The sequence below is a fragment of the Rhinopithecus roxellana genome, chromosome 18, assembly GCF_007565055.1.
Source record: "Rhinopithecus roxellana isolate Shanxi Qingling chromosome 18, ASM756505v1, whole genome shotgun sequence".
NCBI lineage: Eukaryota > Metazoa > Chordata > Mammalia > Primates > Cercopithecidae > Rhinopithecus > Rhinopithecus roxellana.
This window is the reverse complement of record NC_044566.1, coordinates 62,410,329-62,554,507: the sequence shown is the minus strand read 5'-3', so window position 1 is coordinate 62,554,507 and position 144,179 is coordinate 62,410,329.

Genomic DNA, 144,179 nt, shown 5'->3' with positions numbered 1-144,179 from the left:
TTTTAGAACAGAAGTAGATGAAGAAAAGGCCAAGGCTGGCCTTACCAGAGCCTCTCCCAGGAAACCATCAGGCGCTGACCAGATCCGGCTTCCCAAGACAGGAAGAGTTGGTTTCAGGGCAAATCCGTGGCTGGGATCCAGGGAAGTTGATGAGTCTGCTTTCAGGTGGGTGAGAGAACCGTGGCTCCAACCTGGGCCTCAGGACCACTGGGAATGAGAGGAAAGGGAAATAATATCTTCAAACCTGGTGGAAGGGGTCATTGCGAGCGTATTAGAACCATACCCTGTCCATGTTTCTCCATTCATTTCTTCAAGGAATATTCTACAAGTATCTGTTACCCTCTCTGTACAGTACACTCTGCTAGTCTCTGTGGATACTGAGAATGAAAGATGCTTCCCCGGTCTGAAGAGCAGGGACTTACTCTGTGAGCCTGCGAAGGAGGCAGTGCAGGCATCAACCTTCTGAGGTCTTCACACCCCTCCTCCTGGCTGACCTGGAGCACTCGGTGATGAGGGAGGGAGAGGGTGCCCTTGGCTGGTGGGTGGTGCCTTGAGAAGTGCTGGAGAAGAGCTGGGCCCTCACTCGGGAAATCTTTTCTTTTTTCTTTCTTTCTTTCTTTTTTTTTTTTTTTCAGACAGGGTCTCACTCTGTCACCCAGTCTGGAGTGCAGTGACATGCTCATGGACCACTGCAGCCTCAACTTGCCAGGCTCAAGTGATCCTCCCACCTCACCCTTTCAGGTAGCTGGGACTATAGGCTCGTGCCATCACACCCAGCTGATATTTGTGTTTTTTGCAGAGATGGGGTTTTACCATGTTGCCCAGGCTGGTCTGGAACTCTGGGCTCAAGCAATCTGCCCACCTCAGCCTCCTAAAATGTTGGGATTACAGACATGAGCCACGGTGCCAGGCCTCACTTGGGAAATCTTAAGGAAAGAAATAAGGTGATGAGCTGAAAAGGGCCTTGAATTGTGGCTCTGACTGTGCGCTGCCCCGGGGCATGTTCCACCCTGAATTTCATCAAATCCTTTCCACATGTGATTCCGCCCGTGGGAAGCTCTGAACTTCTGTTAAAAGCGGGTAGTTGTGACCAGGTGTGGTGGCTTATGCCTGTAATCCCAGCACTTTGGGAGGCCAAGGTGGGTGGATCACCTGAGGTCAGGAGTTCGAGACCAGCCTGGCCAACAGGGAGAAACTCCGTCTCTACTAAAAATACAAAAATTAGTTGGGCGTGTTGGTGCACGCCTGTAGTCCCAGCAACTTGGGAGGCTGAGGCAGGAGAATTGCTTGAACCCAGGAGGTGGAGGTTGCAGTGAGCCAAGATTATGACATTGCACTCCAGCCTGGGTGACAGAGCAAGACTCTGTCTCAAAAAAAAAAAAAAAAAAAAATGAGTAGTTTTTTCCTTTCCTCATCACCCATGTCTCTTTTTGACACTCTTGAAACCCTGTAATGAATTCTCAAAATATGAAAGGTCTCTTTAGCTTCTTTTCTTCCCTTACCTTCACCAGGAGGTCACACATCATTACTGGCGGCAGATGGATCCCATCTGTACTACAGAGGTCAAAGATTTCAGTCAGTGAGTTACAGACACCATGGATGAAAACAGGAGCCCATCAGGGAATCACGTAATGATCACAGCCAAAGGAAGCCCTGTCCTGGGAGTACTTTGCTGATGCCTCAGCTTCTTGCTTCTAAGCTCCTGGTCCCATTTGGTCTGAGGCAAAGAACATTCAGATTGGTGCCATTTATTTGCACCAACATGCAGAAGAGGCGGCAGAGGTGTTGGGAGACCTCTGAAGAACCATGAGTTGGGGAGAGACTAAGACCATGCTTTCTACTCTGGAAACTTGGTTTGCAACCAGTAAAGTAAGGTCTCCCAACAAATGGAATAATGTGCCGTGTGGCTATGATGGGTGCAGATAATCAATGCTCAGCACATTTCCCCAGGGAAAGGTTTCCAGGATGCCTTTTAAGGAAAGTAATGAGCTGTTTGTTCCCTGGTTGTAAGAGAAGAGGGTGTTTGTTGATCACACATCTTTTTAATTAGTTATAGACACAGATGGGTTTTTTTTTTCATGTTTTTCTGACATATACTTACTTATCTAATGAAAGGTGCCCAGCATAAAAATGCAGGAGACAGACTTCCTTAGCCACCGGAGGCATCTTCCCTGCTTCTGTATGATTGGTTTAAAGTGAACTGCCCTGAGAGAGACCATCTCCAAAGCCCTGAAGGTCTTCCATAGATCATTTCAGCCTAACAGGCCTTTTATTTTCATACAGATACAACACCAAGTGAGGTGCTGTAGGTGGGCCAAACACCACAGGTGTCAAGGAAGCTGTGTGTTAGGTTGTGTTCATCCCATGCATATTAGGGCTTTGTGTAACTTCATGCTTCTCTCCTTCAGCAGCAAAGTAATTATGCTTAGAAAATCTGTTTGACCTTCTCTGAGCCCCAGCTTGTTTACCTATAAAAGGACGTCTGGACTGAATGTTCCCAAGTTCCTCCCTGCTCTAAACTCGCAAGCTGAAGTTTGCACATGCAAGCAGGACCTCTGTGAAGGAGCAAAAGTCTGCTCCATGCCCACCTGATGACCCTCCTCGGTGCTCTCCGCTTCAGAGTTTGTTTCCATCTCCTCTCTTGTCTGACAGGAACAGTTGGATTTTTGCTGCAAGCTCCAGCTCAAAGACCATCTCCTCTCGGAGGCCTTTCCAGCTCTGTTCTTTTCCACATGTGTGTGTTTGGGCAGACACACGTATGTGTCAGGGCCCCTCTAATTCTAAAGAATCTGAACAATCTAATTCTAAGGGGGCTCCTAGAGCACTTTACACCACCTCAATTTCAGTGGGGTCATCACTGCACGGCTAGTGATGGGGTTCAGGACATGCTGTGCAAAATATGGCACCTTGGCATTTGAGAAAGCAGCAGACGCAGAAAGTTCTCTCTGACCTTCTCCTACCCGTCTCCCCTGAAGCAGACCATCAGTGACTAAAGGAAGTAATAAGAGCTTCTTGTGATGGTACCCTCCTTCCACACCTGGAGGAAAGGAATGGCCCTATCTGAAAACACGTGGACACAGAGAAGAATCTGAGCAAACAGCCCTGGCTAGTTCTCCTCAGTTAATAACCACTGGTGGGGTGGCTCACATCTATAATCCCAGCACTTTGGAAGGCCGAGGCGGGTGGATCACCTGAGGTCAGGAATTTGAGACCAACCTGGCTAACACTGCGAAACTCCATTTCTATTAAAAATATAAAAATTAGCTGGGTGCCATGGCACGCGCCTGTAATGCAGCTCCTTGGAAGGCTGAGGCAGGAGAATCGCTTGAACCTAGGAGGTGGAGGTTGCAGTGAGCCAAGATCGCGCCACTGCACTCCAGCCTGAGTGACAGAGTGAGACTCCATCCCAAAAAAAAAACAATTTTATGACCATTAGATCATGCTCCTTTGTCCAATTACACTTATCCATTGCGTCCACTCTTCATCAAACCTCACAAAAAGGCCTTCCTTCGGGGGTCTTCATTGCTGAAAACTCCTGTGTCGCATAAAACTTACACTAAATCAATTTGTATGCTTTTTTCTTGTTGTGCTAGCTTTTGTTACAGGGGCTTCAGCCAAGAGCCTAGAAATGGGTGAGGGAAAGATGTTATCTCCCCTACACTGGTTCTTAGCATCAGTGAGAGAGTAAGGCAGAGTTGCACATAGGCAGAGCAGCCTTTGAAAAGCCTTTCTCTGTCCCATGTATTACAATGCTTTAGGGAGTGTGTTGTATGCAAACCGCTCGTACATCCACAATTACATTAGCTCTGCAAGGTACTGGCACAAGGAGAGTTGTGGAGGACTGACCTGGCCATGGCTTCTCATCTCCCAGCTCAGGACCTGCCACATCCGTTTTCCCTTTCCTCTGGCTGTCACGTGTGGAGTGAAATTCTCAGAAGCGGCTGTCCCTGTGCGCCTCTCCGGCTGTGTCCACGTTCCTGCTCTTCTGCAGCTGCCTCATGGCCAGTCCCGAGCCTCAAGGCTGGGGCCATGCCCAAGTCATTTTTAGTGGCCAGCAAAGCACGGGTTTTTTCTAGAAGCACGGGTGAATGACTGTCCCACAGACAGACCTTTTGCTATTTGTGAAAACTATGTTCCTTCGCAGAGAGAGAAATCACGTGAGAGAGCCTTGTAACAAGCCATCTCTTCTCCATATGAGGAGGGCCCGGGGTCCCAGAGCCGGTGTTGACCAGTCTCATTTTAGAATCTCTCCCATTGCGTTTGACAGAGTGGAGGCTTGTGCTTAGCGATGAGTCTTATATCTCCCACCTCCAGTGCAGGCCAACGCGTTTCAGAGACCAGGCATGGTTTCTTTTTATATTAAACCGCCCATCTTATTCCCAAGTGGCAGAGACTCAAAGGTGTGCTCTGGATAGGTCATTTTAGAAGGAGAACCAAGGACATTTGTAAGAGCACTCTGTGTCCTCTGTGGCAGAGAGCAGCCACTGTGAGCCTGCCCGGAGCCAGGGACAGGACTCCGGAGGGAGGAGGGATTTCATGGAGACTGTTTTTGGGCATCTGTTCCTGGCGGGGTGGCTCAGCTCTCGCTTCCTATTTGCTGTGGCCTAGGAACCTTGAGTGTGCTTGGGTGACACACCTTCCTCATCCCTCCCACGTCCTCGTCCTCAAAGCATTTAGCTCCAGCCTGGGAACAGCTGGGAAGGGATTCCTCTACATTTCTATATTCAGGCACTGTGTTTACTCTATGGAGACTTACTAATCCAGCTTGTAAATAAATTACTGCAAATTGATCTGTCAGTGCAGGAAGTGAAAGGAAGTGTCTGGAGCGTCTCTCCACTCCCCGCTCAAGCCACAGCCGCTGGCAGCTCCGGGCGGGGAGAGAACAGCCAGCCACATTCAGAAGCTGTGGGGCCAGCTTCTCCTACCTCCTCCCACCTCCTTCCACCACCACAGACGTGAAGGGAGAGACCTGACACCCCTACATCTAGATTTGGGGGAGGGAAAAGGAAGACATACTCGCTTGTTTTTAGTCCACATGAAACTTGCCATGAGCGAAGGGTGATATTACCATCCAAGAGGCACCTTCCTGGACGTTTCCATATCTTGGCCACGGTCCTCCAAGCCCCACCAGCAGAGAAACGAGTGCCCTGGCGACGGCTGCTCAGGGACAGTGGCCTTCATAGTCTCACCTCGCCATGCCCTGCGGGAGGAGGGCTCCGAGGAAAAAGCCACAGGCAGGAAGGGGTAAATAGGGGGACTGTGGCCCCACAGAGATTCCCGGAGGCTCTAAAGACTGTTGTGAGAGCTAAGGGAAGTCGGAAGCTAGGAGTAAATTACGGGTGTTATTTTCAGTTGCTGGGTTAAATTATTAGTGTCCGCAGGTTGGTTGTTATCCTGGGCACTGAAGTTACAGCCTTGGTCTTGCCAAGATCTGTGTCTCTGCCCAGCCAACTGCGTCCAGGGGAAGGGAGTGTGGTACCCTGCAGTGGCCAGGTCTCTGGAGACCCCATAGGTTCCTTTGAAGCCATGAGCGGCTGGGTTCTCCCCGTGCTGATGCAGTGGGGACTGGCATCTGGCGTGTGTCCGCCCCACCTTGCTCTGCCATCCTCATGATTCGTAGTTTATGACACAGAAAACAAGGCTGCTGGCAACTCGAGATGAATCTATTTCAACGTTTCCTGACCCTAGAGAGAGGCTCCAACTCTTAAAGACAACGAGACCCTGAACTCCCTCTTTCCCTTAACCACTTTGTCCTGATGTCCTAAACGGGCCGCATCTGGGTTCCTGGGAGGAGTCTGTCTCTCTCTTTCTGTCTCTCTCTCTCTCCCTTTCTGTCTCTCTCTCTGTTTTTGTGTCTGTTTCCGTCTCTGTTTTCCCTGTTTCTTTTTTCTCTGTCGCTGTTACCCTCTTTCTCCATTTCTCTCTTTGTCTCTCCGTCTCTTTCTGTTTTTCTCATTTTGTCTGTCTCTCTCTCTCTGTCTCCCGTCTCTGTACACCCTGCATGGAGACACCTCACTTTCCTCCTCCTGCAACCCAGTCTCACGCGTATTTCTCTTTTCAGTTCCTCTTAATAACTTATTCAGCAACTGAAAATAACACCCACGATTTACTCTAAGCTTCCAGGCTTCGTTAGCTCCCAAGCAGAGACCAGAGCCTTTGGGAACCCACGCCCTGCAACCCAGTTGGGTCTCACAGTCTCAGGCTCTCCGTCCTGGGAGGTGGCCATTTGGCCTGTGGTATATGTAGGTCTTTCTCTTTTTCTCCCTGCCGTTCCATGGTACGTGACTTCACTGGGCAGCTTAGTATCTCTCCAGTATGTAGGCTGGGGAGAAGGGTGCTCTAAGGCCAGTCCTCCTTGATGCAGCTCTTATGCATATTTTTTGGTGCTGAGAATTTTGATAGTAATAATACAAATATGATGCTGTAGGCCTGTGTGTAGATTTCAATTACCAATTCAGAGAGTGTTTCCTTGTATTCCGGAAAATGAACATCTGTTTACAGCTTCAATTTTCTAATGATTGGAATGCCACAAACAAAGAAAATGCAGAGGAAAGCTGTTGATGCTGAAATGCTTCCTTCCTTTGCATATTCCATGACGTATCATGTGGGGTTATGCAAATAGTAATATCTCATTAAATATTCTGGTCTCTTGGGAATAGCTTCACATTGTCAAAAATATATCTAATCTCAGCTCCTACTGTAACAACAGTTAACTTTTTAAAAAAGAGTAGGTGGCTTTTTGTTGTTGTTGTTGTTATTGTTATTGTTTTGTTTGTTTGTTTTTTGAGACATGTTCTCACTCTGTCACCCAGGCTGGAGTGCAGTGGCATGGCGTAATATCGGCTCATGGCCTCTGCCTCCTGGGCTCAAACAATCCTCCCACCTCAGCCTCCTGAGTAGTTGGGACTACATGCATGGGCCAGCACACTCGGCTAAATTTGTTTGTTTTTTTGTAGAGACACCATTTTGCCATGTTGCCCAGGCTGGTCTCAAGCTCCTGGGCCCAAGCAATCCTCCTTCCTTGGTCTCCCAAAGTGCTGGGATTACAGGCGTGAGCCACTGTACCCAGCTAAAAAAGAGTTTTAATATTTTACTGCATGCCAGGCTCTGTGATAATTAATGAACAGACATTAATTAATTTATTCCTCGCAATAGACTTAGGAGATAGCATCACGATTTTACAGTAAGAAAAACCAAGGCCCAGAGAGTTAAAGTGACTTGATCACAATTTCATAGTCAGTAAGTGGGTGTATCTGTGTATTAGTCCATTCTCACATTGCTCCATGCTCATATGAGTCCATGCCCACTACCTGGGGGCCAGGCGCGGTGGCTCACACCTGTAATCCCAGCACTTTGGGAGGCTGAGGTGGGCAGATCACAAGGTCAGGAGATCGAGACCATCCTGGCTAACACAGTGAAACCGCATCTCTCCTAAAAAAATACAAAAAATTAGCCAGGCGTGGTGGCAGGCGCCTGTAGTCCCAGCTACTCAGGAGGCCGAGGCAGGAGAATCACTTGAACCCGGGAGGCGGAGGTTGCAGTGAGCTGAGATCGCACCACTGCACTCCAGCCTGGACAACAGAGCGAGACTCCGTCTCAAAAAAAAAAAAAAAAAAAAGAACTGCCTGATGGCTGGGCGTGGTGGCTCACGCCTGTAATCCCAACACTTTGGGAGGCTGAGGTGGGCGGATCACGAGGTCAGGAGTTTGAGTCCAGCCTGGCCAATGTGGTGAAACCCCATCTCTACTAAAAACACAAAAAAATTAGTCAGGCATGGTGGTGCACACCTGTAATCCCAGCTACTCAGGAGGCTGAGGCAGGAGAATCACTTGAACCCGGGAGGTGGAGGTTGCAGTGAGCTGAGATTGTGCCACTGCATTCCAGCCTGGGCAAAAGAGCAAGACTCTGTCTCCAAAAAAAAAAAAAAAAAAAAAAGAACTACTTGAGACTGGGCAATTTGTGAAGAAAAGAGGTTTAATTGGCACACAGTTCTGCAGGCCATACAGGAAGCATGGCTAGGGAGGCCTCAGGAAGCTTAGCTTTGTGGCAGAAGGCAAAGGGGAAGCAGGCACATCCTACATGTTTGGAGCAGGAGGAAGAGAATGAAGGGGGAGGTGCTATATACTTTTGGGATCTCTTGAGAACTCGATCACGAGACAACACTAGGGTGGTGGTGCTAAACCATTAGAAACCACTTCACGATCCAATCACCTCCCAGTTGGAGGTTGGAGGAGGCCCCACCTCCAACACTGGGAATTAGAATTCAGCATGAGATTTGGGTGGGGACACAGAGACAAATCCTATCAGTCTGGGATTGGAATCCATGTCTAGCTGACTCCAAAGTGTGTACTTTTAATCACTATAAACATTGTCCTGCCAAATACAGACTCTTGAGAGTTTGTGGGATGCAGAGACCAGGGTGATCAACTATTTCAAAACACACAGGGGTCTAAATACCCTTCCTCAGCTTCCCATCCTAGCAACTTAGCTCAGCACACCCCAGCCATTTCCATAGTATCTAAGGAACGCCAAAAGGCAGGAGGCTCAACTAAATTTTTATTAAACTCATCACTTTCTTTTTAATAAGGGATATTGAACCACGCCCAGTATAAGCCTCACTCCACTTTAGTGATTCAATACAGCACCTCTTGATGCTACAAAGGCCTTCTTGACTCTAAGGCTTAGGAAGATTTCATGGAAGAGGAAATTAGGCTCACTCTGTCCATCCCAAGTGGCAAAGATGTTGAGAATTCTCATCCCAGGGTTTGGAACACCTGCACAGCTAAAATAAAGTAGAAAGAAAACCCATTTCCTGTTTACCATTTTTATTTCTTCAGAGAGTTAAACATATCTATTTTCTCGTTCTCTGAGTTTTTTTCTGTATTACATCAGAGAATGCCCTAATGCCTTATTACCAGATAAAACACAGCCCTTGCAGACTGCTAAAGACAAGCGGCCTCATTGTGCAGGATGTGCACAAAGTTTTAGGCTTCTGAGGAGACAACCTGGGCAAGGGATTGTATTAGCACACCACATATTGCTCCACCCAGTAATTACCAGCCTTTCTTTGAATTTTTTTTTTTCGTTCAAAGTCTCCGAAGGCTGGAACAGAGACTATAGGTCTCAGGAGAACATCCGTAATATCAACTCCTTCCGTGGCACTGGGTTAGAGTGGTTGTATTAGAAGCCACGTGATCCTTAAAAATAAGTGCTTTGACAATGATGGATATAGGAATGGACATAACATCTGCCCTTCTGTTCCCCTAATGCAAGTATTTGCTGGTTTAGATAACTTGCAAGTATTTTCCCCAGGTCTGGTTGGTCTCAGCCAGGAAAAACCTACTCATAGCAATGGCTCTGGCCATACTGCTTAGAAATTGCTGGTGCCAAGGAATGTGATTATGGTCCATGTGCTTTTCCCAACATCCTTTTTTATGCCAACATATCAGAAAGATAATATTCTTGTCCTGGTGTGCTTAGAAAGTAACTCTAGCAACTAAACTGTAGTGATGAGTACAGTAAATGGGTCACCCCTTTCTTTAAAGAGAAAATTGCTCCAAGTTCTCTGGGAAGTATGGGGTTTTTCCTTGACTAGAATGAATTCATGGTTTTCTTAAGATGAAAATCTAAAGAACTACAACATAAAACATGCAAGGAGTCTATGCGTTTCATGGTAATCTTAGCTCATTCTGGGAAACAACTGTTGTTAGTAAAGCCTCATATGATGCATTCATTCAGCCATTCAACAAATGTTAATTAGGAATTGACTTCTTCCACAGTTTGTGCTTGGTACTGGGTAAAACTTAAAAAGAAGCAGAGCCTATAATCCTAGCACTTTGGGAAGCCGAGACGAGTGGATCACCTGAGATTAGGAGTTCGAGACCAGCCTAGCCAACAATGCAAAACCCCGACTCCACTAAAAAAATATATAGAAATTAACCAGCATGGTGGCGGGCGCCTATAATCCCAGCTACTCGGGAGGCTGAGGCAGGAGAATGGCTTGAACACCGGGGCAGGGGGCGGAGGTTGCAGTGAGCTGAGATTGCGCCACTTCTCTCCAGCCTAGGCAAAAGAGTGAAACTCTGTCTCAAAAAAAAAAAAAAAGAAAAAAAGCAGAGATGCTGTCTCAACCCAAGTGGGGCTGCTGAAACTGAGGACCTCACATTCCAGCGGGCAGGCACGGGTACAAAGGTAGAGCTTGGGTTCGAGTGACAAGCCAGAAACTAACTTGGGATGACTCTGAAGAATACCCTTATGTCAATATAGCTGGTATTGTATCAACACATTTAGGTCCAGACATTGATTGCACAATGGCATAATGGGGGAGATCTGGTTTAATTGCCATCAGTTCTGTTTTCAAAATATCTTGACTTTCTTTGGTCTAAAGTTTATGTTGGATCCAACAGAGTGATGCAGTTGCTTTAAAAAGTGAATGTAATTATAAGCTTCATTAAATAAAAATATCATGTCCAGATAATAAGTAACAGTAACACTATATGCTTGTCAGATGATAATTGGAAAATAATGTTCACTACAAGGCACTGTAATTAAGATGTCTCATTTAGAGAGGCAAGGTGGAGGTGTTGAGGGTTTTAGAAACTGCCCGACCTAGACTGGCGGGAAGCTTTGAGTGTGTTTACCTTAGAAGAGAGAAAACAAGGAACTATCTTCCTGTCTTCAAATATTGGAGGAGGTGTTGTGAGGACAAAGGAATAAATGGGTTTTATTTTAGGACAAGACAGAAGAGGAGCAAAGAGTGAGTAAATGTCAAGGGAAAGACAGAGGAAGTAAATAAGGAAGGAAGTGGCAAGGAGTTTGATTCTGAGTTCAATAGATGAAAACAACTTGCTAAAAAAACCTTTCTAACAAACTAAAGTGCTCAGAATTGGAAATGGCACTCCCCAGCGATGGGGAGGTCATTGTCACTTCTCAGAACGTAAACTACATGGTCATTTGTCAAGGACCTTGAGTTCCAGCATCAGGTAGAATGTTAGCTGTCTAAGTTCCTGCTCATCTCCAGGAGACGGGCCTTCTGTGATGGGCCGGGCTTGTCCTGTTGAGACTGTCGCCAAGGCAGGAAGTGGAACACAAGTACGTGGGCTCATTGAGCAAAGTGCTCTTAAACAGATGGGACACTCTAGATGCCTTAGTTAAAGCCAAGCATGTTTCTAGACACTTCTAGAGAAGGAACCTTTCCCTAACGTCACAGCGGAGTCAGGGGGTAAAACGGGCGGGTCTTCGTGAGAAGTGAGCTCCTTCTGTGACAGGTATGAAAGAGAAAGCTCCCTAGTTACAGGTGACAGCTCCCATAAAAAATTCCAGGAGCTGCTCTGGAGGAAATGGTGCTGAGATTTGCAAAGGGCAGAGAACAAATGATGCAAGAGAAGGAGGAAATACGAACTCGGCCCAAACACAGTCCCGTCAGGGGCCGTCTGTGGGAATGCGCTGCTGTTCTTGTGCTATTTCAGCACAAAAGATGTAGGAAATACAGAGACACACAGAATGGCAATTCAAACTAATTCATCTTCCTGATTAAAAAAATAAAATATTGGTTCAGCTTAGTCCAAAATGTAACACACGGAGGTATAACCTTTTAGTTCAAAAATTATTCTTTTTCTTACCGTATAGAGAGATCTTTGCCGGTAGAGAAAATGTCCTGTTTATTTTGGTATCCCTAGAGTTTAACATAGAGTCTACATGTAGCAAAAGTTTCAATAAACATTTAGTATACTAAACAAAAATGTGATTTTTGGATGATAGAGGGGTTGAGATATCTGGGCAAGAACAAAGTGTGATTTTCACTTTCTCTGGTCTTCTGTTGTCCCAGCAAAACCTCCCTCTGCTCCAATGACAGCATGATGCCCTGAGCTCTTGGTTGCAGCACAGCATCCTCTAGTCCCCTCCATGGCACCCTCAGCTGACTTACTCACTCATGCATTCAGCAAATGTCCTTTGAGCCCCTACCATGTGCTAGGCTCCATGCCGAGGCTGGGTTATAGTGACAGAAAGACCAGCAGGATCCCTGCTTCCTGAAACTCTTCCTCCGAGTCTGCATTGGTGGAAGTGATGGCACTGGAGGTTGAGTACCTGGCATCAATTAAACAGAAAAAAAAAAAAAAAAAACCCTTATTTTTAACATTTCCAATGGAGATGTATTGATATATTAAGCGAAAATAATTTTTTTTTTTTTTTTTTTTGAGACAGAGTTTCACTCTTGTCGCCTAGGCTGGAGTGCAGTGGCGTGATCTTGGCTCACTGCAACCTCCACCTTGTGGGTTCAAGCAATTCTCCTGCCTCAGCCTCCCAAGTCGCTAGGATTACAAGTGCCCACCACCATGCCCGGCTAATTTTTGTTATTTTTAGTAGAGATGGGGTTTCACCATGTTAGCCAGGCTGGTCACAAACTCCTGACCTCAGGTTTTATCCACCCGCCTCAGCCTCCCAAAGTGCCGGGATTACAGGCATGAGCCACATGGTCCGGCCGTGAAAATATTTTTTTAAAGAACTCTATTCAAGAACCTCTGTTATTTGGTATTTCTTTGATCCCAAAACATATCCAGATAACAAGTATAAACACAAACAAACAAACAAAAAACACTATCCCCGGAAATACTGAACAATCGGAAGAGGAGTTGATCCAAGCTTTAACTACTTTTTATATGTTAAAAAAAGTAGAATGGGTCGGGTGTGGTGTCTCACACCTGTAATCCTAGCACTTTGGGAGGCCGAGGCGGGCAGATCACCAGAGATCAGGAGTTCAAAACGAGCCTGACCAACATGGTGAACTCCTGTCTCTCCTAAAAATACCAAAAATTAGCCAGGCATAGTGGTGGACGTCTGTAATCCCAGCAACTCAGGAAGCTGAGACAGGAGAATCTATTGAGCCCAGGAAGTGGAGGTTGCAGTGAGCTGAAATCACGCCATTGCACTCCAGCCTGGACGACAGGGCAAAACTCCGTCTTAAAAAAAAAAAAAAAAAAAGGTAAAATGATTACAATCAAACACCATTCACACTTGACTTGACCAAAGCCAGTGTGATAAGTATGAATTGTTCTCAGCTGCCAAGCGTTGAGAGGATCATTTCCTACACCTGCTGCCTACGTGGCCCTCAGTGCTTTCCAACAGGTTTGCAAACAAGAGAGGTTCAAAAGCATCGAAAATCTGCTTGTAAATCGAGTCACCTTCTCACTAAAGGATTTGTTTCAACTCATATCCTCAGACAAGAAAGGTAAAAAAGATGAATAGAAAAATGGAAAGGAAAGAGTTGAGAAGAAAGTGTGAAGAAGGGCAGACTCAGAGTTTGGAGGCCAATTAAAATAAGAAGAGGCTGAAGGAAAGGCACGAAGAATAAGAAAGGAGGGGAGGAAGTGAAAAATGAAGAAAAAGAGGAACTAAAATTTTGCAGAGTTGCTGAGCTCCAGCTCAAACGTGATGGAAAGGAGCGTGTTGTTGACCTGCAAGGGATCCCCGCTGCCTGGGCTGCCTGAGTTCCCAGGGATGTGTCCTCTGATGCCGGAGATGGGGATAGATTGAATGTCACCAGCTGGATCCTGCCCAGCACACGAATGACAGAGCAGCCCGAGTGCAGAGGATACCTCAACACAGGAGCAGATGGCTGAGATGCATTAGTGTCTGTAACACTTTCAATCCCTCTGAGATACATGCCTGGGAAACATTTTGTTCCCTATTCCTCAACTGGTGAAACAAGGCATTCTAATATTCCTAATTATCCCCACCCACATAGCACATTTTTTACAAAGGCAACACTCAGAAGGGCCAGGGCTTACTGAGCCAGACACTGCTGAGACAGGCAGGCAGAAGGGAAATGCAACCCATCCCCAACCCCCTCTTCATACTGGGGCTGGAGGAGTCCACGGAGAACGTCGAAGCCTCATGCCTGCCTTATATAAATATTGTAAGGATTGATATGATCATGTTGGCAAACTGCTCTGCACTCCTGAGAGAAAGAGAGTTACAAGGATATGGTTTTATTATTCACAGCATGCTGTGTGCTTACTGTTGGAGAGCTCAGATGCAAACTGCCTGCGGGTTGTAATTTCACTCTGCTCCTTCTGTGTCGGGGACCAGCAGCTTAGGTTTCTATATTTGAAAAATAAGTTTCTTCATCAGCAACTACTCCAGTACATCAGAGGGGAATGACGGAGTAGAGCAGGTTCGATAAGAGCAGCTCTATTGCCCTGGTGAGATTTGTGCGAATAGGAGAGTTCAGCCAGGAAGGGGGAGATTAGACAATGAGCCTCGACTCCATTGAGTCGGGATCCTCTCTCAGCAAGACACTGCTGAGCAAAAAAATCAATAGCAAGAGAAACAAAATCAAACCACATCCAGGTTTCAACACCTTGGGGAAATAACAGGAAGAGGGAAACTTTATTAAGACTGTTCTGTCAACCCTACTCATTCCTTTGAGGCATTTCTTCTTTAAATATTCCAGTCCATTTTGGAGAGCAGAGGCAATCACAGGGTAGATTGATCTTGCACTAAATAGACATTTGGTTAGCTCTAAGATGTGGATACAAGAGATGGATTTTCCCGAGGAAGTGTGTGAGAGGGTAGCCTCTCCAACTCCCACCCCAGGGCCAGGTCCAAGACTCATAGAGCTACTTCCAGGACTGTGAAGGAACAAATGACCTTGTTCGGAAGAAAAGAAGAATGGGCACAAATGACTTGGAGAAATGGCACAAGTGGGGATTTTTATCTATATATTGTCCTCAAATAAATCACCAAAAAAAATGACACTGCAACTACTCAATACGTTTATTCTGGTCTTTCTCTCCTCTCCTGCCCTGACAAGCCCTGGACAGATGTGCCCCATCCCTTGCTCTGATGCTTTACTGTAAAACTCTAAACACCGTCAGAGGTGCATTCTTTTCTACTTATTTAGCCAGCACTTATTTTATTAAGCACTGCTACGGGCTCAGTGCTTTCTTAAACGCTGCAGGGCTCAGTAAAGAAAAGTACTATTTGCTCCTTTCCTAAGAAAGCTTACAGACTGGCCAACAGGCATGAAGCTATTAGAGACTGGGTCACAAGGAAATAGGAATCAAATGCTCCAATACACAGAATAAATGTTGCTTCTCTAGTCTTGAAAGACAGCCCGATAGTGACAAGGCTCCCTGGATGCCTGCCCCAGCTCCCATCATTGTCTCAGCAAACCCACTGGGCCCAGTGCCCAGTCATTTGCAGGAATGGTTACACCTGAGTTCTTAAAACCTGGGCTTGAGGTAGGAAGTGCATACACAGCCTGCAGACCTTTGCCACATCCTCCCCATAGACAGCCCCAACCCTGGCCCATCCCTATCTTCTGTAGGTAGAGGGGCTTCAGACAGCTGACCTCTCACAGCTTCCCTGCTCCCAGGGCACAGAGCTGAGCTCATGGCTTCATTCCCACAAAACAGATAGCTTTTATGACAGGATGGCTACAGGGACAGAATGGGCATGAGACATAAGGTCAGATTGCAACCCTCTAAAAAGTGCAAACAACAAAAAGTATGAGCTATGCGCCCAAAATAGGAACAAAGGGGCCAATGTGTCTTGAGTTGGGAAGGCTTTAGAATGTATTTCTAATGCAAAGACAAGGTCAACGAAAAAGGAGGGGCAAAGTGAGGCCTTCAAAGATTTGCTTTGGGAGAACCCCAGGCTCCTTGGGCTTTAGGGAAGATTCTCTTCATCCTCAGGCCACCCAGAGCCAAGCCAACACAGCAGCTGCCTTGCCCATGAGAGCCAGATCTGGGACACTCTCCAGTGAGCCGGGCTTCTAAGCTTGCTCCTAAAATCCACCTCATCCCTGGGCCTAGAGTGTGACTTTGCAATGCATTAAGGACCTGGACCAGCTCCTCTACCTCCTCAGCCCACTTGCCTCCCACTCCTGAGTGTTTGCATTTGAGTGGATCCTGGAAAAGAGTAGGAAGTCTTCTTATAGGCAAATGGGATTTGGCCCAGGTCTCTTTCATCAAGACTAAGCTTTTCCCCTATGACAGTCAAAAGCCTGCTCACCTTTTTTGGGTTGGCAGCCCAATCCAAATGCCACCTCCTCTGAGAACCGTCAAAGACCTGGGAAGCATCAAATGTCATCCACTCCACCACCTGCAACCCCATACGTCATCAGCTCACTCCAGCCCATTCCCTGCCCTGCCCTAGCCTAGCTGAGTGCTCCATGGTTCTAGGCACCATTTCAGCAGGTCCTGTGTGAGTGCATTCATGTGGAATTTATCTTTGTATCGCTCACAATGTAACCGCCCAAGGGGTTTACCTAGCCCGCTGCCTAGACAGAGCCAATGCATCAACACAGGGGAATTGCAATAGAGAAAGAGTAATTCACGTAGAGGCGGCTGTGCGGGAAACTGCAGTTTTATTATTACTCAAATCAGTCTCCCCGAGCATTCAAGAAGCAGTTTTTAAGGATAACTTGGTGGGTGGTGGGGAGCCAGTGAGCTTGGAAAGCTGATTGGTCAAGGATGAAATCATAGGGAGTTGGAGCTGTCTTCTTGCACTCAGTCAGTTCCTGGGTGGGGGCCACAGGATCAGATGAGCCAGTTTATTGATCTGGGTGGGGCCGGCTGATCCATTAAATTCAGGGTCTGCAAAATATCTCATGCACTGATCTTAGGAGCAGTTTAGGGAGGGTCAGAATCTTGCAGCCTCCAGCTGCATGACTCCTAAACTGTCATTTCTAATCTTGTGGGTAATGTTGGTCCTACAAAGGCAGTCTAGTCCCCATACAAGAAGAAGGTCTGCTTTGGGAAAGGGCTGTTAACATTTTTGTTTAAACTATAAACTAAGTTTCTCCCAAAGTTAGTTCAGTCTATGTCCAGGAATGAACAAGGACAGCTTGGAGTTTAAAAGCAACACAGTGTTGGTTAAGTTAGATCTCTTTCACTGTCCTAGTCATGATTTTGCAAAGGCGGTTTCAACAATGCCCCCAGCACTATTGTGGTTTCTCAGTTGGTAATGATCCCACACCCTGTTCCATGTGGCTCACACACACCCTTCTGTTCCTCCTGCTTCTTTGCTGCCCTGCATGTGACCAGCTGTCCTTCTCCCCTGTCTTCCCTGCCCTCCATTCTTTCCCCATCTCTAGTGACATCGTGCTGTCAGTGCTACACTCCAAAGTTTGTCCTGGTCCCAGTGTGATTAGTCCCTGGGTGCCTACTCTGTGGAGGGGAGGCATATGCAAAGATGAAATAGAGACAGGGACTTCGGTGCTCTCCCGGAGCCTGACCCCAGACCAGCCGGGTCCTGGAAACTGCTCCAGGCCACGGAGCAGGGAGGTTCACTCCTGTAAAGACAGGGCCTCCGAGTCTGCTTAGAAACAAAAATCCCATCACACAAATACAGCACTGAGAAGATGAGGCAGACACAAGGCCAAACAAGATCTGGTAGCTCTCGGTGGACCACACACAGAACATGAGTCAGCCAGAGCTGCCATGACTTTAAAAGGTGTTAATGAGTTCAGGTGAGCCACCCCTCGGGGCATCTAACGGTCCCAGAAGAAGGCTCCATTATGCAGCCCCAGAATGCCCTTCTCACTTCACAAATGCATGCCACTGGTCTCCAGGGATGACTGAAGGGATGTGCTGGATAGACTGGACCAGGCTGCATTTCTGATCACTGAAAGCAGAAGAGGAACGAGTCAGCTCTCAGCTGAAGTGTGCAGTGGGAGCGGGGGTCCCCAGGGGGCTTTTTCTCCAGTTACCACCTGAGCTTAGTTCCCCAGGCCCCAGCTCCTCTAAGTGCTTTCCTGGAGGAGAAAGGCAGGGTCCCTCATCCCCACTCCTTGCCCCTCCCTGAGCCAGTCCCTAAAAGGAGGCACAGGTGTTAAGCAACCACTCAGCCCATGACCTTGGGTACAGCTTTCAGCAAAGAGGCCACCTCTGATGAAAGTGATGCAGACAGCTGAGCAGTTACAAAGTGGCAGCAGACAGACTGGACAGGCAGTGGACAGACAATGTGTCCAGCCCTGTGGAAAATTTGTGGGCAATGAATATTCAACAGCTGCATGGCACACCACCAGTGCCTTGAGGATCACTAAAGAGGATGCTTTCTTCTACATGACTTTGTGTCCCTGTAGGCAACAAAATACCACAAGCGGCTGGGTACAGTGGCTCACGCCTATAATCGCAGCACTTTGGGAGACCGAGGTGGGCAGATCTCAAGATCAGAAGATCGAGACCATCCTGGCTAACACAGTGAAACCCGGTCTCTACTAAAAATACAAAAAATTAGCCGGGCGTGGTGGCATGCTCCTCTAATTTTACCCAGCTACTGGGGAGGAAAATCGCTTGAACCTGGGAGGAGGAGGTTGCAGTGAACTGAGATCGTGCCATTGCACTCCAGCCTGGGCGACAGAGCGAGACTGTTAAAAACAAAACAAAAACAAAACAAACAAAAAACAAACAACCACAAGCTAAAATGCTGATCATACCTCTGCTAAAGACAGTTCACAGTGGTTGGCTGAGCCTGGAAGCCTGAAGAGGGATGCGGAGAGGTAGGTGCTTCTCTGACTCAGAACCACTGGGTTCTCAACTTTAGGGCACTTCAGAGTCACCTGGGAGCCTTAAAAATCTCCACCAATTAAACTAGAACCTCTTTAGGGGTAGGCCCTGTGAATCAAGTTTAAAAGGATGTTTTTAAAACTGTTTTTGGAAACAACTTGAAACTCTGAGAAGGTGTTAGACTAAAACTACTACAAAGAATACCCATATGTGCTCTACACTGACTGTGAACATTTTTTTTTTTTTTTTTTTTTGAGACGGAGTCTTGCTCTGTCGCCCCGGCTGGAGTGCAGTGGCTGGATCTCAGCTCACTGCAAGCTCCGCCTCCCGGGTTCCCGCCATTCTCCTGCCTCAGCCTCCCGAGTAGCTGGGACTACAGGCGCCGCCACCTCGCCCGGCTAGGTTTTTTTTTTTTGTATTTTTTAGTAGAGACGGGGTTTCACCGTGTTAGCCAGGATGGTCTCGATCTCCTGACCTCGTGATTCGCCCGTCTCGGCCCCCCACAGTGCTGGGATTACAGGCTTGAGCCACCGCGCCCGGCCGACTGTGAACATTTTAACCTATTTGCTTACTTACTTTTCTCTATCTTTCAATACACACACACATACATATTCACAATAATATTTTTAAATATTTTTTTTTTCTGGGCCATTTGAAGATTAGTTACATCATGGTCCTTGACCTCAAAATACTTCAGTGTGCAACTCCTAAGAGACATTCTCCTACATAACCATAGTACAGTTACCCACTCCAGCAAATTTAACACCGATACAACACTTTGGGAATCAGGGGTCTTTTAACTCTTCAGGTGAGTCTGATGTGCAACCAAGCATGAGAATAATGGGGCAGCCAATTTAACTCTTCAGGTGAGTCTGATGTGCAACCAAGCATGAGAATAATGGGACAGCCAATAAAATTCACCCCAGGATCTTGAGTCCTGGTACAGGAGGCAGAGAAGAGGTTGGTGGCCCACATTCGGTCTTCCAGGCTTGCCTGGATTCATTAACAGGAGCAGACTGGTCCATGCACAGTTGAGACAGAGGAAACCTGGGGTACCAGGAGTGGCTCTTGGAAACCTGTTTATGATACTTGCTCCTCCCTCTTTTCCCCACCATCTCATTTCTCCATTTCCCTAGAATGGCCTTTCTTATGGTCCAGGATTATCCTTTAAGTACCAAGTGGTTTATTAATAATTTAATATAGGGCTGGGCATGGTGGCTCACACCTGTCATCCCAGCACTTTTGGGAGGCACGAGATCAGGAGATTGAGACCATCCTGGCCAACACGGTGAAACCCTGTCTCTCATAAAAATTAGCCAGGCGTAGTGGCACGCACCTGTAATCCCAGCTACTCGGGAGGCTGAGGCAGGAGAATCACTTGAATGTAACATGGCCAGCCTCGGGTCTATTAAACACTTCTTTTACTGCAATGCTGCGGTCTTTCTTTATGCACCGGGCAGGAGGAACCCCTCCGGTGAAGGGTTCCAGAGCAACTGACACTTGTTCCATGCATTTAGGACTCAAATTCATCTCCTTGTCCCAGTGTTTGCCTACAGGAGAATTACACAGAAAGTCTCTCACCTTACAACATTCCTTTAAATGTCTGAAGATAATCAGGAGAGTTTCATGGACTTTTGGGGTGGGGGGGAAGCTCTCTAAATTGTCTGAAATGATTGCAAAATTATTTTCATTTGCATATATACATTTTTCTGGGAAGGGCAATTTATACACTTGATCAGGTCCTTAAAGGAGGTCTGACCTAGAAAATACCATGTCACTGCACTAGAGTGAAAAAGTCCTTTAGGGAAAATTGCTTGCTTTCTAGTCAACCTGCCTCATTCATGTACTCAGTCATTCACTCACAATGTGTTCACACAAGTCCTCCCATCCCTCAGGCCCTGCAGCTCCAACTGGGATATTCCCCCATGAAGCGCTTCTCATCTCTAGTCTCTGTTCCTCCAACTGGGTGTCAGTCTACGCCACCACTGACACCCAGTTGGAGGGGAATCACCACTCCCCTCATTACTTTCTCCCTCTTAAAGCCTCACCACAAACGTCAAAGCAACAGCAGGTTCTGGATAAATTGCAATTTTCCACTTTCTCTTGTCCTGTCTCCACTACCATCCCAAGAACTCCTTGAGGCTTCTTCTCAGAAAATAACCCTGGTGAGGCATTAGTGGATGACTCCTCCTCCAAGGGCTGTTTGCAGTTTTATTGATGATCCTGCGAAGAATAGAACATCTTCTGCTGTTAGGAATGCATTGCTATTGATGGTACGGAGGCCCATTGAGGCCTGGTGAGACGCGGGTGGAGGAACTGATTTGGATGAGAGTGGAGCCCATCTCAGAGGACGGGGCAGTCTTCCTTCCCTTGGGGGCGGCCCCACGGCCTGGGCCTCTGTTGCTCCACAAGCACCTGCTGCCCCAGGCTCCTTACTTGCCCACCCAACATCACTCTTCTAACCATACTTTGCCTATGCTGTGACCCCTCCCTGGGAGGCAATCTTTCCATTTCTGCTTACTCAAAGCCTTTTCTCAATTTCTTACTCAAGTTCTACCTCCTCTCTGAGTCCCTGAGCAGGACCTTTGCCCACAGTATGTCTCTCCCTCCCCCATGGCCCCAGGACTTCTTCACTTTCACAGCATCCTGTATCCTCCCTCACTTTCATAGCACACGTTTTGCACATAGTCACTTATTTTCTTGAATTCTTTGTTTTAAAAGAATGGTCTTCCCTTCCCTAATGAAATTATTCACTTATTCTTTTTTTTAATTGTTTTTTTCTGGATGCTTTGTTCATCATTGAGATTACTCTGGTTTTAAAAACTTTTTTTTTATAGTAAAAAGACATCATGAACAAGATACATGTGATTCATAATGCAAGTACTAAAATCCAAAAAGCCACACAATTGTAATCCTTTTCCAGTTATCCCAGTGCCTTTCCAGCTTAAATTTGGATGCAAATTTCCTTTAGAAGAGGCTATAAATCACTAGTATTTTCAAATATTGATGTGTTTGCTCTAAAGTCCTATTAATTCACCGTATACTAACAAGTCTCCAATACTTCACTGCAAACTGACAAAGTTATTAGGACAAAAAAATTATGCTGCCTCTGCAAAAGCTGTAAAACTTAGCACCCTATTCTGACTGGGAGAGCTAAAATCAGGGGGCAGTTTTCTTCAAGAAACTATTGTACTAACAGTCAGCTTGGATATAGAAGATAAGTAATTTCAAATGCTTGAGACAATGTTAAATGCAGAATTGAGATTCCAAATTCCCAGTCATTTATGCTTCATGTTATAGGTTTCAAAAACTGCCCTGCCTCGGGTTATGAAATGTTAGGTTGACACATGAGACTATCAAATCCTACAATAATTCAGTAGCCTGCTATGTTTTAGTGGAATAGAAAAACAATCAATACGTGATTTTACCTCTTAAGAAACTCTCACCTTACCTAAATCAGAAAATAAATGGGATGAGATATGTAATGGTTAGCTTTATGTGTCAACTTGGCTAGGCTGTAGTACCCAGTTATTAAATCTAACACTAATCTAGGTGTTGCTGTGAAGACATTTTGTACATATGGTTAATATTTACAATCAACTGTCTTTAGGTAAAGGAGATAAGGCTCAATAATGTGTGTGGTGCCTCATTCAAAAAGTTGAAGGCCTTAATAGCAAAAACCAAGGTGTCTTGTAGAAGGAAAGATTGCAGCATTAACTCCTACGTTAGTTTCCAGCCTGCTGACCTGCCCTACAGATTTTGGAGTTGCCAGCCCCCACAACTGTGTGAACCAATTTTATAAAGTAAATTACACACACACACACACACACACACACACACAGACCCTAACTAATATGAAGTAGAATTCTCTCCTTTTAACCCTCCTTCTGAGAATTATAAAAAATCTGCAAATATTTTAATAAAAATATTCACCTAGATTGTATAAGAAAGGATTGTAAAAATGGCAGATTTAAGATCTAATATATCAATGATTACATTAAATGTAAATGGTCTAAATACACCAGTTAAAAGGCAGGAATTGGTGAAGTTACTCAAAAAACAGGATCCAACTATCTGCTGTCACAATAAATTTACTTCAACTATAACAATATAGGTAGGATAAAAGTAAAAGGTTAGGAAAAGATACATTATGCAAACAAAAGAAAGCAGAAGTGGCTATACTGTATCATGTAAAATAGACTTTGGAGGAAAAGAAATTACTAGAAACAGAGAGGCATTATGTAATAAAAACTATCAATCCACCAAGAAATCACAGCAATCCTAAAGTGTATGGAGTAAACAACAGGGCTTCAAACTATATGAAGTGATAACTGACGGAAATAGACAAACTCACAATTACAGTTGGAGATTTCAATGTCTGTCTTGAAAAAATTAAAAAAACCATTCTGCAGAAAACCAGCAAGATGTATAAGAACTCAATGACATCATTGACCAACAGGTTGATGACATTTATAGAAGAGTCTACCTAACATCAGTCGAATACACATTTGTTGTAAGTGCTCATGAAACATATACCATGGTAGACAACATCCGAGGCCATAAGAGACACCTTTAACGAATTTGAAAGAATTGAAATCAGGCAGAGTGAGTTCTCCAGCTATAATAGAATCAAACTAGACATAACAGTAAGATAACAGAAAAATCACTAAACATTTGGAAACTTAACAATACACTTCTAAATCTATGAATCAAAGAGGGAGCTTCAGGGGCAATTTAGAAATATATTGAATTGAATGAAAATGAAAATACAACATATAAAAATTTGTGAAACACAACTAAAACAGTGTTGAGAGGAAAATTTATAGCCCTGAACATATACATTAGAAAAGGAGGAAAGTCTGAAACCAATAATCTAAGCTTCTGTCTCAAGAACCCAGAAAAAAGAAGAGCAAAACAAATTTAAAGCAAGCAGAAGGAAATAATAAAGACAAGAACAGAAATCAATGAAATTAAAAACAGAAAAACCATTTTTAAAAATCAATGAAACAAACAGCTGTTTCTTCAAAACGATCAATAAAATTGGCAAACTTCTAGCAAAACTGACAGAGAGAAAAAGGGAGATACACAGGTTACCTATATCAGGAATGAAGCAAGACCCTGCAGATATCAAAAAGATATTAATGGAATAATATAACGGAATACTATAAAGAACTGCAAACACACATAAATTTGACAGCTTACATGAAATGAACTAATGACTTGAAAAACACACACTCCCACAACTTAATGTAAAGTAGATAATTTAAATAGCCATATAACTATCAAGAAAATTGAATTCGTAAGTCAAATATTCCCAAAAATGAAATTTACAGGACCAGATGGTTTCACTGGAGAATTTCACTAGACATTTAAAGATTTAGGACCAATTCTATACAGTAGATTTTTCCGGATTTTTCTGTGTAGACAATTATGTCATCTGCAAATAGAGACAGCTTTGCTTCTTTCTTCCTGATCCATAGCCTTTATTTCCTTTTCTTGCCTTATTGCACTGACTAGAACTTCAAGCACTACATTGGCACACATAGTCCCCAGGAGAACCAGAAAATGGGACCTGAGGGAGCAAAGGCAAGGCTCCAGGCACTGGGATACAGAGCAGGGTACTCAGTAAACATTTGCAGAATGAATGTCTAGTGTTCATGTCTTTCCTGGCACTCCTCAGTATGACCAATCCCATCACTAAAATAAATATCATTTGCATAGGTCCGGACATGATGTGTGATGGGACCACAGCAAGGCCAGTAGTAGGGGAGGCCCAAAGTTCAATTCCCCAAAGGCAAAGACGTATTGATTTGGTTCAGGCAGGTATGAAGATCTGATCTTTCAGGAGCGTCATGGCAGTGGCCTTTCAAAAAACTCTTCTTGAAACCAACAAGAGGGTAGCCTCACTTGAGTGAGAAAACATCATACTGCCGCCACACTCCATCAGCAGCTGTAGCAACCCTCAAAGGATGCCTCAGAGTCACTAGCGATCTTAAGGAAAATGCAGATTATAGAGTCCTGTCGAGTCAGAATCACTAGACCTAAGGTCCAGGACGCTACATTCTTAACAAGCTTTAGCTCAACTATATTTGGAGAACTTCTGAGTCATAGAATTGAAGCATGATCCCCCTGCTTCAAGACAGGATTTTGGCATGAGCTAGATTAGACAACCAGTCCCCAGCCAAGAATATGGGATTTGAGGTGGTTTGTGGAGAGGATGATTAAGAATTTGAAAGCAGGCATACTGTTGTTGTTGTTGTTGTTGTTGTTGTTGTTGTTGAATGTATTTTGTAGTTGATTTTCTTGAATGTTTTTGTTTTTCCTTGACATTTTTTTATATTTTAAAAAATTAATAGATGTTATTTTTAGAATAATTTAAGATTTATAGGCCAATTGAGCAGATAGTACAGAGTTCCCTTATACCCTCTTCCCCTACACACAGTTTCCCCTATTATTAACATCTTGCGTTAGGGTGGTACAGTAGTTACAATTAATAAACCAACTTTGAGGCCGGGCATGGTGGCTCACACCTGTAATCCCAGACTTTGGGAGGCCAAAGTGGGCGGATCCTGAGGTCAAGAGATCAAGACCATCCTGGCCAAAATGGTGAAACCCCGTCTCGACTAAAACTACAAATATTAGCTGGGCATGGTGGCACATGCCTGTAGCCCCAGCTACTCGGGAGACTGAGGCAGGAGAATTGCTTGAACCCGGAAGGTGGAGGTTGCAGTGAGCCGAGATCGTGCCACTACACTCCAGCCTGGCGACACAGTGAGACTCTGTCTCAATGAACAAACAAACAAATAAAAGCAAACAAACACACACACACAAACAAATAAACCAACACTGACACATTATTATTAACAAGTTCATAGTTACATTCAGGTTCACTCTTTGTGTTTTACAGTTCCATAGATTTTCACAAATGCATAATGTCATATATTCACCATTACAGTGTCAAACAGAAAAGTTTCACTGTCCTAAAAATTCCCTGTGGTTCACCTACTTATTCCTCTCCCTTTCCCCCCATATACCTAGCAACCACTGATCTTTTTATTGTCTCTATACTGTTGACTTTTCTGGAATGTCGTATGGGTGGAATTATATAGTATGCAACCTTTCAGACTGACTTCTTCCACTTAGCAGTATGCAGCTGGGTTTCTTTCATGTCAGTTTTTGGCTTGATAGCTCATTTTTTAAATTACTGAATAATATTCTATTGTGTGAATGTGCTAGTTTGTGTATCCATCCACCTATTGAAGGTCATCTTGTTGGCTTTCAATTTTTGGTGATTATGAATAAAACTGCTATAAACATTTATGTGTGTAGGTTTTTGTATGGACATGTTTTCAACTCAATTGGGTTACTGTTGAGAAAAGTGATTCCTGGATTGTACAGTAAGACTATATTTAGATTTGTAAGAGCCTGACAAACTGTCCTCCATAATGGGTGCACAATTTTGCATTCCCACCAGCACTGAATGAGAGTTCTTGTTGCTACATATTCTCACCAGCATTTCGTATTGTCAGTGTTTTTTTTAAAAAAATATTTTATTTATATTGACAAATAATAATTGTATGTATTTATGAGATTTGGTGTGATGGTTCAATACATGTATACTTTGTGGAATGATCAAATCAAGCTAATTGATACATCCATCACCTCACATAGTTATTTCTTCATGGTGAAAACATTTAAAATCCACTCTTCTAGCAATTTTGAAATATATAATACGTTATTGTTATCTATAGTCACCACGCTGTGCAAGAGATCAACAGAACGTAGCCCTCCTGTCTAACTGAAGTGTTTTCCGTTTTAGTCATTCTAATGTGTGTAATGTATCTCATTGATTAATTTGCATTTCCCTAGTTGAGCATCTTTTTATATGCTTACTTGCCATCTGTATAGCTTCTTTGGTGAGGTGTCTATTTAGATCTTTTGGTTATTTTAAAATCAGATTGCTTGTGTCTTATTATAAAGCTAAAAGAGTTAATTCTATATTCTGGATACAAGTCTTTTATCAGATATGTGTCTTGCAAATGTTTTCTCCTGATCTGACAGTACATTTTGCAGAGCAGAAGTGTTTAGTTTTAATAAAGTCCAACTTACAATCGTTTCTTTCATTGATTGTGCCTTTGGTGTTAATAAGAGCTAAAACTCAATATGCTTGTGTTTTTTATGCAGCATTTTATATGATTCTGTTGTCTTTTCTATCTTAGCAAATCAATGACATGTTTTTTAATTTTTTTGTAAGTGGTTACCTTAGAGTTCACAATATATGTTTACAATGAAACTAAGTTCACTTTCAAGTAATACTACATTGTTTCATGTGCAGTTCAGGTACCTTAAAATAGACTATCCCAATTCCTCCTTCCCAACTCATAACATTTCTGTCATCCAATTCACCTAATTATATGCTACTATAATCTGTGCCTTCATTTATTCCTCCTCTGACACTCTTCCTTTCTTTATGTAGATCTGAGTTTTTGACCTGTATAATTTTCCTTCTCTCTGAAAAACTTTTTTTTTTTTTTTGAGATGGAGTCTTGCTCTGTCGCCCAGGCTGGAGTGCAGTGGCCGGATCTCAGCTCACTGCAAGCTCCGCCTCCCGTGTTCACGCCATTCTCCTGCCTCAGCCTCCCGAGTAGCTGGGACTACAGGCGCCGCCACCTCACCCAGCTAGTTTTTTGTGTTTTTTGGTAGAGACGGGGTTTCACCGTGTTAGCCAGGAGGGTCTCGATCTCCTGACCTCGTGATCCGCCCGTCTCGGCCTCCCAAAGTGCTGGGATTACAGACTTGAGCCACCGCGCCCAGCCTGAAAAACTTCTTTTAATATTTCCTGCAGGGCAGGTCTACGGCAACAAATTCTCTCAATTTTTGTTCACCTGAGAAAGTCTTTATTCATCTTTTACATTTGAAGGATAATTTCATTGGATACAGATCAATACTTTAAATATTTCACTAAATTTTCTTCTTGCTTTATGGTTTCTGATGAGAAATCCAATGTATTCTTTTTTTTTTTTTTTTTTTTTTTTTTTTTTTTTTTTTTTTTTTTTTTTTTTTTTTTTGAGACGGAGTCTCGCTCTGTCGCCCAGGCTGGAGTGCAGTGGCCGGATCTCGGCTCACTGCAAGCTCCGCCTCCCGGGTTCACGCCATTCTCCTGCCTCAGCCTCCCGAGTAGCTGGGACTACAGGCGCCCGCCAGGTCGCCCGGCTAGTTTTTTGTATTTTTAGTAGAGACGGGGTTTCACCGTGTTAGCCAGGATGGTCTTGATCTCCTGACCTCGTGATCCGCCCGTCTCGGCCTCCCAAAGTGCTGGGATTACAGGCTTGAGCCACCGCGCCCGGCCCAATGTATTCTTATCTTTGCTCATCTATAGATAAGGTTTTTGTTTCTTTTTCTCCCTCTGGCTTTTTTCAAGATTTTTTCTTTGTCTTTGATTTTCTGCAGTTTGAATATAATATGCCTAGGCATAGTTTTTGGTATTCATCCTGGTTGGTATTCTTTAAGCTTCCTGGATCTTTGGTTTGGTGCTTGTTGTTCATTTTGAAAAATTCTCAGTCATTGTTACTTATGAGGGATTCAGAGTATGCTATCCCAAAATATGCCACTTTGATATAATCACTATTTTGAGTGGAAGGAAATTGAAAAGGAGGAGATACAAGGCAAACTTTCTGCCCTCCCCTTTTCTACCAGGAAGGGCAGGACAATTTTTAATTGATTCTTAATCACTGGAAGCAATACACGGAGACAGCAGCAGAGGAATCTACCAAACAAACTGGCTAAAACGACACTTATTTTTTATTAGTTTCCCTTATCTAGTTACTTTCTTACTGTTTGCTGTCCCTAAAGCCTAAATCATTTTTCCTGTCTTGTCACTTTTCTACCAATTTATTGTATTTTTTATTAAACTGTTATATATGAAACCACTATTGCAAAATTGTAACAGAGACAGTGAAAGAGATCTGACCTAACCCGCTCCATCTTGCATCTAATCTTCAAGCTGTCCTTGTTCATTCCTGGGCATAGGCTGGACTGACTTTGGGTGGAACTTAGTTTTTAGCTTATTGTTTAAAACAAAGACGATTATAGCCTTTTTTCAAAACAAACCCCTTTCTTGCCTGAAGACTAGCCTGCCTTTGTAGGACTAACAAATTAGTTGAAAGATTATAAATTATGGTTTAGGAGTTATGCCTCTGGAGGGATACAAAATTCTGACCCTCCCCAAATTGCTCCTAGGGATAACATCACTATTGTAAAACCTAAGATCAGTGCTTGAGATATTGCACTTGAGGGATCGTCTGGCACCACCCAGACCAATAACCTGGCTCTTCTGATCCGGTTGCCCCCACCCAGAAACTAACTTAGAGCAAAAGGACAGCTTTAACTCCCTGTGATTTCATCTCCTACCCAACCAGTCAGCCCACCAAATTATCCTTAAGAACTCTGATCCCCAAACGCTTGGGGAGACTGATTTGAGTAATAATAAAACTCCAGTCTCCTGCACAGCCGTCTCTGCATGAATAACTGTCACTATTGCAATTCTTATGCCTTGATAAGTCGGCTCTGTCCAGGCAGTGGGCAAGGTGAACCTGTTGGGTGGTTACGTATAAGCCCAAGTTCTAACCATCCCTTAGAGTTACTCGTCACTGAGTCTCTCCTGCATGTATGTGCACTTCATGTGTTAACACGCTTGTTTACATTTTCTTGTTGATCTGTCTGTGTCCGTCTAATTTGCAGATCCCAGCTGGAGAATCTAGGAGAACAGGGGAAAAAGTTGTTCCCTTCCCTACAACTGTAGGCTAGGTTTTAAATCCTGCCTCTGCCACTACTAAATTATCTTGGGCAAATGATTTAACCTTGAGGCATAGTTTCCTTAACTATGTAATAGATAAGATAGCTATGTCTTACAGGATGCAAGGAGGCTGAAATGACGTCATGCTTTGAGCAGGGCCTGCCACAGAGTGGCAGTGGAGCCTGGCAGTTAGTGAGTGGCGTGGAATGGAGGAAAGTCTGTCACGCCAGGCAGGATGATGGGCCTTGGACATCAGGCTCACAAGACAAAGATACTTTCAAATCCCTGGCTGCTATGTTGAAACTACTCAGAGTTTTACTCGTAGTTGAAACCTAGACTGATGAGGCATTCACTGAAGGGGAGGAGGGCGCAGCAGTCAAGGCCAAAGTGAGCCCCAGAATTGATAGAACCTCCTGGAATCCAGGCATCTTGGACCTGCCCCAATCAGTGGACAGGCCCACTGGCAAACCTCAGAGTCTTCCTCCAGCTTCAAACACGTACTTGTGTAGCCAGGACAGTCTCATAGCATAAGTTTTAGGAGGGCAGAAGTCTGGCTATTCAGCCCCAGGCACAGAGCTGGCTTCGGTGAGGACTGCGTCTCCATGGCCAACAGCGTTTTAATGTGCTCTAGCCTGGAGATTTCGGTGGTCCTTCCTGAAGCTTCTAGCCTGGCCCACTTCTGCTTCTACCGTAAGACTAAAAAAAAGTCTCTGAGGCTGAAGGCTGCTACTGCAAGGGGAGTAACTCCATTCCTTTGCAAGGGCAACAGCTGAATGTTCATACATGGAAAGGAAAAGGGTTAAATTCATTGCGGTGGCAAAGAAAAAGAAGAAATGAAAATGTAAACAGTTTAAAAATGTTCAGCATAAGAGCCAAGGTACCCTATCTTCAATTTATCTGTCTTACAGCATGAGCTCTAATAATTGGTCAAATGGGTTGGGCGCGGTGGCTCCCGCCTGTAATCCCAGCACTTTGGAAGGCTGAGGTGGGCGATTCACGAGGTCAGGAGATCGAGACCATCCTGGCTAACACAGTGAAACCCCATCTCTACTAAAAATACAAAAAAATTAGCCGGGCATGGTGGCGCGTGCCTGTCGTCCCAGCTACTCGGGAGGCTGAGGCAGGAGAATCACTTGAACCCAGGAGGCGGAGATTGCAGTGAGCCGAGATCACGCCACTGCACTCCAGTCTGGGCGACAGAGTGAGACTCTGTCTCAAAAAAAAAAAAAAAAAAGGTCAAATAGTCTTCTTATCAAGAGATTTACCTTCCTACCTGAAGCAACACGACACAGACACGCCACTCTACTTGCCCGAGAGAAATCAAAGCATAAGTCCATGCACACTCTGGAACATGAATGCATACACTAACTTTTTAGTAATAGCCAAAAGTGGAAATAATGCAAATGTCCATTAGGATGTGAATGGATAAACAAATTGTCGTATATCCATACAAAATAATACTTCTCAGCAATAAAAAGGAAAGAATTGTTGATTCATGCAACAGCATGGATGGATTGTAAACTATTTATGTGGAGTGAAAGAAGTCAGACAAAAATATAATCAGTAGTATAAAGTCCTTTTAAATAAAATGCTTGAAAATGAAATCTAATTTATAGTGACAAAGAGCAGAACAGTGGTTGCCTGGGAGTGGTGGGTGGGGTGGAAGTGGGGAATGATAGGGTAAGATTACAAACGGATGGGGGAAGCTTTAGTGGGCCACAGATATATTCAGTATCTCAATTTTTATGATGGCTTCACAGGTATGCCCATATTTCAAAACTTACCAAATTGTATACCTTAAATATATGTGGTTTACTGTAGTTCGAGGTTACCTTAATAGAACTGTTTAAAAACTTTGTTCTTCTTGAAATATTGTTTTTCTTATTTCTATTTTCCTAGATCTCTGTCTTCCTTCTTATCTTACATAGCTTTTTGCTGCTTTCCACTTACAAAAACCATCCAGTTTTACAAGTAATCAAAGAAAGAAAAACTAAAACAAAAATAATATAACCATCTCCATGCTCATGGAACAATTTTACAAACATGAAATGCCAACGTCTGCCGGGCATGGTGGCTGATGCCTGTAATCCCAGCACTTTGGGAGGTTGAAGCGAGAGGATCACTTGAGGTTAGGAGTTCAAGACCAGCATGGCCAACATGGTGAAATCCTGCTCTACTAAAAATACAATTAGCTGGGCATGGTGGTGGGTACCTGTAATCCCAGCTACTTGGGAGGCTGAGACAGAAGAATCACTTGAACCCAGGAGGCGGAGGTTGCAGTGAGCCGAGATCGCACCACTGCACTCCAGCCTGGGCCACAGAGTGAGACTCCATCTCGAAAAAAAAAAGAGAGGGAAAAAAAGAAATGTCATCATAGACTCAGAGACATGGACTCTCCTACACTGTCATATACTTTTGCAGGGAGTGGTAGTTGGCTTGACATTTCTGAAGGTAATTTGCAAATAAGCATTAAAAGTCTTAAAATGTGCCTAACATTTTGACCCAGTCCATTTTAGGATTAGCTCTGAGGATACCTTCTATCTTAGGATGTGAGAAAGGCGTTCATAAGGATATGAATTTCAGTACTATTTATATTTGAAAAAAAAAAATTGCAAAAGCTAAGTAGAACAATTTGAGATTCCCTAAATAGTTCATAATGTAATCACACAAACATAGATTCTCCAGAAACCAACATGGAAACAGTTGGGGTGCAAGATGTTGAGTAGGGGTCAACCTCTGCGAGAGGGAGCAGGAGCAACTAGGACAGCTTGAGAAAACAGTGCTGCAGGCCTGACCAAGCCTTGGCTATCCCAAGAGGTTAGGCTGAAGGGGCCAGGCTTTGAGACCTGCTCCTCACTCAGTCACTGGATGTGAGCAAGATCAGAGGCAGGGTGCCCTCGGCCCTGAAGAAGCTGAGAGCTGGAGTGGTTTGCTGACCACACCCGACTGAATGGCATGTCCCTTCTCCAGGGACAGCTGCAAGGCAAGTACTTACTTGCCCACTGCCATCCTAAAAGCCCCCTCCCCATGTCCTTTTGTTCTTCACACTCTCTTCTGCTTCTATTGTCTCTACTGACTTTCAGAGTTAGTCTTTTCATGAAGTGTTTATTATGGAAGTCATTTGTAGGGCCCTCTGGAGGGAAAATGCTATTGAAATTTAATTAATGGAAAAGACAGTAAGTAAATAAAATGAGGTTCTGGAGAGAATTCAGTGCATGGGAATTACAAGCACATTCACTGTAACTTGCATTTGACGGCCTGGAAATTGATGGACGGTACAAAGGCAAACCCAAGAGTGCCCTCCTTTTCTGGCATTCACAAGATGAGCCATTCAAATGAAGTGGGGTTTCTCTCTGGGTTTGATGCCGTCACAATGGCTTCCTGCTCGCCCTCATCCTCCTGTTTGGATGTGGCCGGAGGCTCAGGGTATGAATGTGTTTGTGTGTATGGTGTGTGTGTGTGTGTGTGTGTGCACGCACACATCTGTGTACCTGGGAGTGTGTATTACCAAGATCAAAGATATGGGACAGCCCTGTCTCCTCTCTGCCTGGGAAAAGGTAGAATGAGACTCTGGGACCAGCCAGTAGATGGAACATAGAGCCCATCTGGGAAGAAAGCACAGTGCTATAAACAGTAACATCAAAATTCTGGGTCAGGAAGTAAAAGCTAGAACTATTACAGAGATGAGCTGCTAATTATGGAGGAAGCCATCAAGCAAGCAGCCATTTCTGTCCAGATCTCCATTAGAATCTCATTATCAGGCAATGGGTCAAATGTAGAGCAGTGACTTGATTGTTTAAAATAAATTTTAAAAAAGTAAACAAGCTTTACGAAAACTAGACATTCTGGCTGTGCCAAATATTAGTAATGATGTGGGCCAGTGATATATTTTATGTTGCTGGGGAAAATGTAGATTGTCAAAATGTTTTGGGAAGCAATTTGGCATGATCTTGTAGAGTTGAATGTTTGCTTTCCTTATAGTTCAACAGCTCCAAGAATATACCCTAGAGAAACTCTTGCACATGTGCCCAGGGAATAATGTGGTCTGATGTTCAATAACACTGTTAGTAAGTGCAGAAAACCATAAACAAATAACTCAAATGTCCATAAACAAAGGAACAGATAAATAAAATGTTGGAAATTACTTGGCAATCCAGTTAAATGCTGACACATCCTACAATATGGAGGAGCCTTGAAAATATTCTGCAGAGTGAAGGAAGCCAGTCACAAAGGCCACATTGTATAGAATTCCATTGATGTGAAATGTCCAGAATAGACAAATCTGTAGAGACAGAAAGTACATTAGAGAGAAAGTAGGTTGTCAGGGGCTGAAGAAATTGGGGAAAGGAGGGGAGTTATTGTTAATGAATACAGGAGGTTTCTTATTGGGGTGATGCAAATGTTCTAAAATTGATTGTCATGATGGTTACTCCACTTTGTGAACATCCTAAAAGTCATTGCATGTGTACACTTTAAATAGATGACTTGTATGGTATGTGAATTATATCTCAATAAAACTATTTACAAAAAAACCCAAGTGCCCAAGAATAAGAGAATGAATATATTTATTGTGCTATAGTTACATGTGAGAATATTGTGCAACAATGGACAATGAATGAATCACCATCACATTCATCAACACGGATGAATGTTGGTAACATTACCATATCATTAGTTGGTAACATTGAGTGAAAAAAGCAAGTCCCAGATAACTACATAGAGCCCGATACTCTCTTTATAAAGTTCAAAAACAAAGCAAAACTAAGTAACATATTGCATAGGTGAATATATATATATATATATATATATATATATATATTTTTTTTTTTTTTTTTTTTTTTTTTTTTTTTTTTTTTGAGACGGAGTCTCGTTCTGTTGCCCAGGCTGCAGTGCAGTGGCCGGATCTCAGCTCACTGCAAGCTCCGCCTCCCGGGTTTACGCCATTCTCCTGCCTCAGCCTCCCGAGTAGCTGGGACTACAGGCGCCCACCACCTCGCCCGGCTAGTTTTTTGTATTTTTTTTAGTAGAGACGGGGTTTCACCGTGTTAGCCAGGATGGTCTCGATCTCCTGACCTCGTGATCCGCCCGTCTCGGCCTCCCAAAGTGCTGGGATTACAGGCTTGAGCCACTGCGCCCGGCCATATATATATATTTTTAAAAGCAACCATAGGAAACAAAACAAAGGAATGAATAAGTATGGTAGATAAAAATGGTCGCTCTAGGGTAAAGGTGCCAGGGGAGGGGGACAAGGAAGGAGCAATGGTGGTAGTGTTTCATGAATGACAAATTTGGATCAATCAAACTCTGTGCCGCAGAATATTAAAATTTTTATTATTAACAATAATAGTATTAGTATGGGCAAGGAACTGAGCTAATCACCATCTATGTAGTATTTTATTTAATCTTCACAAGAATCATATGAGATGAGAACTATTACTATTCCCACTTCATACGTAAGAAACTGAGACTTAGCAGTCACACAAGTAGCAAGTGGTGGAGCTCAGATCTGATTCCCATGCCTGTGAGACCCTACAGCTTTTTTAGTCATGCTCCCAATCTCACTACCCCAACTCCCAAGACAGAAGCCAAGGCTGTGATTGGGTCCATCAAGCCCATGAGCAGGATTCCACCAGTGGGATCTGGGTTAGCAGCAGGCATAGAGTGCTAAGAAATTTCCTGGTAGGGTATTACCTAGAGTCAACAAAAATGGCTGCCATTTTGGAAAATGAAACATTGGCTAACTCAGGGACATTATTAGAAACTGCTGCTGGGACAGAGCATCCTTCTGGGGAAGCAGAAAATTAGGTGCAGTGGTGGTAAAGCCTCTGCACCCAGTGAGCATGCATGCGTGGAGCCAAGTGTCAATGGATTGAGACATCATTCAAAGGTCGTTCAAGTGGCCCAGTCCAAAGTCATGGTCTGAGAAGCATGAGCTGCTTTCTGCCTTTAGTCTTGCCTAATTCTGTTTTTCATTTTTGTTTTTTTTTTGTTTTTTTTAAAAAACAGGGTCTCACTCTGTCACCCAGGCTGGAGTGCAGTGGTGCCATCTTGGCTCTTGGCTCACTGCAACCTCTGCCTCCCAGGTTCAAGCAATTCTCCTGCCTCATTCTCCTGAGTATCTGAGACTACAGCCGTGCATCACCACACCCAGCTAATTTTTTGTATTTTTTGGTAAAGCTGGGGTTTCACCATGTTGGCCAGGCTGGTGTTAAACTCCTGACTTCAGGTGATCCACCTACCTTGGCCTCCCAAAATGCTGGGATTACAGGCGTGAGCCACGGTGCCCAGCCAACCCTGCCTAATTCTGTTAGAACTTGCCTTGTTCTATTCTGGGTTCAATGAAGAATTAAGTGGTGGTTGCTGAGCTGCCCTCTGCATTAAAGCTCACCTTGGGCATTCTCTTCTTTCTTGTCTTCCTCAACTGAGAAGGTGCCCAACTGATTCATGATTCTCAACCACAAGGCACAAGCATCTTTGAGGAAGTGCGAGTGAGTGTTAGCAGTTCTCCTCAGCAACAGTTTGGGGTTTTGTCATTACAAAACACTCAAATATCAACTAGGGTAAGTGGAGGTGGGGTAGCAGGAGTGGCTAGAGTGAAGTCATCTATTCCAGGCATTTCCAGTTAGTCTCTTTGGATCAATTCAGTGTTTCATGCTAGTTCTCAACCCATACACCTCTTAATCTACTTTAATTCCTGTTAGGCAAGAAAAGCAGAAGAGCTCTTATACAACACTTCAAGAAATAGGCATGAATAGGCCCTGAGGGCACAGTCTCTGGGATGGCTGCTTCGCTGTCTCCCACTGTGTCCTGAAAGCAGTGTGCTCTCTTTGATAGCAGAAGGATACTACATGGACAGGCAGAGAGATGGCAAGTTCTCACACACACTGAGACACCTGTTCACAATCTCAGAAGGGAAGATGTTGTCCCAAGGTCCAAGCAATATGTCACCAAGTATACCAACCAGTTTCCTATATGAGACAAAAGCAAAATAAAAGACCCAGTCCTTATTCTGAAGAAACTTGTATTACAGACAGTCAAATAACACAGCACTAGGTGAGGCTCACTTCTACACCCCTACTCAGGGCTCATTCAAAGACTCTGCCATCAGCCCTAAAAGCAGATAGTCTGGGCTTCAGAGCTGAAGAAGTATTCCCATGGAGTTCAAAGCAATATTTTTTTCCTTGCTATGATCTCTGCACGATTACTCTGGTTTTGTCTTTGGCATGGGAGTTGAGAAAATGCAGTTCAAGTGAAGCTTGGTGTAGATCTTTATGGTTTAGGAAAGGGCCCCATGCAATTAGATGGTGCAATTATTTAGCATCCTGGATGCCTCCTGCAAAACAGCAGCAATGCCAATGGTCTTGATAATTGGATTGTTTTTATGAGCAGACACAGGCATTGGATAAAGGCCCTGGGAGCTCCTCCTGCTTGTCTGGAATCTGGAGGATGAACTGAGTTTGTGTACTCTAAAGGCCAAGTCCTGCAAGCCAAAGCCAGATTGGGGTTGGGGTGTCTCACATATGTGAAGGCTTTGAAATAAAGAGGATTTGATCTGGGAGACAGATGCTGCTTGCCTTGCCTTGATGCTGCTTGGAAGAGAACATAGCATCCTTAGTGCTGGAAGACTTTCCACATTGAGGGATTTCTCTCCCTTTGTCCCCAGGCACTTGCGGATGCCACCCAGCCTCTGCAGCTGCAGCAGCACAAGCCCAACAGCATACCTGGCTTAATACAAGGAGCCCAACATGGTCTTAAGCCAGAAATTCGTGTCACCATCACAGGTCTCCATAGCAACCTTTCATGCTAAAAGAAGGACATTTGTAAATATGCATTTTGCAAGCCTTCTTTTCTGATTCAAAATATCAGCCCTTTGAGAACAACTCAACTTTGTCAGCTATGTCTTGCTGCTGGAAGGCTGAGGAAATGGGGACTTCTCATTGGTCCCTCTCTCTTTCCTTGTGGCCCTTAATTTCTTGGCTTACTGGAATCAATCGGCAAATGTACACTGAGCTCCTTTGGTGGACCCAGAGTCAGGTGAGGTGCTGCTGGGGACACAGAAGGGGCAAGACACAGTTGGTGCACACAAATTGTTTGAAGCTCAATCAGAGAGAACAACACAAGACAAGTTGCTATCAATGCCATCCAGGAGGGGCTGAATGCTGGACAATCAGAGGGGACAGATGTGCTCCAGGAGACCTGCAAAGGGAGGGTGCACCTGGCTGGGCTGCCTACCTAGTTGAAGACCCTCCCAGGGACCTGAGCTCTGGGGCATCTGACCAGTGGAACAAAGTGTCCTAGCTGTTTGTCGTAGTGGATCTTCATCAGGGAGGGCCTTACATCACCCGTAGAGCTTTAAAATGCCCTTGCCCATTCCCAGAGGTTTTGGTTTGCTAAGTCTCTGGTGGGTCTTGGGTATCTGTATTTTTTAAAATTTTTATTGTTTTAATTGACAAGTAATAATTATATATATTCATGGGGGTACAAAGTGATGTTTCAATACGTATAAGGTAGAGTGATCAGATCAGGGTAATTAGCATATCCATCATCTCAAACATTTACCATTTCTTTGTGTTGGGAACATTTAATATCCTCCTTCTGGCTATCTGAAACTACGTATTATCGTTCATTATAGTCATCCTACTGTGGAATAGAGCACTAGAACTTATTCTTCCTGTCTAGCTGTGACTTTGTATCCTTCAACAAATCACTCCCTATGCCTCCCTCCCCCTACTCTTCCCAGCCTCTCCTAACCTCTATTCTACTTTTTACCACTATGAGATCAATTATTTTTAGCTTCTACATATGCGTGAGAACATGCAGTGCTTAACTTTCTGTTCTGGGCTTATTTCGCCTAACAAAATATCCTCCAGTTTCATCCACATTGTTGTGAATGACAGGATTTCACTCTTTTTTTACGGCCGAATATTATCCCATGGTGCACATATGCCACATGTCCTTTGTCCATTCATCTGTTGTTGGACACCTAGGTTAATTCCATATCTTGGCTATAGTGAATAGTTCTGCGATAAACATGAGGGTGCAGATGTCTCTTTGATATACCGATTTCCTTCCCTTTTGATAAATCCCTGGTAGTGAGATTGCTGGATCATATGGTAGTTCTATTTGTAGGTTTTTGAGGAGCCTCCACACTGTTCTCCATGGTGACTGTACTAGTTTACATTTCTCATCCTTCCCTTTTTCCCCACATCTTCACCAGCATTTGTTACTTTTTGTCTTTTTTTCCCTTCTTTTCTCCTGGAACACCCACAATATGAATGTTTGTTCCCTTATTGGTATTCCATAAACCCCATAGGTTTCTTTATTATTTTTTATTATTTTTTTTCTTTTTTGTCTGCCTATGTTATTTCAAAAGACCTGTCTTCAAGTTCAGGAATTCTTGCTTCTGCTTGGTCTAGTATGTTGTTGAAGATCTTGATGTATTTTTTAAATTACATTTGTTACCTTCTTAAGCTGCATAATTTCTGTTTTGTTCTTTTATATGGTATCTATTGTTTTGTTAAATTTCTCATTCAAATCATGAATTGTTTTTCTGATTTTGTTGAATTATCTATCTGTATTCTCTTTTATCTCATTAAATTTCCTAAAGACCATTATTCTGAATCCTATTTCTGGCATTTCATGTTTCCTCATGATCGGGGTCTGTTACTGGAGAATTATGATTTTCCTTTGGAGGTGACTTGCTTCCTTACTTTTTCATGGTTGATGTGTCCCTGTGACAATTTCTGTACATCTAGCGGAAAAGTTGCCTTTTCCAGTTTTATGGAGTACGTTTCATAGGGAAAGACTTAGTCATATGAATAGGTCTTAGGGTATCAGTTTCGTGGGGTGCATTGACTTTGGTTCTAGGTAAACGCTGTAGTGTAGTCTTCATGTCATTTCTACAGTTGTAGGCCACACTAGTGGCATTTGCAAGTTTCTCAGTGTCCTAGGCTGAGAGAGTTTGTGGCTGTGATGCACACTTTTGCCAGGGGTGAGTTCATTAGCCTGTTTCTCAGGTTGGGGGTGCATGTTTGCACATGGTATGTTGGCCAACTTGGGCTCTGGCTCACTGGGATTGGGGCCACAGGGTTGTTACTTTGACCAAGAGCTTAGACAATAGTTGCTTGGCCAGCCTTGGGGCGCACCTCCCAGGAGGAGCCCGCAGAGCTGTTTCTCAGGCCTGGTGTGCAGGTGTATGTCTGCTCAGTTAGCCTGGGGTTGTGTTTTCTGCGGGTGACCCATGGGACCATTTCTCAGGTCCAGGACACAACTGTGTGGCTGCTTGGCTGGCCTGGGGTTGTTCCTGTGGGGCTTGGCCCGTGGGGCTATCTCATATATCTTGGATGCAGGCACAAGGCTGCTCAGTCCGATGCTCACTAGATGCAGCCTGCGCCTCGGGCCCAGGATGGATGCACACAGCTGCTTGAATGACCTAGGGGTATGTCTGCTGGGGGTGGCCCAAAAAATGTTTTTCAGGTTTGGGACACTGGCATACGGCTGTTCAATGGGCCTGGGGACATGTCTGCAGGGTGTGGGCACAGAGATCTTTCTCAGGCCTGTAACACAGCTGCATGGCTGCTCATCTGGCTTGGGGGCATTTCTGCAGGGGAGGGGTTGCCCTGTGGGGCTGTTTCATAGGCTCAGGATGCAGGCGCAGGGCTGCTCAGTGGGCCTGGGGCATGCCCGCCAGAGGTGGTCTGTGGGGCTGTTCCTTGGGCTCAGGAGTGAGTGCACAGCTGCTCAGCAAGTCTAGAGGCCTGTCTGCCAGGGGCAGGGCACAGGGCTCTTTCTCAGGGCTGGGACACAGGTGCAAAGGCTGCCTGGCTGGCTCAGGGCTGTGCTCACCAGCGGTGGCTCATGGGGCTGCTTCTCAGGTCCACAAATGGGCTCCTGGTTGGTTGCTGGTCTGGGAGGGTACCTGCCAGGGCAGCTCGGGAGACTGTTTCTCAGGCCCTTATTGTGGGCACAGGGCTGTTGGGCAGGCCATGGGTGTATCTGTGTGTGGGGGCAGGGGACAGGGGGACTCTGTGGGGCTGTTCCACAGGCCTTGAACATGGGCATGCAGTCACTCTGCCGACCCAGGGGCATATCAGCTGCTTGGAGGCTCAGGAGCCTCTTTCGCCTGGATGAGGGCATGCAGCGGTTTGGGCGGCTCAAGGGTGGGTTCACCCTGAATGGGACTGGCAGGCCATTCCTCCAGTTGGAAGTGTGATGGCAGGGGTTGTTTTCCCTGCTGTGCAGACCAGAGTCACAGCGGATCCTGGGCCCACTGGCCCAAGCTATGCACAGCTGGGATTGCAGTGTTCAGCCACCCACCTGGGCTTGGCGTAAGGATGGAGCCCCGGGGCTAGACAGGTGTAGTGTCTACTGGCCCCCAGAGCAGGTGCTCTCCAGGTGTGGCTCTGGTCTCAACATGGTGCCGTGCTGCAGCAGCTTGGCTCACGGGGTGGGTGGGGCGTGCAAATCTTGTGCTGCTCGCCTAGTTCAAGGCAGCCGCGTAGATTCCCAGCAGCCCTTCAAACTGGACTCAGGGCTTGCGATGACTGTGGGATCCTCCTGTAACGAGGACTCTAGGTGTTGCAGCGACAGTGAGGGCTGGTGGAGATCTCCTTATCTTTTCACCTGTAACAGAAAGCACCCTGACTTCAAATTGACCTGGGCAGGGGAGCCAGGGCTGCAGAGGCCAGGTGCCTGCAGGGGTCCTCCTGGACTTGCAACCACCGCAAATGCATCTTCCCTCCCCTGATTCACTTCAGTGCTCTCCCGTATGACTCCAGTCAAGCCTTAGCAGTTTATTTGCTGCCTTAGTCCTTTCTTATTGAGAGGATGGACATCAGGCATCTCTAGTGAGCCATCTTGCTCTATCTGTATTTTTAAAGTTTCTTGGCTGACTGTGACACTCAACCCTGCTTAAAAACAACACAGTAGGCCAGGTGTAGTGGCTCACGCCTGTAATCCCTGCACTTTAGGAGGCTGAGGCGGGAGAATCACTTGAGGTCAGGAGTTTGAGTCCAGCCTGAGCAACATGAAGAAACCCTGTCTCTACTAAAAATACAAAATTAGCTGGGCGGTGTGGCGCATGCCTGTAATCCCAGCTACTTGGGAGGCTGAGGCAGGAGAAACGCTTAAACCCGGGAGGCAGAGGTTGTGGTGAGCTGAGATCGTGTCATTGCACTCCAGCCTGGGCAACAAGAGCAAAACTCTGTCTCAAAAAAAAAAAAAAAAAAAAAAATCCAGCAGCCATTTTCTAGATTACAACCTTAGCTGTATTAGCAAAGAGAACTAAAATCACGGAGGCTCAAACAGATGAAATGTTATGTTTCTCTTATTAGGTGGGCAACCCAGGGCAGGCGAGTGACTCTAATCCTCATGGTGCCTTGGGATGGAGGCTTTACCTACATCACTGCCTCATCACCAGAGAGAGGCTCTTCTCTGCCTGATTGAAGTTACAGTCCCCATCCTGTGTCTACTCTCCACCTGCAGGAAGAATGAGGAGAGAGGGGGTACCAAAAGAAGCACATCTCATCTTCACAAAAATAAATCACACAGCCACACCTTGCTGCAAGGGAGGAAATCCAGTCTCTTAGTTTCCAGATGCCACGTAACCCTGTGGGAATTAGGAAGGAGAGAGCGGATGCTAGGGACGTGGTCACATCTTCTATCAGAGGACTGCTTCAGCCAGTGGTTCTCAAATTTTCTGCACATTAAAATCATCTGGATAACTTTGAAAAAATGAATGCTCCGGACATACCCCACGCCAGCTAAATCAGAATCGCCAGGAGAGGGACCCAGGTGTGAGTACTTTTAAAATCATGTCTACAAATAACACTCTCAAGACCCGGAGGCAACAGAGAAACATCTTCTCTAGGGGAGCATAAGGAAGGTTCTGGAAAGCTGGCGCAGACCACTGGGTTCCAGAGGGCCAAGCTGATGTCAGTCATTTAGGGACAGGAATGCTATGGTTTCCACTGCACAGCCGGCAACTCACCTCTGTATGGGTCACAGTGAGTCAGGGCGTTTGTGCATAACCACAGCATGGAACCCCGTTCAGATAAATTACCTGCTGGTGCCTAAGGTGAGCAGCAGGCCCTGCACACGCTCCTGCAAGAGGCAATACTGGCAGTAACCTCACAAGTCACAAAGCTCTTTCCGATAAGCCTGCTAGATGTTTAAGGCAGAGAGTCCTGAGCTCAGAGCCTAGCTCCCCAGCCATGTGGTTCACCTCTCTAGGCTTATTTTGTCATGGGTAAAATAGGGGCGATAACAATACCCAACATTTATGTGGTGTTTACTGTATGCCAGTCACTTTTCTAGGTGCTATACATACATATATATATAATGTATATTATATATAAAATATGTATTCTATATAATATACATTAGTATATAGTACAAGTATATATTATATATATACACACTAATGTAATCATCACAACAGTCTCACAAGGTAGACATGAGTACTACTTTTATTTTATAGATGAAGAAACTGAGCCACAGAGAGGTCAAGCAAATCATCCAAGGCCACACAGCAAATAAGTGGCCAAGGCTGGCTTTGAAGCCTGATCTGGCTCTAATGTTGATATGGCTTGGACCTGTGTCCCCAACCAAACTTCTTGTTCAATTGTAATCCCAAGTTTTGGAGGTGAGGCCTGGTGGGAGGTGACTGGATCATGGGCGGAGTTCTCATGAATGGAATGGTTTAGTACCATCTCCTTGGTACTGTTCTCGCAATAGTGAGTGAGTTCTTGAGAGATCTGGTCATTTAAAAGTGTGCGGCACCTCCCTTCTCATTCTCTTGCTCCTGTTTTAGCCTTGAGATGTGCCTGAGTCTCCTTTGCCTTCCACCATGATTGGAAGCTTCCTGAGGTCTCTCCAGAGGCAGAGGCTGCTATGCTTACTGTCTAGCCTGCAGAACCATGAGCCAATTAAACCTCTTTTCTTATGCATTACCCAGTCTCAGGTAGTTCTTCATAGCAGTGCAAGAATGAACTAACACAATGTCTATGCTCCTATCCAATGTCCAGTGCAGGTTAGTTCATAGCTTTGTCATGGGGATGAAATGAGGCAATGGGTTTCATAACAGTAGCCAGCCCAGAGTAGCTGTTCATAATAGTGGACTCTTGGGATTAAAATCAAAAGTTGCAGGCCAGGCACAGTGGCTCACACCTGTAATCCCAGCACTTTGGGAGGCCAAGGCAGGTGGATCACTTAAGGTCAGGAGTTCGAGACCACCCTAGCCAACTTGGTGAAACCCTATCTCTACTAAAAATACAAAAATTAGGCCGGGCACAGTGGCTCACACCCATAATCCCGGCACTTTGGGAGGCCAAGGCAGGGGGATCATGTGAGGTCAGGAGTTCAAGACCAGCCTGGCCAACATGGCAAAACCCTGTCTCTACTAAAACACACAATAAATACAAAAATTAGCTGGCTGTGGTGGCGTGTGCACCTGTAATCCCAGCTACTTACTTAGGAAGCTGAGGAAGGATAATTGCTTGAACCTGGGGGGCAGAGGTTGCAGTGAGCTGAGATTATAGCACTGCATTCCAACCTGGGTGACAGAGTAAGACTCTGTCTCAAGAAAAAAAAAAAAAAGTTGCCCCTTAGCAGTGAAAATTAGAATGTCTTTCTGTCCCAGGAGCTAGCAGAACGCCTTGATCTGTAGTAAGCACTCAGTAAGAATGAATACAGTGTAGAGCTATTTTTCAAGCTTCTCTCTGTTTCTGTCTGTTTGTGTCTCTTTCTCTGTCCCCTGTATCCTTGGTGTCTGAAGCCAAATGTGTTTTCTGGGTGGGGAAGGCGGCCAGCCGGGGATACTCTGATAACGACGGCATGTGCTCCCGCCAGTCCGCACTTTGTGCTGCTTTTCAGACTTTTTATGGAAGATTCCGAGGCAAACCTCTTCTTGGTGAGGCCACGCCAACCCTCTTGGCTTCTCTATTTAAATTTTCGTTGTTGTTGTTGCTTCTGTCTGAAACTTCACAAAATGACTTCCTTAGATTCACCCAAAATACTGTTTCTTGTCCTGAAATAGCATCTTGTACGGTCACAAGCATGCTTTTCTTTTTTTCTTTTCCTGGGCTGAAAATCCTAAGAGTCACAGTGTCAGAGGGCTACTCCTCAATAGCATGGAGGCCTCACCGCTCCTTTTTTTTTTTTTTTTTGAGATGGAGTCTCGCTCTGTCGCCCAGGCTGGAGTGCAGTGGTGCGATCTTGGCTCACTATAAGCTCCGCCTCCCGGGTTCACGCCATTTTCCTGCCTCAGCCTCCCAAGTAGCTGGGACTACAGACGCCGCCACTGCACCAAGCTAATTTTTTGTATTTTTAGTAGAGACAGGGTTTCACCATGTTAGCCAGGATGATCTCGATCTCCCGACCTCGTGATCCACCCTCCTCGGCCTCCCAAAGTGCTGGGGTTACAGGCATGAGCCACCATGCCCGGCCTCTCCTTTGCTCTTGATGGAGTCCTGGAGCCAAAAGCCGAGCACCTTCCTTGGGGCCACCCCAAGGGCACCAGGAGGGCAGCTCCAGATGGCAGAGGCCTGGACAGTGAGCCCAGCTCCCTTCTCTAGGACTCACATTTATAGCCAGCCTCACATCAGGTGAGCCTGTTGGGTCTCTGGGCTCTGCTACCAGGTCTCAGCTGTCACGGCGCTTTGTCGTCCAGATTGGTCATCTCCAGCCCATCTAAAAAGTCCTCTGCGGACAATGTCTCAACTCAACGTACAGCCCAGCTGCTCCAGAGAAGGGGCGGCCAGGCCACCAGAACAAGCTGCCATCATTTAACAATTACAATGGTTCTGAGCTTCAGTTTTTACCCCTAAGTCTGGGAGAGTTAACTGGATGTGTTCTTTTCATTTGGAGTTTCAGATGTGTTTTCCAAGAGCCTCCCCGTGAGTGGTGTGGAAAGAGGCATTCACCCACACGAAGGCACGAAGAATTGAAGCTGCCACTTTCCTGAAGCTATTTTCATTGTTGAAGCTTTTCTGAGCCCTAACACTTGACTCAGGGTTAGTCAGAACGCTGCGGAGGATGCAGCTGTGGGTCCCTGGGTGACCTCAGATCCATCCCTAAGCAAAGCCAGGGGAGGAGCATCTTCCACAGCACTGCAGGGCCTGGGGTGGGCTGAGAACTCGGGGACCGTAACACCAGTCCTCGGGCTTCTTCAGACCCAGGGAAAGCCCACAGTGCTGCCTCATGCACTTGGTCTCACTAACCTTCACCCAGGTGCAATTGCTCTGCGTTCCACAGAGTGGGTAGATAGAATCCAGGTGAGAAAACTGGCAATCTGCAGAGTCATGTCTAAACCAAGTCAAATCTGAGCCCTCTGACACCCTCCCCGGGTCCCTAGTTCCCTCTATGAGCCCACGTGGAAGGATCTGGAACTATCTCTTCTATCTGGCTGGACGCAGTGGAGATGGCCTCTGGGGGTGGGCAAGAACTCTGAAAGTTTCGATGAAACCGGTTTGTGGGAGTCTTGATACACTGGGAATCAAATTTACTCAAAGTTCACAGAATTGGAGTTTCATAAAAGCCTTTTGTTATTTTTCCAGAATGGATGCTTATTATATCCCAATAGCTATACCATGCATACTTAGTTCTGACAGAAAGAGAATCTGCTTCAGCCAGAGCAGAAGAAGCACTTTCCTGTTAGAGAGAGAGAGGTTTCCCTGTCATGGGGTGTACTCGCACAGTGTCTGTGACTTGGGAATGCCCCGCTCCAAGGCAGGGGAGAGATTAGCCTGTCCCTGAAAGTGCTGCCTCATCTGCTCAGGCTGCAAGAGAAACTGGAAATGGTCTCATGACAGTGAGACAGTTCATCTCCTAGCATTCTCCGCCTTGCTTTCCTCCTGTCTGCCAGTTTCAGGAGGGTTTCAGGGCCAGTTCTGTTTGTGGAAGAAATCTTTGTTTCTTTCTCTGTTTTATAATTTTATCTGCCTAATGAAGGAAGAAAGCCAAATCAGTGATGAGATACAGAACCCCTCGCCACAACCCCTTCCACATTCCTTCCCCAAAGCTCGTTTGCCTTTTAATTTTAAGCCATTTATCCAGTTGTTGCTTCGCTGCTCGTTAAGAGTCACCTGGGGAATTTAAAATCCTCCCTGATCCCCGGGCTTAGGACTCAAGCATCAGTAGTTTTAAAAACTCTCCAGATGATTCTAACATGCAGCCCAGTCGAAAGCGGTAATCGACACCAGCACTGTCTCAGACTGTGTATACGTGAGGGGCAGGAGGTGGGCAGAGGGTGGACTAGATCAGTGCTTCCCCAAATCTGTCTGAACCTCAATCAGCTGTTGAAAAATACAGATTCCTGGATCCCATCTCTAATGTGCTAAGTGAGAGGCTATTCAGGAAGAACCTAGAAATCTGAATTTTTGAAAGCTCCCCTTGATGGTTTTGCTCAGTCAAGATTGGGCATCATGGATCTACCAGGTTCGAGTCGTCCTGGGATCCTGGTCAAGTGGAGACTGTGATTCAGGAGGTCTGGAGGGGAGCCCCAGAATCGGCATTTCTAATGAGTTCCCAGGTGATGCCAGTGCTGCTGAGCTTCAGGCCACACCTCGGATAGACACGCAAAGGCATGTTTGTTGTCCCTGAGACCAGCTGATCCATGGGGAGGAGAAAATTTTGAAGCCGTTTTAGGCAAACAAACTCCTTTGATTGTAGAACTTCTCTGAGTTGTTAGGAAATGATTTCTAGTTTTTATACAGAGATGGGACTGACAACTGTGGTTTGGGGGAGGAGTTGGGCTTCCAGAATCTAGAATGTTCCAGACCAAAGTAACCTGGCAGATCCATGATGCCCAATCTTGACTGATCAGCAAAACCATCAAGGGGAGCTTTCAAAAATTCAGATTTCTGGCTTCTACCTGAATAGCCTCTCACTCAGCACATTGGAGACGGGACCCAGGAATCTGTATTTTTCAACAGCTGATTGAGGTTCAGACAGATTTGGGGAAGCACTGATCTAGTCCACCCTCTGCCCACCTCCTGCTCCTCACATATACACATTTTCTAGAAGAGGAGGCTGCCCCAGGCGTGAGCTTCCCTTCTGCAACAATACAGCATTTTCTGCTGAGGATGGAGTGAGTGAGAAAAAAGAAAGCCGAGTGAGTGGTAGGCAGAGCTTCTTCCAGGTCACTGTTTGGGGAATCAGATTCAGGCTAATAAATTCAGGCCATGCATCTGCCTTCGCTTTCCTTGGCTGTCAGGCTAATTTTATGAGACAGTAAAGACAACAGCCGGGTATAGAGACAGCTAATAAAAAAGACAGTTTGGCCCTGCAAGAAGAGAAGATTTTATGCCTCTCCAGGATGCCATACCCCCACGTGGAAGGGCACATGATCCTCCGAGGGATGTGCTGCACCATGGGCAGGCTGGCTCCCCGCCCTCCAGCATACCTGGGTGCTGTAGCTCTTCGTGGTGGGCCCTCCTTAGACAACTCTCTGGCATTCTATCTTCCTGCAAGGAGCAAGGGTGGGCTGGGTACCAGTGTAATCTCAGCACTTTGGGAGGCCAAGGCAGGAGGATCCCTTGAGGCCAGGAATTCGAGATCAACCTGGACAACATAGCAAGACCCCATCTCTACAAAAAAAAAAAAAAAAAGATGACCAAGGGTGAATCATTTTAGAGCCTCATGACAAATCACAGCCACAATCCCATTGTAAGCATAGAAATACTTCTGCCTGCCCCACTGGGACTTCCCACAGCCCTGCCACTGGGAGCCTACAGCTCTAAGTGCCTGTGTCAACCCGGCTCTGCTCATAGTGAGCATCTGTGGGGAGATGAGCTGCTTTCAGATCTGTTTGATACCCAATACTCATACCTGTGCCTGGATGCCCTGCTGTGTTCAAGATCAGCTCAAAACACTGACTGATAAGAACCTGTAGAATTTGCCATAATTATTCATGCAATTTCTGTAACCAATAGAGTAACTAGTAGACTTTTCCCCTTATCAATGCTTGATTTTTTTGTTCAATTAGTTGTGAATTTATTTTTATTTTTATTTTTCAGAGATAGGGTCTCACTCTGTCACCCAGGCTGGAGTGCAGTGGTTCAGTCATAGCTCACTGCAGCCTTGAATTCCTGGGCTTAAGCAATCCTTCCACCTTAGCCTCCCAAGTAGCTAGGAACTTACAAGCATGCACCACCATGCCCAACTAATTTTTTATTATTTTATTTTTTTTATAGAGATCGGTTGTTGCTATGTTGCCCAGGCTGGAGTGCAATGGCATGATCATAGCTCCCTGCAACCTCAAACTCCTGGGCTCAAGCCATCTTCTTACCTCAGCCTCCAGAGTCACTAGAAGTGCAGGTGTGAGCCACTGCTCCCAGTGAAGTTTTAATTTGAAATCTTGATAATATATAATCATTCATTAATTCATTCCTTTCCTGAGCACATACAAGGTATCAGTAAATACCATCTATTTATATATTTATATATTTTAATGTTCGTGAGCCTGTCAAGTAAGTATGATTATCTCTATCTACATAGGAAGAACCTGAAGTTAAGAGACTCAGAACAATCGTCCAAGATTATGCAGCCAGACACCTCAGTCAATTCACTGAGGTTGGAACTCACATCTTTCTGGTTCCAAAATGTCTTCTTCCCCCAAATCACACTAACTCCAAGTGACAGTCTCTCTGTCATTTTAGAGACTGAGGGAGGCTGCTAATTGTCATTTTAAAAGAGCATATTTTTCATGGCAAAGATATGATAAAGCTAAAAGACATAGCACACACCGAAAGTAGTTTCAACATGTGAAATGACTTGGATCTATGTCCCCACCCAAATCTCATGTTGAACTGTAGTTCCCCGTGTTGGAGGTGGGGCCTGGTAGGAGGTGATTGGATCATGCAGGTAGATCCTTCATGAATGGTTTAGGACCATCCCCTTGGTGCCATTCTCACGGTGGTGAGTGAGTTATCACAAGATCTGGTTGTTTAAAAGTGTGTAGCACCTCCTGTTTCTCTCTTGCTCCTGCTCCAGCCATGTAAGACCTGCCTGTTTCCCCTCCACCCTCCACCATGACTGTAAGTTTCCTGAGGCCTCCCCAGAGGCAGAAGCCATTATGCTGCCTGTACAGCCTACAGAACTGTGAGCCAATCAAACCTCTTTTCTTTATAAATTATGTAATATCAAGAATTTCTTTATAGCAGTGCGAGAGCAAACTGATACAACACGTAACAATATAATGAACTTATTAGCACACTCATAAATCAATAAGTTAAAATGTGTACATATTATTTTCTCAGAGAAGCTGCCCATGACCCCCTAGTTTACATCAGGGCCCAATTACTGCACTGCACAGTCCCCTCTGGTGTTCTTCCCGTGAGCAGCACAGCCCTGGTGGCACTTAACAAACGCTGACTGTGCAGGCCCTGTGCTACTCAACACCAATTTAAAGATGGACAAAATAGCAGGCTGACAGGCGTTATCTGTATTGCATCCCTTTTGGAAGTGTTTATACTGCCAGATTGTGGCCTATTTGTTTAAAATAAACTTTTTTATTTTGGAATAGTTTTAGGTTTACAGAGAAGTTGCAAAGACTGTGCAAAGAGTTCTCACCCAGTTTCCCCTAACATTAACATTTACATTGCCATGGCTAATTGTAATGTCAGGTAATTTTTTTCTTTTTTTAGACAGAATCTCACTCAGTTGCCCAGGCTGGAGTGCAGTGGTGCAATCTCGGCTCACTGCAACCTCCACCTCCCAGGCTCAAGCAATTCTCTTGCCTCAGTCTCCCAAGTAGCTGGGATTACAGGCACCTGCCACCACGCCCTGCTAATTTTTGTATTTTTAGTAGAGACGGGGTTTCGCCATTTTGGCCAGGCTGTTCTCAAACTCGTGACCTCAGGTGATCCTCCTGCCTCAGCCTCCCAAAATGCTGGGATTACAGCATTGTGAGCCACCACACCCTGCCATACTTTTTAAGAGTGATTATTGTTTCTTTTCTGGTGGAGTTGGGGCAACCACTGGGCACACATCCAGAAGACCTGAGTCCTAGGAGCTGCAGCTCTGGTGGTCGCGTTGACTTTTCAGGTCTCAGTTTTATTAGAAATAATGAGATGGCCCTGCCAGTGTTCTTGGGGAGAGTTAAATGAGACCACATCTACAGAAGGCCCGGGATGGCACTCAGCACACTTCTTGAGGATGAAACTCTATAATCTGTCTTGAAGTAGAAGTTTCCATTAGGCTGTGTGTTGAAAACAGACCTAAGGTTCCTATTTTCACTGCCATTCCCTGCAAAGCTGAGCCATACCTGGACTTGTGTTTACTTAATATACTCTGTATAGTTTTCTCCCTCCTCCTGCCTTCCCTCCTCCTTTCCCAATAAATCCTGTTTGACGGATTCAGGCCAAGGGCAGTTGTTCTCAACAGAGATATTGTTTCCTCTTCCGGCTTGCATGTTTCAAAGTCCTTGGCAGAGCCAGGTGGTCTCAGCCAAGCCAGGGAGCAGCACTGATGCACAGCCCGTGCATCCTGAATTCATAAGCAGGGCAGAAACCCTGACTGCCAAGAGGGTGCAGGGGGAAAACCTTTCCACATCTATCATGTTAACGGGGCTGCAGGAGGGTGGGCTAAGAGTGGGGATGGGAAGGGATGGGGGAGAGAAAGCACACACTTAGGAAATATGGGCTCTGGTCATTTCCCTCCCCATCCTGATTTGTTTCGTGCCCCCTGAGCAAGATGCCAAGCCGGCACACATGTTTTCAGAAATGAATAGGACACTTCAACGCTTCAGAATGAAAATGACACTCAGGAAGTGTACACTTGGTGCCCGAGCCTGCCCATGTCCGCACTCACACAGATGCCCTCTGAAAGAGGTGTCTTCTTCGGGCACAGCTCGCCTCGCCCACAACGTCTGGGAAGGCAGCAGACAGCTAGAAGGAGCAATACTGGGGCTGTGCCTGAATAATGAGGTACTCCTCAAGGCATTCTTTCTCGTTCATTCTAGTCCATCAGGGAGGTTCCACTCAAAATGAGTAGTTGCTAAGCCCATTCAAGACAGCTGCCCATATTCCTTAGCGAGCACAAGAGAACCTGAAATACAATATTTACATGCTGCTATTCTTTTTCATTTCTCTTTCTTCTTCCTCCTCTTTTTTTTTTTCTAAAGCACAACAGAGTTGGCCTTTAATGCTTGCCTTTCCTTACGTGCCCAGATTTTTAATTGGACCACTCCCTGTGCTTTGGAGCTTGGGCAGCAGAACCGTGTGAGGAGAAGCCATCTGGGTGTCTCCCCTCGGCCAGGCAAGGTAGACCACCAGAGCAGAGCAGCACAGAGACCTTTCTGCGGTGGGAGAAACAGATAGGAAAACTCTGCAAACACACAGACGCTTTTGGAGCAAGAGGAGAAGCAGCAGAAGGTTACACATCTGGGTTTTGAAGGGAATTGTGACTAATCTTGAAAGTTACAGTGCATAGAAAGTTCCAGTAATGTAGACCTTTTGTTCCTTCACATTAAATGTAACTTGGGGCCGGGCATGGTGGCTTATGCCTGTAATCCCAGTACTTTGGGAGGCCAAGGCGGGCGGATTGCTTGAGCTCAGGGCTTCAAGACCAGCTTGGCTGACGCAGTGTGATCTCGTCTCTGCAAAAAATGAAACAAAATCAGCCAGACATGATGACGTACGTCTGTATTCCCAACTACTTGGGTAGTTGAGGTGAGAGGATTGCTTAAGCACAGCAAGTTGAGGCTGCAGTGAGCCACGATTACGCCACTGTACTTCGGTCTCGGAGATAGAGGTAGACCCTGTCTCAAATATATATATATGTGTGTGTGTGTATATATATACATATTTTAAAAATCCAGTTTCAGATGATCTGTTATAAGCAACAGAAAACAGAGTAATGCAGGCACCATAACTGTACTCATTTCATTATATATACACATATATATGTTTAATTTCATATATATACATATATATGTGTGTGTGTGTGTGTGTGTGTGTGTGTGTATTTATTTGAGACAGGGTCTAGCTCTATCGCCCAGGCTGATACAAATTGCAAATCAGTGATTTGGGTGCCTGCTTCCTTATTCCTCCAGCGCAGATACAAACTCATGCAGATGGAATCTCCTGTCCTAACAATAATAATACATTTGATTTAATAACAGCACTTTGGCCAGGCGTGGTGGCACATGCCTGTAGTTCTAGCTATTTGGGAGGCTGAGGCAGGAGAATCACTTAGGCCCAGAAGGTCAAGGATGCTGTGAGCTATGATGTTGCCACTGTACTCTAGCCTGTGTGGCAGAGCAAGACCCTGGTAATAATAATAATAATAATAATAATAATAATAATAATAGCACTTACCATTATTGATCATATATCATTGCCAGGCATTAATTCAGGCAGCTTAAACTGTACCTGTCCAATTGTATGAAATGGCTACAGTTATGGTGCCTGCGTTAGTCTGTTTCCTGTTGCTTATAACAGAATATCTGAAGCTGGATAATTTATGAAGAAAAGACACTTAGTGCTTACAGTTCTGAAGGCTGCTTACAGTAATGAAGTCCCAGGTTGAGTGGGTGCATCTTGTGCGGACATTCTTGCTGGTGAGGACTCTCTGCAGAGTCTTGAGGTGGCATCACACGGGAAGGGGGCTGAGTGTGCTCATGTGCTCAGGTCTCTCTTCCTTTTCTCATAAAGATATCAGCGCACCTCTCATGATAGCCCATTAATCCATTAACCCATTAATTCATAAACAGATCATTCCATTCCTGCTGGCAGAGCTGTCATGATCCAATCACCTCTTAAAGGTGATATTAATACTGCCACATTGGGGATTAAGTTTCCAACACGTGAGATTTGGGGGACGCATTCAAACCATAGCAGCACCTATATTGCAGATGAGGACACTGGGATCTGGATTTCTGAAGTAATCCCCTGAGACTCATGTGATTCCCAGGGGCTGGCTGGGCTGGAATAGAAACCAAATGTGAAACTCGTGGTCATGACACTGTATTGCCCACCTTGTGCAAATGGAAGCAATTCATTTAGGTTGCCTGAGCCTCTGTTAAGCAAGATGATTTTATTACAAGTTTTCAAAGCTCCTTCCAGACCTTTTTTTTTTAATCAAAATGAATCCTAGCTTCCTCTTCCACTCACCACTTCTCAAGACTAAATACGGAAATGGAACATCTCCAGTTACTTGCTCCTGGTGGCAAAGTGAAGGTGGGTATTTCTGGAGGGGTGATGTTAATATGGTCTCTTCACATCCCTTCCAGAGGTTCTGTGAGAGGAACCCTTATATTGTAAACAAAATATTCAAGTCCGTCAAGTCTCATACAAAAGACCTTGTTGAGATCTCTGTAGATTAGCACTGAGACCTGACAGATTGTAGGAGTAACACTAAAATACTTAAAAAATGAGTCAGACATAGATGAGCCTTGAGGACATTATGCTAAGTGAAATAAGCAGATATGAAAGAACAAATACTGTACGATTCAACACATATGAGGTACCTAGGACAGTCAAATCAAGACAGAGAGAACAGCGGTGGTGGCCACGGGCTGCGGGGAGGAGGAAATGAAAAGTTAGTGTTTCATGGGTACAGAGTTTCTGTTTGGGAAAATGAGAGACTTCTGAACATGGTTGTGGTGAGGGTTGCACAGCAATGTGAGTGTACTTTATGCCAATGAAATGTGTGCTTAAAAATGGCTAAACTAGCTGGGTGTGGTGGCTCACACCTGTAATCCCAGCACTTTGGGAGGCCGAGACAGGTGGATCACCTGAGGTCAGGAGTTGGAGACCAACCTGACCAACATTTTTGTCTACTAAAAATACAAAAGTTAGCTGGGCGTGGTGGCGCATGCCTGTAATCCCAGCTACTCGGGAGGCTGAGGCAGGAGAATTGCTTGAACCTGGAGGCAGAGGTTGTGGTGAGCTGAGATCATGCCATTGCACTCCAGCTTGGGAGAGCGAAACTTTGTCTCAAAAAAAAAAAAAAAAAAAAAAAGGCTGAACTGATAAATTTTAATATTATTTATTTATTTATTTATTTATTTATTTATTTATTTATTTATTTTGAGACAGAATCTCACCGTCACCCAGGCTGGAGTACAGTGGAGTGATCTCAGCTCACTGCAACCTCTGCCTCCTGGGTTCAGGAGATTCTCCTGCCTCAGCCTCCCAAGTAGCTGAGATTACCGGTGGGCACCACCACGCCTGGCTAATTTCTGAATATTTAGTAGAGACGGAGTTTCACCATGGTGGTCAGGCTGGTCTCGAACTCCTGACCTTGTGATCCGCCCACCTCAGGCTCCCAAAATGCTGGGATTACAGGCGTGAGCCACCGCTCCCTGCCTGTTATGTATATTTTACTACGGTAAACAAAAACATGAATAAATAAAGAAGCTTCTTACTGTTTATAGTTGTAGAATATGTGTTTGGTAAAAATAAAGTGTAGAAAATTAAAATAACACAATTTTCACCAACCAGAAATAACTATAATTATTTCTATCTGATCTCTTTCCTTTGCATTCATCCATCCATCTAATATAGAGAGAGAAACTCAGATATTTGAAATCATATTGTATAGTTATTTATTCATTTTATTGTCTTCATTTAACATTACAAGCATTTTCCAAGCAATTAAAATGTATTTATAAACATAATTGTAACGGCTACATACTTGTTTCAGCATGCTCTAATTTATTTAGCCCTCTCCTTGTTTTTGTTTTCCTAATTTTGTTACTTTGTAAATAGCATTAAACCACTCATACTAGCGCATTCATTGCTGCCTGCCTCTGATTACTTCCACAGGGCTGGCTCCTAGAAGCAGAGCTACTGAGTCAGAGGACAGGTTGTGCACTCGAGGAACCTTTTTACTTCTTCTCCGTGTGTATGTGCATGCATGTGTGCATGTCTATGTGTGTGTGCGTGTGCGTCTGTGTGCTTGTGCATGTGTGTGTGCGCACATGTGTGTGCGCGCACATGTGTGTGCCTGTGTGTGCACGCAGGTGTGTGTGTGTGCGTGTGTGTGTGTGCACGCACGTATTTGGATGATTTTCAGAAGCGCTTCATCCATCCTTTGTTCCTTCGCAGTCTGTTTGAAGCACCTGCAATCTCCCACCTCTTTTGGTTGTTGTTGGGTGCATAAAACCTCTGATTCCTGTCCTTAAAATCTGCCTTTAGGGAAGCTATGCTTGAACCCTGACCATCCCTAAGGCAAAGCCTAGAGATCTAAGCACAGGAGGTCTGTTGAGCAAAAGTGAATTAGACAGTATCTGAGGTTCTGTCTGTGTCAACATGGCTTGCATCACACAGGAGGATGTGAAGCGAAGGCAGGAGCCAGCTCCCAGCTTGGAGCATGGAGAAAGCTTCCCCAGCTCAGCTGGTGTTTGGGGAAGGCCTCAGCTCAGTGCTGACTGCCTCCTAAAGCATTCCACACACCATGAGGAGCAGGAAGCCTTGCTAGAGCTTCCTCATCTGCTGGTAAACAGGTGGTTAAATGCAGCCTGGACAGCATTGACCTTGGCTTCCCCTCATTGCCCATTCGCTCCTAAGAATCACCCACAGACTCATCTGTAAAGGAAACCTTGAATCTCTGACTCTTAGGCAGCTTTTTGGTTTCAAAAGTTCTTGAGGCTTTTTGCTGGGGTCTGCTGACCTTTTCTTTTTATGTTTGCCTCACGTCTCCCCCATACCTCCCTCCACTCCAGATCTCAGCTCATGCAATTCCAGGAAGCTTTGGTGACTCTCCCTCTCAAACCAGATTGAGAATCGAAATGTGCCTTTTTTCCATACTGCTTTTCACAACTTGCAATTATACTAATTTGCGTAATCGTTTGATTAATATGTCATTTAATGTTTCCATTCAGCAAATATTTTTTACATGCCCTTGTGTGCCAGGAACTGTACTATTTGCTGGGATGACAGTGATGAACAAAACGAATTTGGTTCCTCTCCATGTGGAGTTGAAAGTCCAGCAAGAAATAAACGAATAAAGAAAGATGATTGCAATTTGCAATAAGTGCTATTAGAGAAGTGAAGTGGATGCAATGACAAAGATTGGAGGAGGGACCTCACTGGACAGAAGGATGGTGAAGGTCACCCTGAAGTCCTGAGGTGTGGGAGGAGCCTCCCTAGGGAAGAGCCTGGGGGAAGGTGCTGCTCCTGGGATGTCACAGGGACAGTTGGAGGAATTAAAAGTAGCTGCATGGAGGGAGTGCTGTGGGTCAGGGGAGAGGGACAGTCAGTGAGGGAGGACAGATGGACAGCGTGCAGCAGGAGAGTGACATGGAACCAGGTCAGCGCAGATGAGAGGCAGAGCAGCAGCTGCTGCAGTGGATGCTGTGGAGGCCATGGGAGATGGTGGCCATGTTCCAGCAGCAGCCAGATGGCAGTGGATTGGAGAGTGAATGGATGGTGAGGAATTAGGAAGTTTACCTCTAAGAAGAGAAGTTAGGGCTGTGCAGGAGAATAAAATCATTGGGTGGAGAAAGACAGATTAGAAGGACCAAGGGGAGAAACTAAAGTTGGTTTTCCATTTTTTCCTTTTTTTTTGGATGGGAGATGGTGGAGCATGTTTATAATCTGTGGAGATGACTCAGGAGAGAGAGAGATTGAAAGAGAGAGAGATTTACAATGCTCAAAGAGGCAATAAATGGAGAGCTAAGACCTTGAGAAGATAAGATGGGATGGCATCCAGAACAGAGCTGAATAGATAAGACTTTTACAGGAGGAGAGCCACTTCATCAATTTTTTAACACTTTATTACCGAAAATTGCAAACCCACAAAAGTAGAGAAAATAGTATACTGAAACCCCGTACACCCATCACCCCAGCTTCACTACAGAGCCAGTCTCATTTCATCTATAATCCCACCCAATTTACAACCCCTCTCCAGATTCTTTGGAAACAAATCCAAGACATTATAACTTTCCATTCACAAATACTTAGTGTGTATCCCTTAAAATGAGGAGTTAAAATTATAGCAAAACTATGATCACACTGAATAATTTATTAGCATCACGAAGTATTTATTCAGTGTATAAATTTCTCCAATTATCCCTTACATGCTTTTATTTTTAACAGCTGGCTTGTTCACATCAAACCAAAACAAATCACCCATACTGAATTTGGCTGATATGCTTTTTAAAGGGGGCTTCTTCCTCCCTTTTTTCCCCTTAACACTTGTTGAGGAAACCAGGTCTTTTGTCTTACAGAACTTCACACTCTCTGGATTTTGCTGATGATATACCCAAGTTGTCATTTAACACATTCTTCTCTCACTGATAACTCCTCTAAATTGCAAACTTACATCTAACATCTGAAGATTCAGGTCTGGTGGTGGTGGGTTTTTGGTGGTTTGTTAGTTTTTGGTACTTCCTTTCATTAAAATTTTACAATAGTATACACACACACACACACACACATATATATATACTATTCGCTCCTATTCTAAGATATAAGGTAGCATACTATACACACTATTCTCAACTTTTCCAATTTCTCCCTACTAGAATGTGCAGCATTCCTCATTCCTTTTATATAATGCTTGATTCTCCATTGTTTGGATTTGCCTTCTTTAACTAATTCCCCTAGTGATGGACATTTGGTTTGTTTTTCCAATCTTTGGCTACTACAAGAAGTACTGTACTAAATAGCTTTGCACGCATATTGTATTTTTGCCAGCCTATCTTAGGGATATTTTCCTAGGAGTGGGATTGCTAGGTGAAAGGGTTAAATGCATATGTAACTTTACTCCATATTGCCAAATTTTCCTCCATAGGAGCTGCACCCCTTTGCTTTTCCACCAGCAATGTACGAGCCTGCCTGTTGTCCTATAGCCTACCAACAGAATATGCCATCAAAATTCTGGATATTTGCCAATGCAGCAGACACAATGGTAGTTTTATTTGATTCTAATTTGCATTTTCCCTTATTCATCTCACTACTTTTAAAGGAAGAAAGGAGGGAGAAGGTGGGTGGCAGTGTGAATACATTTGTAGATTTGGTGTTACATAGATGTTTGCCCTTCTAAACTATAAGATCCACGAGGGTAGGACAACATCTGTTCTGCTCACTCTTGCTGTTCATTCTGTTCCAGTCCTGTGCTCAATGCTTGGCATGGAGGATACACTCACTAGCATACAACCAATGGTGTGAATGAATGAATGAATGAGTGAATGAAAGACAGAAACTCTCTTTTCTCTCTGCTGCATGACTGTACTGGGGTCTATTTGACATTTTACCCGTACCCCTTCCTGTACCTTTCTCCAGATTTAGAACCTAGAATTAGGGGAACCAATTAAAAGTCTCAATTCTGAATTAAAAACAGAAAGTCACAGAAAGGCCTTGCCTAATGCCACATCCATGAGATGAATGAGTTGTGCCTGTGTGAGTAAGAGGTGGAGAGGGTGCAGTGTGAAAGGGCTCCTACTTGTTGAGAGATGCTGGGAAGACCAGCTCAGCCAGGTGAGCATTGCATGGGCATGAGGAATTGCTTGGTTAAGGGACAGAACAATCTCTGTGGGATTTCCTCCTCTTCTATCCCATCCACAGGCTCTGAGCTCTCAGAACTGTCGGTACCTTCAGGGCTTATAAAGGCTGTGGTTCCATGTGGCACTCCTGACGCTCTTACAACCTGTGCATGGCCATCTGGAGGAAGCGGGAGCTCCCCATCACCCAAGGAACTCTTTGTTACTTGGGGATAGACTATGTCTAAAGCCTCCTTGACATACGCCCTTTGGATGAAATAGCCTTTTTCCTGTCTGTATTTTATCTTTTCTGTTTGAAAAAAATTTCAGTTGTCTTTAGCCCTTCGATGATAGGCCCTCTCATATGGAAGCTCATGCCTAAACTTCCACCCCTTCTTCTCCCCGAGAAATCACCCAACTTTCAGGACTCAGGTTCAAAGTTATACTCCTTGATTAAATCAATGCTAAGGATTTCCATTTAGTGAAGAAATCAAGGACACAATTATAAGGCTAATGACAACTTAGGAGAATATATTTAAAATGCTCACATCTGACGTGGTTCAAATATCTAAAATACACAAGAAACTTTTGCAAATCAATCACAGGGACCTCAATAGATAAATGGACAAAGAGTATGAATAGGCAAGTCACAAAACAGGAAATCCAAAATAACAAGCAATTGAATAAATGCTCAGACTCATTTGATTAGGGACATAAAATAAAAACTATAATGAACTATGACTTTACACCCATCAGACTGGCAAAAACTAGAAAGTTGAAGATGGCAGGCAGGTCATGGCAGGGCTATAGGAAACACAGGACTCTTGTATGATGCTGCTGAGAGGTAAAATGGGATAGCCCTTCTTTAGAGCAATCCAGCAGTACTTGGTAAAATGCACTTACCCTAGGACTGGAAGATCCCATTCCTGGGAATGTCTCCAGGAAAATTCTCACACTGGTCTCTGAAGGAAGATACATGAGGATGCTTGCTATAGTCTTGCTTGTGGGAACTGAGTGTGTCTGTTACTGTGGGAATGGATAAATAACACAAAGTGTGATATGGAGTACTACACAGCAGTGAGAAGCAGTGAGAGAGAGGTACTGTCAATTTTTGTTATGTATAATAGCTCTGTTCTGTAAAGTCTGTGAACACTGAGTTAGTAAATACTGAACCATTGCTCCTAGGGGAAATACAGAGGTAGGTTCCTGTGAGCCACAGGTCACAATGCTTTGATCAACTTATCAGTATGTAACCCTGCTTATGTGTGCTGCTGTTTAAAGGCACTTTATTTCATCTATATTGTTGATTCATTAGTGCTGAACTCACAGCCAACAGCCCTAACTCCCATGCTTGAATAAAGCTTTTTCAACACACGTGTTTTCTTCATTAGGGGCATCACAGCCTACTGCACTTAGGAACACTAGGCAGCACTTAGCACTATGCTTGGGGGCTATTTCCAACAGCTGAATTATTCCCCAAAAGCACAAAGATATGAAAAGTGTAGCACTAAACAGACTGCAAAAAGGATAGTTGTTTATGAGAGCAGAAACAGGAAGGCAGAGCAGTGTCTTGTTCCACCTTAGCTGGGGGCTTGCACATCTGGCAGTGCAAATCTTTCAGTGTTCTGGTTATATCCGAAAGTGACTGTGAAAGTCCCTGGACTGTTGATTTTTGGGTCACAGATGCATTTTATGAGTAGGCAAATTCACAAATACAAAATCATGAATAATGATGGACTGCACAGTCACCTGGTTAGTTCTGAAAACATAGACTTGAATGAACAAAAGCAAGAAAGAGAATCAGATACATAGCACATCATTTATGTAAAAATGGACACAAAGCAATCACACATGGTTTTCAAGAACCCATACAAATCAAAGGACACACATAAACCTATTGAAAGAGTTGCCTCCTGGGTGCGGAATTGAGATGAAATGGAATAAATGAATCAATAAATACAAGGAGAGATGTCAGAGTGCCCTGAACCATGGAGTGTGATGAACTCAGCCTCTACCTTGAAAAGTCCGACCTGAAGCCGCCGTCGCTGTGGCCCAACTTCCCAGATTCCCCCTATCTTTGACCCCTGTTCCCAGGAAGCTCCGCTCTTCTAGCTCTTCGTGGAGGGCCTGAAATTCCCACTTTATTGGAGCACAGTTTCTGGCATATTTTATTTATTTGTCTATATTTATTTATTTATACTTCTACCTCACTTCAAAAAGGATTCCAAGTCACTACTGATCAAGGCTGAGTCTATTTGCAGAATGAACAAGGACATGCACAGCTGAATGAACCATGGAAGGGCAGTTTCCATACTTATCCCATCACAACCTTGTCTACTGGGGATGAGCCCCATGATAATATTAGTAATAAAAGGGTGTGTTCGGCTCAGGGCACAACCAGCTCTTAGGTCCCTCGAACCAGGCTCTGCAGAGCTGATAACACAAGCTAACATTGCATTTGCTCTTTAGACAGCTACGGATGATTCACATTCTGTTTGTCATAAACCTAACATGTCTTTTTCACATGAACCACATCTTTATTTTGCATTTACATGGTTGACCTGTTTTTTAACCAGTTGGATATATGTATGTTTATATAATTTGCTATAAACCATGGATTCAGAATATCAAATTGGTTTGAATCTCATTTCTCTTTTCCAATGTATTGACCATTCCTCCCAGTTCTGTACCACCTGGAAGTTGGTAAGAGTGCTTCCAATTGCCTTAAATTGTTGATAAATCCCAGGATATAGAACAAGCCCTGCGGCTGACCACATCTCCCGTCTAAGAACACCTACCTCTATGAATTCTTGTACACGTGCTATACAAATCTCCCCTCATTTAGATTGAATTTTGATTTCTTTTTCTCTATCTATCCTAAAGAGAACATTCTCCTAAAGTTCATGAGAACTTTGTAAAATACTTTTCTGAAATCCAGATATTCTTTGTCTTGGGCCAATCCTTAGATCTATCAGCATGAGTTTGGGTCACTGAACCATGGAACTGGAAACATATGTTAGATGCTGGACACCTCAGCACTTTATAGAGGAGGAAATAGATGATGAGAGTACCTGCATGAGTACCCGCAGTGAGCACTCATACAAGTCCTCCTGTGAGTATGAGGGTGTCCCAGCCAGAGAGGTGTCAGTGAAAGTGGCTTCACTCAAACCCTAGACTCCTGACCCCACATACAAGGGACTTTACAAGGTGTCCTGCCACTTCAAGAGAGACGATATTGACTCGTCATGACTGCTCCCTGTGTCTGCTCACAATCAGTTAAATAAATCTACTCCAGAAGGGTGTTGAGGCTTCAGGTGATTCGAAGAAAATTGAAGCCTAGATAGCATCTAGGGCTTTAAAATAAGCCAAGTCTTTGGACTAGACATATGACATTTCAGGATACGAAAGTGACCTGTGTGTGTGACCCTGGGTAATGTGTGCAGGTTTTTTTGGAAGAGTCTGCGAACAATTTCTGAAGATTGGAGTTGAGTGGACTCTGAGGAATGAAAAAGATTTTGATAGGAAGAACGTCCCTTACAGTGGGGGAAGTTGGAAGTGCTGTACAGAGTTGAGAATGCATGCAGAATGTTCTGAACAGGGCTCTTTCCACTGCAAATGGCAAAGGAACAGCAGCTGCCCACCTAGCTCGAAAGGCTGGGGTCCATTGGGACAGCTGGATGGGAGGCTCTGAAGACCTGGCAAAGGTACTTCTTCCCATCCTGCAGCTCTGCCTCATGTGTCAACTCCTTTTTCAGGATGGCTCCCCCAAAGATGGGTAACTGCAGCTATCACAATTATAGCGGGGAAAGAGTGCCTGTTTGCTAACAACTCCAAAAATGTCCCAGGAAAGGCTCTCATTTGCCGTTCTGAATAAGGTTGCCAGATTTCGCAAATAACAATACAGGATATCTGTCAAATTTGAATTTCTGATGAACAATGAATAATTTCTTCGGGTAGGTCTGCCCCATGTAATATTTGGAACATGTGTAAGACATTACTTATTTACCTAAAATCCAAATTTAAATTTGAATTAAATTAAATAGACATCCTGTATTTTATCTGGCAACCCTAACCCTATACCAGTTCATTGGATCCAGGCAGATGAGGTGGGTAATGAGTCCAGCCTGCGTAAGGTGTCCATACGCTGGACCCCAGGGGTGAGATCAGCCCCACCCCAGCCTCCTGGACTGGGCATGGGAGTGGTTGGGTAACCAATCAGAAGCTTTACCAGAGAACAGCTGGATGTTAGGGAGGCAAAACAAAAGACGCCCACTATAGCCGACTCCATGGACAGCAAGGAGACCAAGATAAAAGTGAAAATATCTTGCTTCCCATGTCTTACATACCCCCAATAACTTTGGGATTTCTCCATCTCCTTTTCTGCTTCCTCTGTCCCATGCCTACTGGCCTGTTAGCTTCTAGAGGAAAGGTTTATGTGTTTCTTGTTCGTCACTGCAATCCCATTGCTGGGCATAGAGAATCTCAATGGAAAATTGTCATATAGCCAAATGAGTGAAACATTACATGTCCTTTATAACACTTCCTCCTTGGGAAGACTTGAGATTTTTTCAGAGACTGTCGAAATGTTTTTACATGAACAGTGGTGATTCTGTGATAACAACAGCAAGGCTAACACGCTGTTCTGCCATGGAGCTGTACACCTCTGGCTCTCTCTTAAGTTCTTTGAAGTTCATAAGTTCTGCCTGATAATATCTCAACAAGAAAGATGAGTACTGTTCTCCTGGTTTATATATAAGGAAGCTGAATCTACCAAGGCTGGATCATTTCATCAAGACCACAAATACAGTGAATAGAATCTGGCAGGGTTTGGAACCCCCATTTTGGGCTGCTTCCCATGTTCCTGAGAGCTCTGAGTTTTAGGAATCCTAATATTTGCTCTCCACGAGCAGCATTTTGGCGGAGAGAAAGCCGACCAATTCCTGTGGGCAGTGTCAATGTGTGCACTTTTTTGTTTCTGGCAAAAGGCATAGCGGGATATTCTATGGAGAGATAGAAATATTTCCTGAAGGCAGAGTTGCAGCATGAAGGAAGGGGAGATGGAGGAGAAGGAGCAGACTTGGGATTCAGCCTCATACCTATCCGTCATCTCAGGTTTGGTTTCCTCTGAGACGGACAGGATGGAGGCTGCTTCGCCTGCTGACAGCAGAGAGTTTGTACATGCCAGGAGCCCTCCAGAGTGCCTCCCCTGAAGTGCCAGGGGCCACGTCCAAGGGGCGGCTCTCATACCCCTGTTATCACAGGGCTGCAATAAATTTCTGACAAATGAGAATAAAATGTCACAAGAAAGATTTCTTGTTCTAATTTACCCTGAACCTTCATCTGCATCTCAAAGCCCTTTTTGTCCCAGTAAGGGACTCCCAAAGTGAAACAGGGTACCTAGCGGAGCTGGGATTTAAAGCCAGGTGCCTGAGTCCAAAGCCCTATGCTCTTTCTGCACTACCAGACCTGCTTCTCCAGGGGCGATGAGGAGGGAACGAGATTGCAGTGTTAACATGGAGCGTGTCCCCTCGGGCACCATAGGAACCTGTGGAATCACGGTGAAGACTCATCCCAACCCTTTTGGTCAAGGCAATTTTCTCAGGACAGCTGATCCTATTGATCTCACTTTTCCTGAGGGAAGACAAGCCTGCATGCTCTGTGGCCTTTGGAAAGTATCCCACACTGTCCAGTGGTCAGGACAGGAGTGTCCACAGTGAGCACCAGGGTGGCAGAGAACTGGGCTGGTATCTAAATCAGATAAGTTGACAGAAGAAAGCATTGACAGCATGATTCAGAGTGTGTGCACCACAGCTGACACCTCTTGTTTCTCCCTGTCCCGCCTCCTCAGGGATGATGAAGGGCTTAGGGGAAAATTGCAAAGGTTTTTAGTTCCCAGTGCTCATCAGTTTTCTTTGCTTCTGGACTCTCGTGGCCTCTCCTCTGTGCCTGCTCTTGTTCCTGCTCCACGTCCCGGCCACCCACACTCTAGTGTTCCTAGCACTGCCTACCACAGGGGTGCTCCCTCCTGGTTCCTTAAGTGATCCCAGCCCTTTCGGCCATGGCTTAGAAATTCCATAGGCTCTTCGCACCTATTTTATATCTAAGCAGTTCAAACATGTAAGCAATATTTATGTATTGCCCTCCAAGAGACTTAGAGACAGAGTGGTGGAGACGCTCAGTGTGCCAGCTTCCACCATGCCAGACATGGGCTGCCCTGGGGTGGCTGAGAAGGGCTGAGTGATGGTTCATTGTATGCGTCAACTTGACCAGGCTTAGGAATGCCCAGGTAGCTGGTGAAATGCCTGTGGGGTGCTGCTGCTGCTGCTGCTGGAACAGACGAGCACGGGAATTGGTGGGCTGCGTAAACATCTGCCCTCACTAATGTCAGCGTGCACCAGCCCATCCAGTGAGGGCTTGGATAGAGCAGAAAGGCAGAGGAAGTCTTTCTTGAGCTGAGACAACCATCTTCTTCCACCGTCGACATTAGAGTGCCCGGTTTTTGAGTTTTTAGACTCCAGGACTTACACAGCCTCCCGCTCCGTGTGCTCGGGCATTTGGCCTCAGACTGGGAGTCACACCATTGGCTCCTGGTTCTCAGGTCTTTGGATTCAGACTGAATTACGTCACCAGCTGTCCCAACTCTCCAGCTGGCAGACAGCAGATCACAGGACTTCTTGGCCTTCATAATTGCGTGAGCCAATTCCCTAATAAGTGTCCTTTTATACACAGACACACACTTGACCCTTGAACAACATGGGTGTGAACTTATACTAACACTGTTTTGTGAGTCCACTTATACTCACGTTTTTTAAATAAAAGTTACACCAAGTGTGCCTGCCTCTTCTGCCCCCCTCCCATCTCCTTTGCCTCTTCTGCCTCTGCCACCCCTAAGACAGTAAGACCAACCCCACCTCCTCCTCAGCCTACTCACTGTGAAGACGACGAGGGTGAAGACGTTTAAGCTAACATCCAGCCTCGCCACACGGCACCACTGATTTTACAGTGCCTTGGTCGCCTGTAGGCAACTCCTGTGAAAAGCACAAAATTACGAAAACTTCTTTAAAGTGACCCAATGGTTTTGTCTTAGTAAATATTCCTGGGGGCATTGTGGCCTGGTGGAAAGAGCTGTGAGCAGACAACCCAGATATCTGGGTTCTAGCACCATCTTTTAGATCCAGTAACTCTAAGTTATTGGGCAAATAACATAACATCTCTTAGTCTCATTTTTTCCCTATAAAATAAAAAGGCTTGGACGATGAGAGCTCTCAGGTTAGTTAGTTAGTTAGTTAGTTAGTTAGTTAGTTAGTTAGTTAGTGTTGTCCAGAAGAAGGATGTTATAAAATGATGGGACTGGTTGTCCAGGGTCTCTTCCCCTCATCCTTCCTCCACCCCTCCTCCGAGGTCAGGAGTGAGGCCCCTGCCCCGACTAAGCACTTGGGCTGTGCAAGGCCAGTGCCAAGCATGTGGGGAACAAACCAAGGATGCAAGGCTGGTGGCAGGATGGCAGGAGAGGCGATCCCTACCCATCGCCAAGAGCTTTTATTTTTATTTTATTGATTGTATTTTATTTAGCTCAAGACCTAAAGACCTGGTTCCTGCCATCAAAGAGTAAGAACATGTCATTAAAAAAGATAAAAGTGCTATGGGCCAAAGGACAGGAGGTATGTCCCCTCCTGGCACCCAACTGCATCCTTCTTGGACAAGCCCCCAGAGTCTGTTTTCCCAGGGGAAGCTGAAATTCTTTCTTTATCTTTTCTTTTTTTTTTTGAGACAGTGTCTCACTCTGTTGCCCAGGTTGGAGTGCAGTGGTGCAGTCTCGGCTCACTGCAAATCCGCCTCCTGGGTTCGAGCCATGCTCCTGCCTCAGCCTCCTGGGTAGCTGGGATTACAGGTACACAACACCACGCCTGGCTAATTTTTGTATTTTTAGTAGAAATGGGGTTTCACCATGTTAGTCGGGCTGGTCTCAAACTCCTGACCTGAGGTGATTGGCCCGCCTCGGCCTCCCAAAGTGCTGGGATTACAGGCATGAGCCATCCAGCCCAGGAGAAGCTGAAATTCTTATAAATTTGCCACACTCAAATGAGGAAGACAACGCTGCTGAAGATAAAATGCACAAACATCTGTGAAGTTGGAACGCGGAATTCAATGAGCAGGCTTGAAATTCTTAAATGACATCAGGGGAGAATACACGGGACGAAAAAGGTAGGTGGAAGCAAGGGAGCAGAGGCAACAAAAAGAGGCAATGAGGGACATTTTAAGAATCAGGAGCAGACACAGGCAGGTGGAGCCTAGAACAATCAGCCCAGGCATTGTCTCCTGCCTCCAGTGGGATTTCCTGAGCAAATGAACTCTATATCATCACAGCAAGTGACAGGAGGAGGTGGGAATCTTGGGCTCACTCTCCAGACACCATCGCAGAGGGAAACCCAGGGCAGGGGGAATTGCCTGGGGTGAGGGGTGGGATGCAGGGGGACCCCAGCCCCCCAACCCCCCAGCCTTTCCAGGGGATCTCTTATCTTCCGCTCGGATGCAGCATGGTTATTTCTCAAAGCCTTTAAAATACTATTTTTACCAGGAGCACATTCTTTTTTCTTCCAAAAGAACAAAAAGATTGCAACCCACATGCTCCTCAGAGTGGCAGCCCTGAGGGAAGGCAGAGCTCAGATGTACAGATCCAGAGAGCTTGGCCCCCGCACGCCCACACCTCCTCTTCCCCACACAAACGGAACCAACGTGAATGCTGCGGGCTTGGTATTGTCACCCCACCTGAAATAAACCAGCAAAAATAGTACAGCATGATGAGTGACAGGGCCTCACAGCCAACGTGCTTCTCTGTAGTAGTTTTGGCCATTAACAATTAGCACTGTAGTTGTAAGAACGGAGGGGGCTTTCTCTCTTTTTGTCTTTTTCTTTGTGACCTCTCTCTCTCTACACATACACACACACACACACACACACACACACACCCCACACAGAGCCTGATAGCCTGATTTATTCTACCACAAGGAAATTCTGTCCTGCTCTTTCATAGTTCATATTTTCAATGTGCCTTAGCATTCCGAGGAGGCTATTTTAGTATTATTGTCATTCAGCAATTCAGGAAAAGCTAAAACTTCCACTCACTGTTTTTACTTTTCTTTCTCTTCTTTCCTCCAAATAACAAGTCCTTAAGGATCTTACTCAGAAACACCAATATGATGTTTTCCTTGTCCTCACACATGACTAGGTCAGAGCTTGATAATGGAAGTACTTACGTGTGTGTGTGTGTGTGTGTGTGCATGTGCATTTTATTATCTATATATATATATTTTAAAAATCTGATGAAAACTACCCAACAGCTCTGCAGTCTGCCTTAACTTTCAGAGTTTCTCTGAAGATGGAAAATATTAAGTGTATTACTCATGCAATTATTTTAAACTGGAAGGCAAAGGAAGAGCGGATGATTCATCTCCAGCTCCAGAGACAAAGAGCAAATCAGGGCTAGAGACACTTCCCTCAGGCCTCAGGCCTCCGAACTTTGGGAGAAGCTGAAGGATGGGTATCTCCTGGGAGAAGCTCTCGGTCTGTGTTTGGGGAATCAGTCAGGTCTCACTGCCTTCCCTAAATCCTGCCCCCAAGCCCTTGCCCACCTTGGGGACCTTGTACGGTGCCTGGCCGGAACTGCAAACATGACTAGGAGGGCAGCTGGATTCTGTGTGGAGTGCTCCCCGGCACCTGCTCCGGACCATCTTGGGAGGTCCTCCCAATGGCCATGAGAACCCGGGAGCCAAGGGAAGAGCTGGAGCCAGCATCCCCTCCTGAAGGTCATGGTCACCTTCACCACCTGGTGTCTTCCCACCACCAGCCCTGATGCCTGGGAAATGACCTCGCCCATCTGCTGTTCTGGGGCAAATGGACAGGGCTGAGCTGAGCTCCTGGCCTCTGAATCCACACAGCACTTAAGAAACAGAAACAAGAAAGGGACCGAAAATCCATGCAGGGGAAAAAGAGAAGTACAGATATGGCTTAAAGAAAACCGTGATTGGAGATTTGCTGTAGAGGAAATAATAAATCAAGGTGATGATCCTTGGAGCAGGCACCTGCTAACACTTTCTGTAAAGATAAGCCAGTTTCACCTTAAAGAGGATATTAAACAGATCTGTCAACTCCAGGCAAACTAGGTTGGCCAAATAAACTGACAATTAATAGATCGCCCCAAAGACAAACAGCATTCCGAGAAGATTCGCTTAAAGGTTGGCATTTTGAAAAGAAAGTGTTTAGGGAAGAGATGATGAAGTTAAAGGATCAAGTACCAGGCAGGAAATATAGCTCCTCCCAGCTCCAGCCTGAAGTGCCTCATCCTGAACCCACGCTCTGCCTCTTAGGGCTGAAATCGAAATGTATGAATCACTTGACCAGAAAATTACAACGCCCCTTTTAAGTATCTAGTTTTTAAAGGGTTAATCTACTCTCCAATGTTTTTCATTTCAAACAAAGTAAGATCTAGGTTTTTTTTTTTTTTTTTTTTTTTAAGTCGGAGTAACTTTCCAAACATATAATAGAAATCTAGAAAGATTGCAGAAGACTATAAAGTAATAAGATTTTAAGCAATCTCCCAAGAACAGGCTGGGCCCATACAGTGGGAGCACTGATTTGCTATTTGTTCACAGCCAAAGACAGAATGTGAAGCTCAAGTCAATCTTCAGGTCATCAGCACATTAACTGTGGCTTCGTTTTTAAAAATCTGCTTCTGAGGCTAAATGTTTAAGTAGGAACTTCTTTTTGATCACATCCAGTTGGAAACTACTGATTTTCACCACAATGCTCCAAGTTCCACTAATGTTTGCTTTTTCGATCATAAGGAGCTACACAGGGAGGACTTCCAAAAGCAGGTGGAGAGCGTTCCCCATGGCTCACCACCTCCATCTTTTCACCGGGAGCTGCATCCTCTGAGCCACAGCCCTGCCTTCCATCCCAGGGCGTGCTCTTGACATGAAATTACTCCTTGTCACAGCAGAGCAGCTAGAACGGTCTCCATGCCAACTCCTGCTCTGCAGGCTGCTAGGAGGGCTTTCTCTGCCTCTGTCTTCTCCATCTTCTCACCCAGCCAGGTGATAGGCTGGCTTCCTTCCTGATCCTAGCACCTTTCTTACAGGCAGGCTTAGACACAGGCCAGAGTTCAGAGGAGGGAGCCTCTCCCCTTCTCAGCTCCTCAGTCCCTGTTTCTTTTGTGGCTCCAGGAGGTACACATTAGACTTGCCTGAGTCTGGGTCAGGGTAAAGAGTTTCCTTTTTCTTCTACTTCTGAACTATCCAGATCCAAGGACAGACTTCCTGGGGTGTGACAAAGATTCTTTTTTTGGCCAAACTTCAGTAAACCTTCTGAATCTTCTCTTAGACCTGTGTCTGCTTCCTTGTAAAATCTGGTTTCAGCAAATAATGCTGTCAAGGCAGTTTAATAAGAATCTCCCATCCTTGTTACCTGGTCACCCTCTATATCTGATCAAAATGCTTTACTCTTCACCCTTGGTATCTGATCACCCTGGACTGCCTTCAGCAGGAATCTTGTTCAGTTGGTTCAGCCAGAATTCCCCACAGATTTGATGTCTCATCTTAGAGATTTTCCATCTCCTACCCACTGCTAGTTGGCTATGCATCTGCACTTATCCGGGTACTCAGAACAGAGCCCAGTACTTCACTGGGGCCTCTCTCCCCCTATTGCAATGGTCCCAAATACCATTTGTCTTCCCCACTTTAACTTCTGAATGACCCTGGTTTTCTTCGGCAGGTGTTACAGACATGACTTACTGCCCATGCAGAATCTCTCCCTCCCCTTATCTTGGCCTTTGCATTTCTCTTCCGAGTTTGAATTGCTGGCTTTGGTTGGTGGCTCAATCCTCCTGCATCCTGGAGGATTCCTTCCCAGAGCCTGGGGCCACTCACCCTCCAGGATAGCTGAGAGCAGAGTATTGTCTCCTTATCAGACCCTTTGCAGGTTGGTCCAGGGTGGCTGCAGTCTATCTGACATCTAGGTCTTGACCTCAGCTTGGTCACTGTGTTCCTCCCTTTGAAAGGGCCCCTTTTCTTTACCCTGGAATTCGTAAAGTTGTTTGTCAGATCTACCCAGGGAATGTCATCTTTCCCCTGACCGTCTGGCTTCCTGGTACCAGCCTTTGAAGCTGACTTGACCTGCTGGTGGGGCCCAGTCTCGTTTCTTCCCAGGCTGCCCTATGAGGTGGGGAGTAAAAGAGCTTATGCACCAGCCATCCCTGATAGCACACGTGAGGGCACATCAGTGCAGCCTGAGAGAGTGATAAGAGCCCAGCCACCAGCACGTGAAAGGTCAGGCTCCTGGACTATGAACTTCCTTACAGATTTCTGCAATAGCAATACACTGGGATGTTTCTGGACCAGAAAAACAGGGGGCTGGGCTGGGCATGGTGGGTGGCTCATGCCTGTAATCCCAGAACTTTGAGAGGCTGAGGCGGGTGGATCACCTGAGGTCAGGAGTTCGAGATCAGCCTGGCCAATATGGTAAAACCCTGTCTCTACTAAAAAACACAAACGTTAGCCAGGCATGGTGGGTGCCTTTAATTCCAGCTTCTTGGGAGGCTGAGGCAAGAGAATCTCTTAAACCTAGGAGGCGGAGGTTGCAGTGAGCCGAGATCGTGCCACTGCACTCCAGCCTGGGAGACAGAGCGAGACTCTGTCGAAAGAAAGGAAGGAAGGAGGGAGGGAAGGAAGGAAGGAAGGAAGGAAGGAAGGAAGGAAGGAAGTGAGGAACGGAAGGAAATGAAGGAAAGGAAGGAAGGAAGGAAGGAAGGAAGGAGGAAGGCAGGAGGAAGGAAGGAAGGAAGGAAGGAAGGAAGGAACGAAAAGGACGCGGCGAGAGCTGCGAAGCGGAAGAAAGCCCGCCCGCCGCCCGCCCGCCCGAAAATCGAAAGAAGCCCGCCCCCTCCTCCCCCCAGCCGGCCGGCCGGCTTACGTAGTGCGGGTTCTTTTGGCATTGGCATTCCGTTCTCCCCCCTCCATCGCCCTGAAATCCCGCCCCGTTCCCACCCCGCCCTCCCCCTCCCCCCGACTGGAAATAACTACCCCACTACAGACAAGAAAAAAGAAAACGAGGCTGAAGATGTGAAGATGTGGCTAACTGGCTAGCATGGGCCATTTGCCACCGTGGTGTAAATGTGCTTCCTTCTTGTGACATCAGCATTCACATTTGGTATTTTGGAGTATCCTGATGTCATTGAGCCTTTTCATATTCACTCTTTATTACAACATGTTCTCTTTTCCTTCTATTGTGGAGAGAGAATATTGCAGCATTCTGAATAATAGCAGGACAGTCGCTGTTGTCCATGGCAACAAGCCTGCATTGCAATGCTCCATTTGGTAAATAAAGTTCAAATGGTGAGGGTGTGGTCAAGAGCTCACTGTAACATGGAGGAGCGGCTGGGTGAGGGTGAGGCCCTTGTGGAGTCCTCATTAGATCCCCTCTGCCAGGGATCTGAATATCTGAATGGATGCTTGGCTTAAATTCTTAGAGAATGAACCCAGAATAGATACCCCAAGCACATTTACCATAGTGAAAGGGAAAGAAAGGGGAGCTAGAAGTTATCAAGTATTTACTAAGTGCCAAGTTAAGTTCGGCATCCCCATCCTCTAGGGTAATCATTCAACACCACCTACAACCCTCTGAGGTAGATGTGCTTGGTCCATTTTACAGATGAGAGACCCAAAGCTCAGGGAGAAGGTAAGCAGCTGGTCCAAGGGTTTGAGTCCTGGTTCTGCGTTTCCAACTGTGTGATCCAGGGCCCCCAGGCAGTGGTACGGGGACATCAGAACCAGGTCCACTCAACTCCAATGTCCACAACACCTCACCATGTCATGAGCCAAGATGTTTTAATGAGCATGACATATTTTGTCTCTGCCTCTTCTGCAAGCTTCAAAGTTCTAAGCAGTGTGGGGGTTTTCAAAGGAAGCTGGCATCAAGTCCAGTTCTCATTAAAGCTTGGAAGATCTTTGAGTTTGGCTTGTGGCTTGCTGACACTGCAACCTACATGCAGCAGGGCTGGGGGTAGGAGAGTATCCAGCAGCAAAGCCTTTGTCAAAATAGAATTTTATTACAAACAGGGACTCTTAACCCTGGGTGTGGTCAAGGTTTAAACGTGAGAGAGTGGACACAGCCATAGAGGACTCTGAGGACGTAGGAAGGGTGTCCCAGGCCCGAGTTCTAGCACTCCACCTCACCGGACTGAGCAGGCAGCTTTCCAAAGAGCATCTGTGAGAAGTGAGGGCAGTTTCATCAGTCACACAGGAGAATGCCACCCTCGTAGCGCCTGGGCATCCTGGTTCTCTGCAAAAGCAATTAGAGTTGGTGGGATCCAGAGCAGTAGAAATGCAATGTTTTCTTTTTTTCATTATTATTATACTTTAAGTTCTGGAATACATGTGCAGAACGTGCAGGTTTGTTACATAGGTATACATGTGCCATGATGGTTTGCTGCACCCATAAACCCATCATCTAGGCTTTAAGCCCCGCAGAAATACAATGTTTTCATTCTACTTTAGTGATTTCACTTTGCCCTTTTCTAGGCAGAGTAGCTATGAGTTGATTTTGACACCCATCACTTGGTAGGGTGGGTGAGTCTGGTTGGATGGAGAAGTTGGCAGCACAAGTCAGCGCAGAACCACGATGGCTAGCCCGAAGGATGAGGGTGAGGAGCCTGAATGGAATCAACTCTCAGGTTCCTCGGACAACTCCAAGACCAGTGAGGGGCTGAGAGCTAAATGCAAACCCACCCGGGAGCTGCAGGTATATGAAATCTGTAAAGTGCTTCACTACATGTTTAGGAACACCTCTAGTTCATTCCATATTGTGGCTTCAGTTCTAAACTAGTCCCAGGGGAGGAGAAATTTCAGGGCAGTGTGGAGTAGTGAAGAACATGTGGACTTTACAAGTCAACAGACTTGGTTTCAATTGTGACTCAGTTCCTAGCTAGCTGCGTGAATGGAGTCACTTTCCTCCAGTGTGAGAAGGGGTCATGATGGTCATCTTAGTCAGGGACTTGGCAGAAAAAGCATGGCACAACCCCAGCATGGAATTGAAGAGGACTCAGGCAGATTCTTTAGTGAGAGTGGGTGGGGACATGGTGCACCCAATGCAGGCACTAGCAACAGTGGGCAGCAACAGAGGAGTGTTTTGTTGGAACCAGGGGAGAAATGCAGAGGCAGGAGAGGAGCTGCCAGCAGGAGCTGGGCTGGAGGTTGAGGAGCACATCCACTGCCAGCTACAGCCCACAAGGTGGGCAGAGGACAGACACCGCGCTGTCTCCTCTCCCTCTCCCATGGCCTACCGGAGCCTCCATGGGCCTGGCCTGACCCAGCCTGAGGGTTAAGAACCCAGATTGATGCCATTCATTAGGATCAGCCTCCAGAGCACAAAGCAGGGCAGAGATGGTGGACAATGGATCTCCAGGACCAAATGGAGAATCACCAGGACTGTCAAATAATATATTCAGTGCCAAGTATGTTCTGTGGGAGGTCAGAATATGCCCACCAAAATATGAAGGATTGTGGAGCTAAAGGCAATTAAGAAGCTGACATATGAAAGATCTCTGCCCTCCCTGTCTTTGCCTAAATGCAGGGCATAGATTCACAAAAACAATGTTAGACTCTTACAGGCCTGACAATGATACCAGAGGAATCTACTTTAACAAGCTCTACTAATTCGCTTTTATCTGCCAGTCATTTGCCTTCCCCCAAGTTGCCACCCCTAGAGACTCAAAGTCCTTTTTTTTTTTGTCTTTTCACTTTTATAAACATGCACTGTGGGCCGGGAATGATGGCTCAGGCCTGTAATCCCAGCACTCTGGGAGGCTGAGGCAGGCAGATCACGAGGTCAGGAGTTCAAGACCAGCGTGGCCAACATGGTAAAACCCCATCTCTACCAAAGATACAAAAATTAGCCAGGCTTGGTGGCACGCATCTGTAATCCCAGCTACTTGGGAGGCTGAGGCAGGAGAATCGCCTGAACGCAGGAGGTGGAGGTTGCAGTGAGCCGAGATCGCACCATTGCACTCCAGCCTGGGCAACAGGGTGAGACTCTATCTAAGAAAAAAAGAAGAAAAAGAAAAAAACTGCACTGTGCTTTGTTGAAGATGCTACCTAAGTTGGAATTCAAAGTTGCCTCTTTGAGAAGTACCCAGTGCTGGGTGTTTCCCATACACATGTGAAATGTACATATTCATAGCTTCTGTTTGCTTTGCTCCTGTTAATCTGTCTGTTGTTATAGGAACCTGTTCCAAATCACAAGCTATGGGGGTTATTTTTCCCCTACAGTTTCAAACTCCATGTTAGGTCTGCAGACTCAGATATAGTGCTGAGTGCTCACAGATATGGTGCTCATAGGTACTGGGGAATCAGCTGATCATTGATTACAAAAAAGAGGAAGTAATTATGTAATTGCAAACTAGAATCAGTAATATAAAGGAAAAGTATGAGCTGCAATGAGAGTTACAAAGTAGACCCAGAACAAGGAGTCAGGAAACGGTGCATAAAGAAGCTGTGTTTAAGATGAAATTGGCAGGATATGTGGAGATCATTTTAGGTGAGCCGCAGAGGAGAATATCCCAAGCACAGGCTCTGAGAGTGGGGGAATATCCCTGCATGAAAGAAGGCCAGTGTGGCCACAGCAGAGAGCATAGGGCTGCAGGAGGAGGCTGAAGGGGTAGGTGGGACTGTGCAGGCCATTAGGGAATATGGTCTAAACTGTGACCCCCAAAAAGTCATTAACTGGGAGAGTGAGTTATGTGTGTTTTTAAAGAATTGAGCTGGTGACAGAGTGAAGAAATAATTGGAGGGATCAAGAGTAGATGTTGGGGTATGAGTCAAGAGAGCACTGCAGTGGTCTGAGAGATGGTCGTAGCTTAGCTTGAAGCCACAGCAATTTTTCATTCACTCAATTACTCATTTAGTTAGTGCTGTGCTATGTTCCAGGCACTATTCTAGACCTGTTGATGGAGAAATGCACAAGAAAGACAGGGTTTCCGTTCTCATGAAGCATATCTTCTACTGGGGAAGGATATGACAATGGTTAGGAAAAGCAAGTAGAGGGAGTTATTGCTGATAGCCAGTTTGCAGCAGGCCAAGGTGGCCGTTCAAGACAGTGCTGTGTCGCTTGGGAGCCTGGACCAGCAGGAATCCTTAGCAATTCCCTGGGTCTGTCCTAAAATCAGAGACTTCCCAGGAAAGTTTGGAGCCCCAGCTAAACATGCAGGGTAACCCACTGCTCAGCAAACTGCTCTAAAATAAAATCTGCTTAAAATAAAAACCCAAGAGAATCACACAGAGAGGAAGAAGGGAGGGGCCTTAGGAAGAACAGGATGCAGTGTCTGGGGATTGTCCGAAAGCTGGGAAGCGGGGCCTGCTTTTGCACTTGTGTTGGGTAGAAACTTTCATGACCTTTTTTCTCCTTTGCACCATTTATGGAGCCAGCTTCTGCTCACAGGCTACCAACCAGTCTGTGGTTAAAATAGGAGGGGCCTCTAGGACGTGTGAAGCCTCATTAATTGCATTGTAGAGACCACTGGGCCATGCCTGGGGTACAAGTGACTGACTGGTGCACCTGTGCTTTAGACAATATTGAATTCCTTGAGTTCTCCAAGGCGTGTTCTCCATTCAGTATTTATTGAGCAATGACTAGGTGCCAGCAAATGTTCTAGACAATAGGGTTACCAGAAAACGAGCTTTATTGCAGGAGGAGGAGAAGAGGATGGAGACCGAGAGTGGGCCAGAGGAAGGAGTTCATCTTTTACCCAGTGTCTTTCCTGCTCTATTGAGCCAGGCCTCAAAAAGGAAAGAGGAGAATACACCCAAGGCAATAATAGCCCACAGCAATATTAGCATTGATGCCAGTTTTATTTTCAAATACACACAAATAGAATCAAGGATGTTTGTTTCTGGAATTTTCTATTTATGCCATCAGAGATGATAGCATCTAGGGCATGGTTGATACTCAGAAAGCCACAGCTGAGATTCAGTGCTGAAAACACTTCCTGCCTTTTTAGCACAGGCAGGCTGACAACAGGGACAGACTGGCTGTGGCTGGAATTCTTCCCCCTGTCAATTTTTAATAGCGATTTTTAAAATTTGACTTTATGCCAGGGGCAGTGGCTCACGCCTATAATCCCAGCACTTTGGGAGGCTGAGGTGGGTGGATCACTTGAGGTCAGGAGTTCGAGACTAGCCTGGCCAACGTGGTGAAACTTCATCTCTACTAAAAATACAAAAATTAGCCAGGCGTGGTGGCAGGCACCTGTAATCCCAGCTACCTGGAAGCCTAAGGCAGGAGAATTGCTTGAACCTGGGAGGCAGAGGTTGCGATGAGCTGGGATCGTGCCACTGCACTCCAACCTGTGCGAGAGAGCTAGACTCTGCCTCAATAAATAAATAAGTAAATAAATAAATAAAATTTGACGTCAGAATTGGACATAAAAAGCATCTCATCCAATATTGTCTATTTGAAAAAGATACCAAATCACTCCACAGGGAGAATTATAATTCAGTCCACTACTGACTCTATGCCTAGAAGCAAACAAGGTAAAGTACTTTGTTGCTAAGGGGTTTAATTAGTTAATATTTATAAAGGACTTTAAAGATGAAAAAGTACTCTATAAATATAAAGTATTATTAACATCACCAGTAGTTCTACCGCTTTTATATTATGTAGGAAGACTTATTCTTTAGACTGGTTATGAATTCTTGCGGTGAAAATGAAAAGGAGAAAAAGAACAGCAAGGATTCACAAAAGCGTGCAACCCACTTTTTTTTGGTTTGTTTTAAAGGAATGTCTACAACTGAAAAAAGCTTTCTTGACATCTCATCCAAGAAAAAGAGTGCATGGTTTATCATTCTTTTTATTTCCTATGTTGGCATCACGCTCTCTGACTCCTCCATCCCTGACTCCTCCCGGAGTGCTGTTTGCTCCGGGTCAGCGGCTGAAGAGAGGTTTCTGGAAAGCTGAGTCTTGCAGAGAGAGAGTGGCCGTGGTCTGTGTCGACTGTCAAACTGCTCCGAGAGGACACAGAAACTGCCCAGGCCTAAGCGGATTTTGCCCCCCTAACCAAAGTTAGGGGGTGGTGAGTGGGGTGGTTTCCCTCACTGTCATACATAATCAGCGTGGGGGTTTGGCAACAGCATAGCCAGGTGTGACCCTGATTATTCCCAAGGGCATTGCAACATGAATCCTTTTTTATTAACATAGTACCTAAGATAGGTCGACTAGAGTGGGTGGCTTTCATGAGGAGCCTCTAGTGACATGAACTATCAGTTTACATACTGTACTAGTTGGTTCTCATGAGGCCGATAAAGACATCCCTGAGACTGGGTCACTTATAAAGGAAAGAGGTTTAACTGACTCATAGTTCAGCATGGCTCGAGAGGACTCATGAAACCTGCAATCATGGCGGAAGGGGAAGCAAATGCGTCCTTTTTCATGTGGTGGCAGCAAGAAGCACAGAGCCAAGTGGGGGAGAGAGCCCCTTATAAAACCATCAGACCTCATGAGAACTCACTCACTATCATGAGAACAGCACGGAGGTAACCGCCCCCATGATTCAATTACCTCCCATCGGGTCCCTTCCATGACACATGGGGACTATGGGAACCATGGTTCAAGATGAGATTTGGGTGGGGACACAGCCAAATCATATCATATCATAAAGCATCAAGTCAAGGGGCCTGGGAACCTAAGGTGGCACTCCTGGAGAGAAGGCAGAGCCCTGGAAGAGTCTCAGGAAGGTAACGAATATAGGCTAAGCTTGAGCAGTAGGTGCTACCCCCTTTATTCTGAAGAATGACCCTGAAATAGAGGATAAAAGGTGGATCGGCCAGATCATACATGACAGCTACCCTTGATGCCTCTGGGCCATGCGATCATACATGACAGCTACCCTTGATGCCTCTGGGCCGTGCGATCATACATGACAGCTACCCTTGATGCCTCTGGGCCGTGCGATCATACATGACAGCTACCCTTGATGCCTCTGGGCCGTGCCTAGGCACTTCTTTATCCAACAGGTATTATGTGCCCCACTGGGTGTGAATCGCCAGTCTACATCCTTTGTGAGACTCAGCGCCATCTCAAATGCAGTATCTGTATAGGTCTCACGCCTCCCAGGTACCAAGGTCCTGAAATGAGGATCAGGAGGAGGGTGAAGGAATGTCCAGAGGCAAACAGCTTCCAAGGAAAGATAAAGGCAGTGGCACTGGAAAACCATCCTCTCTTTTCGCCCTGTTAATGAGGCTTCCATGCCCTCCATCATAGGACTGGGTTCACTCTCTTCTGCTTTTCTGCCATGTGAGGACACAGCATTTATCCCCTCCAGAGGATGCAGGTTTCAAGGTGCCATCTTGGAAGCAGAGGTCAAACCCTCACCAGACACCAAACTGGCCAGCACCTTGATCTGGGAATGTCCAGCCTCTAGAACTGTAAGGAATTATTTTGTGATTTTTATGAATTAGCCAGTCTGTGGTACTCTGTTATAGCAGCACAAAATGGACTGAAGACACCTGAGTTCCCTAATTCCCATAGTGTGCAGTTGGACATCATGATATCAATAAAATCACCAAGGATCCAGCAAAGGCAGACAAGCTTTTGTTTTTTCTAAAAATAACCCAGAATTCAAAAGGACCATGGCTACTGAAAATGGAGCCTGGGCACCACTAGTACTGTGTGTGTCTACCAATCTTCTATCACCTCTCCATCTCTCCCTCATATTTTCATGGGTTCATTTGCAAAGGCTGATAAAGAAAATTGCCACGAGCAGCCGTAGCCGTGGTAAACATAGCTTGTGTTGTGTGTGGGCATGCATAATGTGTGCTCACACATGTGTGTGCATGGGTTTGTGTGTGCATGGGTGTGTGCACGAATACATTGTATGTGTCTCTGTGTGTCTCATGCATACATGTGTTCACCTCTGTGTGCATGCACGTGCACTTATGTGTGTGCACTTGTGTCTGTCTGCATGCATGTGTGTGCATGTGTGTGTATACAGCAGGCAACAGCAGGTAGCATAAAACACTGTGATGTCACCGTCTGCTGGTAGCTGCCCTACCCGCCAGCTGAGCAGAGGAACGGGCAGCCTTTACCACTGTTAACTTGCTTGCTGCTGGGCCTCTGCCTTCACTGCTTCTTGTTTTTGCTTTGTTGTTATTGTTTCTTATCTTTCCACATAGATTTGCTCTCCTGAGTGAGATTATAAATTGCTCAAGGACAAAGACCTTGTCATCATTTTGTGTGTGATTATGATGCAGTTCCGAGGCAGCTCCTCCGGTCATCTTTGTTCAGACTCTCCCTGACCCCCACGTGGTTACACCGCCGCCTCTTTATTTTGGCTCCTGGAGTAAGTCTTCATATCTGCAGACCATCAGGAAGGGTCCAGACGCCAGAGCCAGCTATTGGTGTGACAGCGGGTTTCTGGCAATGATGCCCAGCGAATGTGTCCACGGAGCCCTCCCCAGTTCAGTGCTGTGTGGTACACATTTGAGAGCTCACCAGCCATGGCTGGGACTGCAATGTGAACACATTAAATCCTCCGACTTCCACTCACAGGTGACAAATGGAACACTCTACTGATTATGCTCCTTGGTTCCCTGATGCACTCTCCACCCTTTTTTGCATGCTCTGTGCCCTGTAAGCTAATGCTAAGTCTACATCATGCCAGCTTGCTTGCCACCTACCAGTTGGGTTCAGCCACAGGAGGTTGAAGATGAGGGGAGAGAGAGGTCAAGGTATGTGCCCCCACCTCCCATTTCTTCCCTGCCAGAGGCAGCCTGGCAAAGGCTGACATTTTTTCTGGCTACAGCTCCTGTTGGGTGGATCTTCTTGACAGAATCTTCTTTGGGGCTCAGTGGCCACCGGCTCTGAGAACACTATTTCCCCTCTGTCCCTTAGGACTGAGCTAGTGATGGCTGCTCCAGGTTCTACCCCTAGCGTCCTGAACATCCCTCACTGGGTCCCTTAACCATGCCACCCCTCACAAGTAGTCTGCTCACTAAACTTTCCTTAGACAAATCCTCTGAAGGACGATCTCCCTCCACCACTCTGTCTGATAAAGCCATAAATTGTGCCCTCCTCCAGGGCAGGGATCTGTCTGCGTCATGGTTAAGTATCCCCAGTGCTTAGCATAAGTAGGTGATCAACAGATGTTTGTTAAAGAAACACTGGTTGGATGAAGAATGAATAACTTGCATGAATGGATGGTCTGGAAACTACAATGGTGAATGAGTCAGTGATATTTATAGCACAGCAAAACAAAAACCCAGCCACCTCCTCCCCTACCTCCCTGTCTAGAGAAGGGCCTTCAAGAGGAAGGAGAGGGAGACACTTGACTAGGATGGCTATGGCATGTAGCAGCCATTACTAGCTCAGTCCATCCCTCGGGAACGACAGCACACTTACTGGAAACAGACTCAAGCTTCCTGGCACACAGCGTCTTCTGTGGAGAAGCCAAACCATGTCTCTCCCAAATGCAGACCATGAAATAAAAGGCAACTGGAGAGGGTATCATTTCCCTTTTATAGCTCAAATGAGAAAGAAAGGGGAAGGAAGAGAGTGACCCATTGGCTGTAAGGTCAGAGAAAGAAAGGATGTCTACTTGCAGAGAGGGCAGATTTTAAGAATGAATGAACCACATTCATGACAGGAAGCTCTTCATGAGTGTCCTCCCTACTTCCTGTCTTAAAGCAGAAATACGTTCAAGCAAGGATCCCCTTTGCATCATCCTTTTTGCATTACTGCCCAGAAAAGAATTGCATGTGGCACTTACATTGCATAAATGTAGATCCAGCCCCATTGTATGTGACTGCACGGATGTGTAATATGAATGGTGGAAGGAATCCAGCATGGGAAGAGGGAGAGCTGTGTCTGGCTCTCGCTGAATCTCATGCAAGTCCCTTTGCCTCTCTAGAATTCTCCTTTCCCTTTGATAACATAGGGGATTACAACATGATCTCCCTGGATCCCTCTCAGTCTGATGTTACGTAACTGTGATTTCATGATCATGTTCCGTGTGTCCATGTTGTCCAAAACAAGACAAGATCCATGGCTGTGAAAGAAACATTAACATAGATGCAAAGTTCTTTACTCACTGAAGCGAAAAAGTGAAATAAATAAGCAATTTAGAAGGATTTTCAATAACAAAGCCTGAAGTAAGAAAGGATTTCTGTTTAATGCTTGATTTTCCTCCAAATGAAGTTTATATGTCCTAAGCACTTTAAATTATGCTTTGTCTTAAGTATTTTTAAATAGCTTTCAACCAGTTCCCAATACTTTTCTTTAGAGTATATATAATTTCCATGCGGTTTTTAAAAAAGGAAGGAAAACACAAATTGTTACTGAGTTTATTTAGGTAACGCTCACAAGCTTTTTCTTTTGGTCAATGTAATGATAAACTGTCTCCAATATTTATAGATATCCTGTGCTCAAGGTTTTTTGTTTTTCTTGTAGTATCTACAGGGATGAAAATCTTAAATACGCAATAAGATTTGTAAACAATTTATTTGCTGTGTATTGAGTTGCATTTATCAAATCGAGTTTAAAATGCACCAAGTGAAACAAATTAGGTTAGAATGAATCCATTTAGGAACTTTATTTCATTTGAATTACAGACTCATTATGAAGTCAGAACGCTGCTTGTTTGATCAATTACAACTTCTAAGACAAGACCATGGTGTGGTCCCCGACAAACTGATCTCTGGTTCCTTCAGAAACCCTCTCCCCTTTCTCTTCACTGTCTTCTGTAGCCCTTAGCAACTGACATTGATAATTACTCTTTCCGTTCAGTTCAACCAAATTTATTGGGTGCCAGGCTCCGTGTGTGGTGGGTTTAGGGTGTGAGTCTGGTGTTTTCTATAACATGCAGTGAGAGGTGTGTCTCATAGAACTTGGCGTTACCAAACTCCTTAGGTTATGTTGATTGTCTACAGCATTAGTAATTTATTATTTACAGATCATTTTCCACTAATATATTGTTCCCTCAAAGCTGGCTGCCTTGGTTGATTACCCTCATCTCATTATATTGAGAGGAAAAGGAAGCTTGAGAGGTGCAGGAAGACCCCTGAGTCCAGTCATATGAATACAAATATCAAAAACAAAGTCCACGGAGACACAGACCCCACTTCCTCCCCAGCCTCCTCTCTCTGTTGCTCTCTGGCAGCCCGTGCTCTGGCCTACCTGAATTCCTTTCAGGTCCTCAGACACACCCACTTTCTATCACCTGCACACTTCTGTATTCATATCCGCTGATCTGTCTGCCCAGCACTGACCTCCTGCCCTCGCCTCGTTTCAGGTTGCAAATAGCTACCTCTTCTCTCTGCCTTTCCCCACCCAGACACCCCTGCACCCCACACGAATTACTTGTTGAAACAGAGCTTCTGGCTGCGCGCGGTGGCTCACGCCTGTAATCCCAGCACTTTGGGAGGCCAAGGTGGGTGGATCACCTGAGGTCAGGAGTTCGAGACCAGCCTGGATAACATGGTGAAACCCCATCTCTACTGAAAATACAAAAAATTAGCTGGGCGTGGTGGCGCATGCCTGTAATCCCATCTACTCTGGAGGCTGAGGCAGGAGAATCGTTTGAACCCAAGAGGTGGAGGTTGCAGTGAGCTGAGATGGTGCCACTGCACCCCAGCCTGGGCGACAAGGGTGAAACTCCATCTCAAAAAAAAAAAATAGAAATAGAAATAGAGCTTCTTCAAGGGCAAGGAGCATACCTGCTTCTCTTCTGCTGTCTTTGAGGTTGGGATGCAGCAACCAACACGGTAGCTCATCGGTCAGTATTTGTTGAATGAATTTCTGAAGGGGTGAATTGATGGGAGATGAAATGACAGCGTCGCTTTGACTTTGCTTCTATAGCCACCTAAGCTCTCGCACACCCAACCCTGCACCAAAGCAGTTGCGGGGGATCGGGAGGCCGAATTCCTCTCTTCAATGCCAACCACCCCAAGGCTTGTGCCTAGAATGAGTTTGGACACAATACATTCGGCTAATGATGATAGAATGTCTCTTGTGCATAATGACTAAGGAGTAGAGTACAAGGCAGGGTTAAAAAACACATGAAATCAAAAGAAGCGAAATAGCCTCCAAGGGTCTTGCAAATACAACTCAACCTGCATGAAAATCAATGAGAAAAAAAATCATTTGTCATGAAAATGATGGAGGCATATTCACAGCTGGCCAGTACTATACAGACTCCTTCAGATCACCTCAGAAACTTAGTCTTCTTTCGACCTGCCACTGGCAGCTTTAGCCAACCCTGTGCTCAGGGCTGACCCCATAGCGTCAGTCCCAGGGCTCCTCATCCCACACTGTGGCCCTTGAAGGTGGCCTTGAGGCCTGACCCCCAGGCGCTCCTGCCTTGAGTGATGCTTTGTGATTACGTCTTGTCCAGACCACATACAGGATGCTCAGTTAACTTTGAATTTCTGATAAACAACAAATAACGTTTAGTGTGTATCCCAAATATTGTATTCTCCTATTAAAAAAGTACTTGTTGTTTATTTGAATTCAAATTTAGCTGGGCTTCCTAGTTTTAGTTCTTCTTGTTTTGGTTGTGATTTTTGTTGCCTATGGCAATCCTAGCTTCTGGAAAGATTCTGGGTGTCTGGCAAGACACTTCCTGTCCCCACATTGACTCCAATCCTCAGGATCCTCCATGGCTCTGCCTCCCGCCTAGGGTCCCCCTTCCCCTCCTGACAATCTGGACCAGGCTTTCTCTCCACCTTAGGCTGCCAGCAAATGCCTGGCATTCACATCCAACCCACCGGCCACAGACCTCCCGAACTGCAAGAGAATGCTTCACGCTTTGAATTTCTAGAATCTATTTTTCTGGCCAATTCCTTTGCTTCTCAGTTTTTTTTTTTTTTTTCTTCTTTTGCTACTTTTCTAAAACTCTATATTTAAAGGGTAAAAAAGTCTTTTTTTTTTTTTTTTTTTTAACACATGCTGGTCAGGGCTCATGTTGGACATCAGTATGGTTACTTATTTCTGGGCTCAGTATATACCTATCCCAGAACACCACTCTGGAAACTGGATTTTCACATCAGTTCCTGTTTTGTGTGTGTGTGTGTGTTCCCACGCGCACGCATATGTGGTTAGGGCCGATCCTTTCTCACGATACCTAAGGCCCTCATAAAGTCAGTGATGTAAAACTGGACCCCAGCAGCGGAGCCAAACCACACAGAGACGTTTCACAATCTCAGGGCCCAGAAGTCAGAATTCTGTTTTCAATACTATCAGCGGCCATTTATGAAGGGAACCTCCCTGGAAAATTCCAGTGCATGCCTGGCTTCCTAGATGACTAAAGGACAAAAATGGCCCTACGGTGTTTGGGATCTAAGTGAGGAGGTGTTTGGGCTGCCTTAACATCAGTTTCCCATATGGAACTCTATTCCTGAGTTGGACTGACAAAACCAGGTTCCTGTGACCTTGTAGACAAAATGTAAGATGCATCTAAAATGTATTTTTCTTTTTAATTTCGCCATCATCAGATTTGCTTTCCTGAGGTTTAGCTCATTCCCTCCTTTCAAATCTTCATTGTTATCTACAAGGTAAAGTCCAAACTCCTGAATGTGGCTTCAAGACTGTCTGTGTTGGGCACCTCCTCTTTCATGCCTCCGGCACTGTCTTCCACACATCTCCTGGCTCTACCGATGCTGCCAGGAGGAATTACACAAATCCACACCCCACAGCCCTGTCTCTATTCTTACCATTTCCTCAACCTGGAGCTCTTCTGCCCTTCTCCAGCCACCAAAATCCCCTGCTCTTCAAAAAGTCATCGCAGCTGCTGCCTCTTCGGGAAGCCTTTATTCATCCCTGCACCCATCACAGATGATTCTGTCCTCCTAACGCCTTGCACAAGTGCCTGCAGCTTTTCCCAGTTAACTGATGCATTAGGTTTCTAGGAACATCCCTCTGTCTTTCATTAGACCTCAGTTCTTTGAGTGTAGGATCAATGACCCATTCTTCATCCTTTCCCCTCCCAAAACTCCCCCTAGGCTTTCCAAATGGTGACTGTGGAGTAAATATTTGTTGAATAATTTTGTTGAATTTTCACCCAGTCAACCCCAAATAGAAAAGGCAGTTCCCACTGGGATAGGTTAGGACACCTGGGATTTTTTCAGACCCACAGGATGCAAAAGGATGCTGGGAGATTACCTCATCTATCTCTGCCTCCAGGCAAGTTCAGCAAAGCCCAGACAGAGAGGCTGAGCCTCGGACTGCTTGCTACGGAAGGAGGGGGAGTCATGGTGCCTCCCTAATATTCCTTGGCAGGAAATCCTCCGTGCAATCCATCTTCAAGCCTGTGTGTTGGTCATTATTGTTACAGCAGCACTTTAGCGGCTGGTTTTTATTATTACAGGATTAACTGAGATTGCTGTGTCTGCCCCCAGAGGCTTTTTAAAGCCACTGTTTTAAAATTGAAAGCACCGTTGGAGAGTAGAGCTAATATAATATGCTTGGTGGGTGCATCCTATTTAGCAAAGTTTCATACCTCCAGCCCCCAGGACTGGTAAAAATTAAAGATTTTCCCATACTTCAGCATTAAAAGAAAAACCAGCTGTGATTTTGTACTCCATGTTTATTTGGAATCACTCTGTCATTATGAAAAACAGGAAAGGGAGAATGTCTAACACTCCTTTCTTTCCCATTTTCTTTTACATGGCTAATGGAACCAAATTTCTTGTAAGATGGCTTTTCTTTAGCACTAACTCCCAAGCAATGGATCTTTCGCTGAGATGTGTGAGCGTTGGTGGCAGGATTCATTTAGAGAATCTCTACATCATTAATTTAAAAGATTGCCAAGCTAAATACAATGAAGACATAATGCGGTGGGGCAGGAGGTGGACCACCCACTAGGGAAGCCAGAAGGGTGACTGGCCCTGTTCTCCCAAGAAGACAGGAAACACTTTATTCCCGCTTTTATATCCAGCCCCCACCCACCACCCACCCCAAGTCCCCCATGCCCTTCCCTGCCAAACAAGCTTATCCTCTGCCCCTGGGTATTCCTCACAGACCTGCTGTCAGGTGAAAACACCCGACCACTAGGAGCCCTGACCCTGACTTTGTCTAATCCCATCGATCAGCCATGATATTTGAGGTCATTGCTGGCCACGTGTCAGTTTGTGCAGAGTGGTGTGAAGACGGTTGGCTCTGCCATCAGAAGCTCCAGGGTTTGAACCCCATATAGTAAACTAACTCGTTCTTTAATGCTGGATAAGTTACTTTAGCTCTTGAGCCTCAGTTTTCTTACCTATAACATGGGAATAAAAATAATGACCTCACTAGGTTGCTGAGCAAAGTGAGCTCATGTATATAAAGCACTGAGCATGGCAGGTCCTTCCGAGCAACTCCTACCCTCCCTACTTACCCCCAGATGCAATCTGCATGTGGATGCCATGATCAGCGCCACATACAAAAGGGGGAGAGTGATGGCTTCAGCACTGTGTTGGAGGGCAATCAAGTGGGCCATATTTGGTGAAATAAACAGGGAGATCCCTTCTGGCACCTGTAAAATCCCCGCACGTTGACTGCCTCTGGTGCCTCTTAGGCAATAAGCCCTGGCATGCGCAAGAAACTATGGAGAGTAAACTCCCCGCCATGCTCATCCTGGATGTTCTGCACCCATGCCGTTTTCTGAGGGAGGTCAGGGAGAAGTCCGACGTTGCTTGGATTTTTTACATCTCCCTGTGCTCAGTCCATGCCCTCCTGCCTGCTGCAGATCTTGGTTCAGCAGGGAAAATGTGGTGACCACAACTTAATTGGTTGGAGATGGAGGCAGCAACCCTACCCTACCCTTGAAGATCTCTGAGTACTCTAAGACTGAGAATAGCGCAAAGGTTCCAGTGGCTTTCAATCTCATCCAGGGTAAAAATGGTGTGGAGCCCTCCCCCATCCACCATCCTTATGTCTCTGATCACATCTCCTGCTGGGCTGCCTCACTGTGCTCACAGGGGAACCCGCTCCCTGTTGCTTTTTCTAGAACATTCTAGAGCACCTTCTGCCTCACAGGCTTTGCATTTGCTGCTCTGTCTACCTAAAGTGCTCTCCCGCACACCAGGTTCACATTACTTGCTTCTTATCCTTTAGGATTCTATTAAAAAACCGCCCATTTTGCTGGCCACATTATTTTAAATTGCAACTTGTTACCTACCCCCTCCCTCACTTAGTTTTCCCTGTGGCATATCTCACTGCCTCTATCCTACCATTAGAATATTAATTTACAGGGACTACCTCAAGAGATCCCCCTCTAAGTTAATATTCTAACAGTGGGGTCCCTCTGGTCTTTAGTACCCAAACTTCAAAGAATATGCACATTTCTCAAAGCAGTATTATCTTCAGTCTACAGTAATATAGGAAAAATGTACACATATGTCCTGCTAGCTCAATGTGACATCTTTAATAAAATGATGTGCAGGAGAATCTCCAGTTACAATTGAAGTACAATTGGTAGAATGTCAGAAGTGCGTGCAGGTGTTTTGAAAGGCAAGCTGCGTGACAGCAAGGACTGTGCATCTTGAGGTTTCTCCTCCTCCAGTCTCAAAATTCTTTGCTTAGTGAATAGCGGTTCACTTCAGCAAATTGCTTTTCTTTTACTCTAAAAATAAAAGTTACTGTAAATTTTACCCGTATTTTTGCTTAAAAGTAATGAATTGCTGGCTATATGTCTTATTTATTTGCCAGGACTCACCTTAAAGGTAAAGCTATGGGCTGGGTGCAGTGGCTCACGCCTATAATTCTGGCACTTTGGGAGGCCGAGGCGGGTGGATCACCTGAGGTCAAGAGTTCAAAACCAGCCTGGCCAACATGGCAAAACCCCATCTCTACTAAAAGTACGAAATTTCACTGGATGTGGTGGGCGCCTGTGATCCCAGCTATTTGGGAGGCTGAAGTAGGAAAATCACTTGAACCCAGGAGGCGGAGGTTGCAATGAGCCGAGGTCATGCCACTGCACTCCAGCCTGGGCAAGAGAGCAAGCCTCTGTCTCAAAAGGAAAAAAAAGGTAAGGCTACGTATGGCATGGTGTGCAAACTGATTTGTTGCTGCACACAGGATGACTGTTAACAACCTTGTTAATTGATTAGAGACCAAGACAAGTGATGATTTAGGCATTCATAATAATATATTCTACAGGCGTTAACTGTGTTTAGGTTATCTGTTAGGGAAGTGACTAGAGGTTTTGGTGTTCCTGTAACACATCACAATTTCCTCCATTTAACATAAGGAGAAATGGACTTCCAGGCTGGGTTTTTGCACAGAATGTCTAATTTTCAGCAACAGATTGCTGACCTTGAAACTGCCTTTGCAAAAATTATATGAGTGAGAAAATTATGACAGTAAAAGAGATCTGATTTAACTGATACCGCCATCTTGCCTTTCCCTTCATCATTCCTGGGCTTAGGCCAAGTTAACTTTGAGACACATTTAGTTTACAGTTTAAATAATAACAGGCTTTTCCCCAAACTCAATTGCCTTTGTAACTCTAATGAAAGCCCATCAGGCTAGGGAGAAGAGAAGAGCCTGATTCGGGTAAGTTGTAGACACAAATGATTGCCAGCCACTCCTGCAGATAACACCACTGTTGTAGATTTGCCTTTTGAGATATCTTTTCAGGATTTTTGCATGTCTGACACCCATAGCTCTACCTGGACCTGCCAACCTCCCTCTGGTGACCCTCACTGGCAGCAATTCAGTGTTAGAGGAGAGCTTCAACCTCCTATGATTTCATCTCTACCCCAACAACTGGCAACAAGCACCCACCGCATACTCACTTCCACCCCTTTTCCCAAACTGCCTTTGAAAAACCCTTAGTTAGGGACTAAGGGCCTTTGGAGAGACGGACTTGAGTATGAACTCCATCTCCTACATGGCTGGCCAGACTTGCATCTATTAAACTTTTTCTTGACTGCAATGCCGTGGTCTTTGTGCAGCAGGCAGGAAGAGCCCATCAGGCAGTTACAACCTGAGAAGGGAAATGCCTGTGTCGTTCTTATTTGTTTTGCTTGATGTCTATCTGCCTTCACTAACATGCAAGATCCATGTGAGCAGGACCTTCAGTCTGTTTTGCTTCCTGATGCTTCCCAGAACATCGTAGGAGCCCAGCAGGTCCTGGAGAAGGCGAAATCTGTCTCTGGCACATTGGACTCCAGGAGGAGCTATCTTAGAAGGGACCGGCTACCTCTGGGCTTAGCATTGGCCACTATTTGGACTCATACTCTCCGCATAGGCCACACTGCCAGGAGGGGAAGACTGAAAAATCTGTGTAGCTCTGTGGCTTGCAGAAGATTCCCAAGGACCACAGGTTATGCCTCATCCAAGCAGAGTTGCCATTGTATCCAAGCAGAGTTGCCATTGTATCCAAGCAGAGTTGCCATTGTAGCACACAAGCTCTAAAAGTGTATGGAAACTAGAGAGGAGGCTGCTAACATAAACTGAGTACCCACCATGTGAAGCAAGGATAGACACTGTGTGCACACATCGTGCAGTAGGCTGCTTGTAAATGGCTCCTAATGATCCCTGCCTCCTAGCATTCACACTCTTGTACAATCCCCTGCTTTTGTGAGCAGACTGTGTCTTGCTTCACAATAAAATAGCGCAGATGAAATGGGTTGTATTTCTGAGGTCAGGCTATGAAAGGCTGTGACTTCCTTTTTGCTGGAATTCCTTTTCCCTCTGGCTCTTCCTTAGGACTTGCTCTAAGGAAACAACTTCGCTGTTGTGAGCTGCCCTCTGGAGACTCCCACAGGGCAAGGAATGAGGACCATCCCCAGCCAACTGCCATAAGGACCTGAGGCCACAGATATTGTTTGACCATATCTATTCAGTCACGGTGAAACCCTACTAGGTAGGGTTGGTCCAACCTAACACACCAGTGCTTTGCTGGGGAACTTCCCAGAGGAAGTTCACAGTCCTGGGCATGAGTCAGAGGGAGGAGGCCCGAGAGAACCTGAGGCCTGCTAGCAACCACATGAGTGAGCTTGCAAGCAGCTCTTTCCCCCAATGAACCTTGAGATGACTGCAACCCAGAAGACACCTTGACTGTTGTCCAGGAGCCACTGAGTCAGAGGACCTGTTAAGCTGCACCAAGATTCCTGAGCCACAGAAACTGAGATAACCCATGTTGTTGTATTAAGTTACTAAGTTTTGGGGTCATTGGTTACACAGCAATAGATCACTAATACATATTATTTCACTGAGTCTTCATGCAACTTGCTTAACAGGTGAGGACACTGAGGCTCAAGGTCACACAACAGCTAGACCAAGATTCAGCCCCCAAACAGTCTAGGGTCTCATGCTCTTGTTCTTTCCCACAATCCCATTCCTCCTGCAGACCTTGATCATGGGCATGGCAGGAAGGCCCCCGGGAGTCTGTTCACTGGAGTATCCTAAGCCTTTCCACGGTCATTTTCACAGATTTCTGGTTGTCTGTCTCACTGCAGCGTGCAACAAAAAACCACATGCGTGTCTTCAGAATCTTTCAAACATCAGGTTCAGCCCTTCAAACAAGGCTGCGCAACTTCAGGGGATGAAGTCTATTTTTATTTTTAGGAAACCATCTGCCTTCCCTTTAGTTTAGAAATTTGACCAGAGCTGAAAAAGAATAAATAAATATTCGGGAATGGTGTGCAGTTGGGCAAGTTTCTCTCTCACACATCTGTAATCTCTTATTTTGTCAAAGGGACACTACCAAGGATAAAGGAGGAATAAAGGATCAGTCTATTACTAATTGTCAATACCTACAGTAAGGGCTCAGTGAAGTGGCATTAGTGCCAGGCTTGTAGAAGACACTCCTGGGGCCTGATTCCACATGCAGTGAAGTGAAAGTGAGCCACCCTGGCCTGCGGGCTTGGCCTCTAGAGGTCCCTTTCCCTCCCTCAGTTTGCAGAGGTGCATATTGCCCAGGTCATTGCTAAAGAGGCCCCTTCCCTGTCCCAGGAATTTGATCACTTTCAGTGTCCCCTCATCAGAGGGCAGTCTTGGCCAGCATTGCCCCTGCTCTTGCAGAACGACTTGGCGATTGGGTGGGTTCCATCTGCACCAAACAGGAATCATGTCCTCAGCCTAGCTCCTCATCCGAGAATAAAATCCTGAACTGGATTGCTTTTATTGTTTCTTAAGGAAAAATCTGCACTAACAAATGAAATTAAGTAATACAAACCTGGCTAATTAGTCAACATCAATCACAATATAGACTCAAAATGGGTCTCTTCTACAATGGTAGAAGCACGGACCAGAATCACCCAGAAATATGTCCCCTCCACATTCTGCTGGGATGAGCTGCCCTTCCTACTCCATTTTCACATATACACGCTTGTTCTTGTGGAGAAGGTAGGGAAAACCTCCTCCTTTGGACTTACTCTCAGGGCCGTGAATTCTTTCTGGGAAATTCCCCAGCAAAGCACTGATATGATAAGTCAGATCAACACTACCTAGTAAGCTTTAGTTGTGTCCAAATAAATACAGTCAATGACTACCTATCCAGGAAGGGCGAGGTTATATAAGATAGAGTTTAGGGTTGTAAATAAATAAAAACTAAAATTAGCCTAACAAAGCTAACACGCTATTTTATCCAAGGACAAATTTTTCGTTGACTACACGATAATCACACAGAAATGCAATGTATGAGTGTGATGGGTGTACTAACAAATAAGTGATTGACCTGCTACAAGTGTTTACAATTTTTCCTGTGTATTTGTAATCAAACACGGTGGTCCCCATTTTCTCTACTGTGATAATGCATTTTAATAATTAAGCAAAAGACAAAGGTAGAGGTTAACTCTATAGACCTGGGTTCCACAAACCCCCACTCTCTCCCTGGCTCTGTCATCTGGGCAGGGAGAACTCACTGTAGCAGAAAAGCCTGTCCTCAAGGGCCTGGGCTTGGGGAGAGATACACCCAGGGAATGAGAGAGGTCATGATCAGCGGCCTTGGAGGTGAAAGAGAGGGAAGAGGCAATGTGGACTGATCAGGGGCCTAGCGAAGGAGGCCAGGACAAGGCCCTTCTGGGAACAGATACCAGAAGCATAAATGGGCTGCTATTGAACAGACAGAAGAAGCACAGGGGTAACTGGAGGCGAGACTCAGGCAGCTAAGAAAGTTCAAACTGGGCCGGGCGCGGTGGCTCAAGCCTGTAATCCCAGCACTTTGGGAGGCCGAGGCGGGCGGATCACAAGGTCAGGAGATCGAGACCATCCTGGCTGACACGGTGAAACCCCGTCTCTACTAAAAAATACAAAAAACTAGCCGGGCGAGGTGGCGGGCGCCTGTAGTCCCAGCTACTCGGGAGGCTGAGGCAGGAGAATGGCGTAAACACAGGAAGCAGAGCTTGCAGTGAGCCGAGATCGTGCCACTGCACTCCAGCCTGGGCGACAGAGCGAGACTCCGTCTCAAAAAAAAAAAAAAAAAAAAGAAAGTTCAAACTGGAAGAACAGACAGCATGACAAGGGCAGGTCACAATCAGAGCCAGGTGAGCAATGGAGACTCAGTCGTAGCCAATGCAAGTTACACACGGAGGGAAGATAAAGGAGCAACAGGCATGAGCCTTTCTGAAGTGTTTGAGGTCCAAAAATTTCTGTCCCACTGCAAAAAGAGCAGTAGCCAGTAACCAATAGAACAATCAAGAAGTAGTATGTGCAGTGAGATGATTCCAAGCTTGAACTGGCCATGAGCCAGATATAGGGTAGCTACCTAGCTCAGTGACCTTAGCTAACCTTAAGCCACTTAGTAAGCCTCCATTTCCTCATCTGTAAAATGGAGGTAATAATAATAGCTAATTTATTGATTTGCTGTGACAATTCAAGAAGAGAATGCATTCAATGAATGTGTTCCCAGCACAGTCAGTGCTTGACAAACAGAAAGTGTAGATGCCATTCCTATGAACAATAAACCCAAGAATGGCTTGCAACGCTGATCTAGTTCCGTGGGTAAGAGGAAGCCAAGTTGGACGTCTGTTGCCAGATGCCCGGTGATGCCTTGTGAGCAGGAGTCTTTTACAAGCAAGCTTGAGAGTTCTCCACAAAGCAGAATTAATTAGGTCATCCTTGTGATGCGCCCCATATTCCTCACCCTTGTCTTGATGCCTGAGCTTCCAGAAACCTCTTCCCCTGACTTCAGGCATCTGTCCGGGTCCGTTGGCCGCCCCTCAGATTTCCTGATGCTCTGCTCCCCATCGGAACTTGGAACACCTTTCCCATCTATGTCCCAGGCCTGAAGTCACAGGAACCCTGGCTACAAGGCCCTGTGTATGTGTGAAGGGGGGTTACCTGCATGGTCAAAATAGCACGTAGACTGGGGACAGCCCACCCAGGAGTGGTAGAACAAGGCATAATTCAGAAGTGAATTCTGAATTTCAAACATCCTGTGTTCCAGGATGTAGGGAAAGAGAAGCAGGATAGGGGATGGAGAAGGTGACCTTTGACACGTAATGAGTCAGGAAGACTCATCCTAGGATGGAGTGGGGATGGCTTCATGTTCCAGGGTGCCCCAGAAAGGCTAGGCCTGTGTCTGTCCCTCAAGGCCCAGCAACTCCTGGGACTAGGTCTTCAGTACTGGAGTGTGCCACTATTGGCCAGTCTAGGGGAGGAACCCTTTCCTAACACATCTCTTTCACAGCCACCCACATCTTCCCAGGGCCTCCAGCAATAAAGTCCTCCGTCTTCAGACTAGCAACCAAGCTTAAAATTCAAACCCAATTCAACTCAGTCACACTAAAGCACGTGTAATAATAATAGCTGATGCTTAGTGAGAACTTACTGTATCACAGGCAGATGTTTGCTCAAATCATTGCATGTAATCCTCAACATAGCTCTAAAAGCTAATACCTGCACTGTATGGGTGAAGAAACTGAAGCTAGAGAGGTTAACTAAATTGTCCAAAGTTCACAGTTCATAGTAGAGCAGAGATGAAAATCCAGGTTTGGTTGACACCAGAGGTCTCCCCTTTAAGCACACTATCCTGTCTCTCTAACATAACAAACTGACATTGGATGATTTGCAAGAGGGCTTTGATGGGCAAGAGGGCTTGAGATAGCATGGCTGGTGGTTGCCCGAAGGTAGGAGGGAGTAGAAAATGAACACTCACATGCCAAGCTAAAGCCTCCAGCTTTCCAGTTTGCTCAGACCTCCATCTATGTTTGCTCAGACATTCCTCTGGCTAGGCATGTCTGAGAAGACGTACCCAAAGATGGTTTAAGCTAGGGGCTCCCAGATGCTTGTAAGGCTGGGCCACGGTTCATACCCAGACCAAAAATTATACCCACAGCCAAAAAGAAACCACTAGCCATGCCTCCTCCCACCTATGCAAGCTGTGATCAGCATGTTGGCACCATAAAGGCTGCAGAGACAGCATCTTGCAAATGAAGGAAGGTCTGAAGCCTAAGGACAATGGGCTTTCTACTATTTTTTAAAAATTATCAGGCAAACAAGTAAACTTTTCATTTAAAATTTGAAAGCTTCAGGAGAGTAAGCCATGCAAATACATGCAAAGCATATTCTCTTACTCTTTTAAGTCCTCCCAAGCATGACCACTAGTTAAAGATGGTTGAAAGCCCATGTGCTGACTGCTTGGAGACATTGCCTGGTGACCTTTCGGAACAACGAGCTTCAAGCACCAAGCAACGTCATACCTAATAATAGGCTGTATTTCCAAACATTCATTTGTAAACAGGATGCTTTCTCCATACACACAGTGCTGGTTCAACACCAGGCTAGCCCACAGAAGCCCATGTGCCCACCTTAACTCTAGCATACAATATCTGAAGTCTATGCTAAATATTTTGTAGGGATCAGCATAGCCACGGAATTTGGACTTTGCTCTAAATGTACTGGGAAGCTGTGAATGAATTTTCTTATGGAGAGTTACCTAATGAAAGTGATGCTTTGCAACAGTTGATCTGAATGTATTACACAGTATAAGTTGAAGCAGAGAGACTGGTAAAGGTGACATTGCAAAAATCCAGTTTTGAGTTGATAAAGGATTAAAGTAGAGTGACTGCAACTGAAATATATAACAATTTATTTATATTGATTAATTAAACCAGTTTTTAGTTAGCATTTACTATGTCTCCTGGAGATTCGCTCATTCATTAGACAAACATATATTGAACACGTACAATGTGGAGAGGACTGTGCTAGGCTCTGGAGATACAGTGGTCCCTAGCCTTATACAACTTTGCAACCTAGGCTGGGCATGGTGGCTCACACCTGTAATCCCAACACTTTGGGAGGCCGAGGTGGGTGGATCACCTGGTCAGGAGTTCAAGACCAGCCTGAGCAACATGGTGAAACCCCATCTCTACTAAAATACAAAATTATCTGGGCGTGGTTGTGGGTGCCTGTAATCCCAGCTACTACTTGGGAGGCTGAGGCAAGAGAATCTCCTGCGCCTGGGAGATGGAGATTACAGTGAGCCAAGATCATGCCATTGCACTCCAGCCTGGGCAACAGAGCAAGACTCCGTCTCAAAAAACAAAACAAAAATCAACTTTGCCATCTAGAAAGGAATAGAGATATTAAAACTAACAATTACCAGTGTGAGGCATGTTAGAAAGAGGAAGCTCAAGATGCAATGGAATTGCACAACAGGAGATTCAGTGGTGGGGATGATGATTATGAAAATCAATCTTCCCCAAGGAAGCAGGACTTAAACACACATGGGAAGACGGCAGTCAGAATAAGAAGGGAGAGAGGAGTATTTCCTGCAGAGGGAACAATAAGTGCAAAGGTCAGGAGGTAGAAGACAGTCAGCCATTTTGAAGAACTGAAGGACCCTTCAGTGTGGGAGGAGAAAGCAAGCCAGAAAAGCTGGAAGCAGGTGCCAGATTGTGAAGGGCTCTGTGAACCATGGAAAGGAGTTCTTTTGCAATACCTAGGATTCCTGTCGTTTTAAACAGTATAGTTACATGGGAAGCATTAGAGGAGGTGAAGGTTTGGTGGGGAAAGTTATGAGATCAGGCGGACAGGTTGAGTTCAGCACCTCCAAGATGAACTGGCAGAGACATGAGGCAGGACTGCAGAGATGAACCTGGAAGTCAGGTCATCTGAGCCCATGATAAGGTTCTAGAGATTATCAGCATGGAGCTGAAAACTGGGGTCACCAAGGAGGGTGGGGTCACAGGGGAGGATGGGGTGCCAGAGATGGTATTAAAGAGAAAGGGCTCCAGAGACAAGACAAAAAAGGCTGGGCAGAAACTAGTGTCTAGCAGGAGATAGGAAGGGGGCAAAGGTGACTATGCTTGTCCTGGTGACAGTGAGAATAATCTCATTGGCAGAAAGGGGAAAGCGAAGCGAGAAGCCAGAGCCGGATCAGTGGTAGCAAATCAGCAAGTGTCCAGCGATGACAGAGCTCTTCACAGCGAGTGTGTGTCTGGCGATGACAGAACTCTTCAGCCCTAAGGTGCTGCCCAGCCTCCTACTCCTCTCAAGAGAGATGATTCATTGATGAACCGATACAGAGCCTGGCCATATTTAGTGAACACTTGCCACATGTCAGTCACTTTCCCCTACTCTAGAGATAAAGGAACAAATCAGATAGAGTTACTCCCCCAAGGAAACCCAACCTAGATGGGGGAGATAGGCATGAAATGATCCATGCAATGTGACTGGGTTGATCATAGACACCCATGCTGGTGACATCATTAAAGTCATGAAGGGAATAGTGGCCCCTCCACTTCCTAGAAGGAAATGTACTCTGGTGTCTGTGTTTGTTTACTAGGACTGCCATAACAAAATACCACAAATTGGATGGCTTAAAACAACAGAAATTTATTCTTTCACTGTTCTGGAAGCTAGAAGTCTGAAATCAAGGTGTTGGCAAGGCCATGCTCTCTCTGTAGGCTCTAGGGAAGACTCTTTCCTTGTGTCATCCTAGATTCGGGTGGCTCCTGGCAATCCATGGTTTTCCTTGGTTTATGGCAGCATAACCAATCTCAGCCTCTGTCTTTGCGTGGCTTTCTTCACTTTGTGTCTATTCATCCAAATCTTCCTCTCCTTTCCCTTATAAAGACACCAATCATTGGATTTAAGGCCCACATTAACTCAGTATGACCTCATCTTAACTTGACTTACTCAAAGGCCCTATTCCAAACAAGGTCCCATCCACAGGTACCAGAGGGTAGAACGTAAACAGATCTTTTTGAAGGAAATAATTCAACCCACTATTGCATCCCTCTCTTTCCAGCGCCAAGGTTGGTGCCTGACACCCAGTAGGTGCCCAAAATACGTTTGTTGAATCGCATCAGTAGCCTGTTGCGTTAGAAAAGAAGGGAAGAGGGTCTTCGCTAAAAGGAAATATGATTTGTATCTGATATATGGCCCTAAGGTCAATTTTGGGAAAGGATTTCACAGTTCATGATTGCTTTCATAAATTCCTTTCAATTAGTATGTGAATCTTATAGTATCTTATACTCTGTTATAGGGTCTATTGAAGTGTCTCTCCTTCCGAAGGAGAAAATCAAATTACTTTACCAGGAGAAATTCTAAAATAGAGTTAATTTTTTATCATAGATGTCATGAAGCCTTAATATAGATGACTTTTCCACAGCACATTAAGAATTCTCCAAGAATTGATACACCTTTATGGAGGAAAATTCAGCAAGGCCGACCAAATTTTAAGATATATCTGCCCCTTGAATCACCTGAGGTTAGGAGTTCAAAACCAGCCTGGGCAACATGGTGAAACTCCATCTCTATTTAAAAAAAGAAAAAAAAAAACATGGCCAGGGGTGGTGGTGCATGCCTGTAATCTCAGCTACTTGGGAGGCTGAGGCAGAAGAATTGCTTGAACCTGGGAGGCGGAGGTTGCAGTGAGCTGAGATCGTGCCATTGCACTCCAGCCTGGGCAATGAGTGAAACTCCATCTCAAAAAATAAAAAATAAAAAAATAAAGATGTATCTACCTTTGACTCAGTGGATCTAATTGTAAGAATTTATCCTACAGATAGATAATTTCTTATACATGGAAAAGCAGCATAGTACAAGTTTTTTTTTAATCACAGCATTTTTCACCTATAGAAGACTAGTTAAATAAATAATAATACATTCAGACAATTAAATAGTATCATAAATAAGGAGTTTCCTTTCACAGGTAATACGAAGTCCAGAGATAGGTGGCCCAGCACAGATGCAACAGCTTTGCCCTGTCACCTTCCACTTCTCAGCTGGAGCATCCTGAGCATGAACTAACTTCCTCATGGTCACAACATGGCTGCTGTGCCCTGGGCATCATAGCTGCTTTCTAGGAGGAAGAAGGAGGAAGGGGAGAAAGTCTGTCTCTTTTTATCTGGAAAACTACCTCTTTCCCAGAAGCTCCACCCAATACACTCATGCATATAACTCAGTGACCACAACCAGATATGCAGCCACCCTATGTACAAGGGAAGTTGCAAATTGCAATTCCTAACAAATTTGAGGTCAAGAAACAGCAACTAACAGTCATTAAGAAGAAAAAGGCAGCTCTGTATGTATTGCTATGGGTCTGGCACCAATACATACTGTTAGGCGACAAATAAACACAACAGGTGCAGCGCAATGTGAACAGTATTCTACCATGTATATGTAACCGGTACCCCCCTTTTTCTAAAAAGTAGTTTAATGATTATATTTTCTCTCTTCTTTTCTCATTTCCCTGGTTCCCCACTTCCTACTTAGCCCTTTAGAAATGCAAATATAGCCTTTTACCCATCCGCCTTCACCAGATACTCCCTGCAGGGCAAGTTCATCTAACTCCTTGAAAATTAATAGTTGATTTACAGACCAAAGTATGCCTGCTGCAGAACTCTCACCCCTCAGGAAGTTGCCTCAAGAGATACCATTGATTTCTGTGAAACTCCCCCCACCAGGAAACCGCCTCAAGAGGTATAAAACTCTCCCCCATCTGGGGAGTTTCTGGCCTAGTCCTGCCCACAAAGGCACCAGTGGTCACCAGTGATCTACTGCATAGTAGATAAGTCGCTGGAGCTAATACATAGACCCCACCGCCTTGCTCACTGCCGTCCCCCGCCCCACCCTGCCTTTTAAAAGTGCCTCTTTCTGCTCCAAAAGCAAAGTGGTACATTTAAAGGGGACACCTGTGCTTTTTCCCCTAAGCTAGCTTTGAAAATAAATCACTTTCTTTATGCCATACATTGCCCTTGTTAATAAGACTCTGTAAGCGGCGAGCAACTAACCTGCATTTTGTTACAATTTTGGTGACCCATATAGGGAGCGCTGCCTGCCCTGGGTGATCCAAGCCTGTCAACTCAGTTTCACTACTGGGCAAGGGGTTGCCTGTGGGTCCAGATGCTCATGGCTAGCACATTCTATGATGGGAATGTTAGAGAATTTCCCAGCAGCTGCCATAAGCAGTTTTGTTTGGGGGGAACATCTCTTTTGCCTCCAGGCACGACATTTGCTGCCTTCAGTGGTTCATTGGTACAAAGAAAGTGACCTCTAGAAGAAGAAAAAAAAAAGCCAGCAAACTTTGGAACTGGATAAGTTTGTTGGAAATGTGCCCGACCACCCTATACCTCTTTTGGGGTGTTGCTAGGGTTGTGCTCTACTTAAGACTTGGCTGCTAGTGACACCATTTGAGCATTTTATGCACTTGTATTTGTTAGCATCTGCAGTACCATAGGTGCTTTGCTCAGATCAGACTCGGAGACCCATGAAGCCCTTGAGAACTGGGGAAGGGAATTCAGGATCTCACCCAGTCCCCTTGATTGGGACTCATTTGGAAACAGGCTGTTTGTTTGCAAAGGTTATTACTTTGTGTGTGGGCCCTGATGCCTACTTTATGGAAGATAAATGAGAATAGTGGGGGTAGCAGCCCCGCACTGTGTGGTAGCTATTAATAGAAGGCTCCAGAATTTCCTTTTGGTCACTACCTTTTTTCTTCTTCACCCTTCTTTCTCACACCCCACTTAGAAAACCTGCCTCCTACATGAAGGCAGGTTACGTTGTATCTTCCTCTATTTTCTTTTCTGATTGTCTTTTTTGAGAGTGTGTGTGTTTATGTGTATGTATATGCATCGTGTTATGTATTTTAGCCACAAAGTACACACTGGCTTGAAGTTAGGGAGTACTCATATGTTAAGTGAATAAGCCCAAATGCTTATCTTTAATAAATAAATTGGCTTTAAAATCATTGATAAAATAATATTAGAAATGTCTTAAGAATTGTCAACATATATTTTTGTTTGAATTTATTGATCAAGTGGTTTCATATTTATCTCTACCAGATATTATTAGGTGTCAAAATTTGGCATAAGAATTATAAAACTATAAGCCCAGCCGAAAATGAAATGATACAGCTCCGATGACGGAAGGAACACCAGGATCCTTAGTCTCGCGCGGATTTTGATAAAACAACATGGACACACATGGAGTGGTTTTTAAGGAGCGAAAAGTTTAATAGGCAAGAAAGAAGGAAGGAAGGAGAAAACAGCTCCCCCATACAGAGACCAAGGGAGGGGGGATAAGTGTCACGTGTGTCCGTGTGAAGAAGCCACGAAACAGGCTTTGTGTGAGCAATAAAGCTGTTTAATCACCTGGGTGCAGGCAGGCTGAGTTTGAAAAGAGAGTCAGTGAAGGAAGATAGGAGTGGGGCCGTTTTATAGGATTTGGGTAGGTAAAGGAAAATTACAGTCAAAGGAGGTTGTTCTCTGGCGGGCAGGTGTAGGGGGGGTCACAAGGTGCTCAGTGGGGGAGCTTTTGAGCCAGGATGAGCCAGGAAAAGGAATTTCACAAGGAATTTCACTTCTTTTGTGGTGGAATGTCATCAGTTAAAGCAGGAAGCAGCCATCTGGATGTGTACGTGCAGGTCACAGGGGATACGATGGCTTGGCTTGGGCTCAGAGGCCTGACATTCCTGCCTTCTTATATTAATAAGAAAAATAACATAAAATAGTATTGAAGTGTTGGGGCAGCAAAACCTTTTTTTTTTTTGGTGGGGGTGGCATGGAGAGATAATGGGCAATGTTTCTCAGGGCTGCTCTGAGTGGGATTAGGGGTGGCGTGGGAACCTAGATTGGGAGAGATTAAGCTGAAGGAAGATTTTGTGGTAAGAGGCAATATTGTGGGGTTGTTAGAAGGAGCATTTGTCATATAGAATGATTGGTGATGGCCTGGATACGGTTTTGTATGAATTGAAAAACTAAATGGAAGACACAAAGTCTGAATAAAAGAAGGAGAAAAAAACAGGTATTAAAGGACTAAGAATTGGGAGGACCGCCGGGCGCGGTGGCTCAAGCCTGTAATCCCAGCACTTTGGGAGGCCGAGGTGGGTGGATCACGAGGTCAGGAGATCGAGACCCTCCTGGCTAACACGGTGAAACCCCGTCTCTACTAAAAATACAAAAAACTAGCCAGGTGAGGTGGCGGGCGCCTGTAGTCCCAGCTACTCGGGAGGCTGAGGCGGGAGAATGGCGGGAACCCAGGAGGCGAAGCTTGCAGTGAGCCGAGATCACGCCACTGCACTCCAGCCCGGGCGACAGAGCGAGACTGCTCCTCGAAAAAAAAAAAAAAAAAAAAAAAAAAAAAAAAAAAAAAAAAAGAATTGGGAGGACCTAGGACATCTAATTAGAGAGAGCCTAAGTGGTGTTCAGTGGAATTACTTGCTTGGTTGGTGAGCTTTTAGGCTCTAAGTTTTTGGGGTGCAGTTCAAGTTGGGCTGGTGTCTGGAATGAGACTGGGACCTAATAAAAAGGAGTGTCCACGCAGGAGCTCAGATGGGCTGGAACCTGTACCATTCCAAGGACAGGCCTGAATTCTGAGAAGGGAACGTGGTAAAAGTATTGTCTAGTCCTTTTTAAATTGGTGACTGAGCTTGGTGAGGTGTGTTTTTAAAAGACCATTAGTCCGTTCTACCTTTCCTGAAGATTGAGGATGGTAAAGGATATAAAGGTTTCACTGAATACCAAGAGCCTGAAAAACTGCTTGGGTGATTTGACTAATAAAGGCCGTTTTCCTATCTGACTGTATAGAGGTGGGAAGGCCAAACCGAGGAATTATGTCTGACAGAAGGGAAGAAATGACCCTGGTGGCCTTCTCAGACCTTGTAGGGGAGGCCTCTACCTATCCAGTGAAAGTAAATTCCCCCCAAAATTTTCACCGCCCCAACACTTCAACACTATTTTGTTTTATTTTTCTTATTAATATAAGAAGACAGGAATGTCAGGCCTCTGAGCCAAAGCTAAGCCATCATATCCCCTGTGACCTGCACATACACATCCAGATGGCCACTTCCTGCTTTAATGATGACATTCCACCACAAAAGAAGTGAAAATGGCCTGTTCCTGCCTTAATTGATGACATTACCTTGTGAAATTCCTTTTCCTAGCTCAAAAGCTCCCCCACTGAGCACCTTATGACCCCCCACTCCTGCCTGCCAGAGAACAACCTCCTTTGACTGTAATTTTCCTTTACCTACCCAAATCCTATAAAATGGCCCCACTCCTATCTCCCTTCACTGACTCTATTTTCGAACTCAGCCCGCCTGCACCCAGGTGATTAAAAAGCTTTATTACTCACACAAAGTCTGTTTAGTGGTCTCTTCACAAGGACGCGCATGGCAATAAGAACAAAGAGAAAACTCCATGGGCAGCAGAAAAGTGGCTGTTTATATGAGAAGGCAGGAGGAGGTGGTTTCTGGTTTGCATAGGGCTCAGGGGATTGGTTTGACCAGGCATGTCATTCATGTAGTAGCCCACGAAAAACCTGGCCCTCCCGCCCTACCCTTTTAATATGTAAATGCAAGGTGCCATGATGTTCCACAAACATGGTCATATGTAGGGGGCAACAATGTTGCCAGGCACATGTGAGGGCAAGGGGAGGAAGAGGGCAGTGGAAATCACCATGTTTGGGTGAACCCAGTTTCCTATGGCAGGTATTTATGTATCAAAGCTTGCTGGCCCGCTCCGAGATCCAGGGTTTTCCTACTAGACAAGAAACGTTTCTGGAGCTGCATTAAAAGAAACAAAAACTTCCAAGGACCCCTTTTCCTCTCTATCTGCCTGAAATAATTTCTTAATAACTCCTATAACATTTATTTGTTTAAGCTTTGATAAGTAAGGCATTTAACATTGTTTAATGAAAACAGCTAAATCTTCTTGAGAGGTGAAGCCAGCTGGACTTCCTGGGTTGAGTGGGAACTTGGAGAACTCTTCTGCCTAGCTAGAGGATTGTAAATACACCTATCAGTACTCTGTGTCCGGCTAAAGGATTGTAAATGCACCAATCAGCACTCTGTAAAAACGCACAAATCAGTGCTCTGTGTCTACCTAAGAGTTGTAAACGCACCAATCAGCATTCTGTAAAATGGACCAATCAGCACTCTGTAAAATGGACCAATCAGCAGGACGTGGGTGGGGACAAATAAGGGAATAAAAGTTGGCTGCCCCAGCCAGCAGCAGCAAGGCTCAGGTCCCCTTAAACGCTGTGGAAGCTTTATTCTTTTGCTCTTCACATAACTGTTGCTGCTGCTCACTTTTTGAGTCTGAGCTGTAAAACTCACCACGAAGGTTCACAGTGTCATTCTTGAAGTCAGGGAGACCAAGAATCCACCGGAAGGAACCAACTCCAGACACATTTTGAGTTTATTGACAAAATGCCCATGTGTTTAACTTTAAGGTTCTTACTTAAATGCCTGATGTTCACAAGCTTTAAAAACAGTTAACAGGGAAATAAAATAATGACCATCTTTGTGTAATATCTCAATTTTCCAAGGTAATTCTAAATTAATGTTTAAAATGGGAACATTGGGTACATATAAATGAGACAAATGCTTGTAAGTAAACTTTTTAAATAACGTAAAATCTTAAAATCATTTTGAATGCTTAATGTATGTCTGGGTCAGTTCCAATTAAGAAAAGGTTATTATTCACGCCTGTAATCCTAGCACTTTGGGAGACCAAGGTGGGTGGATCACAAGGTTGGGAGCTCGAGACCATCCTGGCTAACATGGTGAAACCCCGTCTCTACTCAAAAATACAAAAAATTAGCCAGGCATGGTGGCAGGCACCTGTAGTCCCAGCTACTCGGGAGGCTGAGACAGGAGAATGGTGTGAACCCAGGAGGCAGAGCTTGCAGTGAGCCGAGACCGCACCACTGCACTCCAGCCTGGGAGACAGAGTGAGACTCCATCTCAAACAACAACAACAACAACAAACAAACAAACAAAAACAAGAAAGGGTTATTATATAGGAAACATGTTCCAAAATTGTGGAATGATTCTCATCTGTAAATATTAGTATCTGACAAGCAGTTCAGGATTTCATGCTTCCTAGGTTTATATAAAATATTCCAAAGAAGATGTGTTCTTAGTGGGAAAAAGAATAATTTTGTCTAATTCAAAAGTTATACAAAAATGAATTCAAATTATGAACTCGAAAAGCTTATTGCATCCGTGTAACTTGCTGTATTGCTTTTAAAGTCCTTGTGCTGTTAAGTTACAGGGCTTTGACTCTTGAGTCTAAAAGGGGCACATGATAATATTGTGGTTAGCTTTAATTCTCTTGAATAAAGTCCCTTGCAAGCTCAAAAATTACTACACAAGATTCTTGGAAAAGCAATAGCAGTCACCTTGTGCTATAGCTCAGTAGCTAAGCCTTTACCCTTTCACACGGGTGGCCTAGGTTCAATTCTGGCTTTGGGAATAAGTCCTTTCTAGTTTGAGAGTTGTGAAACTTTTGCCATGTATTGATTCTTTTCCCCTCCACGAATGGCTTCCGATTTCCTGTCTTGAATTTTATTTTCTCTGAGCTACCTTAGGGGAAATCCTAGATCTTGTGAAAATGGTTTGCCATTCTTTGCGATACCTCATGCACCTGTAGTTAAGTTATAACCTGAGTTAAGGGGTATTTGTTTCACTTGAGAGAACATCTTTGGGAAGAAGAAATGAAAATCTCAAAAGCCAGAGAATGGCAGCCATTTGTCCTGGCTAAAATATGGTAATAAAATATTTTAAAATATTTTTTTCTTTTGAGAGCTCTGTAGTTGGAAATGACACAATTAGGCTAATATTTGGGCTATATGTGTATAGATACTGTTTTAAAGCCCTTACTCACCCTCTATAAACTTCTCAGTTGTTGGAATTCTGTCTCATTTTCCATTGACTCCTATCTGTTCCTCCTTCTTCTTGTATCTAATCTTTTCTCACCCTACCAGATTAGCTTCTGTCTGTATGGATGTGTTGTGTGTGTGATATTTATACAAAAGAGCTCTAATTAATTGGCTTAAAAATAATATGTGCTTAAATCAAATATATTGTCAGAAAAATAGAAACTTTAATGCCTTTAAGTCACATGACTCTAATGATCTTTGAAAAATAGAGACAGTTTAAAAGGTTGTTGGTAAAGTTAAATAGAAATGTCTTCAAAGTTCAGACATTTGGTCTAAATAAGGCAGGTCAGATACTATTTGCTAGATGCTTTGAGGTCATAAACTTTTTCTATGATTCTTTAATAATTATTTGACCAATTTTACAGCCATTAGATTCTAGGTAAGGCCTGGGGACATATAGAATTAGCCAGGTCCCCTGGCTAGGCTGGGCAGAATTAGTCATTGTCTGTCTTTATCCTGGGCTCTACAATCTGACACAAGATTTAAATCACTTACATGACAGGTCTTTTGCCGAAAATAAAAGTTGTTAAGAGTTAACATTTTAACATGTACTTGAGGCTACAGGGGAAACAGTTTACAGGCAAAGTGAATAAGGAAAGTAGAATGTGTTTTTGGTGAAGGTTATAAGAAGGTATGAAAATATGTTTTTTGTTAAAGGGGATGTAATTTTGTATAATTCGGAGATTTTTAAGAATCGTCCTAACCTAAGACAGTAATTGGACAAAACTGAAGGTTTAAATAAGTCATAAAAGATTTGTGAAAGATTGATCTTGTAAAATAAGTTATGTGAGTGTGAGCAAGTTGGCTAAAATTTGAGGAGCATTATCTAGCTCTTCCATAAATTAAACATTGAAATAAAAGCACGATGATGCAGGGCCAGAATCTGAGCCCATTTGTCTGAATAACAGGGTTTTCTTAGAGAATTGATATGCTGTTTAACAGAAAATTGTAAAGGGTTATAAAAGGTTTATGGAAATCTTACCTTATGGTCAAAGTAATTAAGATCAGATAGATTTGTTTATTTATTTGTTTTATTAAGAATTGGGTTTAACGTTAATAGTAAATTAATGCAAAGGCAAAATTTGACTTTCTCTTTTGAACAGGATTTTCATATAATATTAAGAGATAATGAAAGGTTTTTGTTTGCCTTTCAAATAAATGACAAAAAAAGGGAAGAGAAAAGAGACAGATTCAGTTGGCCTCATGCTGTCTTTATTGGAGTTTGTTTGGAAAGCTGAGTCTCCCTTCTATCAATGAGTAAAGACTTTTCCCTTTTACTTATAGTGACCTGGGATTTTATTTTGTAATACCAAGTGTTTAAATTTTTGATATTTAACAAACTTTCCAAAGTCAAATTCTAAATTTAGTCTCTCTTTTTATTCACCTGATTATCCCTTTTAGCTATTAGATACCCTAAAGTCCAAAAGAGACATATTTGGCTTACTTGGCATTTTAAAATCATACAGGAAGCATTTTCAAGTATGAAATGGTGTTTAACCTTCTTTGGATAATATTTATATAAATGTGTTATTAGTATATGTACCAAAATTGTATGAGATTCCTGTGATTCTAATATATTAGTATATGTTATCAGTAGTAATTATGATTATTATGTAAAATTGGCAAAGGCCACAGAAGTAACCAATTCCTAGTCAACTGTGTCTTTAACTATAACTGTTCTAAGACTCATCATCCACAATTACTGTTTTATTTTGATCCTTTGACAGGGCAGTTTATAATCAGATATAGAATTTGAGGAGTACCCTTAAATGTAGCTTTCCGATAACTTTAGAGATTGCACCATTGGAATAGGGAGAAAAACTCTGGGACTCTCATGGAGAACTGATGTATTCATGAGGATTCCTGATCCAATGTTAGGCAGAACAGAAGTTAATTGAATGGACTTAACTAACAGAAAATTGAAATAATCTTTTATGACTTTTTAAAACATTTGTTGATTCTTTTTGTTTTGTTTTTCAGAGTCAAGAAAACCTTTTTAAAAAAGCTATTTGCAGCTTTTAACAATTGGGTAAAGTACATTTCCATGAGAAAAATTTGGAGCATATTTCTCTCTCTCTACTTGGTTTCCCCAGAATTTGAAAACTATTTGTAAGTATACATAATTTATGGCAGTATAGTTATTTGCATAAGTTCAGTAGAATCTGTTTTCTTTTGTAACAGAACATCATTTAAGACACTGGTTATTTTACCAAAGTTTTGACTGGAATGGCATACTTGAGGTTTAAAAAGATTGCATTAAGGAATCAAAGTTGACTTATAGAGCCAATAAAAATCCTGTGGGAAAGCTGGCCTCATACTTTGGCTATACAGTCACTATACAAGGTGTCCTGACCTGTGGTAAGTAAAGAATGTTGCTTTCTGATGGGCCCAGGGGCTTCAAGTTGTCCTGGGACCTCAAGGAGAGGAAATCACTCAATCCATACAGATATCTATAGGCACAGATAAATCTGTGGTTGGGCTGAAGACTTTATTAAAGTCTTATCTGAGATTTCTATGGAACAAAGTTCCAGCAAAGCCAATTTTTTAAAAAGCCTATATGGCAAATAATTATTCTTGTTATACTTAATGCAAAAACTCAGACCAAGTATAATGAGACTAAAATATATTTTTCAAATAAATTTGTTCTACTGTGATTTATCTTTAGTAAAAACGGGTACTGGAGAGAGAAAAATTATATGCCAGATCCTAGCCTTGTCCATTGTTTCTCAAAGTTTATCTTTTTGCAACTTGGACCGAATCTTGAATTCTTTCTGGGCTACAAGTCTCAAATTAACACTTTCAAATTTTTCTCTAATTTTTCTGATTTGGACTCAATGAAATTACTCCTACATTATTCTTTGTAGTATGGCAGACTGTAGTGCCATAGTGGCAGACTGCCACTGCCTTCCTCTGTACCTAAAGATGCTTTGGGTCTAATATCTGGATAGATTGTACCCAACATTAACTTTTGTTTTTCTTCTGTTTCCATAGAAATGCCATTATTCAAAATCTATTTGCCTTCAAGAAGTGCAGAGGCCTAGCCCACCTGCAATGCTACTTCCTGGATGAGACACAGCTCTTTAAGCTGGTCCATTCTCAAGAACTAGACAGGGTTTAGACCACTTTCATGAGTATTCATAGCTCCTTCTTTAGCCTGTTAAATATATATACTTAGCCAACCTGTCATTGTATCTGGTTAGAATTGGCAGTGGGGAAGCTGCATAATTAAGAATTCAGGAAATGTCTCAGATAGCTCTGTAAAGCCTGCACGAACAAATCAAAGCTATGTCTGACCCACATTGTCACTAGGAGTTAGCATCCTGGCCCAGTCAGACCATCCTGGTGGCAAAAGCTGCTTGTAACATTGACCCTGATTGGAGGGATAAGCATATCCCTCTGTTGCGGAGTTTACTGCTGTTATGATCTCTTTATGAGAATACAAGACAGGTTTCCCAGAGACTCTCAAGATTACACACCATATTGCTTCAACAAACATCATCTGTAAGTCCAGGTACTCATGAATATTTCCAACTCAAAGTAGATCAGTTCCATTCTGATGCCCAATAACTACCCCCACTTTCAGCAGGATGTAGCCAGAGTAAATATGGCACCCCAATCCCATAGAAATGGAATGAAACTTGGCAATCAGAGATTGTAACTGAGTCTCCCATTTTTCTAAGAGGAAGTTTAATTATTCTCTCTCTCTCCTTCTTTCTCTCTCTCTCTCTGCCTCCGTTTTCATTCCCCCAGCTCCCCACTTCCTACTTAGCCCTTTAGAAATGCAAATACAGCCTTTTACCTCTCCCTTCATCAGATACTCCCCACAGGGCAAGTTCATCTGACTCTCCTGAGAGTTAATAGCTGATTTACAAACCAAAATATGCCCGCCACAGAGCTCTCACCCATCAGGAGGTTGCCTTGAGAGGTAATAGCTGATTTCTGTGAAACTCTCCCACTAGAAGACTGCCTCGAGAGATATGAAACTCACTCCCACCTGGGGAGTTTTTGGCCTAGACCTGCTCAGAAAGGCACCAGCAGTCACCACCTTGACTGCATGGTAGGTAAGGCATTGGAGCTAACAAATGGGCTCCCTTGCCTTGCCTACTGCTTTCTGCTCCAAAAGTGAAGTAGTACATTTAAAGATGGGACACCTGTTCTTCTTCCCCTAAGCTAGCTTTGGAAATAAATCACTTTCTTTATACCACACTTCACGCTTATTAATTGGACTCTGCAATCTGCAAGTTACTAACCTGCCTTTCAGTTACATGTATACTTAGGATATTAAGGGGGCTGTGTGTGTATGTGCACACCTATATATTCCGATAAATGCACAGAATCCCTAGAAGGAAATGCAAATTATGATAACAGTGCCTCCAGGAAACAGCCATGGGAGGCTGGGCACAGAGCACAGAGGGAGAGTTCCTTTTCACTCTGTTCTTTTCTAATTTTAAAGTTAAAACATGCACATGTATTATCCATTTAAATATTAAGTAATTTTTAAAAGACAGAAAGAACCACTCAAGAATAACAAAGCTTTCCCCCTTGTCATTAGTATTGTGTTAGTGTTGTGAATGATGGGGTCCAGGACATGTTACCCCAAAGTACAGCACTGTTACCAAAAAAGTACCAGAGTTTATTCACCTAGCAAGTAGTAAACTACTCTCCATGAGAGCACAGGTTTTTATCAATAGAAGGTTTATTACTTGGCTCAAGTAAGGAGGGCACTGGGAGTATTCTTCGAAGCAGTCTCTCCCCTAGGGAAAGTGACGGGAGGGTTTTATGGAGTGATTGAGAGGGGAGAGGGTGCATCGTCACGTGTAGAAGAGGGATCTCAGTGGTGTGGGTACAGTGAGTCATATGTCAGTGCAGAGGTCACACATTATGGTGATGAAACTGTAGCCCCTCAGGGGAGGAGACTTCATCACCGTAATGAGGAAAGGTCACTTGCTTTCATCTGTAAGTTGCTGGGATCTGTCATGAGCTGGTTGAAACCACCAAGATGACCTCATTCCACAGAGGGTTTGGGGAAGAATAGGCTTCAGGGCAGGAGGCTCTAAAACAGGCTGATTGCTCAAGTTGATTAAATTTCTATAATCCTTGGAGACCCTCCCGAAATGCTTTTAACACCTTGGCATTTGAGAAAACAGCAGAGGCAAGAAGGCTACCCTCTTCTCTCCAGTTTTTCTTTCCTGAAGCATGTCATAAAACCTAGGAAGGTCATTCTCTGACTTTCTGCCATCATTTTCCCCTGAAGCAGATCTTAAGACCCTCATTTGAAAGGTATCCTTTCTCTACCCAGAGGAAAGGAACATCCTTATCTCTGAAGACACAGGGTCACAGAGAAGAATCTAACAAACAGGCTTTGCTAACTTCTTCCCCATTCATTACCATTAGATCATCATTTTTTTTTTTTTTTTTTTTTGAGGCGGAGTCTCGCTCTGTCGCCCGGACTGGAGTGCAGTGGCCAGATCTCAGCTCACTGCAAGCTCCGCCTCCCGGGTTTACGCCATTCTCCTGCCTCAGCCTAGATCATCATTTTTAATCCAATCACACCTCTCCACAACTGTCCACTTCTTCACAAAACCTATCATTAAAAAAATACACGAGTTTACCTATTTCTTTGAGTGTTCATTTCCAAAAGTCTCTTGTGTTATGTAAAATTCATATTCAGTAAATTTGTATGCTTTTCTCTTGTTATAGGCATCTCAGACATAAGCCTAAGGGTGGGTGAGGAAAAGAAATTTTTTCTTTTCCAACATGATCATAGGTCAAAAACATAAAGCCAGGACCGAGAGGCTAAGAGTCTTAAAGGTTCTTTAGAGCCAGACAGGAATACATTAAAATGGCTTAAAAGAGCCAAAGAAATGCAAATATCTTTAAAAGCAATGTAAAATCAGCCAATCAATGAATGGATGTGTCCACACCCAGAGAGGAAGGAGGTAAAAGTTGCAATCAGAAGGAAGAATTAGGTGAATCTGTTGTAGAACTCAGAGTTCCAATTATGGTTCAGGGTGTCACACCATCTTGGGCATGAATCCAATCCTGCTTTCTGGCCAAAAATCTCTGAAGAATGCCTAACCTCACCCTCCCAAGACGGAAACCCCAGCTTGCTGCAGACAGCTGTCTCCTTAGGAGGTAAGTAATGCACAAATCCAAAAAGCTAAAATTAGGGATTGAGATGGTGAAGGAAATCAAACCCATCTCTTTATATATGAGTGAGGAATAATGTCATTTATACTACTCATCACGTTTAAGAGCAATTGGTATGTTGTGGCCAGGTGTGGTGGCTCACACCTGTAATCCCAGCACTTTAGGAGGTCAAGGTAGGGATCATTTTTTTTTTTTTTTTTTTTTGAGACGGAGTCTTGCTCTGTCGCCCAGGCTGGAGTGCAGTGGCCAGATCTCAGCTCACTGCAAGCTCCGCCTCCCGGGTTCACGCCATTCTCCTGCCTCAGCCTCCCGAGTAGCTGGGACTACAGGCGCCCGCCAGATCACCCGGCTAGTTTTATTGTATTTTTAGTAGAGACGGGGTTTCACCGTGTTAGCCAGGATGATCTCGATCTCCTGACCTCGTGATCCGCCCATCTCGGCCTCCCAAAGTGCTGGGATTACAGGCTTGAGCCACCGCGCCCGGCCCGGTAGGGATCATTTGAGGTCAGGAGTTCAAGACCAGCCTGGCCAACATGAAGAAACCCCATCTGTACTAAAACTACAAAAAAAAAAAAAAAATTAGTTGGGCATGGTGGTGCACACCTGTAATCCCAGATACTTGGGAGGCTGAGGCAGGGGAATCGTTGGAACCCTGGAGGTGGAGGTTGCAGTGAGCCGAGATTGCGCCATTGCACTCCAGCCTAGGCAACAGAGCGACAAGACTCTGTCTCAAAAAAAAAAAAAAAAAAAAAAAAAAAAGAGAGAGAGAGAGAGAAATTGGTATGTTGGAACAGCTGACAGATTAGCCTTGTAATTTCAGTTTGACATATAATCGAGAAATTGATTTTGACTTAAGATTTTAAGCTGAAAATTATAAAAGAAAGCAGTAAACAACATTGGAATGTCTAAGATAATTTATGAGTCATTATATTTATAAGTTTGAGTTAATCATATTTATAAAAATTACTTACATTTTGGGGAAGTCTTCGTTAGTCCGCTTGCAGTACTAAGGAAGAAACTAAAATAGATATTTAAGAGTGGAGGGAAGAAAAAATATGATTTCTTCTACCTGTCTTAGGTCCATGGCTATAGCCCCTATAACAAAAGGCACACATGCAAATGTGTGTAATATAAGTTTTACATGAAACAGGAGCCTTCATAAGAAAATGAAGACCCAAAAAAACAGATCTTTTGATGCCGGGTTTGATGAAGCATGGAGAATGTGATAGCACAAAGAGGGCAGGATCATAAACTGGAGGGAACTTAGCAAGGCATGTTTGTTCAGATTCTTCGTGTGACAGGAGCACCAGTATCTTCAGAGATAGTGGTCCTATCCACTATCTCTGGAGGAAGACAGTGCTCCCGTCCTCCAGATAGAGGAAATGCACCTCTTGAATGACAGTCTTATGACCTGCCTCAGGGGAAGGTCAGAAAATCTGGGGTTTTATAACCTGTTGCAGGAGAGAAGAACTGGGGAGGATCAGAGAGGCCTTCCTACAGGCGCTGTCTCTCACATGCCTTCAGGTTAAAATACTCAATCTGCCAAAGCACCATATTTTAGAATTCCTGAGACCCATTAAGCAAATTTAATTAATTACATTGCAAATGCCTTTTGGTGGTAATTATTAAAATTTACTATTTTTTAAAACAGAATTACAGGATTTGTAACTTAAACTTCAAAGCCCAACGAATGAGATTTTTTTTAATTTATAAGTTTGATATAATATTAAATGAGGTAACAATATAACCTTAAACTATCATTTCCCATTCCCAAAAGTTGCCGTCAAGATGTTAAAAATTCCCCTTGAAGGCCGGGCGCGGTGGCTGAAGCCTGTAATCTCAGCACTTTGGGAGGCCGAGACGGGTGGATCACGAGGTCAGGAGATCGAGACCATCCTGGCTAACACGGTGAAACCCCGTCTCTACTAAAAAAATACAAAAAACTAGCCGGGCGAGGTGGTGGGCGCCTGTAGTCCCAGCTACTCGGGAGGCTGAGGCAGGAGAATGGCGTAAACCCGGGAGGCGGAGCTTGCAGTGAGCTGAGATCCGGCCACTGCACTCCCGCCTGGGCGACAGAGCGAGACTCCGTCTCAAAAAAAAAAAAAAAAAAAAAAAAAAAAAAAATTCCCCTTGACATCAGGCTGGGTGCAGTGATCACGCCTGAAATCCCAGTACTTTGGGAGGCTGAGGCAGGCAGATCTCCTGAGGTCAGGAGTTTGAGACCAGCCTGGCCAACATGGTGAAACCCCATCTCTACTAAAAATACAAAAATTAGCCAGGTGTGGTGGCGGGCACCTGTAATCCCAGCTACTTAGGAGGCTGAGGACCAAGAATTGCTTGAACCGGGGAGGCGGAGGTTGCAGTGAGCTGAGATGGCGCCCCTGCACTCCAGCCTGGGCAACAGAGTGAGAGTCTGTCTTGGGGGGAAAAAAATTATTGACATCTTAGAAGTCTAAGTGGTAGAAACCGTTCTCAAATTCTCCCTGCCAGGTCCCATCTCCCTCATCTTGCTGTGCTGGTTCTTTTCCATGGCACTTACCACCTTCAAACAGACTATACAACTTACTTTTTATAAAACTATTTTGGTTTATTTTATTTTGATAAAATATACGTAACATAAAAGTTGCCATTTTAACCAAATGTAAGTATACAATTCAGCGGTGTTAAGTATGTTCACAATGCCATCTAACCATCAGTTAACATTTATTATGCTTATTATTTACTGTGTCTTTCCTCTCCAGAAAGTTCACACACCTTGGGAAGGGATCATGTTGTGTTCATCGGTGTTTCCAGAACCTGGCCAGTGTGCTTGGCACCAGAGTGGTCAGTGAGTTCTTGCCTGGATCTGACCACCTCCCTAGCAAGGTTACTTGGTGACACCAAACTGAAGCAGTTTTGGGAGCAAAGGAGAACACAGAGCCCATTGTTGCTCCCTTTCTTCTCTCCATAGGAAACAGTTCCAGGACATTGACCAGCCAGGCTGTGAGACTGTGGAAAGGCCCTGCACTGGGCTGCTGCTGGCCTGGGGGAGGGAGGTGTGTGACACAGGCTGCCTGTGTCCTCTCTAAACCACGGCACACAGCAGCTCCCCTTGACTCACTGAGAAATAACTTGAGATGCTGGCTGGCTTTGTTTCATGACCATTTAAACTTAATTGTTAAGAATGAGTAAATTAGGTGAATGTAAATGGGATAAAAGTTTGTAAATGAACTTTTCATTGTTTCTTTTTCAGTAACTTATTTTTTTTTTTTTTTCAGTAACTTATTTTTAAGTGGTGTCATGATTAGGTAGTAGATTCATGAAACGTCTGAATCATTTCTAAGCAAGATAAAATACTGAAACATAAATTGCTGAGCGTAAGTTTATTTTTTGCTTTCTTCAATTTTATACAAAAACAAAATGTGTTTGGATCTGTTAGTAAATATGTTCTGCTTCACACTGAAAAACCGTGTTATGAAGAAGAAGATATTATGACATGGTGATAGTTTGCAAAATGCTGCTTTGTAATTGCTAAAGATTAAAAAATCTAATTAATATATGCAATTAAAATTACTAAAAATAGGGAAAAAATTCTGTATGCCAAGCATACAAGGAAAGTGATGTGTGTTTTTGTTGAAGAAAGTTATAAAGAAAGCATAAGGATATGCCAGTTTGTTTGGGTTTTTTTGAAGGAAAGAATAATTTCGTCTAATTCAGAGGTTATTTGTAAGGTTGTTTCAAAACACAGATTTAGGGCCAGGCGCGGTGGCTCAAGCCTGTAATCCCAGCACTTTGGGAGGCCGAGACGGGCGGATCACGAGGTCAGGAGATCGAGACCATCCTGGCTAACACAGTGAAACCCCGTCTCTACTAAAAAATACAAAAAACTAGCCGGGCGAGGTGGCGAGCGCCTGTAGTCCCAGCTACTCGGGAGGCTGAGGCAGGAGAATGGCGTGAACCCGGGAGGCGGAGCTTGCAGTGAGCTGAGATCCGGCCACTGCACTCCCGCCTGGGCGACAGAGCGAGACTCCGTCTCAAAAAAAAAAAAAAAAACAAAAAAAAAAAACAAAAAAAACACAGATTTAGGAATGAAATAGAAACAAGGCAGAAAGGAATCAGTGAGTGGGAGAAAGGGAGATTTTTGTGTTTTATCAAAATAATTTCCTCAGTGAGCCGAGATTGCGCCACTGCACTCCAGCCTGGGCGACAGAGCGAGACTCTGTCTCAAAAATAATAATAATAATAATAATTATTATTATTATTATTTCCTGTGCTCTACACTGTCTTCTTTAAGTCTTTGATTACTTAAGAAAACTGAGTTAAAGGTTTGTTGTTGTTGTTGTTGTTGTTGCTGTCGTTTTGCAAATATGTAACTTCTTTCGAAGTCTTTTAATATCACTCTGGTTAAAGGCTTGACTAGTATTTCATAGTGACCTAGGATCCTGTTTTTGATCAAATATTTTGAACCTTTATTTTGACACTTTCTGAAATCAAATTTTAAAGTTTTTAAATTAAGTCTTTTTGACCTTGAATTAACTTTGGGATGCCCCAGAGGGCCCTGGAACATCTGAAAGCATCTATAAATCAAAGATATTACACCAGTTGCGCTTATTTGATATGTTAAATTATATGGGAAACATCAAATGATGTTTAAGTTTCTTTGAGTTGTATTTATATGGGTATGTGATTAACATGTGCTCCAAAATATGTCTTGGCATAAGTGTTATCAGTCATAATGTTGATGATTGTGCTAAAATGTTGTACACCAGGGAGATAACAAATTTCCCTGTCAATTGCATCATTATGAAGTCTCATGATGATGAGAGTTGTGGTTTAAAACCTGACGAGATTTTTTAACCATTTTAAGTCCTGTTGCCCATAGTTAAATTGGTTTATTCTGATGCTTTTTCTGAAAGCTCTTTGCAAGCAACTATAATTCTAAAGCGTTGGGTCTTCAAGAAAGTTCATGGAAAGGATGAAAAGAATTCTGACAAGTGCAGGCTTCTGATAATTTTGAGATACCATTGGGCTCAGTAAGAATTTCTAAAACTAATGAAATAATTAATGGGTTTGTGAAACTACCAACCAAGATGAAACAGACCAAAAATTAATTACATGAGATACAATAAACTGATAAAAAAGAATTCTGGTTTTTACAGCTTTTTTATTTGAAACATTTCTGATTCTTTTAATGTTTTGTGTTCCAGATTAAAAAAAAAATTTTTTTTTTATTTTAAGCTATCTACAGTTTCAAGAATTTGGTAAAGTATACATAGGTAAACAAAAATTGAGATATTTGCTTTTCCTGCCTACGTGATCCCTCCAAAATTTGGAAGGATACTCATGAGTATGAGTATCTTATGAGTATTCTTATTTTTATGGCAATATGGTTATTTGTATGAATTCATTAAGAATTGCTTTCTTTATAAAAGGTTACAATTGGAACACTGGTTATACTACTAGGGCTTTGGTTGGAATGTCATATTTGAGAAGATGCATAGAACACCCGGCTGCAAATGTTCCTAGCCTTACAGTGAAGGAGTAAAATGTTATTACGTCCTGGCAGGCCCAGGAACCTCAAGCTATTAGATATTACAGGGAAAGGATGATTTTTGCCTTGGTTTGGCCTCCTAGCATTGAGAGGTTTTAAAAGTCCAATCTGAGATTCCTTATCAAAATTTCCAGCAAAGCAAATTTAAAAGAAACCAATGTGGTTATTCTTGGTGCACTTATGCAAATAACTCGGCCAAGTTGGAGAATACATTTATTTTACAAACATATTTGTCTTACTGTGATTGTCCTTGGTAGAAATGAAATGATTGTGGATAAAAAAACTATTTTTAAAAAGAAAACTTTAGTACGCCTGTTATTAGATAGTAGCCCTGCTTATTGTTTTCAATTTTTCATTATCTACCTGGAGACCAGACTGGATTCTGAATTCTAGTTTCCTCCAATATCTGGTTACAACTCTCCATGAAGAATGGGAACCACTGCATTTCTGAAGCCCTATCAGCTGGACAATTCAATGTAAATTTCAAGGGCTAAGTTTCATGCCTCATATGTGGGCCTACACAGAGCGTTCACAGAAGCATCCAATGTCATAAGACAATTCAACCAAAGACATTCAAACTACAAACCAGAATGAGAAGCTGCTGACTTCATTCTGTGGACAACTTTTCCCACGATTGCTGGAGCAAAACTCCCAGTGTAATAAGGCTCTTACCCCTCTTAAAGTTTTCTTACCTATGCCCACCTCATTCATTTGGCAGGATGACACTGTAGTTAGGATTTCAAGATCAGTGGTTTTTGGTGGATCGGTGAGTAGCTTGGAAGAGTAACGGATATGTCATGTCAAACCCAAATCTTTACAGGACCTAAGAGATCCTTTAGTTCATGTAGTGGTTACTTTAGCAATATCCCTGACACAACTATTTGTTCAAATTATAGTGGTGTCTTTTATAGAGTTAACATTCTCTGCTCTAATTTAAGCCTTTCTTGGGGTGCTAGATGATAAAACTGCTACCTACTAACTAAATGGGGAGGAATCTGTGTAGTTGCTGACAGTTTTTCTTGTACACAGATGAATACATTGGGTATTGTAGTGACTCAGTTGCAAAAAGTTAACAGACAGGCGACTTGATTAAAATGGGTAGATTCCTTCTCTGGCTCATTCCTTGATTTATTCAATTTTAGTTGGTTCAGTTCATGGGGACTCTGCCTAGGCAGCATACTCCAAACACTTGGTACAACCTGATAATCATAACATCCTCCTAAGAGTTATAAAAGTAGTCTCCCTGGTGCGCTGTATCCTCTCAAAAAGTTTTAAATGTTTGTATACAAACATCTGTCGAACATCAAGTATTCTTTCTTCATCTAAATGACAGAAATGCCGAGAGATGTATGATCATGAGGACGCTGTAGCCTATGAAGGGTGTGTTGAGACTGGAAACTCAGAATGATGGTAATTGAGAGCAGCGCCAATGTCCTGTGTTTTGGTCAGCATTCTCACCTTGGTGAGCACTTGACCAAAAGAGGAATTGTTAAGTGAAAAGTATAGGAGGGCACTGTTTAGGACTAAGCTCCTGCACTAGGCCCCACCAGACCAGACTAAAAATCCAAATAGAGTCACTCATGCTAACGTCCCACGTGACCCAAGTAAAATGGTAAGTTGTCTTCTGACCTTCCAAGAAATGAGGAGGGAGATGTAACAGCCAGTTCCCCAAACAGGTCAGTTCCAACCTTCAGTTGGCATAATAGTGGCCTTCTTTCCGCTTTAATTCTTTTTTTTTTTTTTTTTTTTTTGAGACAGAGTCTCACTCTGTCGCCCAGGCTGGAGTGCAGTGGCCAGATCTCAGCTCACTGCAAGCTCCGCCTCCCGGGTTCACGCCATTCTCCTGCCTCAGCCTCCCAAGTAGCTGGGACTACAGGCACCAGCCACCTCGCCCGGCTAGCTTTTTGTATTCTTTAGTAGAGACGGGGTTTCACCGTGTTAGCCAGGATGGTCTCGAACTCCTGACCTCGTGATCCGCCCGTCTCGGCCTCCCAAAGTGCTGGGATTACAGGCTTGAGCCACCGCGCCCGACCTCTGCTTTAATTCTTAACTGGAAGTCATCTGGTGTTAACCAATGAATTATCTTTCTATTGTTTTGTCTGTCTGTCACCATTGTAAAAGAAAAGTAACTTTGAAGCGGCCAATCTGCTTTTTGTTCTGTTTGTGCTCTATTCAACCCTTTTTCTGTCTCTAAAGCCAACCTCCTCTGCTCAATTTATTGGAACATTATTTTATGGAGTGAGGTACTGCCCAATTCTAGAATTGCAAATGAAGCCAAATGAGATCTTTGCATTTATTGTAATGTTGTCTTTCGACAAATCTAAACTGCCAGATCCAAATGACCAAAAACATGAAGTTTAGATGTGATTGAGATCAGGGAAACAGAAAATAAGTTACAATAAACAATGAGTTCCCACTTTAAATCCATAGACTGACAAAAATTATGAAAGAAATCTAATACCAACTGCCCTCAGAAATGCCAGGGAAAACAGTGTCTTCTTACATTACTGGTACAAATCTGAATTACAGAGTGGTGGGAAAATAAGATGCAGACGTGATGGCCAGGCGCAGTGGGTCACACCTGTAATCCCAGCACTTTGGGAGGCTGAGGCGGGCTAATCAGCTGAGGTCAGGAGTTCGAGACCAGTCTGGCCAACATAGCAAAACCCCATCTCTACAAAAAATACAAAAAAATTAGCCAGGCATGGTCGCGTGCACCTGTAATCCCAGTTACTCAGGAATCTGAGGCAAGAGAATCGCTTGAACCCAGGAGTCGGAGGTTGCAGTGAGCCAAGCTCGTGTCACTGCACTTCAGCCTGCGTGACAGAGTGGAGCTCCGTCTCAAAAAAAAAAAAAAAAAAAAAAAAAAAAAAAAAAAAAAAAGAATTCTGAACTATATATAGCCTTTTAAGAAAGCTGTTTAAAAAACAATCTGGCAGCACTTACTAATTTGTTTAATCTGCATTCTTTATGAATCAACAATCTCACTCCTGGGGAATCTAGCTGTTAGAAATAAAAGAATCAATTTGAAGAATGTAGTTATAAGATTGCTGTAATATATCACTCTTCATAGTGGAGGAAGAAAATCTAGAAACAAAGTGAATGTCCATCAATAGAGAGAACGTGAATTCATCATGGAACTTCCTCCCAGTAGTTTGCTGGAGCTGTCTCCAGAGATCCTGCACGGAACTCTTCTCAACTCGGCTCCACCCAGCCATCACATTGGTAGTTTGAAATGAGCCATGGTGGGAATATTTAGGGTATGGATATCAGCAAACACTAGCAGTCAGGGCTTTCCCTGCGAGAGCTGGGTGTTATATCTTTACCAGACAAAACTGCCTTCACCCCACAAAATAATAGGCATTAAAAATCATGCACCATCCCAGTTAAATTATAGGTGTTTTCATTTGGTTTCATTGATTGATATAAGAATAGCATGTGTTCCACTGCATTTTTGAAACACATTTTTTAAAAACCTTGCAGAAATGTTTATGTGCGTAAATATTTTATATGATTATATGAACATGGAGGAAAGTATGAAAGATACATTGGAAAGGGTAATGGGATTATGGGATTAGGGATAGTTGGGGAGGGAAGGAATTTTTTTTTTTAATGATTCCATATGTAACTGACATACACACAGGTGTGTGTGTGTGTATAAAGAAATTAAGGAAACAAAAACTAAGTTTAAAATCCACAACTTTGTAGAGATGTTTGTGCTTTATCATAAAATAAAAAAGCAAGTTGCAGAGCCATGCGTTTGGTAATGATATGGCTCCGATGAGTGGAGGAACACCAGGGCTCTTGTCTCATGTTGAATTAGATGAAACAAGGACACACGTGGAGTGGTTTTAAGGAGCAGAGAATTTAACAGGCAAGAAAGATGGAAGAAGATCCCCTGTACAGAGACAGAGTGAGGGTAGCTCCAAAGCCAAGAGAGGGAACCCCAAGTACGGTGGAAACCAGTCAGGTATATATAGAGGCTGGAGGAGGTGGTATCTGATTTGCACAGGGCTCAAGGGATTGGTTTGACCAGGCGTGTCATTCATGTAGCCCGCGGAAAAGCTGGCCCTCCCACCCTAGCCTTTTAATATCCAAACGCAGGGCGCCATGATGTTCTACACACGTAGGGATATGTGGCGGCAGCCATGATGCCAGGAACACGCGGGGCAAGGGCAAGAAGGCCAGGGGAATCGCCATGTTTGGGTAGACCCAGTTTCTAATGGCCTGCATTTGCATATCAAAGGTTGTGGGCCTGGCTCTAAGAGCTGCTTTAAAAATAAAAATTTTTCAAGGACTCTTTTTCCTATCTGCCTAAAATAATTTCTTAATAACTCCTACAATAGTATGATCCTGTTTCAGTAAAAAGAAATAAACCCAAACCCCAGTTTATGTGTATATTTGCCTGCCTGTGCTTGTATGAGCATCGTGAACAGTTGTGTGTAGACTTTGGATATCTTGAGAAGGTAAGATTAGAAGTTAATGATGGTGAGAATTTTCTCTATATGTCTTTGAACTGTTTTGCCTATAACAACTAATATGTTATATGTTCATAATTTGAAAAACATCAAATGAAAACAATTTCCAGAAAAGAAATTAGTTCCTTCGGATTGTCAACACTCTTTCACATTCATTACCACCTTCACCCCACCTGTGTAGGAAGAACAAACATGGCTATCTCCACTTCACTGTTAAGGAAGCAGAGCTGGGAGATGGAAACTGCCTTGTCCATGACCACACGACTATGGGCATTGGAATGTGTCTCCCACCCAGTCTCTTGACTCACAGTCCAGAGGTTTTTAGATACCCCAGTGGATGTGGGAGGAGAAAAGCAGCAGCAACAACAGAGAGCGGCCAATGGTATCTTTCTAGGCAAGGACAACTCTGCAGCAGGAATTAACTCTGCCTATGACATAAAACATACGTGAACACACAATTATCAGTATTTACCATGTATATCTAAGAAGGCTATTTGTCTAACCTTGCCTGAAGCAGCCAGCATTTGTAATCTTATCACATCATCTGGAAGCTTCAGTGCTAGTTTCATGGGGTTATTCTAGGTCACGTGCCCAGAAGAACCTTCATAAACATCAACTATGGTAGGGAGGAGGGAATAGTGCCTGGCATGTCCTTTCTCCATATCCATAAGGTGACTTTCCAAGGCCCATTCTGCTGGCTCCATAAGAAGGGAATCCAGTTGGAGACCTTGCAAGTCCTCACTTGTGGGACGTCCTTCCAGGACACAGATTTGTGTACTGTTCCTTTACCATATCAGCATCTTTAACAAACACACCCTGTGCTTATTTAAGAGATCTCTAAGTTCCTGAAAACAAAGGAATGTGCACTGTGACATGGCCAAATGAATCACAGAGTAGCTCCAGGTGGAAGTGGGCCAGGTGGCAGTGAGCTCCAGGTGGAAGTGGGCTGGGTGGCAGTCTTATCATTCTCAGTGGCGCTTTGTGTGTTCTTGCCTTTGCTGGCGTGGTTTGTCTTTTGAAAGTGGATTGGGAATTACGTTTTGGGGTTCAAAAATATTTCCACACCTACGTTGATCTAGGTGTGTTTGACTAATGTTTGTGATATGAACATATGACACATTGGTTGTTATAGGCAATGAGTTTTAGTGGAGCTAGTTGCAATGTGATGAGCAGAGACCCAAGTCTGGAGCCCATGGATCTACAGAGAGACCTGGCTTTTCTACTAGCTGTAGGATCTTGAACAAGCCAGAAATTCTGTGTGGGTCAGTGTTCCCATCTCTAATATAAGAATTATTAAACCTGCTTCTTGTCCCTCATGGATCATTGTGAGACTCAAACTGGAAAATGTATAAGAAAATGATTTGCAGACCATAAAGCACTTTAGACACACAGATGTTGTTATTGATTTGCTGTGTCATAGGAAATGAGAAGTCTTCTCCTTAGGGACCCCTATTTTCAGGCACATATAAAAAATATGTATGTATACATGACTTCAATTTTAAATCCTTCGTGGTTAATCCAAGATCCCTGGTAAATCTTTTTTGTAATGTTGAGTGAAATTCCCTCAAGAGATTCTGTTCATATATCTGCAAAGCAGTATTTGCCACCAACAAATAGGGATTTTAAAAAGATGTTTTCCCCTTGACCATAGTTGTTTCTGCTTGACACTATGCAAATGCCTTTATTTCACAACGCTTTTTCCTTATTTCTTTAAATAAGAGCTTCAGAAACAAGAGTAGTACACTGTGTTGCTTAAGATTTTCAAAATGCAACTAAGTCTTTCCATTCAAAGTTCAGAATATTCTTCTAAATGTAAATAAGATCCACTTTACATTTTTGGAATGCAACCTGGTAAAGATCATTAAAATTAAAAATAATAACCTCTTTGGTTATAGATGTGACAAAGCATATAATAAAGCTAACATTCATGGAAGGTTTCCTGTGTGCCAGGCACAAGGCTAAGTGCTTTACAAGGATCATCATCTTTAATCATCACAATTCAGTAAGTAGGTATATTATTATCCTCATTTTGCAAATTTGAAAGACTGGGGTACTGAATTCAACAAGACACCACTTTTTCCCCATGTGTTCATAAAACATCACTATTAAAGTGGATATCCATCAAATTTAGAACATCAAGCCCTGGCAGATGGGCAAAGAACACTAGAAACCACCCTTTCTATACGCCAGACACAGTGCTAGACCCTTGTCACAAACGATCTCATCCAACCTTCCCACTGCCTTACTATTTCCCAGACGAGGCCATGAGGCTCAGGAAGATGGCAAACTACTGTTGTTGAGATTGTTATTGGCTGCCAGGCCTAGTGCTGGGTGGTTTTCAATGGCCTCCTCATAAACAGACAACCCTCAGATAAGGAAACTCGGTGAAATGCATACAGTAAACAAACGCATGAAAAAAATGGTCAACATCTCTAATAATAAAACATTACAACTGAAAACATCAGTGAGGTACCAATTGCATTTGTCACATTAGCCAAACAATGCTAAATGCCAATGGTAGTGACTTCATAGTGAAGCTAATTTATTTATATATTGCTGGTGGCATGTTTATGGCCAAAGACTAAGATGCAGCATACAAATGTACGCCTGCTCTAAGATTACCCACAACGTGAAGGGAACCCAGCAAAATGAAAACAGCTGTTGTGTTAGAGTGGAATAAAATTTTTAATCTCTCAGATTGTCTTCGCTCTTTTATAATACTGTTTTTGCAATAAATAAAACTGGGGCAAAAAAGGATTTTATTATCCCATCTATCACTTAGAGTTGGGGGTTGCATTCCTGACTTCAATAAATCATAGATATGACCAAGAAATAATGAAAAAGCCAAGATTCAGTAATTTCAAGCTTCTGTCTTCACCTGAGATATCAAAAGTAGGCTCTAAAACACAGAATTTTATGATCCTCATTTAACTTCCTCATTTTCTTGATGAAGAAATGAAGGCCTAGAGACATAGAATTTCTTGTCAAGGTCAAACAGTTGCATACAGAGCTGCAGCAAGCACCTGTTGCTCACACACACACAAAAAATTCCATAAAAGGAAAGTGCATTTGCTATTTATATGAAACTGCCAAAAAATCGGCAGAAAAGAAAATGGGCAGATCTCAGAATTCAAATGCTGGAGCCAATGTGTCCCTGGGGTCCATTGTGGAACTTCTGGTTGGGATGTGCTGGCCACCCGTCTCCAGGTAAGGTCTTACTCTGAGGCAGTGGCTCTCACTGTGGGACCCCCGGGCCAGCTGCATCAGCATCATCTGGGAATTTGTTAGAAATACACATTACTGGGACCCGTTCATGGTAAAGTGAAGCATAAATTCTGAGAGCGGGGCCCCACAATATCTTTTAACGAGCTCTCCGCGCGTGTTTCTGCTGCATACCGAAGGCTGAGAAACAGGCTCTAGGGCATTGCCTCGTCGAGTTCAGTACGTGGGAATTGCCTGGGGATCTTGTAAAACTGTAGGTTCTGATTCAACAGGTCAGAGGGATGGGGTCTGGGAGACTGCAGTTCTAAAAAGTTTTCAGGATATGCCAGTGCTGCCTCTTTGGGAGCCACACTTTGAGTAGCAAGATTCAAGTAAAGCCATGTGCCCGTATGAACAGATGCCAGGCTTGCATACATTGAACCTCAGCCCTCTATGTCCTTCCTACTCTGAGTGTGGCCCAGACTCAGCATCGTGGGCACCCTCTGAAGCTTGTTGGAAATGCAGACTCTCAGCCCCACCCCAGACCACTGCATGTAATCTGTGTTTTAAGAAATTCTGCAGGTTTACTTGGCAACATTAAAGTTTGAGCAGTCCTGATGGAAGGAGGCTGCTGGAGGCAGAGGGACAGTTAGCATCTCTGAGCCAGTCACCTCCACCAGGCAGCATCAAGACTCCACCCTAGTGCGCCTGACAGATGTTACCTCCCACATTTGGAAAAGGCTGGTGGCCCAGGGGTAAGGGGAGGGGAGCCAGGGTGTCACCGGACAGAATGACCAACAACAGAGGCTGGGTAGGGGAGGATGGGCCACAGGAATCATGCAGGAGTATTTTTAATGCAAAAGTGTTAAGAAATAAGGCTTCTCCCCCGACAAAACCAAAATAAGACAAAACAATGCCTGCTGTTGAAAGTTTTACCAAGCAGTGCCACTTTACCACATATGGGTGGGTGGGCGGCAGGCACTGAGGTTATCATCACCTCCTCCTAAACCTTCCCTCCCAGCCACAACCCTGCTCCAAAAACCAGGGAAGACATAGGAAAGGACTGCACAATGAAGAGAGGTTGCAGTTGGAAGCATTTTGGAGACATTGCCTACTGCATGAATTTCCTATGCTGCTATAGGAAATCACCACAAACTCAGTGGCTTAGAACAACAGAAAAGCATCTCACAGTTCTGGAGCTCAGAAGTTCTAAAATCGGCCAGGCACCGTGGCTCACACCGGTAATCCCAGCACTTTGGGAGGCTGAGGTGAGTGGATCACCTCAGGTCAGAAGTTTGAGACCAGCCTGGCCAACATGATGAAACCCCGTCTCTACTAAAAATGCAAAAATTACCCAGCTACTTGGGAGGCTGAGGCAGGAGAATTGCTTGAACCCTGGAGGCGGAGGTTGCAATGAGCCGAGATCGCACCTTTGCACTCCAGCTTAGGCAACAGAGTGAGACTCCATTTCAAAAAATAAAAAGAAGTTCTAAAATCAAAAAGTCAGTGGGGCTGTGTTCCATCTGCAGGCCTTAGAAAAGGACATATTTATCTGCCTTTTCCACCTGCATTCCTTGGCTCATGCCATCTTCCTCCATCTTCAAAGCCAGCAGTGTAGCGTATCATCTTCAGACCTCCCCTCCTCCAACTTCTGCTTCTATCCTCACATCCTCCTCTCTGAATTTCCTGCCTCTCCCTTTCCTTTCTAAGGACCCCTGAGATGACACTGGACTTCCTAGATAACCCAGGATAACCTCCCATCTCACGGTCTTTAATGTAATCATACCTGCAAAGTCCCCTTTGCCAGGAAGAATGACATATTCACAGGTCCAGGGATTAGGATGGAGACCTTTGGGGGTTGGGGGGGCGGTTCATTGCTCTGCCTACCACACCCTTTCTATTTTTTTTTTTTTTTAATTACACTTTAAGTTCTAGGGTACATGTGCATAACGTGCAGGTTTGTTACATATGTATACTTATGCCATGTTAGTGTGCTGCACCCATCAACTCGTCTACACCCTTTCTAAAGCTTCTCTCGTGGGTCTGTGGGGAAGGACGCCACCTTGCCAGGGGGCATGCTGGGCTCCTGTGGCCTGTCTTTGAATCTGGAAAATAATGTTAATGTCACTGCCTCATTCAGAGCTGAGAACATTGCAGTATTTCATGTGTCAGACTTCCCACTGTCAGCAGGACTTAGCTTAAGTTATTTATAGTGTCAATGGCTTGCCTTTTGCATTAATGTAACTGTTTGTGTTAAATAAATTTTTAAGATAGGAGCCATTCAGAGCCCCACTGGGGAGTGCTTTCCGTTCTGTGGGGCACCAAGGCTCACGGGGAGAGCTTAATGAGACTAAGCGGGCATTGTTATTTATTAGACCCAGCTGCCCTCTCACCAACCCCAGTTACACCTGAAATATGCTTATCTCATGAAGCTTCCATTAAGGACTGGCTTTCTTGCTGACTCTAAATGATTTTAGGTTTGGTGCAGGTAATGGGGTGGGTGACTGGCCTCAGGCCCCAGCTGCAATATAGGAGTCTGTCAACAAGGCCTTCCACTGCTGGTGGGGCTGTGATCTGGAGCAGGAAGGCTTTGGATGCCAGGCCCCTCCAGACCCTGGCCAGGGCTCAACTTATCCTGATGCGGTTCCTTCTGGGAACCAGAAGGAACAACAGAAGCACTGGAGCTAGAAAAGTTCTGATTCCCTCATCAAAGCCTGCATATCAGGTCCGTGCTAAATGCTGGGATGCAACCACAAAAGGCCTGGTCCCCGCTCCAGGAGCTTACCTACAATGAAAAGGAAACAGCAACAGTGCAGGGCGGGAGGCATCATGGTAAAATTAAGAAAAGGGTGTTCAGGGGAGAAGAAAGAGCCCCTATCTGGCCTAGCAACAACACGTGAGCTGGGGCCCAAAGAATGAGCTGAAGCTAATCAGGTGAGGGGCCGAGGAGGCTTTCCCGCAGGAGGAGAAGCTGGGGCACAGTGAGCACGTGGTAGACGCTGGCTATTGGCATCTGTGTTATTATTATTCATGTACTCCTGCATGCATGCCATGCAGAAAGGGCACTGTAGTCATGACATCTAACACTTAACCTCATCCTTACCATGTGCTGTGCCCCATGGGCTTCCCCTACATTAACTCATCTGTGGCTCACAACCACCTGTGAAGTGGTGACTATTACCTTGGAAGGAAACTGAGGCACAGAGAGCTTAAGGCAGAGGTGAGGTGATGTGACTCAGAGCGGCAAAGCTAGGCTGCCCCTCCGCACAGCCTGATTCGACAGCCCAACTCTTAGACAATTCTCTGCCCCGAAGTCCCCAGTCTCCGGTACCCGGTAACATGGCAGCTATAGATGGGATAGGATGAGTAGCAGCACAGTACCAGACAAATAGTTCTGGATTCTTCCACAGAGAGCTGGGTGCCTTGGAAAAGTTACAGGGTTCAGCCTTGAGTTTTTGAAATGTGGTGGGCGGGGAAGAAACCTGCAGGCCTTCCACGAGACCCTCATCAGCTGCTCTCGGCTGCAGGTGTGAACGGCTCCAGGTGTGAACGGCTCCAAAGCACACTTGAAAACTGCACCCCCGGCACAGACAACATCGCTCCCTCCAGCTCCCAGATCTTTTAACCCGGAAGGGCCTTGGTCTTTCGAGAAGCTGCCCCTGTGTGGAGTGTCAGATGCCTCCACCATGGGTGGGGAGTGACGGCTTCCTACTCTGTGGCCCAGCACTTCAGGAGGCCTGGTGACAAATCCACTCCAGATGGTCCCAGAGGAAATGGTCTAGTGGCCAATGAAGGGTGGGAGGACAGACACCAATGCCATGGCCTGGATCCCAGCAATGACCCTAGATGCTTATGAAACAGTTCATAGAGACCCTCCTTCCTCCAAAGCTCTTCCTTTGCCATTTTCATGAAAAGCCACCGCTAACTATCATCACTCTGCCAGCCCCAGGGAGAACATACTCTTCAGGGTCTGATGCATCTTGGCAACAATTATTTTCCTCTTCCTCCCAACACACAATGGATCCCCCTTGCCCCTGGTACTCACCCCCCTCTTTCAGCCTTTTCATTGGAAAGTGATGAGCCACGCGAATACCCTTCGGGCAGGCTTCCTGTCCACATATTTGGTCAGCTCAACCCATAAAGAAAGGCGATTTGCAGAGATCCTTAGCTCTGACAACCTGGGTACTGCAGATAACTGAGGCAGAGCCTCAGGCTGCAGCCAGATTGGTCAGGCAGCCGGAACGCCTCAGGCCATTTTAAGAAGCTCCCACAATCAAGTTCTTTACCTGACGTGACCTATGAAATCAAGATTCTCGGTGCTATTGGAGGGAAAATTAAGTGCCTTACTCAAATTATGTCAAGTGCCCTGCCAAGCATGACTGCTTTTATTTTATTTTCTTAGTTGTTTTTAGTTGTCTTGATTGTGCTTCAAGGGCAGAGAAAGTTGAGTTAGTCAGATTCCTCAGTTCTTACAGTGCGGCGGTGACTAAGAACGGCTTCGCTCAAACCCTGGCTCTACCACTTAGCGGCCATGTGGCCTTAGCGGCATCTCTCTGCTAACTAGGGTTAGCAATGTTGCCTACCACTGCAAGCCTGTTGTAAGGGTAAAATGGTTATTGCAAACAAAAATACTTGGATATATGACTGATGAATAGTAGGAATTATGCATTTGTATGTTGTTAAAATTAGATTTTTCCCTTTTTGATTACTATTTTACTTTTCTCCTTCTTCCCTCATCTCTACTTCCCTTCTCTTCTCCAGGGAGCCAGTCTAAAGTAGTTGACATATGGCCTTTATCCTTGTAAACAGGCTTTTCAAAGTCAGAATTAATTCCAGGCCACACGTCACAGCTAACAGCCAATGGTGTATTAACAATTTCCGTAAGTGCTGGGTAAACTATGACCAGCTACAGTGATCACCATATTCTGGGCTAACAATTGAATTTACCTGTAAAATAACTTCTTTATAGACAGATACTTTGTATTGACAGTGTATAAGTCTGGGTTCTTTGTTGCAAGCAACAGAAATTGATCCTGGCTGAGAATCTCACAGAATGCCCAGCCATGGGGTGGGGGAATCCCTCAAATCTATGCCATCCTACAGAGATGTAAGGGATCATCTTCAATGTATGGCTCCTAAGGCTGCCCAGGGTAGAGACATCCAGAAAATGAGAGAAAGATGGCCATGCATGGGAGGTTTTATTGGCCAGGCCCAAAGGTGGCTCTATGCCATTGGTTAGAATTCAGTCACATGGCCCAACTGCAAGGGAGGCTGTAACCTGGCTGTGTGCCTCAGGGAGGAACAAAAGAAAGTGGGGTTATTGGTCAGCTAACAGTCTCTGCTATGGAAAACAAGCATTTGGTTATTTCAGTTACTATGGCAGAAAACAGACTCTCCCTCCCACACAGTTCCATATGGCAAGGAATTCTTCAGACTTACCAAGGGGTTTCAAATCCTCAGCATCAAAAAAGATGAAAAACGTCCAATACAGGCATTACAAGAGACACTCAAGGTCTCTCCTGAAAGAGAGGGGATCCCTCTTTGGTTGCAAACATGATATTGGCTGGGCTACAGTCTCATCTGAAGACTTGATTGGGGCTAGTAGGGGAGGGAAGGCTTCCTGAGGCAGACTGTGTTTTCTTCCCTTGCAGAGGCTGAACGCTGTGTTTTCTTATCTACAACTTCAACAGAGGTGACTATGTCTAAAGATTTTTCAAAGGTAGTAAGATGTAAGTTTCCTGTGTAATGCTAACCCCAGCACTTATAGCAGGAGCTTCTCATTCATTCATTCAAAATCATATTTTTAAGCACCTACTGTATGCCAGACATTCTAGGCATTAGGAATACAGCAGTAAAAAAAAACCCCAAACCCCTCCATAGAGTTTGCATTCTCCTTTGATTTTGGGGCCACTTCATGATGCAGGTTCACTGTTTTAGGCTTTTTTTTGTGTGTTTTTTTGTTTTTGTTTTTTGAGATGGAGTCTCACTGTCACCCAGGCTGGAGTGCAGTGGCATGATCTTGGCTCACTACAACTTCCGCCTCCTGGGTTCAAGTGATTCTCCTGCCTCAGCCTCCCAGGTAGCTGGGATTACAGGTTCCCACCACTGCACCTGGCTAATTTTTGTATTTTTAGTAGAAACGGGGTTTCACCATGTTGGCCATGGTTGGCCAGGCTGGTCTTGAACTCCTGACCTCAGGTGATCACCCACCCCAGCCTCCCAAAGTGCTGGAATTACAGGCATGAGCCACCACACCCAGCCTAGGCATCTTTTAAAAACCATTTTAATGTTCAAAGTTGGTGTGGCCAAGAGGTCCCTCCTGTTAGGATCCATGCCCCCACCTTCCCCCCAACCCCACCCCACACACAGACACTGGGATCCACAACATGCATCTGGGAAATCCCAAGTCACAGATGATGACAGATGAGGCAGCCTTGGGGTGAGTAGCAGCCCATACTCCCTTGTTCTCTGATTCTGCTTGTGAAATTTAAAATTCTGTGGAATGAATGGTGTGCCATGAACACTGTCCTTCATTCATTTCACAATGCACTGAACACTACACTCGTGGAGCGGCAGTGTGATCTGCTTCTTCACTTATTCGGCCACTGGCAAACATCTTCACTCTACATGGTAGCAAAGTGCCAGGCCCTTGGGCTTACCGCGAAGGGAGAGGCACGACTCTTACCTTCCCAGTGCTTTCCACACAATGATGGAAACTTGTGACCAAAGTTTGAGCCCTCTCACTGTTGGAAACATGGCTCTCCTATAATCAGTATCCACCCACCCCCATTTTGTTTGTTTTATTAAGAGAGCATGAAGAGTCTCAGCCTGGGAAGCCCATGAGGTAAAAAGAACCAAGTCAGACTCTTCAGCACACCTGAAGGCATCTTGTGAACACAGAAGCCGTGTTTCCAGTAGAACTTGTATTTAATTTATTCCCATGAAGGTCCCCAAGTGGACCGCATCTGTATACCCTAGTCCAGATTTTTAGATCCTCTGATGCTGCAGAACCACTCTGATGACAGCAGAAACTTAAATGGATCAGAAACTTGAGGAACACCAACCCACAGCAGTTTCCTTCTTGGTAGAACATGAGGGTTGAATTTGAGGACATGGAAATGACAATGGCTTTTGTGGAAAAAGAGCACATTGTCAGCTCCTCCCCAAAGCATTAACTGCATGGATGGGCTATTTCAGACAGTGAGACCCGCTGTGATAAAAAAAAAAAGATTGCTTTGGATATGTTGCTATGTTATTCCGCTTTTAAAATGCTTCTCTTCTCTTAGGCAATGACAGATACCATGGCAGGACAGGCCACCTTTTCTTCCTTCCATTTTACAATTCCTGTCCGAGGAGCAGAGGCATCACTGAATTCTAACAGGGGTGTGGGCTGGCAGGGGATGGGGCGCAGGTGTACTAGCAGGGCCACGCTTTGGGTTGGTGAGGAAAGCAATGTATGAGGAGGGAACCCTGATGCCCTTCTCTACCTGCCTCATGATCTTGCTTTCACACTGCTGCTTGTAATGCCTTTCATCTTAAGCCCAGCAAGCACCATGTCAACCAGCTATTTGCAAATTGTTGAAGAGGGAGCTGGGGAGAGGGGGAAATGGGGAGTTATTGTTTAATGGGTGCAGAGTTTCAGTTTGGAAAGATAAAGCTCTGAAAGTAGACGGTGGTGAAGATTGCACAACAATGTGAATGCACTTAATGGCATTATGAGCAAAAATTATGTTCCAGGGAGTTGTAATTGGCTAGGACTCTGGACAAAAGTTACCCAGGATAATCTTAAACTTTGTTGGTGAAAAACAAAGTGGTGGGGGGGGCGCTTTTTTGAATTCCTAGACTTGCCTATATGCATACACAATTAAAACAAAGAAGACACTGAATTTACCAGATGCTATGAGAAGCCCAATTGACATGTTGAAAGTTCTAAGTGGAATGAAGAGGTTACCATTGCCTTTCTTAGATAAAATAATTCCAAATTGAGTATCTTAATGAAGCAGAAAGACAGATTAGCCCTGAGGAGACTGAAGCCAAAGTTGTTAAACGTCTTTGAAAGATCTCTCTTCAGCTGGGCACAATTGCTCATGCCTGTGATCCCAGCACTTTGGGAAGCCGAGGCAGGTGGATCACCTGAGGTCAGGAGTTCAAGATCAGCCTGACCAACATGGTGAAACCCCCTGTCTACTAATAATACAAAAATTAGCTGGGCATGGTGGCACATACCTGTAATCCCAGCTACTCGGGAGGCTGAGGCAGGAGAATTGGTTGAATCTAGAAGGTGGAGAGTGCAGTGAGCCAAGATTGTGCCACTACACTCCAGCCTGGGTGATAGAGCGAGACTCTATCTCAAAAAATAAATAAAATAAAATAAATAAATAAAATAAAAAAAAAAATAAAAAATCTCCCACTAACCCTGTTCCTGCCACTCTGCTATCCTCTGCACCTTTTTTTGCCACCTCTGCTTTATCCTTCACTCCCTGCATCCTCTTTCACTCTTTCAACTGTTATTTTGAAAAAGTTTCTACATTTTCTCTGGACTTGTCTGTGTATTTCCTTGTGGAATCCTCTGATGATTCCTGTGATTTTGTGTAGATTTAACATCCATTCTGGTCCTTCTCTCATACCCCCAGACTTCTTGAGATGCTTGAATCCTCTCTCTGCTTGCTACTCTATTTTCTCTAAAATTCTGTAAGGGCTTCAGCCATGTAGAACAGATAAACTTCAGCTTGTTCCCTTTACAGAGATACTGTTTGAGTCCAACTGTCCTTTTAAACTAGTGGGTTTTAACTGACTCATAGCTAAAATTTTAAAATTAAAGCTATAAGTTCTTTATTTGTGTCTCTCTCCATTTTTATGTACAGATATGTATACATGTCTGTATATTGTCTACATCAGGGGTTCCCAACCCCCAGGCCACATACTGGTACTGGTCTGTGCCCTGTTAGGAACGGGGACGCAGAGCAGGAGGCAAGCAGTGGGAAAGCAAGCATTACAGCCTGAGCTCCACCTTCTGTCAGATCAGCAGTGGCGTTAGATTCTCACAGGAGCACAAACCGTATTGTGAATTGTACATGCGAGGGATCTAGTTGTGTGTTCCTTATGAGAATCTAATGCCTGATGATCTGAGGTGGAACAGTTTCATCCCAAAAGCATCCCCCACCCCATCTGTGGAAAAACTGCTTTCCATGAAACAAGTGCCTGGTGCTAAAAAAGGTTGTGGACCACTGGTCTACATGACACCAAATTGGTTTATAAATAAATGAGTACTAGAATATTAAACAAATGAGCCCAGTTGCTTTTCAAATTCATGTAACTTAGTAATCTTTTGGCAGATGGGACTAGTTGAATATTGTTGGTTTGATGGGGTTGTATCTTCTCAGGTATCAGCAAAGTATGCATGGATTTCACTTTAGGGTTCCTGCTTTTATGATACCTGCCTGGCAGAGAGTAATATAAAACTAGTTGATAGAAAATTTAGCTTGGGATAGTTGCTAGATTCTTGTAGTGTCTTACGAAGTTTTCTAAATATGTTAAGTAAATGAATTAAATGTATGTAAATGGGATGAAAGTTTACTAAATGAACTTTTGATAATGGACGTTTTGTAATATGTTTACATGGAAAGGTTTCTCAAATCTCTTTAGTAACTCTTCCCCTAGAGTTTTGCTAAGCTAAATTGAATGATAGATATTCATTAAATATCTAGATTATTTCCAAAGAAGTTAATTCTGAGACATTGATTGCTGAATATCAGTTTAGGCTTATATACTTTTGGCTTATTATTTCAGAGAAAAGAAGCTATTTAGATTTGTTAGTAAATGTCCTGCTCCACATTTAAAAATTGTTCTGTTAGAAAGCTTATGTTTCTAAAAATTATAAAATATGTACCCACAAATAGTACATATCTGACACCTTAACCTATTTATTTCCTGGAGTTTTTATTAAAAATTAAGGTTACTAAGAGTTACCGTTGTAATTTAGATATAAGAAAACACATTTCTATATGCAAAGTATATACGGAAATGAGGATGTGTTTTTAGAAAGGAAGGCTAATAAGAGCATAATTTTGTATGAGAGTCTTGTGCAATACATTTTTGTCCTACAGTAAAATGACTTGTTATTTAAGAAAAAGGAAGCATAGGACAAAGTGGAAAGTCCAAGCATGTCATACATGATCTAAGTAAATCATGATAAGTTTTATGAAAAGAAAGTTTATAAAAGGAATGTTCAGTGTGGTCAGTTTGGCTACAATTGGAAGAAAATTGTTTATAGTTCTTTCTAAGGATTGAGTTTTGATGTTAGAAATGTACTAATGTAGAATTTAAAAATTTGATCCCCTGTGTTGGAACAAGGTTTTCTGAAAATATTTACGTGTTCTTAGTAAAATTGCAAGAGGTTTTTGTTTTATTTTTGAAATCTATTTCTTTAACTGGCATCCTTTAAACTACAAAGTTTCTAATTCTGCCACATTTCTTCTTGAAAGCTATCTAATTTCCCTAGTTTCAGATTGGAAATACAGCTCTCCTTCTTTCTACCCTTGAAAAAGTGTATCTTTTTACTTGGCTAAGTGCTAACCCTCTCCTTCAACTTTTCACCAGCTCCTTTAACCTGTTCTCTGGTTCAAACTCTGTCATTATGGCCTGATGCTAAAATGTGTATCTTGAAGGTCTAGAAAGTAGTGTTTTCTCCAGTACAACCTGATTCTGTACTTTGGGCTTTTCTTAATGTGCCTGAATTTACATTCACCAGAAAACTTCCTACACTGTATTTTGGTTTTGGTTTTGATTTTGAGAGAGTCTTACTCTGACACCTAGGCTGGAGTGCAGTGGCACAATCTCAGCTCACTGCAGCCTCTGCCTCCCAGGTTCAAGCAATTCTCCCACCACAGCCACCTGAGTAGCTGGGATTACAGGCACCCACCACCTTGCCCAGCTAACTTTTGTATTTTTAATAGAGATGGGGTTTCACCATGTTGGTGAGGCTGGTCTCAAACTTCTGGCCTCAATTGATCAGATTGCCTCAGTCTCCCAAAGTGCTGGGATTACAGATGTGAGCCACCGTGCCTGGCCCCCTGTCCATCTTTGAGACAGCTGCTCCACACGAAATTTCCCTGCACTCCTCCTGACTGTGTGAGGTGTCCCTCCTGGGGCACCCACACCATGTGCCTATGCTCCTGCAGCACTTCTGACTGGAAAAAAAATAGACCCCTATTCTGTTAATAAAAACCACATACTTGCCCACTCAAGGTACCAGTTCTGTTGTTTACATTCCTCTATAATATGGTGTACACTCATAGCCATAACACTGGACACACTCTTCCTATGCCTGATTAAATTCAAGTCCCATTTTTATCAGGTGTAACTTCCAGGTTATCTTAATGGGCTTCCTATAAGGAGAAGTGATCACATTGCAGGAGGTTTTCTTTTCGTTGCCTTTTAGATAATTGGCTTAGGAAACAAATATTATGTGTTTGACCAAGATAATTTTCTGTTTTGTATGTTGTCTTTATTGAGTATTTTATGACTTAGAATAACAGAGCTTTAAAAAGTTTAAGGTTTTTATATCCATGTAACTTTCTGTATTGTTTTTGAAGTCTTTTGACTTCAGCTACTTGGGAGGCTGAGGCAGGAGAATTGCTTGAACCCTGGAGGTGGAGGTTGCAGAGTCAAGATCCGAGATTGTGCGACTGCACTCCAGCCTGGGCAGCAGAGTGAGACACCATCTTAAAAAAAAAAAAAAAAAATTCACGGGACTACAATCTAATGACAGGTGTATGAAAATTTTCCCCAGATACATAACTTTTCTCTCCATATTGATCATATAGGAATCTCCAATTTCTTAACTTTCTAAGGCTAAGAAACCAAACCAAGCCAGGCTTTAGATTTTACTTACAGTTTTAAGGTTCTTGGACCTGCCAGGAGGGGACAATTTTTACTTACTTACTGTAAGGCTGGAAACTCTTAAAGGCAGGTGATATGGTTTGGATCTGTGTCCCTATCAAATCTCATGTTGAATTGTAATCCCCAGTGGGGCTTGGTGGGAGGTGACTGGATCATAGGGACACAGTTCTCTTGAATGGTTTAGGACCATCTGCTCAGTGCTGTTCTAGTGATGGTGAGTGAGTGAGTTATCAAGAGATACGGTGCTGAAGTGGGTAGATCACGAGGTCAGAAGATCAAGACCATCCTGGCTAACATGGTGTAAACCCCGTCTCTACTAAAAATATAAAAATTAGCTGGGCCTGGTGGCGGGTGCCTGTAGTCCCAGCTACTTGGGAGGCTGAGGCAAGAGAAGGGAGTGAACCTGGAAGGCAGAGCTTGCAGTGAGCCAAGATGGCACTACTGCACTCCAGCCTGGGCAACAGAACGAGACTCTGTCTCACCACCACCACCATCACCACCAACAACAACAACAGCAAAAACTAATGAGCATTTACAACTGATAAGGAAATTTAGTTTTTCTGCAGCATACAAAAATTTAAGATAATTATAATCATGACTGATAATGCATATCACCAGATGTTGGAGTTGTAGAAATCTCATCTGATTTTGGAACATATTGAAAAAAATTTTTTTTGAGATGGGGCCTCCATCTGTCACCCAGGTTGGAGTGTAGTGGCACAAACATGACTCATTATAGCCTTGATCTCTTAGGCTCAAGTGATCCTCCTGCCTCAGCCTCCCATGGTAGCACAGACCACAGGCACATGCCACCATACTCAGCAAATTTTTAAATATTCTGTAAAGATGGGGGGGTCTCACTTTGTTGCCTAGTCTGGTCTTGAACTCCTGGGCTCAAGCATCCTCCTGCCTTGTTTTCCCAAAGTGCTGCAATTACAGGCATAAGCCATCACACCTGGCTAGAACACATTTTAGTAACACATTTACACAAATGTAACTTAAAGGACGTTAAACACCATTTCTTATTTGACAGTGATTTCAGTAAGATTTATCAAATAAGCCCAATCATTTGATATCTCCACAAAATGAGAAATTCTTTCATGCTCTCCAGGGGCCCAAGTTCCAAATCCTCAAGTTAATTTTAAGTTATAGATAAGGATTTTGATCCTAGAAAAACCTGTTAAAGATGTCAAAAAGTTTAAAAGTACTTAAACAGAATCACAGGTCATTGTAAAACACCACTGGGCACACTCCAAATAGGTGGTGACTCCTCAGATTATGATGGTAGTTGTGGGCACTCTGAAGGATGCAATTTACCTGGAGGGTAAAACAATTTTTTTTTTACCTACTGAAGGAGCTAGGTTAGGAGGGTTTCTGGAGTCTTGGTTTGGATTAGGCCCTGTTTGAAATAAATATATAATATATATATTTATTTTTTATATATTTATTTATATAAATATATAATCAGAAGCCTTTCTCACATTATTAACAGAATTTCCCACTCCAGCACCTGAGCCATCAGGGCACAACAGAGGTCCCTAGATTCCCCTCACTTGGGTGGTCCTAGACAACTGCATTGCTTTAGTCTAGCACCTTGTTGCACAGTGTGGTGTTTGTGCTGTTGCTGACATTCCCTACTGCACATGGGTAAACACCTCTAATGAGGTCGAATTAGTGACATCTAAGATCCTAAAGCTGGCCAAGTCTCTGAAAGGTACATCTTCAGAAAGCCTCTTGGCTGGACTTACTGGAATAAGTTTCCAATTTCCAGATATTTTCACCTGGCTCCTCCCAATATTGGATTTCTTTTGCCCTGTGAGTCTTAATGACCCTTCACATATTTGGGGTAAGCATTTGGCTCCTCTTTAAAATTGTTCTAGCCTGTTTTAACAGGTGTCTTCAAGAGACTCCCACCAGAATCATGCTGACCCAGCACCTTGATACTTTAAACTCACTCCAGCTGGAAACTGGAACCAACTTAACCCAAGAGACTTTGATTCAAACTTAACAGGTACTTGAGGGCTTCTCATAAGTAAATGGCTCTAGTTGCTCAGTTGGCTACTTGCCCTGCCACTAGTATCCCTGCACAAGACTAGATGAACCTGGAGTAGACAGCCAACCACCCTGGTGCTGTGATGGAATGCAATCAACGTATTCAGTCATCAGTGCCATCTGCGAACAGGTTTCAGTTGAGCGGGGAATGTGAATAAATGTGAACCTGAAAGAGCCAATTCTTCAAGATGGATTCCATGTGAGTAACTGAGCCTAAATTTTACATCAAGTCATTTGCTGACTACAGGTTACACATGTACTTGGAGTTCTCCAAAAAATCCACACTGTAGTTTAACTTTGGGACTCTCAGAGCTCAGCTGCCCCAACCAATCAGAGCTCACCTATCAACTTCTCAGGGCTCAACCATATCAACACATCAGGGATCAGCTGTATCAGCTAGTCAGAACTCAGCTGCATCAACCAATCAAAACTAAACAACTATGAATCCTTCATTTACATAAGTGGGCCTGATTAGGAGTCTGGGTGGGAACTACTCAACTATAAAACCTGAACCCTCCCTTTGATCTCTGGAATGCACTTTTGTTTTACAGGGAAGCCTGCATCTCTGCAGTTTGCAAACTGTTCACTGGAATAAAGTCTCTTTGCCCCAAATTCCTTTTCAGAGAACTTTTGTTCACAGGGCTGTCATGCATCCTGCCTGTCACTGGCCCCTGGACTTCCTGTGGTCTCACTGACCCTGCCAAGTGAAGCCAAGACTGGTTGAGCTTCCTCCTGGGGGGCCTTTCAAGTCCTCCTTCTGCCCACATTAAGCAGCCCACTTTGTATTTTAAGGCATGTCTCAGCCTGCCTAAAAGCATAGCCCTTTCCATTTCATATTTTATTTGATGATGCATCCAGAAAAGCAATTTGGGACTCAATTAAACATCTCATTTCTCTTTATCAAATTTCCTTGTTGTTCTCTCACTTCAGGTTCTTGTCTCAGCAAGGACCAGGTGCTGGGTAATGTTCAAGTGTGATACCAGGAGGGAGGTTGACTTGGGAGGTGAGAGAACCAACCCGCAACTAAAGTGTCATGTGCTAAGTCTGCCATGATGTGCTTCTCTCCTCTGCTGCCATATTATTCATCTCTACCCAACCAGGAGGTCAGAAGAATTTGCTAGTGACAGTGAGATCCTCGGTCATAGAGATAAATTACTGTTTTAGGCAGTGACTTCATAGCGGGCCAGAGGGTACAGATAATAGTAAATACTCCTTTCTGCAGCCACATTAGTCTTGTCTTTGGTAAACTGGAATTGACCAACTGCAATGATTGAATCATGTCCCCCAAAAAGGTATGTCCGAGTCCTAATCCCCAATATTTGTGAACGTAGCCCTTTTGGAAACAGAGCTTTTGCATGTGTAATTAAGCTGAAGATCTTGAGATGAGGTCATCTGGTGCCCTTATAAGAGAAAGGAGAAAGAGATTTGAGATACAGAGACATGGAGGAGAGAGCCCAGAGGGGAAGGCCGTGTGAGCATGAAGACAGAGACAAGCCAAGGAATGCCTGGAGCCACTAGAAGTTAAGAGAAAGGCATGGAACAGATTCTCCCCCAGAGCCTCCAGAAGGAACCAACTTTGCCAATGACTCTTTGATTTCAGACTTCTAGCCTCCAGAGCTGTAAGAGAATAAATTCTGTTGTTTTGTTGTCATATTTAAAGGCAGCCCTGAGAAACTAATAGAGTACCCTCCTGGGACTCGAGGACCTGTCTTGGAGAAGGTCCTTGACTGAGGTCAAGAGACCAGGTTCCAGGCCCATCCTCCACAGACTGTATCAAAGAGAATTTTATGCCAAATCCTAACCAATAAAAGCAATCAAAGTGGAGTTTATGTGCTTGAAGCATGGTGGCAGAGCTCTCCCTGGCAACCCAGGCTGAAAAGCCTCAAACCCCACCCTCCCAGTCTCTCACTCCCCATAACTACCACCAAACACACGCTCTTGCCTGAGGCACCTCTGCAAATCTTGGGGATCCCAAAAATGGCCTGAAGTTACAGGTGCTGACATGCAGCCACTGCACCTGCCCTGACATTGGGCAGATGGGGCCTTGATGCTCAGATCCACCAGTGACGACAGGATGGCCTCACACAAGTAGTTGCCTCTCTGAGCCTCAGTCTTCTCACATATAAAATGGGAATCCTGGTCTGCTATGGACTAAACTGTGTCCTCCCAAGATTCATATGTTGAAGCTCTAACTCACAATGTGACTCTCTCTGGAGATCGGGTCTCTAGGAGTTAATTACGGTTAAACGAGGTCACAGAGTGGGACCCTAATCTGATAGGAGTGTGGCTTTATAAGAAGAGAAAGAGAACTTTCTCTTTTACTTTTTCTCTTTCTTCTCTTTCTTTTTCTCTCCCTACCTTGTGAGGACACAGCAGGAAGGTGGCTGCCTGCAAATCAGGAAGAGAGCCCTCACCAGAATACAACTGTGCTGGCTCCCTGATCTCAGATTTCCAGCCTCCAGAACTCTGAGAAGCAAATTTCTGTTGTTTAAGCCCACCTACTAGCTTATGTTAATTTGTCATGACAGCACAAGCCAACTAACGCACCATCTCACTCAGTTACTTGGAGGATTAAGTGAGAAATACAGCTACCTGCAGCAGCCCATAGTAGGCACTGGGTAACCAAGATAAGGTAACCTCCTGTGTCCCCTTTTCTTTGCTCCCGGCCCTCCCCTATCTCATCTGGAAAACCCTTCATCATTTGGCCTTGACACACCTGTTCAGCTTCACCTTTTGCCACTCCACTCCATGCATGGTTATAATAAATGAATGCAGCCATGACTTTGCACAAGCAGGTCCTTCCGCTTAGATCACCTCTCCCTTTACTTTCTTTCTACACACCACACACACGTGCATGCATACACATATACACCCTCCACATCCTCCTGATAGACTTCTACTTATCTTTGAAGACTGTCTCAAACAACACAGCACAGTTGCTCTGTATCTTCCCTGCCATGCATCGAGTCTGCATGTCCATACCTCTCTGCCCCTGTTACCCACACTAACTTGTGCATATGTTGAGAACACACCTGTGGCAGGCCCTGTGGACAGGTGCTCTGGGGTAGCTATGGTCCTCCCTTGCTCTCAGAGCTGGGTCCTTTGTGGCAATGAATCATGCCTGCCCTGAATCCTTGCAGCAATTTCCTTCCCTCAGTCAGGTGTTGGTCCAGGGTGTTACATGACCTGATTTGGCCAGTAAGCTGGAAGAGAAAGCCAGCTTTTGCCCAGGAGATGGATGCTTTCACATGTGAGTGAGATGCTCAACCCTGCAGGGGTCATCTTGTCACAGTGAGTGACCCGAAGAGTCTTGGCGATGCCAATGCATTGTTGAACTGCTGACACAATTGTGGAATCCCTTACCGCCATGCTTCTTGTTAAGTTAGGTGATAAATAGCTATATTAGTTAAGTCATTGTAAATTAGACACTCTGTTAAACACAGTGCCCTCCTCACATTACTGTTATGGAGATTGAGTGAGGCTGTGGCCTTGACCGAGTGAGTTCTGATTGCTGAGTGCCAAGAAAAAGTGCCAAGGCTGTGCTGACCAGAACAGCTCTGGACTGCTTCACAGGACATGTCTGTGACAGAATGGCCTAACATTTCATCATTATGGTAACCCTCACGAAGATCTGTAAAGTACCTAGTGTGTGAGGGTGGCCATGTTTGACCTGAGTCAAGAATTCCTAACTTGACTAGAAGGTAACTCCATGTTTTATTCAGTTTGGGCTGTTATGACAAAGTACTGTAAACTGGGTGACTTACAAACAAATCTATTTCCCACAGTGTTAGAGGGTAGAAGTCTGAGATCAGGGCACCAGCATGGGGCTCTCTTCTGGGCTGTAGACAACTGATATGATTTGGCTGTGTCCCCACCCAAATCTCATCTTGAATTGTAGTTCCCATAATCTCCACATGTCATGGGAGGGACCCTGTGGGAGGTAATTGAATCATGGGGGCGGTTGCCCCCATGCTGTTCTCATGATAGTGAGTTCTCATGAGATCTGATGGCTTTATAAGAGGCTTTTCTGCCTCTGCTCGGCAGTTCTTCTTCCTGCCACCATGTGAAGAAGGATGTGTTTGCTTCCCCTCCCACCATGATTGTAAGTCTCCTAAGGCCTCCCCAGCCATGCTGAACATGAGTCAATTAAACCTCTTTCCTTTATAAATTAACCAGTCTTGGGCATGTCTTTATTAGCAGCTTGAGAATGGACTAATACAACAGCCATCTTCTTGTCTCCTCATATGGCAGAAAGAGGGCAAGAGAGTTCTCTGAGGTACCTTTTATAAGGGCATTAACCCCATTCATGAAGGCTCCACCCTTATGACCTAATCCTCTCCAAAGGCCCCACCTCCTAACACCATCGCACTGGGGATTAGAATTTCAGCACATGAATTCTGAGGCAGGAGACAGGACACAGCCTTCAGTCCATAGCACCTCATGAGGGTATGTCTCTTCTAATGTTTCTTACTATTCTCCTCCCTTGCTCTCTTTTTATTCTTTTATTTTTATTTTTATGTTTTTGAGACAGAGTCTCGCTTTGTTGCCCAGGCTGGAATGCAGTGGCACCATCTCAGCTCACTGCAATCTCCGCCGCCCAGGTTCAAGTGATTCTCCTGCCTCCACCTCCCAAGTAGCTGGGATTACAGGCACCTGCCACCAGGCCCAGCTAATTTTTGTATTTTTTAGTAGAGATGAAATTTCACCATGTTGGCCAGGCTGGTCTTGAACTCCTGACCTCAAGTGATCCACCCACCTTGGCCTCCCAAAGTGCTGGGATTATAGGTGTGAGCCACTGCACCTGGCTGCTCTCTTTTTATTAAACCCAAAAACACCTTAAAACAATGGACATCAGAATGTAGTGTTGGGTGCCAAAAGATAGGGAAAAAACAGTGTTTTTTCTACTCTCACTCACTCTTCAATGCAATTCTGACACCAGATGTGTAGAGTTTTTTTCCCCCCATATAACAAGAATCAGTTCTGCAGTGGACAGCAGCCAAGTGTT